The sequence below is a fragment of the Pristiophorus japonicus genome, unplaced genomic scaffold (genome assembly GCF_044704955.1).
Source record: "Pristiophorus japonicus isolate sPriJap1 unplaced genomic scaffold, sPriJap1.hap1 HAP1_SCAFFOLD_141, whole genome shotgun sequence".
In the NCBI taxonomy this organism is placed as follows: Eukaryota; Metazoa; Chordata; class Chondrichthyes; family Pristiophoridae; genus Pristiophorus; species Pristiophorus japonicus.
This window is the reverse complement of record NW_027251082.1, coordinates 550,342-694,520: the sequence shown is the minus strand read 5'-3', so window position 1 is coordinate 694,520 and position 144,179 is coordinate 550,342. Positions and strand designations below refer to the sequence as shown.

At 46.7% G+C, this 144,179-nt stretch overlaps 1 protein-coding gene across 1 annotated transcript; it reads left to right on the top strand.

The window, feature by feature from the left end:
• Nucleotides 1-49,063: 49,063 nt before the first annotated feature.
• LOC139242648 (probable G-protein coupled receptor 139) lies at nucleotides 49,064-115,670 on the top strand (the record flags this gene model as incomplete). The annotated part of the gene is made up of 4 exons (XM_070870451.1): nucleotides 49,064-49,073; nucleotides 55,995-56,866; nucleotides 114,608-114,742; nucleotides 115,614-115,670. Coding segments are annotated over 4 exons (1,074 nt in total), but the record flags the coding sequence as incomplete, so codon positions are not given.
• Nucleotides 115,671-144,179: the final 28,509 nt, after the last annotated feature.

Here is a 144,179-nt window from a genome sequence, read left to right as displayed (position 1 = left end):
GGTGTATCTGGTACCTTACTGTTGGTGTATCTGGTACCTCACTGTTGGTGTATCTGGTGCCTCACTGTTGATGTATCTGGTACCTCACTGTTAGTGTATCTGGTACCTCACTGTTGGTGTATCTGGTACCTCACTGTTAGTGTATCTGGTACAACACTGTTAGTGTATCTGGTACCACACTGTTATTGTATCTGGTACCTCACTGTTAGTGTATCTGGTACCACACTGTTAGTGTATCTGGTACCTCACTGTTAGTGTATCTGGTACATTACTGTTAGTGTATCTGGTACCTCACTGTTAGTGTATCTGGTACCTCGGTGTTAGTGTATCTGGTACCTCACTGTTAGTGTATCTGGTACCTCACTGTTAGTGTATCTGGTACCTCACTGTTAGTGTAACTGGTACCTCACTGTTAGTGTATCTGGTACCTCACTGTTAGTGTATCTGGTACCTCACTGTTAGTGTATCTGGTACATCACTGTTAGTGTATCTGGTACCTCGCTGTTAGTGTATCTGGTACCTCACGGTTAGTGTATCAGGTACATCACTGTTAGTGTATCTGGTACCTCGCTGTTAGTGTATCTGGTACCTCACTGTTAGTGTATCTGGTACCTCACTGTTAGTGTATCTGGTACCTCACTGTTAGTGTATCTGGTACATCACTGTTAGTGTATCTGGTACCTCGCTGTTAGTGTATCTGGTACCTCACTGTTAGTGTATCTGGTACCTCACTGTTAGTGTATATGGTACCTCACTGTTAGTGTATCTGGTACCTCACTGTTAGTGTATCTGGTACCTCGCTGTTAGTGAATCTGGTACCTCGCTGTTAGTGTATCTGGTACGTCACTGTTAGTGTATCTGGTACCTCCCTGTTAGTGTATCTGGTACCTCACTTTTAGTGTATCTGGTACCTCACTGTTAATGTCCCTGGTACCTCACTATTAGTGTATCTGGTACCTCACTGTTAGTGTATCTGGTACCTCACTGTTAGTGTCCCTGGTACCTCGCTGTTCGTGTATCTGGTACCTCGCTGTTCGTGTATCTGGTACCTCACTGTTAGTGTATCTGGTACCTCACTGTTAGTGTATCTGGTACCTCACTGTTAGTGTATCTGGTACCTCACTGTTAGTGTATCTGGTACCTCACTGTTAGTGTATCTGGTACCTCACTGTTAGTGTATCTGGTATGTCGCTGTTAGTGTATCTGGTACCTCACTGTTAGTTTATCTGGTACATCACTGTTAGTGTATCTGGTACCTCGCTGTTAGTGTATCTGGTACCTCACTGTTAGTGTATCTGGTACCTCACTGTTAGTGTATCTGGTACCTCACTGTTAGTCTCCCTGGTACCTCACTGTTAGTGTATCTGGTATCTCACTGTTAGTCTCCCTGGTATCTCACTGTTCGTGTATCTGGTACCACACTGTTAGTGTATCTGGTACCTCACTGTTAGTGTATCTGGTACCTCACTGTTAGTGTATCTGGTACCTCACTGTTAGTCTCCCTGGTACCCCACTGTTAGTGTGTCTGGTACCTCACTGTTAGTGTATCTGGTACCTCACTGTTAGTGTATTTGGTACCTCACTGTTAGTGTATCTGGTACCTCGCTGTTAGTGTATCTGGTACCTCACTGTTAGTGTATCTCGTACCTCATTGTTAGTGTATCTGGTACCTCACTGTTAGTGTATCTGGTACATCACTGTTAGTGTATCTGGTACCTCACTGTTAGTGTATCTGGTACCACACTGTTATTGTATCTGGTACCTCACTGTTAGTGTATCTTGTACCTCACTGTTAGTGTATCTGGTACCTCACTGTTAGTGTATCTGGTACCTCGCTGTGAGTGTATCTGGTACCTCACTGTTACTGTATCTGGTACCTCACTGTTAGTGTATCTGGTACCTCACTGTTAGTGTATCTGGTACCTCGCTGTCAGTGTACCTGGTACCTCGCTGTTAGTGTATCTGGTACCTCACTGTTAGTGTATCTGATACCTCGCTGTTAGTTTATCTGGTACCTCGCTGTTAGTGTACCTGGTACCTCACTGTTAGTGTATCAGGTACCTCACTGTTAGTGTATCTGGTACCTCACTGTTAGTGTATCTGGTACCTCACTGTTAATGTCCCTGGTACCTCACTGTTAGTGTATCTGGTACCTCACTGTTAGTGTATCTGGTACCTCACTGTTAGTGTACCTGGTACCTCACTGTTAGTGTATCTGGTACTTCACTGTTAGTGTATCTGGTACCTCACTGTTAGTGTATCTGGTACCTCACTGTTAGTGTATCTGGTACCTCGCTGTTAGTGTATCTGGTACCTCACTGTTAGTGTATCTGGTACCTCGCTGTTAGTGTATCTGGTACCTCAATGTTAGTGTATCTGGTACCTCCCTGTTAGTGTATCTGGTACCTCACTTTTAGTGTATCTGGTACCTCACTGTTAATGTCCCTGGTACCTCACTATTAGTGTATCTGGTACCTCACTGTTAGTGTATCTGGTACCTCACTGTTAGTGTCCCTGGTACCTCGCTGTTCGTGTATCTGGTACCTCACTGTTAGTGTATCTGGTACCTCACTGTTACTGTATCTGATACCTCACTGTTAGTGTATCTGGTACCTCACTGTTAGTGTATCTGGTACCTCACTGTTAGTGTATCTGGTACCTCACTGTTAGTGTATCTGGTACGTCACTGTTAGTGTATCTGGTATCTCACTGTTAGTGTATCTGGTACCTCACTGTTAGTTTATCTGGTACATCACTGTTATTGTATCTGGTACCTCGCTGTTAGTGATATCTGGTACCTCACTGTTAGTGTATCTGGTGCCTCACTGTTCGTGTATCTGGTATCTCACTGTTAGTCTCCCTGGTATCTCACTGTTAGTGTATCTGGTACCTCACTGTTAGTGTATCTGGTACCTCGCTGTTAGTGTATCTGGTGCCTCACTGTTGGTGTATCTGGTACCTCACTGTTGGTGTATCTGGTACCTCACTGTTGGTGTATCTGGTACCTCACTGTTGGTGTATCTGGTACCTCACTGTTAGTGTATCTGGTACCTCACTGTTGGTGTATCTGGTACCTCACTGTTAGTGTATCTGGTACCTCACAGTTAGTGTATCTGGTACAACACTGTTAGTGTATCTGGTACCACACTGTTATTGTATCTGGTACCTCACTGTTATTGTATCTGGTACCACACTGTTAGTGTATCTGGTACCTCACTGTTAGTGTATCTGGTACCTCACTGTTAGTGTATCTGGTACCTCACTGTTAGTGTATCTGGTACCTCACTGTTAGTGTATCTGGTACCTCGGTGTTAGTGTATCTGGTACCTCGCTGTTAGTGTATCTGGTACCTCGCTGTTAGTGTATCTGGTACCTCGCTGTTAGTGTATCTGGTACCTCTCTGTTAGTGTATCTGGTACCTCACTGTTGGTGTATCTGGTACCTCACTGTTAGTGTATCTGGTACCTCACTGTTAGTGTATCTGGTACCTCACTGTTAGTGTATCTGGTACCTCACTGTTAGTGTATCTGGTACCTCACTGTTAGTGTATCTGGTACCTCACTGTTAGTGTATCTGGTACCTCGCTGTTTGTGTATCTGGTACCTCACTGTTAGTGTATCTGGTATCTCACTGTTAGTGTATCTGGTACCTCACTGTTAGTGTATCTGGTACCTCACTGTTAGTGTATCTGGTACCTTACTGTTAGTGTATCTGGTACCTCACTGTTAGTCTCCCTGGTACCTCACTGTTAGTGTATCTGGTATCTCACTGTTAGTCTCCCTGGTATCTCACTGTTAGTGTATCTGGTACCTCACTGTTAGTGTATCTGGTACCTCGCTGTTTGTGTATCTGGTACCTCACTGTTAGTCTCCCTGGTACCTCACTGTTAGTGTATCTGTTATCTCACTGTTAGTGTATCTGGTACCTCACTGTTAGTGTATCTTGTACCTTACTGTTAGTGTATCTGGTACCTCACTGTTAGTCTCCCTGGTACCTCACTGTTAGTGTATCTGTTATCTCACTGTTAGTGTATCTGGTACCTCACTGTTAGTGTATCTGGTACCTCACTGTTGGTGTATCTGGTACCTCACTGTTGGTGTATCTGGTACCTCACTGTTGGTGTATCTGGTACCTCACTGTTAGTGTATCTGGTACCTCGCTGTTAGTGTCCCTGGTACCTCACTGTTAGTGTATCTGGTACCTCACTGTTAGTGTATCTGGTACCTCACTGTTGGTGTATCTGGTACCTTACTGTTGGTGTATCTGGTACCTCACTGTTGGTGTATCTGGTACCTCACTGTTGGTGAATCTGGTACCTCACTGTTAGTGTATCTGGTACCTCACTGTTGGTGTATCTGGTACCTCACTGTTAGTGTATCTGGTACCAAACTGTTATTGTATCTGGTACCTCACTGTTAGTGTATCTGGTACCACACTGTCAGTGTATCTGGTACCTCACTGTTAGTGTATCTGGTACCTCACTGTAAGTGTATCTGGTACCTCGGTGTTCGTGTATCTGGTACCTCACTTTTAGTGTATCTGGTACCTCACTGTTAGTGTATCTGGTACCTCACTGTTAGTGTAACTGGTACCTCACTGTTAGTGTATCTGGTACATCACTGTTAGTGTATCTGGTACCTCGCTGTTAGTGTATCTGGTACCTCACTGTTAGTGTATCTGGTACCTCACTGTTAGTGTATCTGGTACCTCACTGTTAGTGTATCTGGTACATCACTGTTAGTGTATCTGGTACCTCGCTGTTAGTGTATCTGGTACCTCACTGTTAGTGTATCTGGTACCTCACTGTTAGTGTATATGGTACCTCACTGTTAGTGTATCTGGTACCTCACTGTTAGTGTATCTGGTACCTCGCTGTTAGTGTATCTGGTACCTCACTGTTAGTGTATCTGGTACCTCGCTGTTAGTGTATCTGGTACGTCACTGTTAGTGTATCTGGTACCTCCCTGTTAGTGTATCTGGTACCTCACTTTTAGTGTATCTGGTACCTCACTGTTAATGTCCCTGGTACCTCACTATTAGTGTATCTGGTACCTCACTGTTAGTGTCCCTGGTACCTCGCTGTTAGTGTATCTGGTACCTCACTGTTAGTGTATCTGGTACCTCACTGTTAGTGTATATGGTACCTCACTGTTAGTGTATCTGGTACCTCACTGTTAGTGTATCTGGTACCTCGCTGTTAGTGTATCTGGTACCTCACTGTTAGTGTATCTGGTACCTCGCTGTTAGTGTATCTGGTACGTCACTGTTAGTGTATCTGGTACCTCCCTGTTAGTGTATCTGGTACCTCACTTTTAGTGTATCTGGTACCTCACTGTTAATGTCCCTGGTACCTCACTATTAGTGTATCTGGTACCTCACTGTTAGTGTCCCTGGTACCTCGCTGTTAGTGTATCTGGTACCTCACTGTTAGTGTATCTGGTACCTCACTGTTAGTGTATCTGGTACCTCACTGTTAGTGTATCTGGTACCTCACTGTTAGTGTATCTGGTATCTCACTGTTAGTGTATCTGGTACCTCACTGTTAGTTTATCTGGTACATCACTGTTAGTGTATCTGGTACCTCGCTGTTAGTGTATCTGGTACCTCACTGTTAGTGTATCTGGTACCTCACTGTTAGTGTATCTGGTACCTCACTGTTAGTCTCCCTGGTACCTCGCTGTAAGTGTATCTGGTACCACACTGTTAGTCTCCCTGGTATCTCACTGTTCGTGTATCTGGTACCACACTGTTAGTGTATCTGGTATCTCACTGTTAGTCTCCCTGGTATCTCACTGTTCGTGTATCTGGTACCACACTGTTAGTGTATCTGGTACCTCACTGTTTGTCTCCCTGGTACCTCACTGTTAGTGTATCTGTTATCTCACTGTTAGTGTATCTGGTACCTCACTGTTAGTGTATCTGGTACCTCACTGTTGGTGTATCTGGTACCTCACTGTTAGTGTATCTGGTGCCTCACTGTTGGTGTATTTGGTGCCTTACTGTTGGTGTATCTGGTACCTCACTGTTGGTGTATCTGGTGCCTCACTGTTGGTGTATCTGGTACCTCACTGTTAGTGTATCTGGTACCTCACTGTTGGTGTATCTGGTACCTCACTGTTAGTGTATCTGGTACAACACTGTTAGTGTATCTGGTACCACACTGTTATTGTATCTGGTACCTCACTGTTAGTGTATCTGGTACCACACTGTTAGTGTATCTGGTACGTCACTGTTAGTGTATCTGGTACATTACTGTTAGTGTATCTGGTACCTCACTGTTAGTGTATCTGGTACCTCGGTGTTAGTGTATCTGGTACCTCACTGTTAGTGTATCTGGTACCTCACTGTTAGTGTATCTGGTACCTCACTGTTAGTGTAACTGGTACCTCACTGTTAGTGTATCTGGTACCTCACTGTTAGTGTATCTGGTACCTCACTGTTAGTGTATCTGGTACATCACTGTTAGTGTATCTGGTACCTCGCTGTTAGTGTATCTGGTACCTCACGGTTAGTGTATCAGGTACATCACTGTTAGTGTATCTGGTACCTCGCTGTTAGTGTATCTGGTACCTCACTGTTAGTGTATCTGGTACCTCACTGTTAGTGTATCTGGTACCTCACTGTTAGTGTATCTGATACATCACTGTTAGTGTATCTGGTACCTCGCTGTTATTGTATCTGGTACCTCACTGTTAGTGTATCTGGTACCTCACTGTTAGTGTATATGGTACCTCACTGTTAGTGTATCTGGTACCTCACTGTTAGTGTATCTGGTACCTCGCTGTTAGTGTATCTGGTACCTCGCTGTTAGTGTATCTGGTACGTCACTGTTAGTGTATCTGGTACCTCCCTGTTAGTGTATCTGGTACCTCACTTTTAGTGTATCTGGTACCTCACTGTTAATGTCCCTGGTACCTCACTATTAGTGTATCTGGTACCTCACAGTTAGTGTATCTGGTACCTCACTGTTAGTGTCCCTGGTAGCTCGCTGTTCGTGTATCTGGTACCTCACTGTTAGTGTATCTGGTACCTCACTGTTACTGTATCTGATACCTCACTGTTAGTGTATCTGGTACCTCACTGTTAGTGTATCTGGTACCTCACTGTTAGTGTATCTGGTACCTCACTGTTAGTGTATCTGGTACCTCATTGTTAGTGTATCTGGTATCTCACTGTTAGTGTATCTGGTACCTCACTGTTAGTTTATCTGGTACATCACTGTTAGTGTATCTGGTACCTCGCTGTTAGTGATATCTGGTACCTCACTGTTAGTGTATCTGGTACCTCACTGTTAGTGTATCTGGTACCTCACTGTTAGTCTCCCTGGTACCTCACTGTTCGTGTATCTGGTATCTCACTGTTAGTCTCCCTGGTATCTCACTGTTAGTGTATCTGGTACCTCACTGTTAGTGTATCTGGTACCTCGCTGTTAGTGTATCTGGTGCCTCACTGTTGGTGTATCTGGTACCTCACTGTTGGTGTATCTGGTACCTCACTGTTGGTGTATCTGGTACCTCACTGTTGGTGTATCTGGTACCTCACTGTTAGTGTATGTGGTACCTCACTGTTGGTGTATCTGGTACCTCACTGTTAGTGTATCTGGTACCTCACAGTTAGTGTATCTGGTACAACACTGTTAGTGTATCTGGTACCACACTGTTAGTGTATCTGTTACCTCACTGTTAGTGTATCTGGTACCTCACTGTTAGTGTCCCTGGTACCTCACTGTTAGTGTATCTGGTACCTCACTGTTAGTGTATCTGGTACCTCACTGTTAGTGTATCTGGTACCTCACTGTTAGTGTATCTGGTACCTCACTGTTAGTGTATCTGGTACCTCGCTGTTAGTGTATCTGGTACCTCACTGTTAGTGTATCTGGTATCTCACTGTTAGTGTATCTGGTACCTCACTGTTAGTGTATCTGGTACCTCACTGTTAGTGTATCTGGTACCTTACTGTTAGTGTACCTGGTACCTCACTGTTAGTCTCCCTGGTACCTCACTGTTAGTGTATCTGGTATCTCACTGTTAGTCTCCCTGGTATCTCACTGTTAGTGTATCTGGTACCTCACTGTTAGTGTATCTGGTACCTCGCTGTTTGTGTATCTGGTACCTCACTGTTAGTCTCCCTGGTACCTCACTGTTAGTGTATCTGTTATCTCACTGTTAGTGTATCTGGTACCTCACTGTTAGTGTATCTGGTACCTCACTGTTAGTGTATCTGGTACCTCACTGTTAGTGTATCTGGTACCTCACTGTTAGTGTATCTGGTACGTCACTGTTAGTGTATCTGGTATCTCACTGTTAGTGTATCTGGTACCTCACTGTTAGTTTATCTGGTACATCACTGTTATTGTATCTGGTACCTCGCTGTTAGTGATATCTGGTACCTCACTGTTAGTGTATTTGGTACCTCACTGTTCGTGTATCTGGTATCTCACTGTTAGTCTCCCTGGTATCTCACTGTTAGTGTATCTGGTACCTCACTGTTAGTGTATCTGGTACCTCGCTGTTAGTGTATCTGGTGCCTCACTGTTGGTGTATCTGGTACCTCACTGTTGGTGTATCTGGTACCTCACTGTTGGTGTATCTGGTACCTCACTGTTGGTGTATCTGGTACCTCGCTGTTAGTGTATCTGGTACCTCGCTGTTAGTGTATCTGGTACCTCGCTGTTAGTGTATCTGGTACCTCTCTGTTAGTGTATCTGGTACCTCACTGTTAGTGTCCCTGGTACCTCACTGTTAGTGTATCTGGTACCTCACTGTTAGTGTATCTGGTACCTCACTGTTAGTGTATCTGGTACCTCACTGTTAGTGTATCTGGTACCTCACTGTTAGTGTATCTGGTACATCACTGTTAGTGTATCTGGTACCTCGCTGTTAGTGTATCTGGTACCTCACTGTTAGTGTATCTGGTACCTCACTGTTAGTGTATATGGTACCTCACTGTTAGTGTATCTGGTACCTCACTGTTAGTGTATCTGGTACCTCGCTGTTAGTGTATCTGGTACCTCGCTGTTAGTGTATCTGGTACGTCACTGTTAGTGTATCTGGTACCTCCCTGTTAGTGTATCTGGTACCTCACTTTTAGTGTATCTGGTACCTCACTGTTAATGTCCCTGGTACCTCACTATTAGTGTATCTGGTACCTCACTGTTAGTGTATCTGGTACCTCACTGTTAGTGTCCCTGGTACCTCGCTGTTCGTGTATCTGGTACCTCACTGTTAGTGTATCTGGTACCTCACTGTTAGTGTATCTGGTACCTCACTGTTAGTGTATCTGGTACCTCACTGTTAGTGTATCTGGTACCTCACTGTTAGTGTATCTGGTACCTCACTGTTAGTGTATCTGGTATCTCGCTGTTAGTGTATCTGGTACCTCACTGTTAGTTTATCTGGTACATCACTGTTAGTGTATCTGGTACCTCGCTGTTAGTGTATCTGGTACCTCACTGTTAGTGTATCTGGTACCTCACTGTTAGTGTATCTGGTACCTCACTGTTAGTCTCCCTGGTACCTCACTGTTAGTGTATCTGGTATCTCACTGTTAGTCTCCCTGGTATCTCACTGTTCGTGTATCTGGTACCACACTGTTAGTGTATCTGGTACCTCACTGTTAGTGTATCTGGTACCTCACTGTTAGTGTATCTGGTACCTCGCTGTTAGTGTATCTGGTACCTCACTGTTAGTGTATCTGGTATCTCACTGTTCCTGTATCTGGTACCTCACTGTTAGTGTATCTGGTACCTCACTGTTAGTGTATCTGGTACCTTACTGTTAGTGTATCTGGTACCTCACTGTTAGTCTCCCTGGTACCTCACTGTTAGTGTATCTGGTATCTCACTGTTAGTCTCCCTGGTATCTCAATGTTAGTGTATCTGGTACCTCACTGTTAGTGTATCTGGTACCTCGCTGTTTGTGTATCTGGTACCTCACTGTTAGTGTATCTGGTATCTCTCTGTTAGTGTATCTGGTACCTCACTGTTAGTGTATCTGGTACCTCACTGTTAGTGTATCTGGTACCTTACTGTTAGTGTATCTGGTACCTCACTGTTAGTCTCCCTGGTACCTCACTGTTAGTGTATCTGTTATCTCACTGTTAGTGTATCTGGTACCTCACTGTTAGTGTATCTGGTACCTCACTGTTGGTGTATCTGGTACCTCACTGTTAGTGTATCTGGTGCCTCACTGTTGGTGTATCTGGTACCTTACTGTTGGTGTATCTGGTACCTCACTGTTGGTGTATCTGGTACCTCACTGTTGGTGTATCTGGTACCTCACCGTTATTGTATCTCGTACCTCACTGTTGGTGTATCTGGTACCTCACTGTTAGTGTATCTGGTACAACACTGTTAGTGTATCTGGTACCACACTGTTATTGTATCTGGTACCTCACTGTTAGTGTATCTGGTACCACACTGTTAGTGTATCTGGTACCTCACTGTTAGTGTATCTGGTACCTCACTGTTAGTGTATCTGGTACCTCAATGTTAGTGTATCTGGTACCTCACTGTTAGTGTATCTGGTACCTCGGTGTTAGTGTATCTGGTACCTCACTGTTAGTGTATCTGGTACCTCACTGTTAGTGTATCTGGTACCTCACTGTTAGTGTAACTGGTACCTCACTGTTAGTGTATCTGGTACCTCACTGTTAGTGTATCTGGTACCTCACTGTTAGTGTATCTGGTACATCACTGTTAGTGTAACTGGTACCTCGCTGTTAGTGTATCTGGTACATCACTGTTAGTGTATCTGGTACTTCGCTGTTAGTGTATCTGGTACCTCACTGTTAGTGTATCTGGTACCTCACTGTTAGTGTATATGGTACCTCACTGTTAGTGTATCTGGTACCTCACTGTTAGTGTATCTGGTACCTCGCTGTTAGTGTATCTGGTACCTCACTGTTAGTGTATCTGGTACCTCGCTGTTAGTGTATCTGGTACCTCACTGTTAGTGTATCTGGTACCTCCCTGTTAGTGTATCTGGTACCTCACTTTTAGTGTATCTGGTACCTCACTGTTAATGTCCCTGGTACCTCACTATTAGTGTATCTGGTACCTCACTGTTAGTGTATCTGGTACCTCACTGTTAGTCTCCCTGGTACCTCGCTGTTCGTGTATCTGGTACCTCACTGTTAGTGTATCTGGTACCTCACTGTTACTGCATCTGATACCTCACTGTTAGTGTATCTGGTACCTCACTGTTAGTGTATCTGGTACCTCACTGTTAGTGTATCTGGTACCTCACTGTTAGTGTATCTGGTACCTCACTGTTAGTGTATCTGGTACCTCGCTGTTAGTGTATCTGGTACCTCACTGTTAGTGTATCTGGTACCTCGCTGTTAGTGTATCTGGTACCTCGCTGTTAGTGTATCTGGTACCTCGCTGTTAGTGTATCTGGTACCTCTCTGTTAGTGTATCTGGTACCTCACTGTTAGTGTCCCTGGTACCTCACTGTTAGTGTATCTGGAACCTCACTGTTAGTGTATCTGGTACCTCACTGTTAGTGTATCTGGTACCTCACTGTTAGTGTATCTGGTACCTCACTGTTAGTGTATCTGGTACCTCACTGTTAGTCTCCCTGGTACCCCACTGTTAGTGTGTCTGGTACCTCACTGTTAGTGTATCTGGTACCTCACTGTTAGTGTATTTGGTACCTCACTGTTAGTGTATCTGGTACCTCGCTGTTAGTGTATCTGGTACCTCACTGTTAGTGTATCTCGTACCTCATTGTTAGTGTATCTGGTACCTCACTGTTAGTGTATCTGGTACATCACTGTTAGTGTATCTGGTACCTCACTGTTAGTGTATCTGGTACCACACTGTTATTGTATCTGGTACCTCACTGTTAGTGTATCTGGTACCTCACTGTTAGTGTATCTGGTACCTCACTGTTAGTGTATCTGGTACCTCACTGTGAGTGTATCTGGTACCTCACTGTTAGTGTATCTGGTACCTCACTGTTAGTGTACCTGGTACCTCACTGTTAGTGTATCTGGTACCTCACTGTTAGTGTATCTGGTACCTCACTGTTAGTGTATCTGGTACCTCACTGTTAGTGTATCTGGTACCTCGCTGTTAGTGTATCTGGTACCTCACTGTTAGTGTATCTGGTACCTCGCTGTTAGTGTATCTGGTACCTCAATGTTAGTGTATCTGGTACCTCCCTGTTAGTGTATCTGGTACCTCACTTTTAGTGTATCTGGTACCTCACTGTTAATGTCCCTGGTACCTCACTATTAGTGTATCTGGTACCTCACTGTTAGTGAATCTGGTACCTCACTGTTAGTGTCCCTGGTACCTCGCTGTTCGTGTATCTGGTACGTCACTGTTAGTGTATCTGGTACCTCACTGTTACTGTATCTGATACCTCACTGTTAGTGTATCTGGTACCTCACTGTTAGTGTATCTGGTACCTCACTGTTAGTGTATCTGGTACCTCACTGTTAGTGTATCTGGTACGTCACTGTTAGTGTATCTGGTATCTCACTGTTAGTGTATCTGGTACCTCACTGTTAGTTTATCTGGTACATCACTGTTATTGTATCTGGTACCTCGCTGTTAGTGATATCTGGTACCTCACTGTTAGTGTATTTGGTACCTCACTGTTCGTGTATCTGGTATCTCACTGTTAGTCTCCCTGGTATCTCACTGTTAGTGTATCTGGTACCTCACTGTTAGTGTATCTGGTACCTCGCTGTTAGTGTATCTGGTGCCTCACTGTTGGTGTATCTGGTACCTCACTGTTGGTGTATCTGGTACCTCACTGTTGGTGTATCTGGTACCTCACTGTTGGTGTATCTGGTACCTCGCTGTTAGTGTATCTGGTACCTCGCTGTTAGTGTATCTGGTACCTCGCTGTTAGTGTATCTGGTACCTCTCTGTTAGTGTATCTGGTACCTCACTGTTAGTGTCCCTGGTACCTCACTGTTAGTGTATCTGGTACCTCACTGTTAGTGTATCTGGTACCTCACTGTTAGTGTATCTGGTACCTCACTGTTAGTGTATCTGGTACCTCACTGTTAGTGTATCTGGTACCTCACTGTTAGTGTATCTGGTACCTCGCTGTTAGTGTATCTGGTACCTCACTGTTAGTGTATCTGGTATCTCACTGTTAGTGTATCTGGTACCTCACTGTTAGTGTATCTGGTACCTCACTGTTAGTGTATCTGGTACCTTACTGTTAGTGTATCTGGTACCTCACTGTTAGTCTCCCTGGTACCTCACTGTTAGTGTATCTGGTATCTCACTGTTAGTCTCCCTGGTATCTCACTGTTAGTGTATCTGGTACCTCACTGTTAGTGTATCTGGTACCTCGCTGTTTGTGTATCTGGTACCTCACTGTTAGTCTCCCTGGTACCTCACTGTTAGTGTATCTGTTATCTCACTGTTAGTGTATCTGGTACCTCACTGTTAGTGTATCTTGTACCTTACTGTTAGTGTATCTGGTACCTCACTGTTAGTCTCCCTGGTACCTCACTGTTAGTGTATCTGGTACCTCACTGTTGGTGTATCTGGTACCTCACTGTTAGTGTATCTGGTACAACACTGTTAGTGTATCTGGTACCAAACTGTTATTGTATCTGGTACCTCACTGTTAGTGTATCTGGTACCACACTGTTAGTGTATCTGGTACCTCGGTGTTAGTGTATCTGGTACCTCACTTTTAGTGTATCTGGTACCTCACTGTTAGTGTATCTGGTACCTCACTGTTAGTGTAACTGGTACCTCACTGTTAGTGTATCTGGTACATCACTGTTAGTGTATCTGGTACCTCGCTGTTAGTGTATCTGGTACCTCACTGTTAGTGTATCTGGTACCTCATTGTTAGTGTATCTGGTACCTCACTGTTAGTGTATCTGGTACATCACTGTTAGTGTATCTGGTACCTCGCTGTTAGTGTATCTGGTACCTCACTGTTAGTGCATCTGGTACCTCACTGTTAGTGTATATGGTACCTCACTGTTAGTGTATCTGGTACCTCACTGTTAGTGTATCTGGTACCTCGCTGTTAGTGTATCTGGTACCTCACTGTTAGTGTATCTGGTACCTCGCTGTTAGTGTATCTGGTCCGTCACTGTTAGTGTATCTGGTACCTCCCTGTTAGTGTATCTGGTACCTCACTTTTAGTGTATCTGGTAACTCACTGTTAATGTCCCTGGTACCTCACTATTAGTGTATCTGGTACCTCACTGTTAGTGTCCCTGGTACCTCGCTGTTAGTGTATCTGGTACATCACTGTTAGTGTATCTGGTACCTCACTGTTAGTGTATCTGGTACCTCACTGTTAGTGTATCTGGTACCTCACTGTTAGTGTATCTGGTATCTCACTGTTAGTGTATCTGGTACCTCACTGTTAGTTTATCTGGTACATCACTGTTAGTGTATCTGGTACCTCGCTGTTAGTGTATCTGGTACCTCACTGTTAGTGTATCTGGTACCTCACTGTTAGTGTATCTGGTACCTCACTGTTAGTCTCCCTGGTACCTCGCTGTAAGTGTATCTGGTACCACACTGTTAGTCTCCCTGGTATCTCACTGTTCGTGTATCTGGTACCACAATGTTAGTGTATCTGGTATCTCACTGTTAGTCTCCCTGGTATCTCACTGTTCGTGTATCTGGTACCACACTGTTAGTGTATCTGGTACCTCACTGTTAGTCTCCCTGGTACCTCACTGTTAGTGTATCTGGTATCTCACTGTTAGTCTCCCTGGTATCTCACTGTTAGTGTATCTGGTACCACACTGTTAGTGTATCTGGTACCTCACTGTTAGTGTATCTGGTACCTCACTGTTAGTGTATCTGGTACCTCACTGTTAGTGTATCTGGTACCTCACTGTTAGTGTATCTGGTACCTCGCTGTTAGTGTATCTGGTACCTCACTGTTAGTGTATCTGGTACCTCACTGTTAGTGTATCTGGTACCTCGCTGTTAGTGTATCTGGTACCTCACTGTTAGTGTATCTGGTATCTCTCTGTTAGTGTATCTGGTACCTCACTGTTAGTGTATCTGGTACCTCACTGTTAGTGTATCTGGTACCTTACTGTTAGTGTATCTGGTACCTCACTGTTAGTCTCCCTGGTACCTCACTGTTAGTGTATCTGGTATCTCACTGTTAGTCTCCCATGTATCTCACTGTTAGTGTATCTGGTACCTCACTGTTAGTGTATCTGGTACCTCGCTGTTTGTGTATCTGGTACCTCACTGTTAGTGTATCTGTTATCTCACTGTTAGTGTATCTGGTACCTCACTGTTAGTGTATCTGGTACCTCACTGTTAGTGTATCTGGTACCTTACTGTTAGTGTATCTGTTACCTCACTGTTAGTGTATCTGGTACCTTACTGATAGTGTATCTGGTACCTCACTGTTAGTCTCCCTGGTACCTCACTGTTAGTGTATCTGTTATCTCACTGTTAGTGTATCTGGTACCTCACTGTTAGTGTATCTGGTACCTCACTGTTGGTGTATCTGGTACCTCACTGTTAGTGTATCTGGTGCCTCACTGTTGGTGTATCTGGTACCTTACTGTTGGTGTATCTGGTACCTCACTGTTGGTGTATCTGGTACCTCACTGTTGGTGTATCTGGTACCTCACTGTTAGTGTATCTGGTACCTCACTGTTAGTGTATCTGGTACCTCACTGTTAGTGTATCTGGTACCTCGGTGTTAGTGTATCTGGTACCTCACTGTTAGTGTATCTGGTACCTCACTGTTAGTGTATCTGGTACCTCACTGTTAGTGTATCTGGTACCTCACTGTTAGTGTATCTGGTACCTCACTGTTAGTGTATCTGGTACCTCACTGTTAGTGTATCTGGTACCTCACTGTTAGTGTATCTGGTACCTCACTGTTAGTGTAACTGGTACCTCACTGTTAGTGTATCTGGTACCTCACTGTTAGTGTATCTGGTACCTCACTGTTAGTGTATCTGGTACATCACTGTTAGTGTATCTGGTACCTCGCTGTTAGTGTATCTGGTACCTCACGGTTAGTGTATCTGGTACATCACTGTCAGTGTATCTGGTACCTCGCTGTTAGTGTATCTGGTACCTCACTGTTAGTGCATCTGGTACCTCACTGTTAGTGTATCTGGTACCTCACTGTTGGTGTATCTGGTACATCACTGTTCGTGTATCTGGTACCTCGCTGTTAGTGTATCTGGTACCTCACTGTTAGTGTATCTGGTACCTCACTGTTAGTGTATATGGTACCTCACTGTTAGTGTATCTGGTACCTCACTGTTAGTGTATCTGGTACCTCGCTGTTAGTCTCCCTGGTACCTCACTGTTAGTGTATCTGTTATCTCACTGTTAGTGTATCTGGTACCTCACTGTTAGTGTATCTTGTACCTTACTGTTAGTGTATCTGGTACCTCACTGTTAGTCTCCCTGGTACCTCACTGTTAGTGTATCTGTTATCTCACTGTTAGTGTATCTGGTACCTCACTGTTAGTGTATCTGGTACCTCACTGTTGGTGTATCTGGTACCTCACTGTTGGTGTATCTGGTACCTCACTGTTGGTGTATCTGGTACCTCACTGTTAGTGTATCTGGTACCTCGCTGTTAGTGTCCCTGGTACCTCACTGTTAGTGTATCTGGTACCTCACTGTTAGTGTATCTGGTACCTCACTGTTGGTGTATCTGGTACCTTACTGTTGGTGTATCTGGTACCTCAATGTTGGTGTATCTGGTACCTCACTGTTGGTGTATCTGGTACCTCACTGTTAGTGTATCTGGTACCTCACTGTTGGTGTATCTGGTACCTCACTGTTAGTGTATCTGGTACAACACTGTTAGTGTATCTGGTACCAAACTGTTATTGTATCTGGTACCTCACTGTTAGTGTATCTGGTACCACACTGTTAGTGTATCTGGTACCTCGGTGTTAGTGTATCTGGTACCTCACTTTTAGTGTATCTGGTACCTCACTGTTAGTGTATCTGGTACCTCACTGTTAGTGTAACTGGTACCTCACTGTTAGTGTATCTGGTACATCACTGTTAGTGTATCTGGTACCTCGCTGTTAGTGTATCTGGTACCTCACTGTTAGTGTATCTGGTACCTCATTGTTAGTGTATCTGGTACCTCACTGTTAGTGTATCTGGTACATCACTGTTAGTGTATCTGGTACCTCGCTGTTAGTGTATCTGGTACCTCACTGTTAGTGTATCTGGTACCTCACTGTTAGTGTATATGGTACCTCACTGTTAGTGTATCTGGTACCTCACTGTTAGTGTATCTGGTACCTCGCTGTTAGTGTATCTGGTACCTCACTGTTAGTGTATCTGGTACCTCGCTGTTAGTGTATCTGGTCCGTCACTGTTAGTGTATCTGGTACCTCCCTGTTAGTGTATCTGGTACCTCACTTTTAGTGTATCTGGTAACTCACTGTTAATGTCCCTGGTACCTCACTATTAGTGTATCTGGTACCTCACTGTTAGTGTCCCTGGTACCTCGCTGTTAGTGTATCTGGTACATCACTGTTAGTGTATCTGGTACCTCACTGTTAGTGTATCTGGTACCTCACTGTTAGTGTATCTGGTACCTCACTGTTAGTGTATCAAAATCTCACTGTTAGTGTATCTGGTACCTCACTGTTAGTTTATCTGGTACATCACTGTTAGTGTATCTGGTACCTCGCTGTTAGTGTATCTGGTACCTCACTGTTAGTGTATCTGGTACCTCACTGTTAGTGTATCTGGTACCTCACTGTTAGTCTCCCTGGTACCTCGCTGTAAGTGTATCTGGTACCACACTGTTAGTCTCCCTGGTATCTCACTGTTCGTGTATCTGGTACCACACTGTTAGTGTATCTGGTATCTCACTGTTAGTCTCCCTGGTATCTCACTGTTCGTGTATCTGGTACCACACTGTTAGTGTATCTGGTACCTCACTGTTAGTCTCCCTGGTACCTCACTGTTAGTGTATCTGGTATCTCACTGTTAGTCTCCCTGGTATCTCACTGTTAGTGTATCTGGTACCACACTGTTAGTGTATCTGGTACCTCACTGTTAGTGTATCTGGTACCTCACTGTTAGTGTATCTGGTACCTCACTGTTAGTGTATCTGGTACCTCACTGTTAGTGTATCTGGTACCTCGCTGTTAGTGTATCTGGTACCTCACTGTTAGTGTATCTGGTACCTCACTGTTAGTGTATCTGGTACCTCGCTGTTAGTGTATCTGGTACCTCACTGTTAGTGTATCTGGTATCTCTCTGTTAGTGTATCTGGTACCTCACTGTTAGTGTATCTGGTACCTCACTGTTAGTGTATCTGGTACCTTACTGTTAGTGTATCTGGTACCTCACTGTTAGTCTCCCTGGTACCTCACTGTTAGTGTATCTGGTATCTCACTGTTAGTCTCCCATGTATCTCACTGTTAGTGTATCTGGTACCTCACTGTTAGTGTATCTGGTACCTCGCTGTTTGTGTATCTGGTACCTCACTGTTAGTGTATCTGTTATCTCACTGTTAGTGTATCTGGTACCTCACTGTTAGTGTATCTGGTACCTCACTGTTAGTGTATCTGGTACCTTACTGTTAGTGTATCTGGTACCTCACTGTTAGTGTATCTGGTACCTTACTGATAGTGTATCTGGTACCTCACTGTTAGTCTCCCTGGTACCTCACTGTTAGTGTATCTGTTATCTCACTGTTAGTGTATCTGGTACCTCACTGTTAGTGTATCTGGTACCTCACTGTTGGTGTATCTGGTACCTCACTGTTAGTGTATCTGGTGCCTCACTGTTGGTGTATCTGGTACCTTACTGTTGGTGTATCTGGTACCTCACTGTTGGTGTATCTGGTACCTCACTGTTGGTGTATCTGGTACCTCACTGTTAGTGTATCTGGTACCTCACTGTTAGTGTATCTGGTACCTCACTGTTAGTGTATCTGGTACCTCGGTGTTAGTGTATCTGGTACCTCACTGTTAGTGTATCTGGTACCTCACTGTTAGTGTATCTGGTACCTCACTGTTAGTGTATCTGGTACCTCACTGTTAGTGTATCTGGTACCTCACTGTTAGTGTATCTGGTACCTCACTGTTAGTGTATCTGGTACCTCACTGTTAGTGTATCTGGTACCTCACTGTTAGTGTAACTGGTACCTCACTGTTAGTGTATCTGGTACCTCACTGTTAGTGTATCTGGTACCTCACTGTTAGTGTATCTGGTACATCACTGTTAGTGTATCTGGTACCTCGCTGTTAGTGTACCTGGTACCTCACGGTTAGTGTATCTGGTACATCACTGTCAGTGTATCTGGTACCTCGCTGTTAGTGTATCTGGTACCTCACTGTTAGTGCATCTGGTACCTCACTGTTAGTGTATCTGGTACCTCACTGTTGGTGTATCTGGTACATCACTGTTCGTGTATCTGGTACCTCGCTGTTAGTGTATCTGGTACCTCACTGTTAGTGTATCTGGTACCTCACTGTTAGTGTATATGGTACCTCACTGTTAGTGTATCTGGTACCTCACTGTTAGTGTATCTGGTACCTCGCTGTTAGTGTATCTGGTACCTCACTGTTAGTGTATCTGGTACCTCGCTGTTAGTGTATCTGGTATCTCACTGTTAGTGTATCTGGTACCTCGCTGTTAGTGTATCTGGTACCTCACTGTTAGTGTATCTGGTACCTCACTGTTAATCTCCCTGGTACCTCACTGTTAGTGTATCTGGTATCTCACTGTTAGTCTCCCTGGTATCTCACTGTTCGTGTATCTGGTACCTCACTGTTAGTGTATCTGGTACCTCGCTGTTAGTGTATCTGGTACCTCACTGTTTGTGTATCTGGTACCTCACTGTTAGTGTGTCTGGTACCTCACTGTTAGTGTATCTGATACCTCGCTGTTAGTGTATCTGGTACCTCACTGTTAGTCTCCCTGGTACCTCACTGTTAGTGTATCTGGTATCTCACTGTTAGTCTCCCTGGTATCTCACTGTTAGTGTATCTGGTACCTCACTGTTAGTGTATCTGGTACCTCGCTGTTAGTCTCCCTGGTACCTCACTGTTAGTGTATCTGTTATCTCACTGTTAGTGTATCTGGTACCTCACTGTTAGTGTATCTGATACCTCACTGTTGGTGTATCTGGTACCTCACTGTTAGTGTATCTGGTGCCTAACTGTTGGTGTATCTGGTACCTTACTGTTGGTGTATCTGGTGCCTCACTGTTGGTGTATCTGGTACCTCACTGTTGGTGTATCTGGTACTTCACTGTTAGTGTATCTGGTACCTCACTGTTGGTGTATCTGGTACCTCACTGTTAGTGTATCTGGTACCTCACTGTTAGTGTATCTGGTACAACACTGTTAGTGTATCTGGTACAACACTGTTATTGTATCTGGTACCTCACTGTTAGTGTATCTGGTACCACACTGTTAGTGTATCTGTTACCTCACTGTTAGTGTATCTGGTACCTCACTATTAGTGTATCTGGTACCTCACTGTTAGTGTATCTGGTACCTCACTGTTAGTGTATCTGGTACCTCACTGTTAGTGTATCTGGTACCTCACGGTTAGTGTAACTGGTACCTCACTGTTAGTGTATCTGGTACCTCGCTGTTAGTGTATCTGGTACCTCACTGTTAGTGTATCTGGTACCTCACTGTTAGTGTATCTGGTACATCACTGTTAGTGTATCTGGTACCTCGCTGTTAGTGTATCTGGTACCTCACTGTTAGTGTATCTGGTACCTCGCTGTTAGTGTATCTGGTACCTCACTGTTACTGTATCTGGTACCTCTCTGTTAGTGTATCTGGTACCTCACTGTTAGTGTCCATGGTACCTCACTGTTAGTGTATCTGGTACCTCGCTGTTAGTGTATCTGGTACCTCGCTGTTAGTGTATCTGGTACCTCTCTGTTAGTGTATCTGGTACCTCACTGTTAGTGTCCATGGTAACTCACTGTTAGTGTATCTGGTACCTCACTGTTAGTGTATCTGGTACCTCACTGTTAGTGTATCTGGTACCTCACTGTTAGTGTATCTGGTACCTCACTGTGAGTGTATCTGGTACCTCACTGTTACTGTATCTGGTACCTCACTGTTAGTGTATCTGGTACCTCACTGTTAGTGTATCTGGTACCTCGCTGTCAGTGTACCTGGTACCTCGCTGTTAGTGTATCTGGTACCTCACTGTTAGTGTATCTGATACCTCGCTGTTAGTTTATCTGGTACCTCGCTGTTAGTGTACCTGGTACCTCACTGTTAGTGTATCAGGTACCTCCCTGTTAGTGTATCTGGTACCTCACTGTTAGTGTATCTGGTACCTCACTGTTAATGTCCCTGGTACCTCACTGTTAGTGTATCTGGTACCTCACTGTTAGTGTATCTGGTACCTCACTGTAAGTGTACCTGGTACCTCACTGTTAGTGTATCTGGTACCTCACTGTTAGTGTATCTGGTACCTCACTGTTAGTGTATCTGGTACCTCACTGTTAGTGTATCTGGTACCTCGCTGTTAGTGTATCTGGTACCTCACTGTTAGTGTATCTGGTACCTCGCTGTTAGTGTATCTGGTACCTCAATGTTAGTGTATCTGGTACCTCCCTGTTAGTGTATCTGGTACCTCACTTTTAGTGTATCTGGTACCTCACTGTTAATGTCCCTGGTACCTCACTATTAGTGTATCTGGTACCTCACTGTTAGTGTATCTGGTACCTCACTGTTAGTGTCCCTGGTACCTCGCTGTTCGTGTATCTGGTACCTCACTGTTAGTGTATCTGGTACCTCACTGTTACTGTATCTGATACCTCACTGTTAGTGTATCTGGTACCTCACTGTTAGTGTATCTGGTACCTCACTGTTAGTGTATCTGGTACCTCACTGTTAGTGTATCTGGTACCTCACTGTTAGTTTATCTGGTACATCACTGTTATTGTATCTGGTACCTCGCTGTTAGTGATATCTGGTACCTCACTGTTAGTGTATCTGGTACCTCACTGTTCGTGTATCTGGTATCTCACTGTTAGTCTCCCTGGTATCTCACTGTTAGTGTATCTGGTACCTCGCTGTTAGTGTATCTGGTGCCTCACTGTTGGTGTATCTGGTACCTCACTGTTGGTGTATCTGGTACCTCACTGTTGGTGTATCTGGTACCTCACTGTTGGTGTATCTGGTACCTCACTGTTAGTGTATCTGGTACCTCACTGTTAGTGTATCTGGTACCTCACTGTTAGTGTATCTGGTACCTCGCTGTTAGTGTATCTGGTACCTCACTGTTAGTGTATCTGGTACCTCGCTGTTAGTGTATCTGGTACCTCAATGTTAGTGTATCTGGTACCTCCCTGTTAGTGTATCTGGTACCTCACTTTTAGTGTATCTGGTACCTCACTGTTAATGTCCCTGGTACCTCACTATTAGTGTATCTGGTACCTCACTGTTAGTGTATCTGGTACCTCACTGTTAGTGTCCCTGGTACCTCGCTGTTCGTGTATCTGGTACCTCACTGTTAGTGTATCTGGTACCTCACTGTTACTGTATCTGATACCTCACTGTTAGTGTATCTGGTACCTCACTGTTAGTGTATCTGGTACCTCACTGTTAGTGTATCTGGTACCTCACTGTTAGTGTATCTGGTACCTCACTGTTAGTTTATCTGGTACATCACTGTTATTGTATCTGGTACCTCGCTGTTAGTGGTATCTGGTACCTCACTGTTAGTGTATCTGGTACCTCACTGTTCGTGTATCTGGTATCTCACTGTTAGTCTCCCTGGTATCTCACTGTTAGTGTATCTGGTACCTCGCTGTTAGTGTATCTGGTGCCTCACTGTTGGTGTATCTGGTACCTCACTGTTGGTGTATCTGGTACCTCACTGTTGGTGTATCTGGTACCTCACTGTTGGTGTATCTGGTACCTCACTGTTAGTGTATCTGGTACCTCACTGTTGGTGTATCTGGTACCTCACTGTTAGTGTATCTGGTACCTCACAGTTAGTGTATCTGGTACAACACTGTTAGTGTATCTGGTACCACACTGTTATTGTATCTGGTACCTCACTGTTAGTGTATCTGGTACCACACTGTTAGTGTATCTGGTACCTCACTGTTAGTGTATCTGCTACCTCACTGTTAGTGTATCTGGTACCTCACTGTTAGTGTCCCTGGTACCTCACTGTTAGTGTATCTGGTACCTCACTGTTAGTGTATCTGGTACCTCACTGTTAGTGTATCTGGTACCTCACTGTTAGTGTATCTGGTACCTCACTGTTAGTGTATCTGGTACCTCACTGTTAGTGTATCTGGTACCTCGCTGTTAGTGTATCTGGTACCTCACTGTTAGTGTATCTGGTATCTCACTGTTAATGTATCTGGTACCTCACTGTTAGTGTATCTGGTACCTCACTGTTAGTGTATCTGGTACCTTACTGTTAGTGTATCTGGTACCTCACTGTTAGTCTCCCTGGTACCTCACTGTTAGTGTATCTGATATCTCACTGTTAGTCTCCCTGGTATCTCACTGTTAGTGTATCTGGTACCTCACTGTTAGTGTATCTGGTACCTCGCTGTTTGTGTATCTGGTACCTCACTGTTAGTCTCCCTGGTACCTCACTGTTAGTGTATCTGTTATCTCACTGTTAGTGTATCTGGTACCTCACTGTTAGTGTATCTTGTACCTTACTGTTAGTGTATCTGGTACCTCACTGTTAGTCTCCCTGGTACCTCACTGTTAGTGTATCTGTTATCTCACTGTTAGTGTATCTGGTACCTCACTGTTAGTGTATCTGGTACCTCACTGTTGGTGTATCTGGTACCTCACTGTTGGTGTATCTGGTACCTCACTGTTGGTGTATCTGGTACCTCACTGTTAGTGTATCTGGTACCTCGCTGTTAGTGTCCCTGGTACCTCACTGTTAGTGTATCTGGTACCTCACTGTTAGTGTATCTGGTACCTCACTGTTGGTGTATCTGGTACCTTACTGTTGGTGTATCTGGTACCTCACTGTTGGTGTATCTGGTACCTCACTGTTGGTGTATCTGGTACCTCACTGTTAGTGTATCTGGTACCTCACTGTTGGTGTATCTGGTACCTCACTGTTAGTGTATCTGGTACAACACTGTTAGTGTATCTGGTACCAAACTGTTATTGTATCTGGTACCTCACTGTTAGTGTATCTGGTACCACACTGTTAGTGTATCTGGTACCTCGGTGTTAGTGTATCTGGTACCTCACTTTTAGTGTATCTGGTACCTCACTGTTAGTGTATCTGGTACCTCACTGTTAGTGTAACTGGTACCTCACTGTTAGTGTATCTGGTACATCACTGTTAGTGTATCTGGTACCTCGCTGTTAGTGTATCTGGTACCTCACTGTTAGTGTATCTGGTACCTCACTGTTAGTGTATCTGGTACCTCACTGTTAGTGTATCTGGTACATCACTGTTAGTGTATCTGGTACCTCGCTGTTAGTGTATCTGGTACCTCCCTGTTAGTGTATCTGGTACCTCACTGTTAGTGTATATGGTACCTCACTGTTAGTGTATCTGGTACCTCACTGTTAGTGTATCTGGTACCTCGCTGTTAGTGTATCTGGTACCTCACTGTTAGTGTATCTGGTACCTCGCTGTTAGTGTATCTGGTACGTCACTGTTAGTGTATCTGGTACCTCCCTGTTAGTGTATCTGGTACCTCACTTTTAGTGTATCTGGTACCTCACTGTTAATGTCCCTGGTACCTCACTATTAGTGTATCTGGTACCTCACTGTTAGTGTCCCTGGTACCTCGCTGTTAGTGTATCTGGTACCTCACTGTTAGTGTATCTGGTACCTCACTGTTAGTGTATCTGGTACCTCACTGTTAGTGCATCTGGTACCTCACTGTTAGTGTATCTGGTATCTCACTGTTAGTGTATCTGGTACCTCACTGTTAGTTTATCTGGTACATCACTGTTAGTGTATCTGGTACCTCGCTGTTAGTGTATCTGGTACCTCACTGTTAGTGTATCTGGTACCTCACTGTTAGTGTATCTTGTACCTCACTGTTAGTCTCCCTGGTACCTCGCTGTAAGTGTATCTGGTACCACACTGTTAGTCTCCCTGGTATCTCACTGTTCGTGTATCTGGTACCACACTGTTAGTGTATCTGGTATCTCACTGTTAGTCTCCCTGGTATCTCACTGTTCGTGTATCTGGTACCACACTGTTAGTGTATCTGGTACCTCACTGTTAGTCTCCCTGGTACCTCACTGTTAGTGTATCTGGTATCTCACTGTTAGTCTCCCTGGTATCTCACTGTTAGTGTATCTGGTACCACACTGTTAGTGTATCTGGTACCTCACTGTTAGTGTATCTGGTACCTCACTGTTAGTGTATCTGGTACCTCACTGTTAGTGTATCTGGTACCTCGCTGTTAGTGTATCTGGTACCTCGCTGTTAGTGTATCTGGTACCTCTCTGTTAGTGTATCTGGTACCTCTCTGTTAGTGTATCTGGTACCTCACTGTTAGTGTCCCTGGTACCTCACTGTTAGTGTATCTGGTACCTCACTGTTAGTGTATCTGGTACCTCACTGTTAGTGTATCTGGTACCTCACTGTTAGTGTATCTGGTACCTCACTGTTAGTGTATCTGGTACCTCACTGTTAGTGTATCTGGTACCTCGCTGTTAGTGTATCTGGTACCTCACTGTTAGTGTATCTGGTATCTCACTGTTAATGTATCTGGTACCTCACTGTTAGTGTATCTGGTACCTCACTGTTAGTCTCCCTGGTACCTCACTGTTAGTGTATCTGGTATCTCACTGTTAGTCTCCCTGGTATCTCACTGTTAGTGTATCTGGTACCTCACTGTTAGTGTATCTGGTACCTCGCTGTTTGTGTATCTGGTACCTCACTGTTAGTCTCCCTGGTACCTCACTGTTAGTGTATCTGTTATCTCACTGTTAGTGTATCTGGTACCTCACTGTTAGTGTATCTTGTACCTTACTGTTAGTGTATCTGGTACCTCACTGTTAGTCTCCCTGGTACCTCACTGTTAGTGTATCTGTTATCTCACTGTTAGTGTATCTGGTACCTCACTGTTAGTGTATCTGGTACCTCACTGTTGGTGTATCTGGTACCTCACTGTTGGTGTATCTGGTACCTCACTGTTGGTGTATCTGGTACCTCACTGTTAGTGTATCTGGTACCTCGCTGTTAGTGTCCCTGGTACCTCACTGTTAGTGTATCTGGTACCTCACTGTTAGTGTATCTGGTACCTCACTGTTGGTGTATCTGGTACCTTACTGTTGGTGTATCTGGTACCTCACTGTTGGTGTATCTGGTACCTCACTGTTGGTGTATCTGGTACCTCACTGTTAGTGTATCTGGTACCTCACTGTTGGTGTATCTGGTACCTCACTGTTAGTGTATCTGGTACAACACTGTTAGTGTATCTGGTACCAAACTGTTATTGTATCTGGTACCTCACTGTTAGTGTATCTGGTACCACACTGTTAGTGTATCTGGTACCTCGGTGTTAGTGTATCTGGTACCTCACTTTTAGTGTATCTGGTACCTCACTGTTAGTGTATCTGGTACCTCACTGTTAGTGTAACTGGTACCTCACTGTTAGTGTATCTGGTACATCACTGTTAGTGTATCTGGTACCTCGCTGTTAGTGTATCTGGTACCTCACTGTTAGTGTATCTGGTACCTCACTGTTAGTGTATCTGGTACCTCACTGTTAGTGTATCTGGTACATCACTGTTAGTGTATCTGGTACCTCGCTGTTAGTGTATCTGGTACCTCCCTGTTAGTGTATCTGGTACCTCACTGTTAGTGTATATGGTACCTCACTGTTAGTGTATCTGGTACCTCACTGTTAGTGTATCTGGTACCTCGCTGTTAGTGTATCTGGTACCTCACTGTTAGTGTATCTGGTACCTCGCTGTTAGTGTATCTGGTACGTCACTGTTAGTGTATCTGGTACCTCCCTGTTAGTGTATCTGGTACCTCACTTTTAGTGTATCTGGTACCTCACTGTTAATGTCCCTGGTACCTCACTATTAGTGTATCTGGTACCTCACTGTTAGTGTCCCTGGTACCTCGCTGTTAGTGTATCTGGTACCTCACTGTTAGTGTATCTGGTACCTCACTGTTAGTGTATCTGGTACCTCACTGTTAGTGTATCTGGTACCTCACTGTTAGTGTATCTGGTATCTCACTGTTAGTGTATCTGGTACCTCACTGTTAGTTTATCTGGTACATCACTGTTAGTGTATCTGGTACCTCGCTGTTAGTGTATCTGGTACCTCACTGTTAGTGTATCTGGTACCTCACTGTTAGTGTATCTTGTACCTCACTGTTAGTCTCCCTGGTACCTCGCTGTAAGTGTATCTGGTACCACACTGTTAGTCTCCCTGGTATCTCACTGTTCGTGTATCTGGTACCACACTGTTAGTGTATCTGGTATCTCACTGTTAGTCTCCCTGGTATCTCACTGTTCGTGTATCTGGTACCACACTGTTAGTGTATCTGGTACCTCACTGTTAGTCTCCCTGGTACCTCACTGTTAGTGTATCTGGTATCTCACTGTTAGTCTCCCTGGTATCTCACTGTTAGTGTATCTGGTACCACACTGTTAGTGTATCTGGTACCTCACTGTTAGTGTATCTGGTACCTCACTGTTAGTGTATCTGGTACCTCACTGTTAGTGTATCTGGTACCTCACTGTTAGTGTATCTGGTACCTCGCTGTTAGTGTATCTGGTACCTCGCTGTTAGTGTATCTGGTACCTCTCTGTTAGTGTATCTGGTACCTCTCTGTTAGTGTATCTGGTACCTCACTGTTAGTGTCCCTGGTACCTCACTGTTAGTGTATCTGGTACCTCACTGTTAGTGTATCTGGTACCTCACTGTTAGTGTATCTGGTACCTCACTGTTAGTGTATCTGGTACCTCACTGTTAGTGTATCTGGTACCTCGCTGTTAGTGTATCTGGTACCTCACTGTTAGTGTATCTGGTATCTCTCTGTTAGTGTATCTGGTACCTCACTGTTAGTGTATCTGGTACCTCACTGTTAGTGTATCTGGTACCTTACTGTTAGTGTATCTGGTACCTCACTGTTAGTCTCCCTGGTACCTCACTGTTAGTGTATCTGGTATCTCACTGTTAGTCTCCCTGGTATCTCACTGTTAGTGTATCTGGTACCTCACTGTTAGTGTATCTGGTACCTCGCTGTTTGTGTATCTGGTACCTCACTGTTAGTGTATCTGTTATCTCACTGTTAGTGTATCTGGTACCTCACTGTTAGTGTATCTGGTACCTCACTGTTAGTGTATCTGGTACCTTACTGTTAGTGTATCTGGTACCTCACTGTTAGTGTATCTGGTACCTTACTGATAGTGTATCTGGTACCTCACTGTTAGTCTCCCTGGTACCTCACTGTTAGTGTATCTGTTATCTCACTGTTAGTGTATCTGGTACCTCACTGTTAGTGTATCTGGTACCTCACTGTTGGTGTATCTGGTACCTCACTGTTAGTGTATCTGGTGCCTCACTGTTGGTGTATCTGGTACCTTACTGTTGGTGTATCTGGTACCTCACTGTTGGTGTATCTGGTACCTCACTGTTGGTGTATCTGGTACCTCACTGTTAGTGTATCTGGTACCTCACTGTTAGTGTATCTGGTACCTCACTGTTAGTGTATCTGGTACCTCGGTGTTAGTGTATCTGGTACCTCACTGTTAGTGTATCTGGTACCTCACTGTTAGTGTATCTGGTACCTCACTGTTAGTGTATCTGGTACCTCACTGTTAGTGTATCTGGTACCTCACTGTTAGTGTATCTGGTACCTCACTGTTAGTGTAACTGGTACCTCACTGTTAGTGTATCTGGTACCTCACTGTTAGTGTATCTGGTACCTCACTGTTAGTGTATCTGGTACATCACTGTTAGTGTATCTGGTACCTCGCTGTTAGTGTATCTGGTACCTCACTGTTAGTGTATCTGGTACATCACTGTCAGTGTATCTGGTACCTCGCTGTTAGTGTATCTGGTACCTCACTGTTAGTGCATCTGGTACCTCACTGTTAGTGTATCTGGTACCTCACTGTTGGTGTATCTGGTACATCACTGTTCGTGTATCTGGTACCTCGCTGTTAGTGTATCTGGTACCTCACTGTTAGTGTATCTGGTACCTCACTGTTAGTGTATATGGTACCTCACTGTTAGTGTATCTGGTACCTCACTGTTAGTGTATCTGGTACCTCGCTGTTAGTGTATCTGGTACCTCACTGTTAGTGTATCTGGTACCTCGCTGTTAGTGTATCTGGTATCTCACTGTTAGTGTATCTGGTACCTCGCTGTTAGTGTATCTGGTACCTCACTGTTAGTGTATCTGGTACCTCACTGTTAATCTCCCTGGTACCTCACTGTTAGTGTATCTGGTATCTCACTGTTAGTCTCCCTGGTATCTCACTGTTCGTGTATCTGGTACCTCACTGTTAGTGTATCTGGTACCTCGCTGTTAGTGTATCTGGTACCTCACTGTTTGTGTATCTGGTACCTCACTGTTAGTGTGTCTGGTACCTCACTGTTAGTGTATCTGATACCTCGCTGTTAGTGTATCTGGTACCTCACTGTTAGTCTCCGTGGTACCTCACTGTTAGTGTATCTGGTATCTCACTGTTAGTCTCCCTGGTATCTCACTGTTAGTGTATCTGGTACCTCACTGTTAGTGTATCTGGTACCTCGCTGTTAGTCTCCCTGGTACCTCACTGTTAGTGTATCTGTTATCTCACTGTTAGTGTATCTGGTACCTCACTGTTAGTGTATCTGATACCTCACTGTTGGTGTATCTGGTACCTCACTGTTAGTGTATCTGGTGCCTCACTGTTGGTGTATCTGGTACCTTACTGTTGGTGTATCTGGTACCTCACTGTTGGTGTATCTGGTACCTCACTGTTGGTGTATCTGGTACTTCACTGTTAGTGTATCTGGTACCTCACTGTTGGTGTATCTGGTACCTCACTGTTAGTGTATCTGGTACCTCACTGTTAGTGTATCTGGTACAACACTGTTAGTGTATCTGGTACAACACTGTTATTGTATCTGGTACCTCACTGTTAGTGTATCTGGTACCACACTGTTAGTGTATCTGTTACCTCACTGTTAGTGTATCTGGTACCTCACTGTTAGTGTATCTGGTACCTCACTGTTAGTGTATCTGGTACCTCACTGTTAGTGTATCTGGTACCTCACTGTTAGTGTATCTGGTACCTCACTGTTAGTGTATCTGGTACCTCACGGTTAGTGTAACTGGTACCTCACTGTTAGTGTATCTGGTACCTCGCTGTTAGTGTATCTGGTACCTCACTGTTAGTGTATCTGGTACCTCACTGTTAGTGTATCTGGTACATCACTGTTAGTGTATCTGGTACCTCGCTGTTAGTGTATCTGGTACCTCACTGTTAGTGTATCTGGTACCTCGCTGTTAGTGTATCTGGTACCTCACTGTTACTGTATCTGGTACCTCTCTGTTAGTGTATCTGGTACCTCACTGTTAGTGTCCATGGTACCTCACTGTTAGTGTATCTGGTACCTCGCTGTTAGTGTATCTGGTACCTCGCTGTTAGTGTATCTGGTACCTCACTGTTAGTGTATCTGGTACCTCGCTGTTAGTGTATCTGGTACCTCACTGTTACTGTATCTGGTACCTCTCTGTTAGTGTATCTGGTACCTCACTGTTAGTGTCCATGGTACCTCACTGTTAGTGTATCTGGTACCTCACTGTTAGTGTATCTGGTACCTCACTGTTAGTGTATCTGGTACCTCACTGTTAGTGTATCTGGTACCTCGCTGTTAGTGTATCTGGTACCTCACTGTTAGTGTATCTGGTATCTCACTGTTAGTGTATCTGGTACCTCACTGTTAGTGTATCTGGTACCTCACTGTTAGTGTATCTGGTACCTTTCTGTTAGTGTATCTGGTACCTCACTGTTAGTCTCCCTGGTACCTCACTGTTATTGTATCTGTTATCTCACTGTTAGTGTATCTGGTACCTCACTGTTAGTGTATCTGGTACCTCACTGTTGGTGTATCTGGTACCTCACTGTTAGTGTATCTGGTGCCTCACTGTTGGTGTATCTGGTACCTTACTGTTCGTGTATCTGGTACCTCACTGTTGGTGTATCTGGTACCTCACTGTTGGTGTATCTGGTACCTCACTGTTAGTGTATCTGGTACCTCACTGTTGTTGTATCTGGTACCTCACTGTTAGTGTATCTGGTACCTCACTGTTGGTGTATCTGGTACCTCACTGTTAGTGTATCTGGTACCTCACTGTTAGTGTATCTGGTACAACACTGTTAGTGTATCTGGTACCACACTGTTAGTGTATCTGGTACCTCACTGTTAGTGTATCTGGTACCTCACTGTTAGTGTATCTGGTACCTCACTGTTAGTGTATCTGGTACCTCACTGTTAGTGTATCTGGTACCTCGGTGTTAGTGTATCTGGTACCTCACTGTTAGTGTATCTGGTACCTCACTGTTAGTGTATCTGGTACCTCACTGTTAGTGTAACTGGTACCTCACTGTTAGTGTATCTGGTACATCACTGTTAGTGTATCTGGTACCTCACTGTTAGTGTATCTGGTACCTCACTGTTAGTGTATCTGGTACATCACTGTTAGTGTATCTGGTACCTCGCTGTTAGTGTATCTGGTACCTCAAGGTTAGTGTATCTGGTACCTCACTGTTAGTGTATCTGGTACCTCACTGTTAGTGTATCTGGTACCTCACTGTTAGTGTATCTGGTACATCACTGTTAGTGTATCTGGTACCTCGCTGTTAGTGTATCTGGTACCTCACTGTTAGTGTATCTGGTACCTCGCTGTTCGTGTATCTGGTACCTCGCTGTTAGTGTATCTGGTACCTCGCTGTTAGTGTATCTGGTACCTCTCTGTTAGTGTATCTGGTACCTCACTGTTAGTGTATTTGGTACCTCACTGTTGGTGTATCTGGTACCTCGATGTTAGTGTATCTGGTACCTCACTGTTAGTGTATCTGGTACCTCACTGTTAGTCTATCAGGTACCTCACTGTTAGTGTATCTGGTACATCACTGTTAGTGTATCTGGTACCTCACTGTTAGTGTATCTGGTACCACACTGTTATTGTATCTGGTACCTCACTGTTAGTGTATCTGGTACCTCACTGTTAGTGTATCTGGTACCTCACTGTGAGTGTATCTGGTACCTCACTGTTACTGTATCTGGTACCTCACTGTTAGTGTATCTGGTACCTCACTGTTAGTGTATCTGGTACCTCGCTGTTAGTGTACCTGGTACCTCGCTGTTAGTGTATCTGGTACCTCACTGTTAGTGTATCTGATACCTCACTGTTAGTTTATCTGGTACCTCGCTGTTAGTGTACCTGGTACCTCACTGTTAGTGTATCTGGTACCTCCCTGTTAGTGTATCTGGTACCTCACTGTTAGGGTATCTTGTACCTCACTGTTAATGTCCCTGGTACCTCACTGTTAGTGTATCTGGTACCTCACTGTTAGTGTATCTGGTACCTCACTGTTAGTGTACCTGGTACCTCACTGTTAGTGTATCTGGTACCTCACTGTTAGTGTATATGGTACCTCACTGTTAGTGTATCTGGTACCTCACTGTTAGTGTATCTGGTACCTCGCTGTTAGTGTATCTGGTACCTCACTGTTAGTGTATCTGGTACCTCGCTGTTAGTGTATCTGGTACCTCACTGTTAGTGTATCTGGTACCTCCCTGTTAGTGTATCTGGTACCTCACTGTTAGTGTCCCTGGTACCTCACTGTTAGTGTATCTGGTACCTCACTGTTAGTGTATCTGGTACCTCACTGTTAGTGTATCTGGTACCCCACTGTTAGTGTAACTGGTACCTCACTGTTAGTGTATCTGGTACCTCGCTGTTAGTGTATCTGGTACCTCACTGTTAGTGTATCTGGTACCTCACTGTTAGTGTATCTGGTACCTTACTGTTAGTGTATCTGGTACCTTACTGTTAGTGTATCTGGTACCTCACTGTTTGTCTCCCTGGTACCTCACTGTTATTGTATCTGTTATCTCACTGTTAGTGTATCTGGTACCTCACTGTTAGTGTATCTGGTACCTCACTGTTGGTGTATCTGGTACATCACTGTTAGTGTATCTGGTACATCACTGTTAGTGTATCTGGTACCTCGCTGTTAGTGTATCTGGTACCTCGCTGTTAGTGTATCTGGTACCTCACTGTTAGTGTATCTGGTACCTCACTGTTAGTCTCCCTGGTACCTCACTGTTAGTTTATCTGGTATCTCACTGTTAGTCTCCCTGGTATCTCACTGTTAGTGTATCTGGTACCTCACTGTTAGTGTATCTGGTACCTCGCTGTTAGTGTATCTGGTACCTCACTGTTAGTGTATCTGGTACCTCACTGATAGTGTATCTGGTACCTCACTGTTAGTGTATCTGGTACCTCACTGTTAGTGTGTCTGGTACCTCACTGTTAGTGTATCTGGTACCTCACTGTTAGTGCATCTGGTACCTCACTGTTCGTGTATCTGGTACCTCACTTTTAGTGTATCTGGTACATCACTGTTAGTGTATCTGGTACCTCACTGTTAGTGTATCTGGTACCACACTGTTATTGTATCTGGTACCTCACTGTTAGTGTATCTGGTACCTCACTGTTAGTGTCCCTGGTACCTCACTGTTACTGTATCTGGTACCTCACTGTTACTGTATCTGGTACCTCACTGTTGGTGTATCTGGTACCTCACTGTTAGTGTATCTGGTACCTCACTGTTAGTGTACCTGGTACCTCGCTGTTAGTGTATCTGGTACCTCACTGTTAGTGTATCTGATACCTCACTGTTAGTGTATCTGGTACCTCGCTGTTAGTGTACCTGGTACCTCACTGTTAGTTTATCTGGTACCTCCCTGTTAGTGTATCTGTTACCTCACTGTTAGTGTATCTGGTACCTCACTGTTAATGTCCCTGGTACCTCACTGTTAGTGTATCTGGTACCTCACTGTTAGTGTATCTGGTACCTCACTGTTAGTGTACCTGGTACCTCACTGTTAGTGTATCTGGTACCTCACTGTTAGTGTATATGGTACCTCACTGTTAGTGTATCTGGTACCTCACTGTTAGTGTATCTGGTACCTCGCTGTTAGTGTATCTGGTACCTCACTGTTAGTGTATCTGGTACCTCGCTGTTAGTGTATCTGGTACCTCACTGTTAGTGTATCTGCTTACTCCCTGTTAGTGTATCTGGTACCTCACTGTTCGTGTATCTGGTACCTCACTGTTAATGTCCCTGGTGCCTCACTATTAGTGTATCTGGTACCTCACTGTTAGTGTATCTGGTACCTCACTGTTAGTCTCCCTGGTACCTCACTGTTAGTGTATCTGGTATCTCACTGTTAGTCTCCCTGGTATCTCACTGTTAGTGTATCTGGTACCTCACTGTTAGTGTATCTGGTACCTCGCTGTTAGTGTATCTGGTACCTCACAGTTAGTGTATCTGGTACCTCACTGATAGTGTATCTGGTACCTCACTGTTAGTGTATCTGGTACCTCACTGTTAGTGTGTCTGGTACCTCACTGTTAGTGTATCTGGTACCTCACTGTTAGTGTATCTGGTACCTCACTGTTAGTCTCCCTGGTACCTCACTGTTAGTGTATCTGGTGTCTCACTGTTAGTCTCCCTGGTACCCCACTGTTAGTGTGTCTGGTACCTCACTGTTAGTGTATCTGGTACCTCACTGTTAGTGTATTTGGTACCTCACTGTTAGTGTATCTGGTACCTCGATGTTAGTGTATCTGGTACCTCACTGTTACTGTATCTGGTACCTCACTGTTAGTGTATCTGGTACCTCACTGTTAGTGTATCTGGTACCTCACTGTTAGTGTATCTGGTACCTCACTGTTAGTGTATCTGGTACCACACTGTTATTGTATCTGGTACCTCACTGTTAGTGTATCTGGTACCTCACTGTTAGTGTATCTGGTACCTCACTGTGAGTGTATCTGGTACCTCACTGTTACTGTATCTGGTACCTCACTGTTAGTGTATCTGGTACCTCACTGTTAGTGTATCTGGTACCTCGCTGTTAGTGTACCTGGTACCTCGCTGTTAGTGTTTCTGGTACCTCACTGTTAGTGTATCTGATACCTCACTGTTAGTGTATCTGATACCTCACTGTTAGTGTATCTGGTACCTCCCTGTTAGTGTATCTGGTACCTCACTGTTAGTGTATCTGGTACCTCACTGTTAGTGTATCTGGTACCTCACTGTTAGTGTATCTGGTACCTCACTGTTAGTGTATATGTTACCTCACTGTTAGTGTATCTGGTACCTCGCTGTTAGTGTATCTGGTACCTCGCTGTTAGTGTATCTGGTACCTCGCTGTTAGTGTATCTGGTACCTCACTGTTAGTGTATCTGGTACCTCCCTGTTAGTGTATCTGGTACCTCACTGTTAGTGTATCTGGTACCTCACTGTTAATGTCCCTGGTGCCTCACTATTAGTGTATCTGGTACCTCACTGTTAGTGTATCTGGTACCTCACTGTTAGTCTCCCTGGTACCTCACTGTTAGTGTATCTGGTATCTCACTGTTAGTCTCCCTGGTATCTCACTGTTAGTGTATCTGGTACCTCACTGTTAGTGTATCTGGTACCTCGCTTTTAGTGTATCTGGTACCTCACTGTTAGTGTATCTGGTACCTCACTGATAGTGTATCTGGTACCTCACTGTTAGTGTATCTGGTACCTCACTGTTAGTGTGTCTGGTACCTCACTGTTAGTGTATCTGGTACCTCACTGTTAGTGTATCTGGTACCTCACTGTTAGTGTCCCTGGTACCTCACTGTTAGTGTATCTGGTACCTCACTGTTAGTGTATCTGGTACCTCACTGTTAGTGTATCTGGTACCTCACTGTTAGTGTAACTGGTACCTCACTGTTAGTGTATCTGGTACCTCGCGTTAGTGTATCTGGTACCTCACTGTTAGTGTATCTGGTACCTCATTGTTAGTGTATCTGGTACCTTACTGTTAGTGTATCTGGTACCTTACTGTTAGTGTATCTGGCACATCACTGTTAGTGCATCTGGTACCTCACTGTTCGTGTATCTGGTACCTCACTTTTAGTGTATCTGGTACATCAGTGTTAGTGTATCTGGTACCTCACTGTTAGTGTATCTGGTACCACACTGTTATTGTATCTGGTACCTCACTGTTAGTGTATCTGGTACCTCACTGTTAGTGTCCCTGGTACCTCACTGTTACTGTATCTGGTACCTCACTGTTACTGTATCTGGTACCTCACTGTTGGTGTATCTGGTACCTCACTGTTAGTGTATCTGGTACCTCACTGTTAGTGTACCTGGTACCTCGCTGTTAGTGTATCTGGTACCTCACTGTTAGTGTATCTGATACCTCACTGTTAGTTTATCTGGTACCTCGCTGTTAGTGTACCTGGTACCTCACTGTTAGTTTATCTGGTACCTCCCTGTTAGTGTATCTGTTACCTCACTGTTAGTGTATCTGGTACCTCACTGTTAATGTCCCTGGTACCTCACTGTTAGTGTATCTGGTACCTCACTGTTAGTGTATCTGGTACCTCACTGTTAGTGTACCTGGTACCTCACTGTTAGTGTATCTGGTACCTCACTGTTAGTGTATATGGTACCTCACTGTTAGTGTATCTGGTACCTCACTGTTAGTGTATCTGGTACCTCGCTGTTAGTGTATCTGGTACCTCACTGTTAGTGTATCTGGTACCTCGCTGTTAGTGTATCTGGTACCTCACTGTTAGTGTATCTGCTTACTCCCTGTTAGTGTATCTGGTACCTCACTGTTCGTGTATCTGGTACCTCACTGTTAATGTCCCTGGTGCCTCACTATTTGTGTATCTGGTACCTCAATGTTAGTGTATCTGGTACCTCGCTGTTAGTGTATCTGGTACCTCACTGTTAGTGTATCTGGTACCTCACTGATAGTGTATCTGGTACCTCACTGTTAGTGTATCTGGTACCTCACTGTTAGTGTGTCTGGTACCTCACTGTTAGTGTATCTGGTACCTCACTGTTAGTGTATCTGGTACCTCACTGTTAGTCTCCCTGGTACCTCACTGTTAGTGTATCTGGTGTCTCACTGTTAGTCTCCCTGATATCTCACTGTTAGTGTATCTGGTACCTTACTGTTAGTGTATCTGGTACCTCGCTGTTAGTGTATCTGGTACGTCACTGTTAGTGTATCTGGTATCTCACTGTTAGTGTATCTGGTACCTCACTGTTAGTGTATCTGGTACCTCACTGTTAGTGTATCTGGTACCTTACTGTTCGTGTATCTGGTACCTCACTGTTAGTCTCCCTGGTACCTCACTGTTAATGTATCTGGTACCTCACTGTTAGTGTATCTGGTACCTCACTGTTAGTGTACCTGGTACCTCACTGTTAGTGTATCTGGTACCTCACTGTTAGTCTCCCTGGTACCCCACTGTTAGTGTGTCTGGTACCTCACTGTTAGTGTATCTGGTACCTCGATGTTAGTGTATCTGGTACCTCACTGTTACTGTATCTGGTACCTCACTGTTAGTGTATCTGGTACCTTACTATTAGTGTATCTGGTACATCACTGTTAGTGAATCTGGTACCTCACTGTTAGTGTATCTGGTACCATACTGTTATTGTATCTGGTACCTCACTGTTGGTGTATCTGGTACCTCACTGTTAGTGTATCTGGTACCTTACTGTTAGTGTATCTGGTACCTTACTGTTAGTGTATCTGGTACCTCACTGTTTGTCTCCCTGGTACCTCACTGTTATTGTATCTGTTATCTCACTGTTAGTGTATCTGGTACCTCACTGTTAGTGTATCTGGTACCTCACTGTTGGTGTATCTGGTACATCACTGTTAGTGTATCTGGTACATCACTGTTAGTGTATCTGGTACCTCGCTGTTAGTGTATCTGGTACCTCGCTGTTAGTGTATCTAATACCTCACTGTTAGTGTATCTGGTACCTCACTGTTAGTCTCCCTGGTACCTCACTGTTAGTTTATCTGGTATCTCACTGTTAGTCTCCCTGGTATCTCACTGTTAGTGTATCTGGTACCTCACTGTTAGTGTATCTGGTACCTCGCTGTTAGTGTATCTGGTACCTCACTGTTAGTGTATCTGGTACCTCACTGATAGTGTATCTGGTACCTCACTGTTAGTGTATCTGGTACCTCACTGTTAGTGTGTCTGGTACCTCACTGTTCGTGTATCTGGTACCTCACTGTTAGTGTGTCTGGTACCTCACTGTTAGTGTATCTGGTACCTCACTGTTAGTGTATCTGGTACCTCACTGTTAGTCTCCCTGGTACCTCACTGTTAGTGTATCTGGTATCTCACTGTTAGTCTCCCTGATATCTCACTGTTAGTGTATCTGGTACCTCGCTGTTAGTGTATCTGGTACCTCGCTGTTAGTGTATCTGGTACCTCACTGTTAGTGTATCTGGTATCTCACTGTTAGTGTATCTGGTACCTCACTGTTAGTGTATCTGGTACCTCACTGTTAGTGTATCTGGTACCTTACTGTTCGTGTATCTGGTACCTCACTGTTAGTCTCCCTGGTACCTCACTGTTAGTGTATCTGGTATCTCACTGTTAGTCTCCCTGATATCTCACTGTTAGTGTATCTGGTACCTCACTGTTAGTGTATCTGGTACCTCGCTGTTAGTGTATCTGGTACCTCACTGTTAGTGTATCTGGTATTTCACTGTTAGTGTATCTGGTACCTCACTGTTAGTGTATCTGGTACCTCACTGTTAGTGTATCTGGTACCTTACTGTTCGTGTATCTGGTACCTCACTGTTAGTCTCCCTGGTACCTCACTGTTAGTGTATCTGGTACCTCACTGTTAGTGTATCTGGTACCTCACTGTTAGTGTATCTGGTACCTCCCTGTTAGTCTCCCTGGTACCCCACTGTTAGTGTGTCTGGTACCTCACTGTTAGTGTATCTGGTACCTCACTGTTAGTGTATTTGGTACCTCACAGTTAGTGTATCTGGTACCTCGATGTTAGTGTATCTGGTACCTCACTGTTAGTGTATCTGGTACCTCACTGTTAGTGTATCTGGTACCTCACTGTTAGTGTATCTGGTACATCACTGTTAGTGTATCTGGTACCTCACTGTTAGTGTATCTGGTACCACACTGTTATTGTATCTGGTACCTCACTGTTAGTGTATCTGGTCCCTCACTGTTAGTGTATCTGGTACCTCACTGTGAGTGTATCTGGTACCTCACTGTTACTGTATCTGGTACCTCACTGTTAGTGTATCTGGTACCTCACTGTTAGTGTATCTGGTACCTCGCTGTTAGTGTATCTGGTACCTCACTGTTAGTGTATCTGCTACCTCCCTGTTAGTGTATCTGGTACCTCACTGTTAGTGTATCTGGTACCTCATTGTTAATGTCCCTGGTGCCTCACTATTAGTGTATCTGGTACCTCACTGTTAGTGTATCTGGTACCTCACTGTTAGTCTCCCTGGTACCTCACTGTTAGTGTATCTGGTATCTCACTGTTAGTCTCCCTGGTATCTCACTGTTAGTGTATCTGGTACCTCACTGTTAGTGTATCTGGTACCTCGCTGTTAGTGTATCTGGTACCTCACTGTTAGTGTATCTGGTACCTCACTGATAGTGTATCTGGTACCTCACTGTTAGTGTATCTGGTACCTCGCTGTTAGTGTGTCTGGTACCTCACTGTTAGTGTATCTGGTACCTCACTGTTAGTGTATCTGGTACCTCACTGTTAGTCTCCCTGGTACCTCACTGTTAGTGTATCTGGTGTCTCACTGTTAGTCTCCCTGATATCTCACTGTTAGTGTATCTGGTACCTCACTGTTAGTGTATCTGGTACCTCGCTGTTAGTGTATCTGGTACCTCACTGTTAGTGTATCTGGTATCTCACTGTTAGTGTATCTGGTACCTCACTGTTAGTGTATCTGGTACCTCACTGTTCGTGTATCTGGTACCTTACTGTTCGTGTATCTGGTACCTCACTGTTAGTCTCCCTGGTACCTCACTGTTAATGTATCTGGTACCTCACTGTTAGTGTATCTGGTACCTCACTGTTAGTGTATCTGGTACCTCACTGTTAGTGTATCTGGTACCTCACTGTTAGTCTCCCTGGTACCCCACTGTTAGTGTATCTGGTACCTCACTGTTAGTGTATCTGGTACCTCACTGTTAGTGTATTTGGTACCTCACTGTTAGTGTATCTGGTACCTCGATGTTAGTGTATCTGGTGTCTCACTGTTAGTCTCCCTGATATCTCACTGTTAGTGTATCTGGTACCTCCCTGTTAGTGTATCTGGTACCTCACTGTTAGTGTATCTGGTACCTCACTGTTAATGTCCCTGGTGCCTCACTATTAGTGTATCTGGTACCTCACTGTTAGTGTATCTGGTACCTCACTGTTAGTCTCCCTGGTACCTCACTGTTAGTGTATCTGGTATCTCACTGTTAGTCTCCCTGGTATCTCACTGTTAGTGTATCTGGTACCTCACTGTTAGTGTATCTGGTACCTCGCTGTTAGTGTATCTGGTACCTCACTGTTAGTGTATCTGGTACCTCACTGATAGTGTATCTGGTACCTCACTGTTAGTGTATCTGGTACCTCACTGTTAGTGTGTCTGGTACCTCACTGTTAGTGTATCTGGTACCTCACTGTTAGTGTATCTGGTACCTCACTGTTAGTCTCCCTGGTGTCTCACTGTTAGTGTATCTGGTATCTCACTGTTAGTCTCCCTGATATCTCACTGTTAGTGTATCTGGTACCTCGCTGTTCGTGTATCTGGTACCTCGCTGTTAGTGTATCTGGTACCTCACTGTTAGTGTATCTGGTATCTCACTGTTAGTGTATCTGGTACCTCACTGTTAGTGTATCTGGTACCTCACTGTTAGTGTATCTGGTACCTTAATGTTCGTGTATCTGGTACCTCACTGTTAGTCTCCCTGGTACCTCACTGTTAGTGTATCTGGTATCTCACTGTTAGTCTCCCTGATAACTCACTGTTAGTGTATCTGGTACCTCACTGTTAGTGTATCTGGTACCTCGCTGTTAGTGTATCTGGTACCTCACTGTTAGTGTATCTGGTATCTCACTGTTAGTGTATCTGGTACCTCACTGTTAGTGTATCTGGTACCTCACTGTTAGTGTATCTGGTACCTTACTGTTCGTGTATCTGGTACCTCATTGTCAGTCTCCCTGGTACCTCACTGTTAGTGTATCTGGTACCTCACTGTTAGTGTATCTGGTACCTCACTGTTAGTGTATCTGGTACCTCACTGTTAGTCTCCCTGGTACCCCACTGTTAGTGTGTCTGGTACCTCACTGTTAGTGTATCTGGTACCTCACTGTTAGTGTATTTGGTACCTCACAGTTAGTGTATCTGGTACCTCGATGTTAGTGTATCTGGTACCTCACTGTTAGTGTATCTGGTACCTCACTGTTAGTGTATCTGGTACCTCACTGTCAGTGTATCTGGTACATCACTGTTAGTGTATCTGGTACCTCACTGTTAGTGTATCTGGTACCACACTGTTATTGTATCTGGTACCTCACTGTTAGTGTATCTGGTACCTCACTGTTAGTGTATCTGGTACCTCACTGTGAGTGTATCTGGTACCTCACTGTTACTGTATCTGGTACCTCACTGTTAGTGTATCTGGTACCTCACTGTTAGTGTATCTGGTACCTCGCTGTTAGTGTACCTGGTACCTCGCTGTTAGTGTATCTGGTACCTCACTGTTAGTGTATCTGGTACCACACTGTTATTGTATCTGGTACCTCACTGTCAGTGTATCTGGTACCTCACTGTTAGTGTATCTGGTACCTCGCTGTTAGTGTATCTGGTACCTCACTGTTAGTGTATCTGGTACCTCGCTGTTAGTGTATCTGGTACCTCACTGTTAGTGTATCTGCTACCTCCCTGTTAGTGTATCTGTTACCTCACTGTTAGTGTATCTGGTACCTCACTGTTAATGTCCCTGGTGCCTCACTATTAGTGTATCTGGTACCTCACTGTTAGTGTATCTGGTACCTCACTGTTAGACTCCCTGGTACCTCACTGTTAGTGTATCTGGTATCTCACTGTTAGTCTCCCTGGTATCTCACTGTTAGTGTATCTGGTACCTCACTGTTAGTGTATCTGGTACCTCGCTGTTAGTGTATCTGGTACCTCACTGTTAGTGTATCTGGTACCTCACTGATAGTGTATCTGGTACCTCACTGTTAGTGTATCTGGTACCTCACTGTTAGTGTGTCTGGTACCTCACTGTTAATGTATCTGGTACCTCACTGTTAGTGTATCTGGTACCTCACTGTTAGTCTCCCTGGTACCTCACTGTTAGTGTATCTGGTGTCTCACTGTTAGTCTCCCTGATATCTCACTGTTAGTGTATCTGGTACCTCACTGTTAGTGTATCTGGTACCTCGCTGTTAGTGTATCTGGTACCTCACTGTTAGTGTATCTGGTATCTCACTGTTAGTGTATCTGGTACCTCACTGTTAGTGTATCTGGTACCTCACTGTTAGTGTATCTGGTACCTTACTGTTCGTGTATCTGGTACCTCACTGTTAGTCTCCCTGGTACCTCACTGTTAATGTATCTGGTACCTCACTGTTAGTGTATCTGGTACCTCACTGTTAGTGTATCTGGTACCTCACTGTTAGTGTATCTGGTACCTCACTGTGAGTGTATCTGGTACCTCACTGTTACTGTATCTGGTACCTCACTGTTAGTGTATCTGGTACCTCACTGTTAGTGTACCTGGTACCTCGCTGTTAGTGTACCTGGTACCTCGCTGTTAGTGTATCTGGTACCTCACTGTTAGTGTATCTGATACCTCACTGTTAGTGTATATGATACCTCACTGTTAGTGTATCTGGTACCTCCCTGTTAGTGTATCTGGTACCTCACTGTTAGTGTATCTGGTACCTCACTGTTAGTGTATCTGGTACCTCACTGTTAGTGTATCTGGTACCTCACTGTTAGTGTATATGGTACCTCACTGTTAGTGTATCTGGTACCTCGCTGTTAGTGTATCTGGTACCTCGCTGTTAGTGTATCTGGTACCTCGCTGTTAGTGTATCTGGTACCTCACTGTTAGTGTATCTGGTACCTCCCTGTTAGTGTATCTGGTACCTCACTGTTAGTGTATCTGGTACCTCACTGTTAATGTCCCTGGTGCCTCACTATTAGTGTATCTGGTACCTCACTGTTAGTGTATCTGGTACCTCACTGTTAGTCTCCCTGGTACCTCACTGTTAGTGTATCTGGTATCTCACTGTTAGTCTCCCTGGTATCTCACTGTTAGTGTATCTGGTACCTCACTGTTAGTGTATCTGGTACCTCGCTGTTAGTGTATCTGGTACCTCACTGTTAGTGTATCTGGTACCTCACTGATAGTGTATCTGGTACCTCACTGTTAGTGTATCTGGTACCTCACTGTTAGTGTGTCTGGTACCTCATTGTTAGTGTATCTGGTACCTCACTGTTAGTGTATCTGGTACCTCACTGTTAGTCTCCCTGTTACCTCACTGTTAGTGTATCTGGTATCTCACTGTTAGTCTCCCTGATATCTCACTGTTAGTGTATCTGGTACCTCACTGTTAGTGTATCTGGTACCTCGCTGTTAGTGTATCTGGTACATCACTGTTAGTGTATCTGGTATCTCACTGTTAGTGTATCTGGTACCTCACTGTTAGTGTATCTGGTACCTCACTGTTAGTGTATCTGGTACCTTACTGTTCGTGTATCTGGTACCTCACTGTTAGTCTCCCTGGTACCTCACTGTTAGTGTATCTGGTACCTCACTGTTAGTGTATCTGGTACCTCACTGTTAGTCTCCCTGGTACCCCACTGTTAGTGTGTCTGGTACCTCATTGTTAGTGTATCTGGTACCTCACTGTTAGTGTATCTGGTACCTCGCTGTTAGTGTATCTGGTACCTCGCTGTTAGTGTATCTGGTACCTCGCTGTTAGTGTATCTGGTACCTCACTGTTAGTGTATCTGGTACCTCCCTGTTAGTGTATCTGGTACCTCACTGTTAGTGTATCTGGTACCTCACTGTTAATGTCCCTGGTGCCTCACTATTAGTGTATCTGGTACCTCACTGTTAGTGTATCTGGTACCTCACTGTTAGTCTCCCTGGTACCTCACTGTTAGTGTATCTGGTATCTCACTGTTAGTCTCCCTGGTATCTCACTGTTAGTGTATCTGGTACCTCACTGTTAGTGTATCTGGTACCTCGCTGTTAGTGTATCTGGTACCTCACCGTTAGTGTATCTGGTACCTCACTGATAGTGTATCTGGTACCTCACTGTTAGTGTATCTGGTACCTCACTGTTAGTGTGTCTGGTACCTCATTGTTAGTGTATCTGGTACCTCACTGTTAGTGTATCTGGTACCTCACTGTTAGTCTCCCTGTTACCTCACTGTTAGTGTATCTGGTATCTCACTGTTAGTCTCCCTGATATCTCACTGTTAGTGTATCTGGTACCTCACTGTTAGTGTATCTGGTACCTCGCTGTTAGTGTATCTGGTACCTCACTGTTAGTGTATCTGGTATCTCACTGTTAGTGTATCTGGTACCTCACTGTTAGTGTATCTGGTACCTCACTGTTAGTGTATCTGGTACCTTACTGTTCGTGTATCTGGTACCTCACTGTTAGTCTCCCTGGTACCTCACTGTTAGTGTATCTGGTACCTCCCTGTTAGTGTATCTGGTACCTCACTGTTAGTCTCCCTGGTACCCCACTGTTAGTGTGTCTGGTACCTCACTGTTAGTGTATCTGGTACCTCACTGTTAGTGTATTTGGTACCTCACAGTTAGTGTATCTGGTACCTCGATGTTAGTGTATCTGGTACCTCACTGTTAGTGTATCTGGTACCTCACTGTTAGTGTATCTGGTACCTCACTGTTAGTGTATCTGGTACATCACTGTTAGTGTATCTGGTACCTCACTGTTAGTGTATCTGGTACCACACTGTTATTGTATCTGGTACCTCACTGTTAGTGAATCTGGTACCTCACTGTTAGTGTATCTGGTACCTCACTGTGAGTGTATCTGGTACCTCACTGTGAGTGTATCTGGTACCTCACTGTTAGTGTATCTGGTACCTCACTGTTAGTGTATCTGGTACCTCGCTGTTAGTGTACCTGGTACCTCGCTGTTAGTGTATCTGGTACCTCACTGTTAGTGTATCTGATACCTCACTGTTAGTTTATCTGGTACCTCGCTGTTAGTGTACCTGGTACCTCACTGTTAGTGTATCTGGTAACTCCCTGTTAGTGTATCTGGTAGCTCACTGTTAGTGTATCTGGTACCTCACTGTTAGTGTATCTGGTACCACACTGTTATTGTATCTGGTACCTCACTGTTAGTGTATCTGGTACCTCACTGTTAGTGTATCTGGTACCTCACTGTGAGTGTATCTGGTACCTCACTGTTACTGTATCTGGTACCTCACTGTTAGTGTATCTGGTACCTCACTGTTAGTGTATCTGGTACCTCGCTGTTAGTGTACCTGGTACCTCGCTGTTAGAGTATCTGGTACCTCACTGTTAGTGTATCTGATACCTCACTGTTAGTGTATCTGATACCTCACTGTTAGTGTATCTGGTACCTCCCTGTTATTGTATCTGGTACCTCACTGTTAGTGTATCTGGTACCTCACTGTTAGTGTATCTGGTACCTCACTGTTAGTGTATCTGGTACCTCACTGTTAGTGTATATGGTACCTCACTGTTAGTGTATCTGGTACCTCGCTGTTAGTGTATCTGGTACCTCGCTGTTAGTGTATCTGGTACCTCGCTGTTAGTGTATCTGGTACCTCACTGTTAGTGTATCTGGTACCTCCCTGTTAGTGTATCTGGTACCTCACTGTTAGTGTATCTGGTACCTCACTGTTAATGTCCCTGGTGCCTCACTATTAGTGTATCTGGTACCTCACTGTTAGTGTATCTGGTACCTCACTGTTAGTCTCCCTGGTACCTCACTGTTAGTGTATCTGGTATCTCACTGTTAGTCTCCCTGGTATCTCACTGTTAGTGTATCTGGTACCTCACTGTTAGTGTATCTGGTACTTCGCTGTTAGTGTATCTGGTACCTCACTGTTAGTGTATCTGGTACCTCACTGATAGTGTATCTGGTACCTCACTGTTAGTGTATCTGGTACCTCACTGTTAGTGTGTCTGGTACCTCACTGTTAGTGTATCTGGTACCTCACTGTTAGTGTATCTGGTACCTCACTGTTAGTCTCCCTGGTACCTCTCTGTTAGTGTATCTGGTATCTCACTGTTAGTCTCCCTGATATCTCACTGTTAGTGTATCTGGTACCTCACTGTTAGTGTATCTGGTACCTCGCTGTTAGTGTATCTGGTACCTCACTGTTAGTGTATCTGGTATCTCACTGTCAGTGTATCTGGTACCTCACTGTTAGTGTATCTGGTACCTCACTGTTAGTGTATCTGGTACCTTACTGTTCGTGTATCTGGTACCTCACTGTTAGTCTCCCTGGTACCTCACTATTAGTGTATCTGGTACCTCACTGTTAGTGTATCTGGTACCTCACTGTTAGTGTATCTGGTACCTCACTGTTAGTCTCCCTGGTACCCCACTGTTAGTGTGTCTGGTACCTCACTGTTAGTGTATCTGGTACCTCACTGTTAGTGTATTTGGTACCTCACAGTTAGTGTATCTGGTACCTCGATGTTAGTGTATCTGGTACCTCACTGTTAGTGTATCTGGTACCTCACTGTTAGTGTATCTGGTACCTCACTGTTAGTGTATCTGGTACCTCACTGTTAGTGTATCTGGTACCTCACTGTGAGTGTATCTGGTACCTCACTGTTACTGTATCTGGTACCTCACTGTTAGTGTATCTGGTACCTCACTGTTAGTGTATCTGGTACCTCGCTGTTAGTGTACCTGGTACCTCGCTGTTAGTGTATCTGGTACCTCACTGTTAGTGTATCTGATACCTCACTGTTAGTTTATCTGGTACCTCGCTGTTAGTGTACCTGGTACCTCACTGTTAGTGTATCTGGTACCTCCCTGTTAGTGTATCTGGTACCTCACTGTTAGTGTATCTGGTACCTCACTGTTAGTGTATCTGGTACCACACTGTTATTGTATCTGGTACCTCACTGTTAGTGTATCTGGTACCTCACTGTTAGTGTATCTGGTACCTCACTGTGAGTGTATCTGGTACATCACTGTTACTGTATCTGGTACCTCACTGTTAGTGTATCTGGTACCTCACTGTTAGTGTATCTGGTACCTCGCTGTTAGTGTACCTGGTACCTCGCTGTTAGTGTATCTGGTACCTCACTGTTAGTGTATCTGATACCTCACTGTTAGTGTATCTGATACCTCACTGTTAGTGTATCTGGTACCTCCCTGTTAGTGTATCTGGTACCTCACTGTTAGTGTATCTGGTACCTCACTGTTAGTGTATCTGGTACCTCACTGTTAGTGTATCTGGTACCTCACTGTTAGTGTATATGGTACCTCACTGTTAGTGTATCTGGTACCACACTGTTATTGTATCTGGTACCTCACTGTTAGTGTATCTGGTACCTCACTGTTAGTGTATCTGGTACCTCACTGTGAGTGTATCTGGTACATCACTGTTACTGTATCTGGTACCTCACTGTTAGTGTATCTGGTACCTCACTGTTAGTGTATCTGGTACCTCGCTGTTAGTGTACCTGGTACCTCGCTGTTAGTGTATCTGGTACCTCACTGTTAGTGTATCTGATACCTCACTGTTAGTGTATCTGATACCTCACTGTTAGTGTATCTGGTACCTCCCTGTTAGTGTATCTGGTACCTCACTGTTAGTGTATCTGGTACCTCACTGTTAGTGTATCTGGTACCTCACTGTTAGTGTATCTGGTACCTCACTGTTAGTGTATATGGTACCTCACTGTTAGTGTATCTGGTCCCTCGCTGTTCGTGTATCTGGTACCTCGCTGTTAGTGTATCTGGTACCTCGCTGTTAGTGTATCTGGTACCTCACTGTTAGTGTATCTGGTACCTCCCTGTTAGTGTATCTGGTACCTCACTGTTAGTGTATCTGGTACCTCACTGTTAATGTCCCTGGTGCCTCACTATTAGTGTATCTGGTACCTCACTGTTAGTGTATCTGGTACCTCACTGTTAGTCTCCCTGGTACCTCACTGTTAGTGTATCTGGTATCTCACTGTTAGTCTCCCTGGTATCTCACTGTTAGTGTATCTGGTACCTCACTGTTAGTGTATCTGGTACCTCGCTGTTAGTGTATCTGGTACCTCACTGTTAGTGTATCTGGTACCTCACTGATAGTGTATCTGGTACCTCACTGTTAGTGTATCTGGTACCTCACTGTTAGTGTGTCTGGTACCTCACTGTTAGTATATCTGGTACCTCACTGTTAGTGTATCTGGTACCTCACTGTTAGTCTCCCTGGTACCTCACTGTTAGTGTATCTGGTATCTCACTGTTAGTCTCCCTGATATCTCACTGTTAGTGTATCTGGTACCTCACTGTTAGTGTATTTGGTACCTCGCTGTTAGTGTATCTGGTACCTCACTGTTAGTGTATCTGGTATCTCACTGTTAGTGTATCTGGTACCTCACTGTTAGTGTATCTGGTACCTCACTGTTAGTGTATCTGGTACCTTACTGTTCGTGTATCTGGTACCTCACTGTTAGTCTCCCTGGTACCTCACTGTTAGTGTATCTGGTACCTCACTGTTAGTGTATCTGGTACCTCACTGTTAGTGTATCTGGTACCTCACTGTTAGTCTCCCTGGTACCCCACTGTTAGTGTGTCTGGTACCTCACTGTTAGTGTATCTGGTACCTCACTGTTAGTGTATTTGGTACCTCACAGTTAGTGTATCTGGTACCTCACTGTTACTGTATCTGGTACCTCACTGTTAGTGTATCTGGTACCTCACTGTTAGTGTATCTGGTACCTCGCTGTTAGTGTACCTGGTACCTCGCTGTTAGTGTATCTCGTACCTCACTGTTAGTGTATCTGATACCTCACTGTTAGTTTATCTGGTACCTCGCTGTTAGTGTACCTGGTACCTCACTGTTAGTGTATCTGGTACCTCCCTGTTAGTGTATCTGGTACCTCACTGTTAGTGTATCTGGTACCTCACTGTTAATGTCCCTGGTACCTCACTGTTAGTGTATCTGGTACCTCACTGTTAGTGTATCTGGTACCTCACTGTTAGTGTATCTGGTACCTCACTGTTAATGTCCCTGGTGCCTCACTATTAGTGTATCTGGTACCTCACTGTTAGTGTATCTGGTACCTCACTGTTAGTCTCCCTGGTACCTCTCTGTTAGTGTATCTGGTACCTCACTGTTAGTGTCCCTGTTATCTCACTGTTAGTGTATCTGGTACCTCACTGTTAGTGTATCTGGTACCTCGCTGTTAGTGTATCTGGTACCTCACTGTTAGTGTATCTGGTACCTCACTGATAGTGTATCTGGTACCTCACTGTTAGTGTATCTGGTACCTCACTGTTAGTGTGTCTGGTACCTCACTGTTAGTGTATCTGGTACCTCACTGTTAGTGTATCTGGTACCTCACTGTTAGTCTCCCTGGTACCTCACTGTTAGTGTATCTGGTATCTCACTGTTAGTCTCCCTGATATCTCACTGTTAGTGTATCTGGTACCTCACTGTTAGTGTATCTGGTACCTCACTGTTAATGTCCCTGGTGCCTCACTATTAGTGTATCTGGTACCTCACTGTTAGTGTATCTGGTACCTCACTGTTAGTCTCCCTGGTACCTCACTGTTAGTGTATCTGGTATCTCACTGTTAGTCTCCCTGGTATCTCACTGTTAGTTTATCTGGTACCTCACTGTTAGTGTATCTGGTACCTCGCTGTTAGTGTATCTGGTACCTCACTGTTAGTGTATCTGGTACCTCACTGATAGTGTATCTGGTACCTCACTGTTAGTGTATCTGGTACCTCACTGTTAGTGTGTCTGGTACTTCACTGTTAGTGTATCTGGTACCTCACTGTTAGTGTATCTGGTACCTCACTGTTAGTCTCCCTGGTACCTCACTGTTAGTGTATCTGGTATCTCACTGTTAGTCTCCCTGATATCTCACTGTTAGTGTATCTGGTACCTCACTGTTAGTGTATCTGGTACCTCACTGTTAGTGTCCCTGGTACCTCGCTGTTCGTGCATCTGGTACCTCACTGTTAGTGTATCTGGTACCTCACTGTTACTGTATCTGGTACCTCACTGTTAGTGTATCTGGTACCTCACTGTTAGTGTATCTGGTACCTCACTGTTAGTGTATCTGGTACCTCACTGTTAGTGTATCTGGTATCTCACTTTTAGTGTATCTGATACCTCACTGTTAGTTTATCTGGTACATCACTGTTAGTGTATCTGGTACATCACTGTTAGTGTATCTGGTACCTCACTGTTAGTGTATCTGGTACCTCACTGTTAGTGTATCTGGTACCTCACTGTTAATGTATCTGGTACCTCGCTGTTAGTGTATCTGGTACCTCACTGTTAGTGTATCTGGTACCTCGCTGTTAGTGTATCTGGTACCTCACTGTTAGTGTATCTGGTACCTCGCTGTTAGTGTACCTGGTACCTCGCTGTTAGTGTATCTGGTACCTCACTGTTAGTTTATCTGATACCTCACTGTTAGTTTATCTGGTACCTCGCTGTTAGTGTACCTGATACCTCACTGTTAGTTTATCTGGTACCTCCCTGTTAGTGTATCTGGTACCTCACTGTTAGTGTATCTGGTACCTCACTGTTAATGTCCCTGGTACCTCACTGTTAGTGTATCTGGTACCTCACTGTTAGTGTATCTGGTACCTCACTGTTAGTGTATATGGTACCTCACTGTTAGTGTATCTGGTACCTCACTGTTAGTGTATCTGGTACCTCGCTGTTAGTGTATCTGGTACCTCACTGTTAGTGTATCTGGTACCTCGCTGTTAGTGTATCTGTTACCTCACTGTTAGTGTATCTGGTACCTCCCTGTTAGTGTATCTGGTACCTCACTGTTAGTGTATCTGGTACCTCACTGTTAATGTCCCTGGTACCTCACTATTAGTGTATCTGGTACCTCGCTGTTAGTGTATCTGGTACCTCACTGTTAGTCTCCCTGGTACCTCACTGTTAGTGTATCTGGTATCTCACTGTTAGTCTCCCTGGTATCTCACTGTTAGTGTATCTGGTACCTCACTGTTAGTGTATCTGGTACCTCGTTGTTAGTGTATCTGGTACCTCACTGTTAGTGTATCTGGTATCTCACTGTTAGTCTCCCTGATATCTCACTGTTAGTGTATCTGGTACCTCACTGTTAGTGTATCTGGTACCTCGCTGTTAGTGTATCTGGTACCTCACTGTTAGTTTATCTGGTACCTCCCTGTTAGTGTATCTGGTACCTCACTGTTAGTGTATCTGGTACCTCACTGTTAATGTCCCTGGTACCTCACTGTTAGTGTATCTGGTACCTCACTGTTAGTGTATCTGGTACCTCACTGTTAGTGTACCTGGTACCTCACTGTTAGTGTATCTGGTACCTCACTGTTAGTGTATATGGTACCTCACTGTTAGTGTATCTGGTACCTCACTGTTAGTGTATCTGGTACGTCGCTGTTAGTGTATCTGGTACCTCACTGTTAGTGTATCTGGTACCTCGCTGTTAGTGTATCTGGTACCTCACTGTTAGTGTATCTGGTACCTCCCTGTTAGTGTATCTGGTACCTCACTGTTAGTGTATCTGGTACCTCACTGTTAATGTCCCTGGTACCTCACTATTAGTGTATCTGGTACCTCACTGTTAGTGTATCTGGTACCTCACTGTTAGTCTCCCTGGTACCTCACTGTTAGTGTATCTGGTATCTCACTGTTAGTGCACGCTGGTATCTCACTGTTAGTGTATCTGGTACCTCGCTGTTTGTGTATCTGGTACCTCACTGTTAGTGTATCTGGTACCTCACTGTTAGTCTCCCTGGTACCTCACTGTTAGTGTATCTGGTATCTCACTGTTAGTCTCCCTGATATCTCACTGTTAGTGTATCTGGTACCTCACTGTTAGTGTATCTGGTACCTCGCTGTTAGTGTATCTGGTACCTCACTGTTAGTTTATCTGGTACCTCCCTGTTAGTGTATCTGGTACCTCACTGTTAGTGTATCTGGTACCTCACTGTTAATGTCCCTGGTACCTCACTGTTAGTGTATCTGGTACCTCACTGTTAGTGTATCTGGTACCTCACTGTTAGTGTACCTGGTACCTCACTGTTAGTGTATCTGGTACCTCACTGTTAGTGTATATGGTACCTCACTGTTAGTGTATCTGGTACCTCACTGTTAGTGTATCTGGTACGTCGCTGTTAGTGTATCTGGTACCTCACTGTTAGTGTATCTGGTACCTCGCTGTTAGTGTATCTGGTACCTCACTGTTAGTGTATCTGGTACCTCCCTGTTAGTGTATCTGGTACCTCACTGTTAGTGTATCTGGTACCTCACTGTTAATGTCCCTGGTGCCTCACTATTAGTGTATCTGGTACCTCACTGTTAGTGTATCTGGTACCTCACTGTTAGTCTCCCTGGTACCTCACTGTTAGTGTATCTGGTATCTCACTGTTAGTGCACCCTGGTATCTCACTGTTAGTGTATCTGGTACCAAGCTGTTTGTGTATCTGGTACCTCACTGTTAGTGTATCTGGTACCTCACTGTTAGTCTCCCTGGTACCTCACTGTTAGTGTATCTGGTATCTCACTGTTAGTCTCCCTGATATCTCACTGTTAGTGTATCTGGTACCTCACTGTTAGTGTATTTGGTACCTCGCTGTTAGTGTATCTGGTACCTCACTGTTAGTGTATCTGGTATCTCACTGTTAGTGTATCTGGTACCTCACTGTTAGTGTATCTGGTACCTCACTGTTAGTGTATCTGGTACCTTACTGTTATTGTATCTGGTACCTCACTGTTAGTCTCCCTGGTACCTCACTGTTAGTGTATCTGTTATCTCACTGTTAGTGTATCTGGTACCTCACTGTTAGTGTATCTGGTACCTCACTGTTGGTGTGTCTGGTACCTCACTGTTAGTGTATCTGGTACCTCACTGTTAGTGTATCTGGTACCTCACTGTTAGTCTCCCTGGTACCTCACTGTTAGTTTATCTGGTATCTCACTGTTAGTCTCCCTGATATCTCACTGTTAGTGTATCTGGTACCTCACTGTTAGTGTATCTGGTACCTCGCTGTTAGTGTATCTGGTACCTCACTGTTAGTGTATCTGGTACCTCACTGTTAGTGTATCTGGTACCTCACTGTTACTGTATCTGGTACCTTACTGTTAGTGTATCTGGTACCTCACTGTTAGTCTCCCTGGCACCTCACTGTTAGTGTATCTGTTATCTCACTGTTAGTGTATCTGGTACCTCACTGTTAGTGTATCTGGTACCTCACTGTTGGTGTATCTGGTACCTCACTGTTAGTGTATCTGGTACCTCACTGTTAGTCTCCCTGGCACCTCACTGTTAGTGTATCTGTTATCTCACTGTTAGTGTATCTGGTACCTCACTGTTGGTGTATCTGGTACCTTACTGTTGGTGTATCTGGTACCTCACTGTTGGTGTATCTGGTACCTCACTGTTGGTGTATCTGGTACCTAACTGTTGGTGTATCTGGTACCTCACTGTTAGTGTATCTGGTACCTCACTGTTAGTGTATCTGGTACCACACTGTTATTGTATCTGGTACCACACTGTTAGTGTATCTGGTACCTCACTGTTAGTGTATCTGGTACCACACTGTTAGTGTATCTGGTACCACACTGTTAGTGTATCTGGTACCTCACTGTTAGTGTATCTGGTACCACACTGTTAGTGTATCTTGTACCTCACTGTTAGTGTATCTGGTACCTCGCTGTTAGTGTATCTGGTACATCGCTGTTAGTGTATCTGGTACCTCGCTGTTAGTGTATCTGGTATCTCACTGTTAGTGTATCTGGTACCTCGCTGTTAGTGTATTTGGTACCTCACTGTTAGTGTATCTGGTACCTCACTGTTAGTGTGTCTGGTACCTCACTGTTAGTGTATCTGGTACCTCACTGTTAGTGTATCTGGTACCTCACTGTTAGTGTATCTGGTACCTCGCTGTTAGTGTATCTGATACCTCACTACTGTCCATCATCGTGCTGTCGGCTATTGATTCTTTAAATGATATTGGTCCATCAAGATTGATATGTTCTATATTGAACTCAAGCAAAGATATTGGAAGAGACACTTTATTTCCCGAATTTCAGAATCCTCACTGCACTGCACATTTGGATCAGATCAGAAGCAGGTTTTCTAAGTTTCGGGAACTTGTCACCAAATGACGACAGGTGATTGACCTGAAACAGTCACTGTGTTTCTCTCTCCTCAGATGCTGCCTGACCTGTTGATTATCTCTCGGATTTTCTATTTTTATTTCAAACGTTTATCATCCACAGTATTTTACTGTTGTGTTCACCGAATGCTCGCCATGTTTACTTACACACAGTGCGAAGAACAAATCCTGACAGATCACACACATCTTCTTAAATCACTGAAATATCTCCTATTTTCTATGTTTCTTCTATTTTCTATATTTCTATAACGGTTATCCAGGGGTATGAGGGAAAAGCGGGGTATGGTGTTGAGATAGAGGATCAGCCTTGATCATATTGAATGGTGGTGCAGACTCGAAGGGCCGAATGGCCCACTCCTGGTCCTATTTTCTATGTTTCCATGTTTGGAATCAATCAGTTCCAGCCAGTGCCTCATTTTCCACATTCTCCAGTTCTGCATTACTGCCACTGCTTCTGATGGTTGGAACAGATTTATCAGAGTCATTTTCATTCTCACTAAATGCTCATTCAGTCAGATTTCCAGACATTTATTTGCAATCTTTGTTTAGAGTTTACAATTGCCTCTCATGTATGTCTGCCACAGCTCAGTGGTTCTGTCAGTGAGAATCGGAGTAATTCTCTATTGTACCCTGCTTTCATTCAGCATAAAGAATGTCAGCTGATTGTAACTGAAGTATTAATGATCAAACAATCCTTTGATATTTTTCCATCTAATATACGATGCACAAGTTGGAAAGCAACATATGAAAGAAAACAAGAATAACTCTTATCCATTTGTGTTCAGATACTTTACAGAAACATTGGGCAGCACTTTACCTGTGGAATAAGTCGTCCGATTTCGATGCTAAAACAAAGCATTTAGTTGGACATTCCCTGGTCAATGATAACTATTTATTTTATTCAGAGTCCATTCTTTGCCATGTTATTCGGAAATTCTAACTTTCAATGAGCGACAATTTCAACAAAAAGGTGTAAAGCTCATTGTTCAATACACTTCCTGCAGCCCAGTTATCTTTCTAACTGCTGTACATTTGTATTTAATAACCTAACATCGTCATATTACCTTCATACATTTTAAGCAGAACCACCTGTAATTATTGCATGGCAAAATTGCAGTCGATGTTTATTTCTGTTACACTCACTTTCAGTTCGAATTAGAATCCATATCCTCAGCAGGAGCAAGAATACAATGAGGGTCTCCCTCCCTCTCCCCCCATCACCGCCCCCTCCCACCAACACAGCGGCACAGAAGTGAATCTCACCGCTCTCGGTGCTGACTGATCCCGGGACACGAAGGCTTCCTGAGAGCTTCTTGATCCGTGTGCCCCTGTTACCTTGGGCAGTGTTGTTGTCTGCTGAGCTAAAGGTAGATCTATCATTTAATGTCTCATTGATCAAACATCTGTTCATTTCATGTTGTCTTTATCGCCATTTCATTTATTGATTCCTTATTATTTTTGCAATAAACCCTGCATTCATTTCCTCAGGTACGAGAATTAGATTATATCATTTCATGTCACTAATGATTTGCAGATTGCAGACCGAATCCCATCAATCTTCTGCTCTTGCTCCCAGCCTGATGTTTAATTTAACTGGTTATTTCCTTTCCTCACAGTGAACTTAGTGACGATAATGATCCTGTCCCGGGGAAAGTGTGGACTCTCCAAATGTGTCACTCGTTACCTGGTGGCCATGGCAACAGCGGATCTACTGGTGGTGATCCTGGATCTGATACTGAGGCACATTCCGATTCGTTATGAGGAACAGTTTATTTTCGTGTATTCCATCCCCCTGTGTAATATCCACGCCGTCCTGCTCTATGCAGCCACAGACTGTTCTGTCTGGTTCACCATCACTTTCACCTTCGATCGATTTGTGGCCATTTGTTGCCAGAAGCTGAAAACTAAATATAGCACCGAGAGAACGGCGGCTGTGGTTCTGGGAACAGTGACTGTGCTGAGCTGTTTAAAGAACATACCCTGGTATTTTATGTTCTCAGGTTGGTATGTGCTAGGTAACGACCCCTGGTTTTGTGATCTGTATTACACTAATTATGCATCACTGGGCTGGGCAGTATTCGAACTACTTCATTATATTCTAACCCCGTGTGTCCCATTTATTCTGATCCTGCTGCTCAATGCTCTCACCGTCAGACACATTTTAATGGCCAGCAGAGCTCGCAGGAGACTCCGGGGTCACAGCAGTGGGGAGAGTCCCAGAGACCCCGAGATGGAGAGTCGCAGGAAATCCATGATTTTATTGTTTGTTATCTCGGGGAATTTCATCCTGTTATGGGCAATATATATGGTGGTTCTTGTGGAAAACCGGATTGGTTGGATTTCACATTCTGTATATATACCTGTGTTTGTAACTGAACTGGGATACATGCTGCAACAGCTGAGTTGCTGTACAAACACTGGGATTTACGCCGTGACACAGACTAAGTTCCGGGAGCAGTGGAAGAATGTGCTGAAATATCCCTTTGTTGTAATTGTAAAATGCATTAAACGATAAGAAGCAGCAGAGACTTTACAGCCTCAGAACTCAATGCCCACCAGATAATGGGGGGGAAATCCCGGTTGGGGGCTTCCTTCGGACAACTGCCTCCGACCGGAGGATATTTTACGTAAACCTTCGATTCCCATCCGAGACCTTCATTCCATGTGTAGCGTTAGGGAAATGGCCTTCCCCATACGTACAGTAAAGCTGGAGTCACATGGGCCTGAAGCACCAATCACGCTGCAATATTCTCAGTGATAATAATGGCAACTCGCTTTTTCAGAGTTCCCATTATTATCAATGTGAATAAACACCTCAATATTGAAAAGCAACAGAATAAATTAAAAAACACCTCACACATTTAAAATTAATTGAAATTAAAGTCAATTAAATGTTTTGTTAAAAAAATGTTTTGAAATTTTTTTAACATGTTTCAATAAGGTTTAAAATAAATGATCCTTGGTGGAAAGGGTTTTTACTGTAAAAATATGTATTTAAGTTTATTTTTGATATGTTTTCGAACTCTTACACTGGTAAAAGTAATGCATCGACCTGCTTTTACCTGGTTTAAGAGTTTGAAGGACATTCTCTGGGCATGATTTGGGCAAATGACCCAATCTCACCCACACAAATGGTCTTCTCCCCGGGATGTGGAGAATCCATATGGAGAAATCTTTGACAGATCGGAAAAGCCGGTTTCCGGGGCATGTACACTTGGGCCTGACCTGGTGAGGCCGGAATTTAAGGCCCATTGTGTCCGAGCCACTCTCCCTCTTGGTGAATATTATCACACTCACTCACACACTGTCTACACAGGGCTCCCTGGGCGGGGAGTGACAATCTGTCAGGATACTCTGCAAGGTCAGCAGTGACCTGCAAAAGGATGGCACCCCCTAAAGTACCACCTAAAGTAGCTGGTCTCCCGCCTGCACTAAGGTGGCGACATCCGTTGCCTAGACAATGGGGTAGTGTTCCTCAGGACCCCTCCCTGCCTCACATATGGATGTCCTCACTCGCGCTCGGCACAGCATATACAGCTCTGGTACCCAGCACAAAGCTGGCGGCAGGATCTATTCCCATTGGCTGGTTGATGTCACTGACCTTCCCCTTCCCAGAAGTGAGGCCAGGTGATTTACAGCGAGAGTCGAGGGCAGCAGCAGATAGAGGTTTGTTCACCAAAGCAGTGAGTGAGTGGCTAGGGGGAGCCACTCGGCCCGGCCCTGCACCAATCCCCACAACCCAGCATGGTAAGGAGGAGGTCCAACACCAGGTACGATGGCAGCTCCTGTCGGCCAGGCTTTACATCAGTGCCTGAATCTGACTGCAAGAGACCTACGTCTGTCTTCACTAATCGTTTTCTCTTCACATATCTGTGGAAGCTTTTGCAGTAAATAGGAGCACGATTAGTCCATTGATCCCCTCGAGCCTGCTCTGCCACGCAAGATCGTGGCAGGTGGAGGCCTGTAATAAATGCACCGAAAGAATCCTGGGCGATTTTAACCTACATATTGATTGGACAAAGCAAATTGGCCAGCGTAGCCCCGAGGAAGAGTTCATAGAGTGTATCCTGGATGGTTTCCTTGAACAGCATATTGCGGAACCAACCAGCGAGCAGGCTATCTTAGATCTGGTGCAGTGAAATGAATGACCATAACATGGTTCAATTTGAAATTCTGTTGGGCGATGAGTAAGTTAGTTCTCAAACCAGTGTCCTAAGCTTAAATTATTGAGAAAACAAAGGTATGAGGGCAGAGTTGGCTAAAGTGGACTGGGAAAATAGATTAAAGTACGGGACGGTTGATGATCAGTGGCAGACATTTAAGGAGATATTTCTTAACTCGCAACTAAAATATATCCCAATGAGATGGAAAGACTGTAAGAGAAGGGACAACCATCCGTGCCTAACTGAGGAAATAAGGGATGGTATCACATTGAAAACAAGGGCCTGCAATGGGCCAAGATCAGTGGGAGACCAGAGGATTGGGAAACGTTTAAAAGCCAGCAAAGAACAAATACAAAATTGACAAAGAGAGGGAAGATAGAGTATGAAAGTAAACAAGCACGAAATATAAAAACACATTAAGAGTTTCTACAGGTACATAATAAGGAAAAGAGTGGCTAAAGTAAATGTTCCTCCCCTGGAGGATGAGACTGGGGAATGGTCGAGACATTGAACAAATATATTGTATCCGTCTTCACTGTCGAAGCCACTGAAACACCCCAATAGTGGATAAGCAAGGGGCTATAGGGAGGTTGGAGCTTCATACAATCACTATCGCTGATGAAGTAGTACTCAGTAAAATAATGGGACTAAAGGCGTACAAGTCCTCTGTGTCATGTATTTAACCATCTTGTAATGATATAGTCATGTAACTGTAACTCATGCACACTGTACCTGTACCCTAGAAATGCACACCATGACCACAGGGGGTGAACTTGCGGGAGACACTCCTCACCTGGGTTTCCAGGTATAAAAGGGGAGGTCCCACCCAGGGTCAGTACTCCTTGGTCCTGGGAATAAAGGTGAAGGTCACAGAGTGACCGTGATTGATATATCCATGCCATGTGTGAGTTTGTAGTAAGGTGCAGGGACACTACACCCTGGACCTGACGCCTACATCTTCGGAGAAGTAGCGGCAGCAATAGTGGATGCTTTGGTTGTAATCGACCAAAATTCCCTGGATTCTGAGGCGGTCGCAGTGGATTGCAAAACCGCAAATGTAACGCCCCTATTTAAAAAAGGATGCAGAACAAAAGCATTAATCAAACTCCCTATATTCAAATCTAAATTGTTGATATATACCGCAAAAAGCAAGGGACCCAGTACTGAGCCCTGCAGAACCCCACTGGAAACATCCTTCCAGTCACAAAAACATCCATCAATCATTACCCTTTGCTTCCTACCTCCAAGCCAATTTTGGAGCCAACTTGCAATTATACATTCACCTGACTCCGACCGCAAGGGACCTGCGTTTGTCTTCACTAATATTTTTCTCTTCACATATCTATGGAAGCTTTTGCAGTCAGATTTTATGTTCCCGGCAAGCCTCTTCTCGTACTCTATTTTCATCCCTCTTAATTAAACCTTTTGTCCTCCTCTGCTGAATCCTAAATTTCTCCCAGTCCTCAGGTTTGCTGCTTTTTCTGGCCAATTTCTATGCCTCTTCCTTAGATTTAACACTATCCTTAATTTCCCTTGTTAGCCACGGTTGAGCCACCTTCCCCGTTTTATTTTTACTCCAGACAGTGTTGTACAATTGCAGAAGTTCATCCATGTGACCTTTAAATGTTTGCTATTGTCTATCCACTGTCAACCCTTTAAGTGTCATTTGCCAGTCTATTCTCGCCAATTCACGCCTCAAACCATCGAAGTTACCTTTCCTTAAGTTCAGCACCCTAGTTTCTGAATTAACTGTGTCACTCTCCATCCTAATAAAGAATTCGACCATATTATGGTCACTATTCCCCAAGGGGCCTCCCACAACAAGACTGCTAATTAGTCCTTTTCATTACACATCACCCAGTCTGGGATGGCCAGCTCTCTAGTTGGTCTAGAAAACCATCCCTAATACACTCCAGGAAATCCTCCTCTACCGCATTGCTACCAGTTTGGTTAGCCCAATCAATATGTAGATTAAAGTCACCCATGATAACTGCTGTACCTTTATTGCATGCATCACTAATTTCTTGCTTGATGCTGTCCCCAACCTTACTACGACTGTTTGCTGGTCTGTACACAACTCCCACTAGCGTTTTCTGCCCCTTGGTAATCCGCAGCTCCATCCATACCGATTCCACATCATCCAAGCTAATGTCCCTCCTTACTATTGCATTAATTTCCTCTTTAACCAGCAATTCCACCCACCTCCTTTTACTTTCTGTCTATCCTTCCCAAAATGTTAAATACCCCTGGATGTTGAGTTCCCAGCCTTGGTCACCCTGGAGCCATGTCTCTGTGATGCCAATGACATCATACCCGTTAACTACTATCTGCGTAGTTAATTCATCCACTTTATTCCGAATACTCTTTGCATTGAGGCACAGAGCCTTCAGGCTTGTCTTTGTAACACACTTTGTCCTTTTAGAGTTTTGCAGCAATGTGGCCCTTTTTGCTTTTTGCCTTGCGTTTCTCTGCTCTCCACTTTTACTTTTCTTCTTTTTATCTTTTGCTTCTTGCCCCATTCTACTTCCCTCTCTCTCCCTGCACAGGTTCCCATCCCCCTGCCATATTAGTTTAACTCCTCCCCAACAGCACGAGCAAACACTCCCCCGAGGATATTGGTTCCGGTCCTGCCCAGGTGCAGACCGTCCGGTTTGTACTGGTCCCACCTTCCCCAGAACCAGTTCCAGTGTCCCAGGAATTTGAATCCCTCCCTGCTGCACCAATGCTCAAGCCATGTATTCATCTGAGCTATCCTGCGATTCCTACTCTGACTAGCACGTGGCACTGGTAGCAATCCAAAGGAAAGACGTAATCTGGATACTGCTATAGAGGAGGAGTGTAATATTCGGAGGAAATAAATATACTGAGAGAGGAAGTATTAAAGGGGTTAGCAGGTTTGAAAGTAGATAAGTCCCCAGGCCCGGATGAAATGCATCCCAACAAATTAATGGAGGAAATAGCCGAGACCTTGACCATCATTTTCCAGTCCTCTTTGGATCTGGGCAAGGTGCCGGAGGATTGGAGGACTGCTAATGTAGTACCCTTGTTTAATAAGGGACAAAAGTTGTAGGCCGAGTAATTACAGGCCTGTCAGCCTAACGTCAGAGGTGGGAAAACTATTGGAAAAATCCTAAAAGACAGGATAAATCTGCATTTGAATAGGCAAGGATTGATTAGGGACAGTCAGCACGGATTTGTTAAGGGAAGATCATGTTTGACTAACCTGATTGACTTTTTTGAGGCAGTAACCAAGAGGGTCGATGAGGGTAGTGCGTACGATGTAATATATATGGACTTTAGCAAGGCTTTTGATAAGGTCCCACATGGTAGACTGGTCATGAAGGTTAAAGCCCATGGGATACAGGGCAAAGTGGCAAGTTGGATCCAAAATTGGCTTGGAGGCAGGAAGCAAAGGGTAATGGTTGATGGATGTTTTTGTGACTGTAAGGATGTTTCCAGTGGGGTTCCGCAAGGCTCAGTACTGGTTCCCTTGCTTTTTGTGGCATATATCAATGATTTAGATTTGAATATAGGGAGTAGGATTAAGAAGTTTGCAGACAATGCTAAAATTGGCTGTGTGGTTGATAATGAAGAGGAAAGTCATGGGCTGCAGGAGGATATCAATCTACTGGTCAGCTGGGCAGAGCAGTGGCAAATGGAATTTAATTCAGAGAAGTGTGAGAAAGGTGGAAACATCGAAATTAGTTGCAGGAGTAGGCCATTCGGCCCTTCGAGCCTACACCACCATTCAATAAGATCATGGCTGATCATTCCCTCGGTACCCCACCCCTGCTTTCTCTCCATACCCCTTGCTCCCTTTGGCCGTAAGGGCCCCATCCAACTCCCTTTTGAATATATCTAACGAACTGACTTCAACAACTTTCTGCGGTAGAGAATTCCACAGGTTCACCACTCTCTGAGTGAAGAAGTTTCTCCTCATCTCGGTCGTAAATGGCTTACCCCTTATCCTTAGACTGTGACCACTGGTTCTGGAACTCCCCAGCAATGGGAACATTCTTCCCGCATCTAACCTGTCTAATCTCGTCAGAATTTTGTATGTTTCTATGAGATCCCCTCTCATTCTTCTAAACTCCAGTGGATACAAGCCCAATTGATCCAGTCTCTCCACATATGTCAGTCCTGCCATCCCAGGAATCAGTCTGGTGAACCTTTTCTGCACTCCCTCAATAGCAAGAACATCCTTCCTCAGATCAGTAGACCAAAACTGAATACAATATTCCAGGTGTGGCCTCACCAATGTTCTGTACAACTGCAGTCAGACCTCCCTGCTCCTATACACAAATCCTCTAACTATGAAGCCAACATGCCATTTGCCGCCTGCATGCCAACCTTCTATGACTGATGTACCATGACACCCAGGTCTCGTTGCACCTCCCCTTTTCCTAATCTCTCACCATTCAGATAATATTCTGTCTCACAGTTTTTGCCCCCAAAATGGATAACCTCACATTTATCCACATTATACTGCACCTGCCATGCATTTGCCCACTCACCTAACCTGTCCAAGTCAACCTGCAGCCTCTTAGCGACCTCCTCACAGCTCACACCACCACCCATCTTAGTGTTATCTGCAATCTTGGAGATATTACACTCAATTCCTCCATCTAAATCATTGATGTATATTGTAAATAGCTGGGGTCCCAGCACTGAGCCCTGCGGCACCCCATTAGTCACTGCCTGCCATTCTGAAAAGGACCTGTTTACCCTGACTCTCTGCTTCCTGTCTGCCAACCAGTTCTCTATCCACGTCAGTACATTACCCCCAATACCATGTGCTTCAATTTTGCACACTAATCTCTTGTGTGGAACTTGTCAAAAGCCTTTTGAAAGACCAAATACACCACATCCACTGGTTCTCCCTTGTCCACTCTACTAGTTACATTCTCAAAAAATTCTAGAAGATTTGTTGAGCATGATTTCCCTTTCATAAATCCATGCTGACTTGGACCGATCCTATCAGTGCTTTCCAAATGGGCTGCTATTTCATTTTTAATAATTGATTCCAACATTTACCCCACCACCGATGTCAGGCTAACCGGTTTATAATTACCAGTTTTCTCTCTCCCCCCAGTCCATAGGAACTAATCCAGAGTTAATAGAATGTTGGGAAATGATCACCAATGCACCTACTAATTCTAGGGCCACTTCCTTAAATACTCTGGGATGCAGCCTGTCAGGCCCTGGGGAATTATCGGCCTTCAATCCCATCAATTTCACGAACATAATTTCCTGGCTAATAAGGATTTCCTTCAGTTCCTCCTTTTCACGAGACCCTCGAACCCCTAATATTTCCGGAAGGTTATATGTCTTCCTTAGTGAAGACAGGACCAAAGTATTTGTTCAATTGGTCTGCCATTTCTTTGTTCCCCATTATTAATTCACCTGATTCTGACTGCAAAGAACCTACATTGGTTTTCACTAATCTTTATCTCTTCACATATCTATAGAAGCTTTTGCAGTCAGTTTTTATGTTCCCAGCAAGCTTCCTCTCATACTCTATTTTCCCCTCCTAATTAGACAATTTGTCCTCCTCTGCTGAATTCTAAATTTCTCCCAGTCCTCAGGTTTGCTGCTTTTTCTGGCCAATTTATAAACCTCTTCCTTGGAGAATAACACTATCCCTAATTTCCCTTGTTAGCCACGGTTGAGCTACCTTCCCTGTTTTATTTTTACTCCAGACAGGGATGTACAATTGTTGAAGTTCATCCATGTAATCTATAAATGTCTGGCATTGCCTGTCCACTGTCAACCCTTTAAGTATAATTTGCCAGTCTATCCAAGCCAATCATCGAAGTTACCTTTCCTTAAGTTCAGGACCCTAGTCTCTGAATTAGCTATGTCACTCTCCATCTTAATAAATAATTCTACCATATTATGGTCACTCTTCCCCAAGAGGCCTCGCACAACAAGATTGCTAATTAATCCTTTTGCATGACACATCACCCAGTCTAGGATGGCCAACTCTCTAGTTGGTTCCTCGACATATTGGTCTAGAAAACCATCCCTAATACATTCCAGGAAATCCTCCTCCATTACATAGCTACCAGCTTAGTTAGCTCAATCTATATGTAGATTAAAGTCGCATGATAACTGCTGTACCTTTATTGCACGCATCCCTAATTTCCTGTTTGATGCCATCCCCAAACTCACTACTACTGTTTGGTGGTCTGTACATAACTGCCACGAGCATTTTCTGCCCTTTGGTATTCCGCAGCTCCACCCATACAGATTCCACATCATCCAGGATAATGTCCCTTCTTACTATTGCGTTAATTTCCTCTTTAACCAGCAACGCCACCCCACCTCCTTTTCCTTTCTGTCTAACCTTCCTGAATGATGAATACCCCTGGATGTTGAGTTCCCAGCCTTGGTCACCCTGGAGCCATGTCTCCGTAATCCCAATTATATCATAATCGTTACTAGCTGCGTGCGCAGTTAACTCATCCACCTTATTACGAATACTCCTCACATTGAGGCACAGAGCCTTCAGGCTTGTCTTTTTAACACCCTCTGTCCCTTTAGACTTTTTCTGCAATGTCGCTGCTTTAGATTTTTGCCTTGGGTTTCTCTGCCCTCCACTTTTACTATTCTCCTTTCCACCTTTTGCTTCTGCCCCCATTTTATTTCCCTCTGTCTCCCTGCATTGGTTCCCATCCCCCTGCCATATTAGGTTAACTCCTCCCCAACAGCACCAGCCAACACTCCCCCTCGGATATTGGTTCCGGTCCTGCCCAGGTGCAGACCGTCCGGTTTGTACTGGTCCCACCTCCCCCAGAACCGGTTCCAATGCCCCAGGAATTTGAATCCCTCCCTGCTGCACCACTCCTCAAGCCACGTATTCATCTGAGCTATCCTGCGATTCCTACTCTGACTAGCACGTGGCACTGGTAGCAATCCTGAGATTACCACCTTTGAGATCCTACTTTTTAATTTAACTCCTGGCTCCCTAAATTCAGCTTGTAGGACCTCATCCCGCTTTTTACCTTTATCGTTGGTACCTGTATGTACCACGACAACTGGCTGTTCACACTCCCCCTCCAGTATGCCGACAGCTGCTCCGAGACATCCTTGACCCTTGCACCAGAGAGGCATCATACCATCCTCGAGTCTTGGTTGCGACCGCAGAAACACCTTTCTATCCCCTTTGATGCATTTTGTGAATGTTAATAAGGAAAGGGTATGTATACACATTAAGCGGTAGGCCACTTAATAGTGTAGATGAACAAAGGGACCTTGGAATGCTTGTCCACAGATCCCTGAAAGTAGCAGGCCAGGTGGATAAGGTGGTTAAGAAGGCATACGGAATGCTTGCCTTTATTGGCCGAGACATAGAATATAAGAGCAGGGAGGTTATGCTTAAATTGTATAATACTTTGGTTAGGCCACAGCTGGAGTACTGCGTGCAGTTCTGGTTGCCATATTGCAGGAAGGATTTGATTGTACCTGAGAGGGTGCAGAGGAGATTTACTAGGATGCTACCTGGAATGGAGAATCTTAGTTATGAGGACAGATTAGATAGGCTGGGTTTGTTCTCATTGGAACGGAGGAGGTTGAGAGGAGACCTCATCATTGTCAACAAAATATTTAGAGGCTTGGACATAGTGGATAGTAAGGGTCTATTTCCATTGGTGAAGGGGTCTATTACAAGGGGGCATAGTTTTAAGGTGGTAGGTGGAAGGTTTAGAGGGGATTTGAGGGGGGCTTCTTTACGCAGAGGGTTGTGGGGATCTGGAATTCGCTGCCTGGAAGAGTGGTGGATGCAGAAACCCTCATCACTTTTAAGAGATGGTTGGATGGTCACTTAAAGTGCAGTAACCTGCAGGGTGACAGACCTAGAGCTGGTAATTGGGATTAGACTGGATGACCTTTTGTTGGACGGTGCAGATATAATGGTAAGTACTGCAGGGAATAGAATACGGCCAGGGTGATCTCCTGGACTAGTGTCGATCGCCTGGATGGGTCGGAGAGGAATTTTCCCAGATTTTTTCTCCCTAAATTGGCCTGGGTTTTTATCTGGTTTTTGCCTCTCCCAGGAGATCACATGACTCCGGTTGGGGTGGAGTGTAGAATGTTTCAGTGTAAGAGATGTCACAGTTGTGTGAGGCGGACTGGTTGGGTGGGTGCTCTTTGCCTTTCCGTCATTGTTCATTGTTCATAGGTTTATATGTAACCTTCAGGGCTGCTGACCGAGGGCCGTGTAGCTCTTTGTCGGCCGGTGAGGACACGATGGGATGGAATGGCCTCCTTCTGTGCTGTAAGGGAACAGGCTCTCTGGCTCCCAGGACAAATTGATCAAAGTGAGTGTTACCCATGGGAGCCAGCGCCAGATCCAGTCAATAAAGCGAACCATCTTGCCAGCTTCTGACTGGGGATTGCCGTTGGACTCAGCTATTGACTGGGTGAAGTCTCTGAGCCACACACCAGGCAGGTCCCAGAGACAATCCCCAGTCTGCACATACAAATGTACACCAAGACTGTCAGTAGATAAAGTCTGTCAGACAGAATAACCTGGCATGTTCCTGTCCCATCTCCCAGTAACACTATCTCTCGGAACATACAAAGAAACGTGGCCAATTCAGAATTCAGGAAAAGCCTCCGGGCAATTGCTCTCCAACTGCCTGAGTCTCCAGGGAGAGCACTGTTGCTCCGGTAACATCACAATCTAAAGTGTCCACTCACTCCCTGTAACTGGCAATGTCCTCTCAGAAACGTTTCAACTTCCCCTTTTAAAGGTCTGTAGTGAGCCCACACTCACCATATGAGCTCACACTCACTCTGAGTTCATGACCCTCCTGTCCTCCCTCAATCACTCCCTCCATGTAAATTCCTCAACCCATATTCACAGACACCTCCTTGGCCTTGCAATCTCTCGTTGCCTTGTTACTCCAACAGTGTCAATTACAGATGGGACCATCTCTGACCATTTCCTTGTATCGCTCTAGACCCACATGCCCCTTTCCCCAAGACAAACCTACTCCTTTCTGTATCTGCCCCTGGAATAAAACTCTCCCCAAACTCTCTTACAACTGCACTTATCAACTCAAAATGGTCCAACCTTTCGCCCTCTTTAAACAATGGCGTTTCTGCAGTCACCGATCTGCTCAGCCAGACCCTCAACACCACCTTTCATTCCCTAGTCCCTATTAAAAATAATACGCTCTCCAATGCTTGCTGTTACCCCTGGTACAACCCTCATCCCACTGCCCCGCTCTCTCCACATAGCCCTGTATCAATCCCAAACTAATCCCACTGCCCCGCTCTCTCCACATAGCCCTGTATCAATCCCAAACTAATCCCACTGCCCCACATTCTCCCCATAGCCCTGTATCAATCCCAAATTAATGCCACTGCCCCGCTCTTTCCACATAGCCCTGTATCAATCCCAAACTAATCCCACTGCCCCGCTCTCTCCACATAGCCCTGTATAATCCCAAACTAATCCCACTGCCCTGCTCTCTCCAAATAGCCCTGTATCAATCCCAAACTAATCCCACTGCCCCGCTCTCTCCCCATCGACCTGTATGAATCCCAAACTATTCCCATTGCTCCGCTCTCTCCCCATAGGCCTGTATCAATCCCCAATGAATCGCACTGCCCCACTCTCTCCCCATAACTCTGTATCAATCCCCAAACTAATCCCACTGCCCTGCTCTCTCCCCTTAGGCTTGTATCAATCCCAAACTATTCCCACTGCCCCACTCTCTCCCCAAAGCCCTGTATCAATCCCAAACTAATCCCACTGCCCTGCTCTCTCCCCATGTCCTTGTATCAATCCCAAACTAATTCCACTGCCCCGCTCTTTCCCCATAGCACTGTCAATCTCAAACTAAACCCACTGCCCTGCTCTCTCCCCATAGCCCTGTACCAATCCCAAACTAATCCCACTGCCCCGCTCTCTCCACATAGCACTGTATCAATCCCAAACTATTCCCATTGCTCCGCTCTCTCCCCATAGCTCTGTATCAATCCCCAACGAATCGCACTGCCCCACTCTCTCCCCATAACTCTGTATCAATCCCCAAACTAATCCCACTGCCTGCTCTCTTCCCTTAGCCTTGTATCAATCCCAAACTATTCCCACTGCCCCACTCTCTCCCCAAAGCCCTGTATCAATCCCAAACTAATCCCACTCCCCTGCTCTCTCCCCATAGCCCTGTATCAATCCCAAACTAATCCCACTGCCCCACCCTCTCTCAATAGCCCTGTATCAATCCCAAACTAATCCCACTGCCCCGCTCTCTCCCCATAGCCCTGTATCAATCCCAAACTAATCCCACTACACTGCTCTCTCCCCATGTCCTTGTATCAATCCCAAACTAATCCCACTGCCCCGCTCTCTCCCCATAGCACTGTCAATCTCAAACTAAACCCACTGCCCTGCTCTCTCCCCATAGCCCTGTATCAATCCCAAACTAATCCCACTGCCCCGTTCTCTCCACATAGCACTGTATCAATCCCAAACTATTCCCATTGCTCCGCGCTCTCCCCATAGGCCTGTATCAATCCCCAATGAATCGCACTGCCCCACTCTCTCCCCATAACTCTGTATCAATCCCCAAACTAATCCCACTGCCCAGCTCTCTCCCCTTAGGCTTGTATCAATCCCAAACTATTCCCACTGCCCCACTCTCTCCCCAAAGCCCTGTATCAATCCCAAACTAATCCCACTGCCCTGCTCTCTCCCCATGTCCTTGTATCAATCCCAAACTAATCCCACTGCCCCGCTCTCTCCCCATAGCACTGTCAATCTCAAACTAAACCCACTGCCCTGCTCTCTCCCCATAGCCCTGTATCAATCCCAAACTAATCCCACTGCCCCGCTCTCTCCACATAGCACTGTATCAATCCCAAACTATTCCCATTGCTCCGCTCTCTCCCCATAGCTCTGTATCAATCCCCAACGAATCGCACTGCCCCACTCTCTCCCCATAACTCTGTATCAATCCCCAAACTTATCCCACTGCCTGCTCTCTTCCCTTAGCCTTGTATCAATCCCAAACTATTCCCACTGCCCCACTCTCTCCCCAAAGCCCTGTATCAATCCCAAACTATTCCCACTGCCCCACTCTCTCCCCAAAGCCCTGTATCAATCCCAAACTAATCCCACTCCCCTGCTCTCTCCCCATAGCCCTGTATCAATCCCAAACTAATCCCACTGCCCCACCCTCTCTCCATAGCCCTGTATCAATCCCAAACTAATCCCACTGCCCCACTCTCTCCCCAAAGCCCTGTATCAATCCCAAACTAATCCCACTCCGCTGCTATCTCCCCATAGCCCTGTATCAATCCGAAACTAATCCCACTGACCCACCCTCTCTCCATAGCCCTGTATCAATCCCAAACTAATCCCAATGCCGCGCTCTCTCCCCATAGCCCTGTATCAATCCCAAACTAATCCCACTGCCCCGCTCTCTCCCCATAGCCCTGCATCAATCCCAAACTAATCCCACTGCCCCACCCTCTCTCCATCGCCCTGTATCAATCCCAAACTAATCCCACTGCCCCGCTCTCTCCCCATAGCCCTGTATCAATCCCAAACTAATCCCACTGCCCTGCTCTCTCCCCATAGCCCTGCATCAATCCCAAACTAATCCCACTGCCCCATCCCTCTCCATAGCCCTGTATCAATCCCAAACTAATTTCACTGCCCCGCTCTCTCCCCATAGCCCTGTATCAATCCCAAACTAATCCCACTGCCCTGCTCTCTCCCCATAGCCCTGCATCAATCCCAAACTAATCCCACTGCCCCACTCTCTGCCCATAGCCCTGTATCAATCCCAAACTAATCCCACTGCCCCGCTCTCTCCCCATAGCCCTGTATCAATCCCAAACTAATCCCACTGCCTCACTCTCTGCCCATAGCCCTGTATCAATCCCAAACTAATCCCACTGCCCTGCTCTCTCCCCATAGCCCTCTGTCGTTTCACAGATACTCTCAGAGTGAGATGGGTCTTCGAGACACCAGTCAGTGTACAGATGCAGTATATTGTAGATAAATGTGAGGTTATCCACTTTGGTTGTAATTACAGGAAGGCAGAATATTATCTCAAGTAGACAGATTAGGAAAAGGGGAGGTGCAACGAGACCTGGGTGTCATGGTACATCAGTCATTGAAAGTTGGCATGCAGGTACAACAGGCAGTGAAGAAGGCTTATTGGTATATTGGCCTTCATAGCGAGAAGATTTGAGTATAGAATCAGGGCGGTCATACTGCAGTTGTACAGAACCTTGGTGAGGCCTCACCTTGAATACTGTGTACAGCTTTGCTCTCCTAATCTGAGGAAGGACATTCTTGCTATTAGAAACATCGAAACATAGAAAATAGGTGCAGGAGTAGGCCATTCGGCCCTTCGAGCCTGCACCGCCATTCAATGAGTTCATGGCTGAACATGAATCTTCAGTACCCCCTTCCTGCTTTCTCGCCATATCCCTTGAAATCCCGAGTAGTAAGGACTACATTTAACTACTTTTTGAATATATTTAGTGAATTGGCCTCAACTACTTTCTTTGTAGAGAATTCCACATGTTCACCACTCTCTGGGTGAAGAAGTTTCTCCTCATCTCGGTCCTAAATGGCTTACCCCTTATCCTTAGACTGTGACCCCTGGTTCTGGACTTCCCCAACATTGGGAACATTCTTCCTGCATCTAACCTGTCTAAACCCGTCAGATTTTTAAATATTTCTATGAGATCCCCTCTTATTCTTCTTAACTCCAGTGAATACAAGCCCAGTTGATCCAGTCTTTCTTGATAGGTCAGACCCGCCATCCCGGGAATCAGTCTGGTGAATCTTCGCTGCACTCCCTCAATAGCAAGAATGTCCTTACTCAAGTTAGGAGACCAAAACTGTACACAATACTCCAGGTGTGGCCTCACCAATGCCCTGTACAACTGTAGCAACACCTCCCTGCCCCTGTACTCAAATCCCCTCACTATGAAGGCCAACATGCCATTTGCTTTCTTAACCGCCTGCTGTACCTGCATGCCAACCTTCAATGACTGATGTACCATGATACCCAGGTCTCGTTGCATCTCCCCTTTTCCTAATCTGTCATCATTCAGATAATAGTCTGTCTCTCTGTTTTTACCACCAAAGTGGATAACCTCACATTTATCCACATTATACTTCATCTGCCATGCATTTGCCCACTCACCTAACCTACCCAAGTCACTCTGCAGCCTCATAGCATCCTCCTCGCAGCTCACACTGCCACCCAATTTAGTGTAATCTGCAAATTTGGAGATACTACATTTAATCCTCTTGTCTACATCATTAATGTACAATGTAAACAGCTGGGGGCCCAGCACAGAATCTTGAGATACCCCACTAGTCATTGCCTGCCATTCTGAAAAGTACCCATTTATTCCTACTCTTTGCTTCCTGTCTGACAACCAGTTCTCAATCCATGTCAGCACACTACCCCCAATCCCATGTGCTTTAACTTTGCACATTAATCTCTTGTGTGGGACCTTGTCGAAAGCCTTCTGAAAGTCCAAATATACCACATCAACTGGTTCTCCTTTGTCCACTTTACTGGAAACATCCTCAAAAAATTCCAGAAGATTTGTCAAGCATGATTTCCCTTTCACAAATCCATGCTGACTTGGACCTATCATGTCACCATTTTCCAAATGCGCTGCTATGACATCCTTAATGATTGATTCCATCATTTTACCGACTACCGATGTCAGGCTGACCGGTCTATAATTTCCTGTTTTCTCTCTCCCTCCTTTTTTAAAAAGTGGGGTTACATTGGCTACCCTCCACTCCATAGGAACTGATCCAGAGTAAATGGAATGTTGGAAAATGACTGTCAATGCATCCGCTATTTCCAAGGCCACCTCCTTAAGTACTCCGGGATGCAGTCCATCAGGCCCTGGTGATTTATCGGCCTTCAATCACATCAATTTCCCCAACACAATTTCCCGACTAATAAAGATTTCCCTCAGTTCCTCCAGCTTACTAGACCCTCTGGCCCCTTTTATATCCGGAAGGTTGTTTGTATCCTCCTTAGTGAATACCGAACCAAAGTACTTGTTCAATTGGTCCGCCATTTCTTTGTTCCCCGTTATGACTTCACCTGATTCTGACTGCAGGGGACCTACGTTTGTCTTTACTAACCTTTTTCTCTTTACATACCTATAGAAACCTTTGCAATCCGTCTTAATGTTCCCTGCAAGCTTCTTCTCGTACTCCATTTTCCCTGCCCTAATCAAACCCTTTGTCCTCCTCTGCTGAGTTCTAAATTTCTCCCAGTCCCCGGGTTCGCTGCTATTTCTGGCCAATTTGTATGCCACTTCCTTGGCTTTAACACTATCCCTGATTTCCCTTGATAGCCACAGTTGAGCCACCTTCCCTTTTTTATTTTTACGCCAGACAGGAATGTACAATTGTTGTAATTCATCCATGCGGTCTCTAAATGTCTGCCATTGCCCATCCACAGTCAACCCCCTAAGTATCATTCACAATCTATCCGAGCCAATTCACACCTCATACCTTCAAAGTTACCCTTCTTTAAGTTCTGGACCATGGTCTCTGAATTAACTGTTTCATTCTCCATCCTAATGTAGAATTCCACCATATTATGGTCACTCTTCCCCAAGGGGCCTTGCACAATGAGATTGTTAATTAATCCTCTCTCATTACACAACACCCAGTCTAAGATGGCCTCCCCCCTAGTTGGTTCCTCGACATATTGGTCTAGAAAACCATCCCTTATTCACTCCAGGAAATCCTCCTCCACCGTATTGCTTCCAGTTTGGCTAGCCTAATCTATGTGCATATTGAAGTCATCTATTATAACTGCTGCACCTTTATTGCATGCACCCCTAATTTCCTGTTTGATGCCCTCCCCAACATCCCTACTACTGATTGGAGGTCTGTACACAACTCCCACTAACGTTTTTTGCCCTTTGGAATTCTGCAGCTCTACCCATATAGATTCCACATCATCCAAGCTAATGTCCTTCCAAACTATTGCATTAATCTCCTCTTTAACCAGCAATGCTACCCCACCTCCTTTTCCTTATATTCTATCCTTCCTGAATGTTGAATGTTGAATACCCCTGGATGTTGAGTTCCCAGCCCTGATCATCCTGGAGCCACGTCTCCGTAATCCGTAATCCTTTCTTCACTCAGTTCTCTACCACAGAATGTTGGTGAGGTCAGTTCATTAGATATATTCAAAAGGGAGGTGGATGTGGCCCCAATGGCTAAAGGGATCGAGGGGGATGCTGAGAAAGTAGGAATGGGGTACTGAAGATGAAAGATCAGCCATGATCATATTGAATGGTGGTGCAGGATCGAAGGGCCGAATGGCGAAAACCTGCACCTATTTTCTATGTTTCTATATCCCCGAGAGAGGGGGACTGAGAGACAGCAGTCAGTGTACAGGTATCTCCCTGAGGGAGAGGGACTGGGAGATACCAGTCAGTGTACAGATATCTCCCTGAGTGAGAGGGGACTCAGAAACACCAGTCAGTGTACAGATATCTCCCTGAGGGAGAGGGACTGAGAGACACCAGTCAGTGTACAGATATCTCCCTGAGGGAGAGGGACTGAGAGACACCAGTCAGTTTACAGATATCTCCCTGAGGGAGAGGGACTGAGAGACAGTGTCACTGCACAGATATCTCCCTGAGGGAGAGGGGACTGAGAGACACCAGTCAGTGTACAGATATCTCCCTGAGGAAGAGCGACTGAGAGACACCAGTCAGTATACAGATATCTCCCTGAGGGAGAGGGACTGGGAGACACCAGTCAGTGTACAGATATCTCCCTGAGGGAGAGTGACTGAGAGACACCAGTCAGTGTACAGATATCTCCCTGAGGGAGAGCGACTGAAAGACACCAGTCAGTGTACAGATATCTCCCTGAGGGAGAGGGACTGATAGATACCAGTCAGTGTACTGATATCTCCCTGAGGGAGAGGGACTGAGAGACACCAGTCAGTGTACAGATATCTCCCTGAGGGAGAGGGACTGAGAGACACCAGTCAGTGTACAGATATCTCCCTGAGGGAGAGGGACTTGGAAACACCATTCAATGTACAGATATCTCCCTGAGGAACAGGGGACTGAGAGACACCAGTCAGTGTACAGACATCTCCCTGAGGGAGAGGGACAGAGAGACACCAGTGTACAGATATCTCCCTGAGGAAGAGGGGACTGACAGACACCAGTCAGTGTACAGATATCTCCCTGAGGGAGAGCGACTGAAAGACACCAGTCAGTGTACAGATATCTCCCTGAGGGAGAGGGACTGATAGATACCAGTCAGTGTACTGATATCTCCCTGAGGGAGAGGGACTGAGAGACACCAGTCAGTGTACAGATATCTCCCTGAGGGAGAGGGACTGAGAGACACCAGTCAGTGTACAGATATCTCCCTGAGGGAGAGGGACTGGGAAACACCATTCAATGTACAGATATCTCCCTGAGGAACAGGGGACTGAGAGACACCAGTCAGTGTACAGATATCTCCCTGAGGGAGAGGGACTGAGAGACACCAGTGTACAGATATCTCCCTGAGGAAGAGGGGACTGAGAGACACCAGTCAGTGTACAGATATCCTCCCGAGGGAGAGGGACTGAGAGACACTAGTCAGTGTATAGATATTTCCCTGAGGGAGAAGGGACTGAGAGACACCAGTCAGTGTACAGATGCAGTATATTGTAGATAAATGTGAGGTTATCCACTTTGGTTGTAATTACAGGATGGCAGAATATTATCTCAAGTAGACAGATTAGGAAAAGGGGAGGTGCAACGAGACCTGGGTGTCATGGTACATCAGTCATTGAAAGTTGGCATGCAGGTACAACAGGCAGTGAAGAAGGCTTATTGGTATATTGGCCTTCATAGCGAGAAGATTTGAGTATAGAATCAGGGCGGTCATACTGCAGTTGTACAGAACCTTGGTGAGGCCTCACCTTGAATACTGTGTACAGCTTTGCTCTCCTAATCTGAGGAAGGACATTCTTGCTATTAGAAACATCGAAACATAGAAAATAGGTGCAGGAGTAGGCCATTCGGCCCTTCGAGCCTGCACCGCCATTCAATGAGTTCATGGCTGAACATGAATCTTCAGTACCCCCTTCCTGCTTTCTCGCCATATCCCTTGATCCCCCAAGTAGTAAGGACTACATTTAACTACTTTTTGAATATATTTAGTGAATTGGCCTCAACTACTTTCTTTGTAGAGAATTCCACATGTTCACCACTCTCTGGGTGAAGAAGTTTCTCCTCATCTCGGTCCTAAATGGCTTACCCCTTATCCTTAGACTGTGACCCCTGGTTCTGGACTTCCCCAACATTGGGAACATTCTTCCTGCATCTAACCTGTCTAAACCCGTCAGATTTTTAAATATTTCTATGAGATCCCCTCTTATAGCAGTTATAATGGGTGACTTTAATATGCACATAGATTGGGCTAGCCAAACTGGAAGCAATACGGTGGAGGAGGATTTCCTGGAGTGCATAAGGGATGGTTTTCTAGACCAATATGTTGAGGAACCAACTAGGGGGGAGGCCATCTTAGACTGGGTGTTGTGTAATGAGAGAGGATTAATTAGCAATCTCATTGTGCGAGGCCCCTTGGGGAAGAGTGACCATAATATGGTGGAATTCTGCATTAGGATGGAGAATGAAACAGTAAATTCAGAGACCATGGTCCAGAACTTAAAGAAGGGTAACTTTGAAGGTATGAGGCGAGAATTGGCTCGGATAGATTGGCGAATGATACTTAGGGGGTTGACTGTGGATGGGCAATGGCAGACATTTAGAGACCGCATGGATGAAGTACAACAATTGTACATTCCTGTCTGGCGTAAAAATAAAAAGGGGAAGGTGGCTCAACCGTGGCTATCTAGGGAAATCAGGGATAGTATTAAAGCCAAGGAAGTGGCATACAAATTGGCCAGAAATAGCAGCGAACCTGGGGACTGGGAGAAATTTAGAACTCAGCAGAGGAGGACAAAGGGTTTGATTAGGACAGGGAAAATGGAGTACGAGAAGAAGCTTGCAGGGAACATTAAGGCGGATTGCAAAAGTTTCTATAGGTATGTAAAGAGAAAAAGGTTGGTGAAGACAAACGTAGGTCCCCTGCAGTCAGAATCAGGGGAAGTCATAACGGGGAACAAAGAAATGGCGGATCAATTGAACAAGTACTTTGGTTCGGTATTCACTAAGGAGGATACAAACAACCTTCCGGATATAAAAGGGGTCAGAGGGTCTAGTAAGGAAGAGGAACTGAGGGAAATCTTTATTAGTCGGGAAATTGTGTTGGGGAAATTGATGGGATTGAAGGCAGATAAATCCCCAGGGCCTGATGGCCTGCATCCTAGAGTACTTAAGGAGGTGGCCTTGGAAATAGCGGATGCATTGACAGTCATTTTCCAACATTCCATTGACTCTGGATCAGTTCCTATGGAGTGGAGGGTAGCCAATGTAACCCCACTTTTTAAAAAAGGAGGGAGAGAGAAAACAGGGAATTATAGACCGGTCAGCCTGACCTCAGTAGTGGGTAAAATGATGGAATCAATTATTAAGGATGTCATAGCAGTGCATCTGGAAAATGGTGACATGATAGGTCCAAGTCAGCATGGATTTGTGAAAGGGAAATCATGCTTGACAAATCTTCTGGAATTTTTTGAGGATGTTTCCAGTAAAGTGGACAAAGGAGAACCAGTTGATGTGGTATATTTGGACTTTCAGAAGGCTTTCGACAAGGTCCCACACAAGAGATTAATGTGCAAAGTTAAAGCACATGGGATTGGGGGTAGTGTGCTGACGTGGATTGAGAACTGGTTGTCAGACAGGAAGCAAAGAGTAGGAGTAAACGGGTACTTTTCAGAATGGCAGGCAGTGACTAGTGGAGTGCCGCAAGGTTCTGTGCTGGGGCCCCAGCTGTTTACATTGTACATTAATGATTTAGACGAGGGGATTAAATGCAGTATCTCCAAATTTGCGGATGATACTAAGTTGGGTGGCAGTGTGAGCTGCGAGGAGGATGCTATGAGGCTGCAGAGTGACTTGGATAGGTTAGGTGAGTGGGCAAATGCATGGCAGATGAAGTATAATGTGGATAAATGTGAGGTTATCCACTTTGGTGGTAAAAACAGAGAGACAGACTATTATCTGAATGGTGACAGATTAGGAAAAGGGAAGGTGCAACGAGACCTGGGTGTCATGGTACATCAGTCATTGAAGGTTGGCATGCAGGTACAGCAGGCGGTTAAGAAAGCAAATGGCATGTTGGCCTTCATAGCGAGGGGATTTGAATACAGGGGCAGGGAGGTGTTGCTACAGTTGTACAGGGCCTTGGTGAGGCCACACCTGGAGTATTGTGTACAGTTTTGGTCTCCTAACTTGAGGAAGTACATTCTTGCTATTGAGGGAGTGCAGCGAAGGTTCACCAGACTGATTCCCGGGATGGCGGGACTGACCTATCAAGAAAGATTGGATCAATTGGGCTTGTATTCACTGGAGTTCAGAAGAATGAGAGGGGACCTCATAGAAACGTTTAAAATTCTGACGGGTTTAGACAGGTTAGATGCAGAAAGAATGTTCCCAATGTTGGGGAAGTCCAGAACCAGGGGTCACAGTCTGAGGATAAGGGGTAAGCCATTTAGGACCGAGATGAGGAGAAACTTCTTCACCCAGAGAGTGGTGAACCTGTGGAATTCTCTACCACAGAAAGTAGTTGAGGCCAATTCACTAAATATATTCAAAAGGGAGTTAGATGAAGTCCTTACTACTCGGGGGATCAAGGGTTATGGCGAGAAAGCAGGAAGGGGGTACTGAAGTTTCATGTTCAGCCATGAACTCATTGAATGGCGGTGCAGGCTAGAAGGGCTGAATGGCCTGCTCCTGCACCTATTTTCTATGTTTCTATGTTTCTATGTTTCTATTCTTCTTAACTCCAGTGAATACAAGCCCAGTTGATCCAGTCTTTCTTGATAGGTCAGACCCGCCATCCCGGGAATCAGTCTGGTGAATCTTCGCTGCACTCCCTCAATAGCAAGAATGTCCTTCCTCAAGTTAGGAGACCAAAACTGTACACAATACTCCAGGTGTGGCCTCACCAATGCCCTGTACAACTGTAGCAACACCTCCCTGCCCCTGTACTCAAATCCCCTCACTATGAAGGCCAACATGCCATTTGCTTTCTTAACCGCCTGCTGTACCTGCATGCCAACCTTCAATGACTGATGTACCATGATACCCAGGTCTCGTTGCATCTCCCCTTTTCCTAATCTGTCATCATTCAGATAATAGTCTGTCTCTCTGTTTTTACCACCAAAGTGGATAACCTCACATTTATCCACATTATACTTCATCTGCCATGCATTTGCCCACTCACCTAACCTATCCAAGTCACTCTGCAGCCTCATAGCATCCTCCTCGCAGCTCACACTGCCACCCAATTTAGTGTAATCTGCAAATTTGGAGATACTACATTTAATCCTCTTGTCTAAATCATTAATGTACAATGTAAACAGCTGGGGGCCCAGCACAGAATCTTGAGATACCCCACTAGTCACTGCCTGCCATTCTGAAAAGTACCCATTTATTCCTACTCTTTGCTTCCTGTCTGACAACCAGTTCTCAATCCATGTCAGCACACTACCCCCAATCCCATATGCTTTAACTTTGCACATTAATCTCTTGTGTGGGACCTTGTCGAAAGCCTTCTGAAAGTCCAAATATACCACATCAACTGGTTCTCCTTTGTCCACTTTACTGGAAACATCCTCAAAAAATTCCAGAAGATTTGTCAAGCACGATTTCCCTTTCACAAATCCATGCTGACTTGGACCTATCATGTCACCATTTTCCAAATGCGCTGCTATGACATCCTTAATGATTGATTCCATCATTTTACCCACTACCGATGTCAGGCTGACCGGTCTATAATTTCCTGTTTTCTCTCTCCCTCCTTTTTTAAAAAGTGGGGTTACATTGGCTACCCTCCACTCCATAGGAACTGATCCAGAGTAAATGGAATGTTGGAAAATGACTGTCAATGCATCCGCTATTTCCAAGGCCACCTCCTTAAGTACTCCGGGATGCAGTCCATCAGGCCCTGGTGATTTATCGGCCTTCAATCCCATCAATTTCCCCAACACAATTTCCCGACTAATAAAGATTTCCCTCAGTTCCTCCAGCTTACTAGACCCTCTGGCCCCTTTTATATCCGGAAGGTTGTTTGTATCCTCCTTAGTGAATACCGAACCAAAGTACTTGTTCAATTGGTCCGCCATTTCTTTGTTCCCCGTTATGACTTCACCTGATTCTGACTGCAGGGGACCTACGTTTGTCTTTACTAACCTTTTTCTCTTTACATACCTATAGAAACCTTTGCAATCCGTCTTAATGTTCCCTGCAAGCTTCTTCTCGTACTCCATTTTCCCTGCCCTAATCAAACCCTTTGTCCTCCTCTGCTGAGTTCTAAATTTCTCCCAGTCCCCGGGTTCGCTGCTATTTCTGGCCAATTTGTATGCCACTTACTTGGCTTTAACACTATCCCTGATTTCCCTTGATAGCCACAGTTGAGCCACCTTCCCTTTTTTATTTTTACGCCAGACAGGAATGTACAATTGTTGTAATTCATCCATGCGGTCTCTAAATGTCTGCCATTGCCCATCCACAGTCAACCCCCTAAGTATCATTCACAATCTATCCTAGCCAATTCACACCTCATACCTTCAAAGTTACCCTTCTTTAAGTTCTGGACCATGGTCTCTGAATTAACTGTTTCATTCTCCATCCTAATGTAGAATTCCACCATATTATGGTCACTCTTCCCCAAGGGGCCTTGCACAATGAGATTGTTAATTAATCCTCTCTCATTACACAACACCCAGTCTAAGATGGCCTCCCCCCTAGTTGGTTCCTCGACATATTGGTCTAGAAAACCATCCCTTATTCACTCCAGGAAATCCTCCTCCACCGTATTGCTTCCAGTTTGGCTAGCCTAATCTATGTGCATATTGAAGTCATCTATTATAACTGCTGCACCTTTATTGCATGCACCCCTAATTTCCTGTTTGATGCCCTCCCCAACATCCCTACTACTGATTGGAGGTCTGTACACAACTCCCACTAACGTTTTTTGCCCTTTGGTATTCTGCAGCTCTACCCATATAGATTCCACATCATCCAAGCTAATGTCCTTCCAAACTATTGCATTAATCTCCTCTTTAACCAGCAATGCTACCCCACCTCCTTTTCCTTATATTCTATCCTTCCTGAATGTTGAATGTTGAATACCCCTGGATGTTGAGTTCCCAGCCCTGATCATCCTGGAGCCACGTCTCCGTAATCCGTAATCCTTTCTTCACTCAGTTCTCTACCACAGAATGTTGGTGAGGTCAGTTCATTAGATATATTCAAAAGGGAGGTGGATGTGGCCCCAATGGCTAAAGGGATCGAGGGGGATGCTGAGAAAGTAGGAATGGGGTACTGAAGATGAAAGATCAGCCATGATCATATTGAATGGTGGTGCAGGATCGAAGGGCCGAATGGCGAAAACCTGCACCTATTTTCTATGTTTCTATATCCCCGAGAGAGAGGGACTGAGAGACAGCAGTCAGTGTACAGGTATCTCCCTGAGGGAGAGGGACTGAGAGATACCAGTCAGTGTACAGATATCTCCCTGAGTGAGAGGGGACTCAGAAACACCAGTCAGTGTACAGATATCTCCCTGAGGGAGAGGGACTGAGAGACACCAGTCAGTGTACAGATATCTCCCTGAGGGAGAGGGACTGAGAGACACCAGTCAGTGTACAGATATCTCCCTGAGGGAGAGGGACTGAGATACAGTGTCACTGCACAGATATCTCCCTGAGGGAGAGGGGACTGAGAGACACCAGTCAGTGTACAGATATCTCCCCGAGGAAGAGCGACTGAGAGACACCAGTCAGTATACAGATATCTCCCTGAGGGAGAGGGACTGGGAGACACCAGTCAGTGTACAGATATCTCCCTGAGGGAGAGTGACTGAGAGACACCAGTCAGTGTACAGATATCTCCCTGAGGGAGAGCGACTGAAAGACACCAGTCAGTGTACAGATATCTCCCTGAGGGAGAGGGACTGATAGATACCAGTCAGTGTACTGATATCTCCCTGAGGGAGAGGGACTGAGAGACACCAGTCAGTGTACAGATATCTCCATGAGGGAGAGGGACTGAGAGACACCAGTCAGTGTACAGATATCTCCCTGAGGGAGAGGGACTTGGAAACACCATTCAATGTACAGATATCTCCCTGAGGAACAGGGGACTGAGAGACACCAGTCAGTGTACAGATATCTCCCTGAGGGAGAGGGACAGAGAGACACCAGTGTACAGATATCTCCCTGAGGAAGAGGGGACTGACAGACACCAGTCAGTGTACAGATATCTCCCTGAGGGAGAGCGACTGAAAGACACCAGTCAGTGTACAGATATCTCCCTGAGGGAGAGGGACTGATAGATACCAGTCAGTGTACTGATATCTCCCTGAGGGAGAGGGACTGAGAGACACCAGTCAGTGTACAGATATCTCCCTGAGGGAGAGGGACTGAGAGACACCAGTCAGTGTACAGATATCTCCCTGAGGGAGAGGGACTGGGAAACACCATTCAATGTACAGATATCTCCCTGAGGAACAGGGGACTGAGAGACACCAGTCAGTGTACAGATATCTCCCTGAGGGAGAGGGACTGAGAGACACCAGTGTACAGATATCTCCCTGAGGAAGAGGGGACTGAGAGACACCAGTCAGTGTACAGATATCCTCCCGAGGGAGAGGGACTGAGAGACACTAGTCAGTGTATAGATATTTCCCTGAGGGAGAAGGGACTGAGAGACACCAGTCAGTGTACAGATATCTCCCTGAGGGAGAGGGACTGAGAGACACCAGTCAGTGTACAGATATCCTCCCGAGGGAGAGGGGACTGAGAGACACCAGTCAGTGTACAGATATTTCCCTGAGGGAGAGGGGACTGAGAGACACCAGTCAGTGTACAGATATCTCTCTGAGGGAGAGGGACTGAGAGACACCAGTCAGTGTACAGATATCTCCCTGAGGGAGAGAGGGACTGAGAGACACCAGTCAGTTGTAGGGGAGGATGAAAACCCCCTCATTTTACCCAGAAGGAAAAGGGCTGTGGGATCAGTCTGTGCTGTGAATTGAAACCGATACAGTTTGACCTTGGCAGAGCAGTGATTGGACGGGGGAGGACACCGGAGGGCCAATGGTGAGACAGAGTCAGCCCGAAGCCTGGGGCTTTCAAGCCAATGGGAGAGCACTTGCTCAAACTGTGGGACTGACCCACAGCCATTATCGGACTATTGTCTTCCCCATGTTTACACTATGGAGGGAAATTATGCAGACCTTCAGAAAACTAGGGAACCCAAAACAACCCAAGGGCCTATACAATGGCTACAGGAGGCCAACGCAATCAACACCCACTCAAACCTTGAGTAGGTTAACATCAGTGGAAAAAACCTACAGTTATCAAAACTGCTGCATTTTTCAAAATCACAAAGCCCACCAGTGGGAAGAATCGATTTCAGCAGGAGAGGCGGACTGGATAATCTGGCTATAAAAAGGGGTTTCTGACATAGATTGTGTGGTTCCCTGCCCTCGTGATTCAACAACCACAAGCCTCTCGACACTGAAGGAAAACCAGTGTCCGAAGACACCAAAGATAGAAGAAACAAACCACCAGACGGCAGAAGGCACAGTAGTGAGTATAACGTCTGGTCCCCAGAACTCCCAACTCAGTTAGGCCAGGAAAGGTGGGAGGTTGGGCATTGTACTGCTAAACTGGTGTAAAGATTTTCGCTGTGTCCGTTTAGTGGGATTTAGGGGGATTGTTTTGTTGGTGTATTGCTGTTTGTTGAGTTACAACTTGTCAAATAAATTGGAGGCCTAAAGTTCCTCTTGGAATCACCTTGTCTCAGTTCTATTGTATTACATCTCCTGATCGTGAGTCTTGTGTCAGAACCGTGTAAGGGAAGCTAGGAGCGCCTCAAAAACGCTCAACTGTGTGTCACAGGCTCGGGAAGAAGGGGTTAGGAGTGTTTGACACTCACAGGTGCCTCACAGGGCTAGGCATAAGCTGTGGGGACGCACAAGTCTCAAAACCCCCTTCATAAGCTGTGGACACAGTCTCTCCAGGGGTGCTCTTGCAGCACTCAGGGTACCTCACAGGCCAGGCATAAGCTGTGAGGGCAGAAGACCAGAGAGAGACACCCAAGGCACAACAACAACCCTGTGAAAACCCCTTACAGAACATGGCGACCACGAAGGGACATAAGCAAACAGGAGATGTTAATATAACAGATGAGGTGCTAAGGGAGGAAACTAAAATGGAGGAGAGAATTTCCTCATACATTTTTGGCAAGGTGAACCTCACCAAACCTTGGGTACAAGCCCTCACTCGGGCAGAGCGCCCAGTGGATGCTGCTGCCCAGTGGACAGCAGGGAAGGACCACAACCACAGGGTGGAAAAGGCCATCTGGCTTATCTGCCTCACCCGCCAAGTCCGAAAGCTCGACCAGCGGGTGAAGGACTTGGAACAGAGTCTTCAGAAATCAGAGGAGCTCTCTGCTATCCGGGCTGTGGTTGGGGACAACCTGCTGACCGAATTAGCTGGGGAGCAGCAAAGGAACCGGCAGTTGGAGGAGACCTTCCGAAATAGCCGGGACTATCTTCAGTGTCAGGTCACTGAGGCCAAGGGTAGTGAGGGGTCCCTCCAGGAACAGAACTCTCGGTACACCCAGAAAATGTGGGAACTGGAGAATAAATTAAAAGACGTACAGGCAGCCTATAAAGTGGCCAGTCGCAGTGAGTTTGCAGATCACGGTCCCTGCCAGGAGAGGATTAAAACTCTCAGCCACGCTCTATCCCAGGCAAAGGGGATGGTCGCCCTGATAGGACCCGGAGGGTCCATAGGGGACAAAGGAGAGTATTGGGGGGTAGAGGAGAACCCAAAGGCAAGAGACGCCCGACCACCTCCTGAGGCACCGGTGGTTTGTCCGGTGGGGTACCAGGAAGAGCGGGGCACGCAGGTAGTAGCATACCCAGGGCTGGGGGCAGGACCAATGTGTCCCGCTCGGCAGCAGGGATGTGAGGCTCCAGCCGAGGGTCAGTTAAGGGCTGGATCAGGAGACCAGGAACTGTCTGCTGCACCGGGTATGGTGGGACAGCCGGAGGTAGAGGGACCAGCGCAGAAAGATCCTGAACCAGGGCGGATGTGCCCGGTCAGTCAGCACAAGTACGGTCCTCCACAGGGAGGTGGCCAAGGTCAGGGAGCGCTGGAGAGAGACTTTATTATTCCCTATGGAGTTCAATCACTCAGGGCCATGGTGGCCCATTTGGCCAAACTCAATCGCAGCGGGGATCCGTCTATCCACTTCATGGAGGTGATGCAGGCCGGGGAAATTAATGGGTGTGACGAGGAAGAGACAGCCAAGCTGCTGCTCTTCTCTCTGGACACCAAATTGTACCAGGCCCTGCCGGCAGAATGCCGGAGGGGACAGCGTACATTTACTGAGGTCCAGAGCGCCGTCCTTGAGGCTATGGGCTTCGATGACGGCAGTCCTTTCGAACGGGTCGAAAGGACAAGGCAGCTCGCAGGGGAAACCCCGCAGGCGTTTGTGGACAGGCTGTGGGTGGTATACCACGCAGCCTGTGGGGAGCTCCTCGACCGGGCGAATCTTTCCGCGGTACAGACTGGCCGCTGGCTGAGGATGCTGGGGGCAAACTGCTTGCCCCGGCTCAAGGCCAGGGCAGAACTGTGGTTCGATTCCCGGGACCCCAACCTCACCGAGGGAGCAGTGGTCAGGCAACTGGCACTGGTCCAACGGAATGGAGGAGGGGAGGAGGAGAAAACCTCCAAAGGTCGGGTAAATGAAGTAAAACCCAACCCGATTCCCAAAAGGGAATGGCACCAGGAGGGTGGCCGCTCGTCTGATGAGGACGGAGTGTGCTACGGGTGCGGGAAAGCTGGGCATTTTAAAAGGGATTGCAGGAGCCCAGTAAAGAGATATGGGGGAAAAGTCCTTCAGGAGCTGCCCAGAGTGGGGGAAGTGGAGTGAGCTCCTCACCATCCCTTGACCAGATAGTAGCTGCAGTGAGGACAGTGCTGGAGGGGACTGGGAAGGTAGCCACGGCAACAGGCAGGGAAGCACCAGCAACCCTGCCAGTACAGAGGCCGTGACTAGCCCAGACCCAGCCTGTATACCTGTGTCCACTAGAATACGACCCCTGGGGACGACCCTGGGTCAAGATGGAGGTTGAGGGTGTATTGGGGACCTACCTTTTGGACACTGGTGCTTCCAGCACCATAGTCCATTCGGAGGACCCCACAACCTCACCTCTATCAAACGGGGTGCCGTATCAACTAGTTGGGTTCACAGGTAATGAGAAGGCTGGGTTTTTCTCAGTCCCGCTCACAGTTCATTGAGGAGCACTCCAAACACAATGGAAGTGCGTCCTGATGAACTGGGAGCAGGTGGGAAAAGGGATTTTGGGGGCTGATTTTATCATCGCTCGCCAGATCCTAGTAGACTTGAGGAATCACTGTCTATGGGGCACAGTGGGCACGGGAGCAGAGGGACAAGTCATGGTTATTGATCAGAAACAGGGAAAAGGGACTCTGTGTACAATGAAGCCAAAAGGGGGTTACGACCTGGAGGTTCTGGTCGGTAACACCCCGGCTGAGTACCGGGCCTATGTACAAGCAAATCTTGCAGCATTTGCCACCCATAAACACGACTGTGGGAGAGTCACAGGAGTGGAGGTTAGAATAGATGGGGATCCCATGTCCCGCCCGCAAAAGCAGTATGGCTTTCCCCGAGAGGCAGAAGCAGACTTGGAGACAGCTTTAAGCTCGCTTGTCGAGCAGGGTGTTTTGAGACCCATAGCCACCCATGTCAACTCCCCGCTTTGGCCGGTTAGGAAACCGGACAATTCTTGGAGGGCTACGGTGGATTATAGGGTGCTCAATAAAAACATCCCAGCTTGTGCCCCCACAGTAGCGACGGTTGTGGATCTGATCGGGGAAATCCCTGCATCCACAACCACGTTCAGTGTTGGACATATCCAACGTGTTCTGGTCTATCCCTGTACGGAGGGAAGACCTGTACAAGTTTGCCTTCACCTTCCGGGAGCAGCAGTATACATGGAGCTGCCTCCCACAGGGCTTTCATAATAGTCCCAGCACCTTTCACCAATGCATGGCGAACTGCTTAACAGGTTCAGCCAGCCACACCAGCTGGTCCAGTATGTGGACGACCTGTTGTTGTTCACAGACAGCAGTGAGGAACACGGTCCCCTGCTGGCCGAACTGCTGGTCTTACTGAAGGAAGGGGGTTTTAAAGTTAACCCCAAGAAAGCCCAGATAGGTCTAGGAGAGGTAAAGTTCCTGGGCCTGACGATAAGGGCAGGAGAAAGGGCCATTGATGAGGCTAGAAGAAAGGCAGTGCAGGAACTCCCTGTCCCTAGGGATGTGTCGGGGGTAAGGTCTTTCCTGGGAATCACTGGCTACTGTAGGGACTTCATCGAGGACTATGCAGCCACTGCCGCCCCTCTGCTCAGACTCCGACATAAGGGGGTCGAGTGGGAATGGGACAAGGGCTGTGAGGCAGCATTTGTCCGTCTTAAGAGAGACCTGCAGGTAGCACCAGCCCTCGGGGCAATTGATGGGGGGGAGGAATTCTTCCTGGAGGTGGCAGCCAGTGGTGACAGCTTAAGTGCAATGTTGCACCAGGGGTGAAACGGTCAGCTGAGACCAGTGGTGTACTCCTCCAGGGTCCTCACGGAGGTAGAAAAGGGATAGTCCAATTGTGAGAGGCACTTGCTTGCCACCCACTGGGCAGTATAGAGAGCTCTGATCTTTAGCGGAATATCCCCCATTACACTCCTCACCCATCATACCCCGACACAGATGCTGTTGGACGGGAGGATTAAGGACGGGACAGTGAGCAGTGCTAGAATCACTCGCTGGACCCTCCTCCTCTCCCAAATTACTTTAAAGGTCAAGGGCCTCTGCGAGCCCAGGCTCTCAGCAAATTTAATCTATCCAGGGCAGCCGCATCGATGCTCTGTGGAGTGGGTATGGGACATTAACTTTGGATTTCGGGCAGGGATACACCCCACAGGCCACGAGATCTACGTTGATGGCTCCAGTTCAGTGTCCGCGGGTACAAGACTCACGGGCTGCGGAGTTTGGGATCCCAAGGCAGGGATTGCCTTGGCTCTTAAACTCCCATGCACCCTGAGCGCCCAGCAGGCGGAACTCTCGGCGGTGATGTATGTGGTCACACACCCCGAGGAATTCCCTACCCCATACACGGTTTGCTCAGACAGCATGTTCACTTGCAATTGGTGTACAGAGTATCTGGCGATTTGGTCACGCCGGGGGTACACCTCTGTGGATGGGAAGCCCCTTGTGACCAAATCCCTGCTAGAAAAGATCGTGGCTGCAGTGGGAGAAACCGGGGATGTATATATCCATAAGGTAAAGGCCCACTCCAAAACTGAGCCACGGGGGGAAGGTAACCAGCAGGCAGACCTGCTGGCAAGGGAAGGTGCTCGCACAGGTCGCCCATGGGACCCATACGAGGCAGGCAGGAGAGCAGCAGCAAGAAGCAAGCGAGGGACACAAGGGAGCGTAGGGGCAGCTGTGGCCCCGGACCTTAAAGTAGTCCAGATGCAGGATCCGATCCTGAAGGCTGCCTTGGCTGCTATTAAAAGGGGAAAAGGCGGAGGGCCCATACAGTGCTGTCGATATTGCTGTGCGGGAAGGCATGTTGTTTAAAGGGGACATATGGGTAGTGCCACCACAACACCGGAGGGAATTCCTTCAGCTGGCCCATGAGGGTCCAGGTGCGGGACACACTGGGCCGGAATCTACCTGGCAACGGGTAGAAAAGGCAGGGTGGTGGCCAGACCTCCGGGAAGACGTCCGCGACTTCTGTGCGGGATGTCTGGTTTGTGCTGCAAACAACCCAGACCCTCAGAAAAGGAAGGCGTCTATGGGACATGTCAGGTGGGTAGAGGGACCATGGCAGTCGATCCAGATCGACTACATCGGACCCCTACCGGCCGCCCAGGGAGGTTATAAATACTGCCTCGTCCTGGTGGATGTGTTTTCCAAGTGGGTGGAAGCCTTCCCTTGCTGAACAGCTCCCGCGGTGGGGACTGCAAAAATCCTGGTGAGGGAGGTGTTCTCTCGGTGGGGTCTACCTCAAATCGTGTAGTCCGACCGGGGAAGCCACTTCACCGGCCAGGTGATGCAGGCCACCCTAAAGGTGCTGGGGATAAGAGCCAAATGGCATGTGGCCTACAACCCTCAGTCCTCAGGCCCCGTAGAACGCCTGAACCGGACCCTAAAGGAAAGGCTGAGCAAGGAGACGGGAGACTCACCGAACAAGTGGGTGGAGGTCTTACCGTTGGTCCTCATGGGAATCCGGGCCAGTCAGTCAAAGAGCACAGGGTACTCACCCCATGAGCTGATGACTGGCCGGATCATGAGAACCCCAGTGCATGTGTTGGTGGCGGTTCTCACTGAAGGGCAGCTCCAAGAGGTGAACCGGGACCGGTTTGTCAGGAACCTGTTTGAACACCTGAAACAGATTCACTGGCAGGCTGCTAGTAACATGGGCAGACAGCATCAGAGTAACCGATTGCTGCGAGAACCCAGCAAACACCACGAATGGGAGATAGGGGACCAGGCCATGGTGAGGAACTATGCTCGGGTCGGGGTATTTGAACCACTGTATATGGGACCATACAGCATTGTGGACAAGGCTAGCCCTATGGTCTATGCGGTTCGATTACCTCGCCGGGTGAAGTGGTATCACATTAATCAGTGTAAATTGTTTGACCCCAAAAGAGGTAAAAAACAGAGGGGACGAGCGAGGGAAGGGAATCAGGCACTGGGGGAGGAACAGGCCCCGGTGGATTTGGAGGCTCCGGAGGAGGCAGCGGGCCCTGAAACTCTACAGCCGGGGCTGGTTCACTGCTCCTGTAAGGCTATCCCACCACTGGGTAGAGCCAAACTGGAAGCAATACGGTGGAGGAGGATTTCCTGGAGTGCATAAGGGATGGTTTTCTAGACCAATATGTCGAGGAACCAACTAGGGGGGAGGCCATCTTAGACTGGGTGTTGTGTAATGAGAGAGGATTAATTAGCAATCTCGTTGTGCGAGGCCCCTTGGGGAAGAGTGACCATAATATGGTGGAATTCTGCATTAGGATGGAGAATGAAACAGTAAATTCAGAGACCATGGTCCAGAACTTAAAGAAGGGTAACTTTGAAGGTATGAGGCGTGAATTGGCTAGGATAGATTGGCGAATGATACTTAGGGGGTTGACTGTGGATGGGCAATGGCAGACATTTAGAGACCGCATGGATGAATTACAACAATTGTACATTCCTGTCTGGCGTAAAAATAAAAAAGGGAAGGTGGCTCAACCGTGGCTATCAAGGGAAATCAGGGATAGTATTAAAGCCAAGGAAGTGGCATACAAATTGGCCAGAAATAGCAGCGAACCCGGGGACTGGGAGAAATTTAGAACTCAGCAGAGGAGGACAAAGGGTTTGATTAGGCCAGGGAAAATGGAGTACGAGAAGAAGCTTGCAGGGAACATTAAGGTGGATTGCAAAAGTTTCTGTAGCTATGTAAAGAGAAAAAGGTTAGTAAAGACAAACGTAGGTCCCCTGCAGTCAGAATCAGGGGAAGTCATGACGGGGAACAAAGAAATGGCAGACCAATTGAACAAGTACTTTGGTTCGGTATTCACTAAGGAGGATACAAACAACCATCCGGATATAAAAGGGGTCAGAGGGTCTAGTAAGGAGGAGGAACTGAGGGAAATCCTTATTAGTCGGGAAATTGTGTTGGGGAAATTGATGGGATTGAAGGCCGATAAATCCCCAGGGCCTGATGGACTGCATCCCAGAGTACTTAAGGAGGTGGCCTTGGAAATAGCGGATGCATTGACAGTCATTTTCCAACATTCCATTGACTCTGGATCAGTTCCTATGGAGTGGAGTGTAGCCAATGTAACCCCACTTTTTAAAAAAGGAGGGAGAGAGAAAACAGGGAATTATCGACCGGTCAGCCTGACATCGGTAGTGGGTAAAATGATGGAATCAATTATTAAGGATGTCATAGCAGTGCATCTGGAAAATGGTGACATGATAGGTCCAAGTCAGCATGGATTTGTGAAAGGGAAATCATGCTTGAGAAATCTTCTGGAATTTTTTGAGGATGTTTCCAGTAAAGTGGACAAAGGAGAACCAGTTGATGTGGTATATTTGGACTTTCAGAAGGCTTTCGACAAGGTCCCACACAAGAGATTAATGTGCAAAGTTAAAGCACATGTGATTGGGGGTAGTGTGCTGACGTGGATTGAGAACTGGTTGTCAGACAGGAAGCAAAGAGTACGAGTAAACGGGTACTTTTCTGAATGGCAGGCAGTGACTAGTGGGGTGCCGCAAGGTTCTGTGCTGGGGCCCCAGCTGTTTACATTGTACATTAATGATTTAGACGAGGGGATTAAATGCAGTATCTCCAAATTTGCGGATGACACTAAGTTGGGTGGCAGTGTGAGCTGCGAGGAGGATGCTATGAGGCTGCAGAGTGACTTGGATAGGTTAGGTGAGTGGGCAAATGCATGGCAGATGAAGTATAATGTGGATAAATGTGAGGTTATCCACTTTGGTGGTAAAAACAGAGAGACAGACTATTATCTGAATGGTGACAGATTAGGAAAAGGGAAGGTGCAACGAGACCTGGGTGTCATGGTACATCAGTCATTGAAGGTTGGCATGCAGGTACAGCAGGCGGTTAAGAAAGCAAATGGCATGTTGGCCTTCATAGCGAGGGGATTTGAATACAGAGGCAGGGAGGTGTTACTACAGTTGTACAGGGCCTTGGTGAGGCCACACCTGGAGTATTGTGTACAGTTTTGGTCTCCTAACTTGAGGAAGGACATTCTTGCTATTGAGGGAGTGCAGCAAAGATTCACCAGACTGATTCCCGGGATGGTGGGACTGACCTATCAAGAAAGATTGGATCAACTGGGCTTGTATTCACTGGAGTTCAGAAGAATGAGAGGGGACCTCATAGAAACGTTTCAAATTCTGACGGGTTTAGACAGGTTAGATGCAGGAAGAATGTTCCCAAATTTGGGGAAGTCCAGAACCAGGGGTCACAGTCTGAGGATAAGGGGTAAGCCATTTTGGACCGAGATGAGGAGAAACTTCTTCACCCAGAGAGTGGTGAACCTGTGGAATTCTCTACCACAGAAAGTAGTTTAGGCCAATTCACTAAATATATTCAAAAGGGAGTTAGATGAAGTCCTTACTACTCGGGGGATCAAGGGGTATGGTGAGAAAGCAGGAAGGGGGTACTGAAGTTTCATGTTCAGCCATGAACTCATTGAATGACGGTGCAGGCTAGAAGGGCTGAATGTCCTACTCCTGCACCTATTTTCTATGTTTCTATGTTTCTATGTTTCCCAGCCCAGTAACAGAAGTAGGGAGAAAGGCTCTACCATTAGCAAGGTCCAAGGGGAAGCTGAACCTCCCATGGTGGATCAGCTGGGGCTAGCCCAAGAGGTGGAGGAGATGGCATTGCAGCCCATAACGTGGGACTTTGCACCGACAGTAAGGAGGAGTAACAGAGTGCCACAGCCCAGGGCGCCGAGGTCCCCTGTTTACTGAGCTCCCCGCCCCAGACCGAGAAGGCGAAAGACAACAGGGAGGGTGCGCTATTGCGCTAGCAAGGGTCTCCCACTGATTATCCGGGGCTCGGGAGGGCCTTGGAGGGCAGCACAAGACTCATTAAGGGGGACTATACGAGCCCCTCAGCGGAGGGCATCCTGGTCCCCAGGGTACGGTCAGCCGAGTGGTCGACGACGCCTGTACAGTGACAGGATATAGCCTGGCCACCCGGGGACGGGTGGTGGTGTGTATATTTTCCCTTCCTGTTTTGTTACTTTGTGTTGTGTGTATATGTGTTTAGGTAAGGCAGTGACGGTTGGGTACAGCAGTTTATGTTTGGAACATGTTAAGTGGGCCGAGCCTGGAGAGGTCTCTCAAGGCAAGGCCATGTTCTTCTTGCCTTTCAGATGTCAACACCTCCCTACTGGACGTTAGTGATGCTGGTATCGCTAAGGATCTGCACCGGGCACCGAGGGGACACCGAGGACTCCCTGGTTTTCGGATGCTCCGGGGGCAGAGCGCCGACAGTGACCACAGGAGAAGGGACTCCGGTGGCGGATGGCCGGGTCACCTACTCCCACGAGGGGAGATGGCCTGGGTGGTTGGGATCGAACTCCACCAAGTACTCCAACTATAAAGACTTTACCTACGGAGAGACCTCCATCCCCTGCCCGGAGATCACTGTGGCCACTTCCAGAGTGAGAGTGACAGAAGGCAGGAAGGTGTGCCTAACTTGCCAAGGGGACATACCTCTGGGACGGTGGTGGTGGCTCAGAAAGCTCAAGAGGGACACGGGAGACCGACACTCGGACTGGGAACGTCTGGATAATGATACCTACCGAACCATCATGGGGTTATCTGGCAGGGTCACGGTGTGCTGGGAGAAATGGTGGGCGTACGACCAAGGAATTTATTTGTGTATGTGGGGATCCACTCGCGTGTGTTCAGAGGGGGTCTCCATTGCTTTCTATAGGTGGGGGCAGGATGTCAGGGATGGGGTGGGATGGGATCGCAGCGGGGAGGCGTGTGTGATCCCCAATCCCCGGGTACCAGTAAATGCCACCGAACTTGTAGTTCGGGAAAGGAAGCCCCCACCCACGGCCAAGCCCACCGTCCCACACGAGGGCCCGACAACAACCAGGGGGCCGGGGAATGGTTTAGTGTTGGTCCCTACCGAGAAACTATTTTATCAGGGGGTACACTGCACGGTGACATCAGTGGTGCTAAATCTGACAGAAGTCCACCTACCCACGTGGTGTCTCCGGGAAACCGAGCTGTTAGACCAGGCTCTGCTGCGGGAGATGTTCTGGAAGTTCTATGAACTGGACTTTGGGGATGTCAGTGTGACAGACTTGTATAAACAGTGGGATAGGGCTGAACCGGGCAAGCAGAGGCGTGGCACTTTAAATGACATTCTTACGGGGTTTAACACCGGGGCGTCTGCCATAAACATTTGGATAACATGCAGCTGGCCCTCCAGAGAAATGGGTTAAAGAATCAGCTGCACAAAGTCCTGGGGGACGAGAATACCGTCGTGGGATCCGCGCTCCACCAAGAGGTGGCAATGACAGTTCACTTAAAGGAGATTATCTCTCAATTGGAGGCACAGGCAAGGGCTGTAAACACCTTGATTCGGGAGGATAGAAACACCTCCGATCAAGCCGCCCAAAATGAGGTGTGCGTGCTGTATGGGGCCTGGTTGCTGGGAGAGGGACGGAGTAACCTCGAGGATCTGAGACAGGGACAGGTCCCCTCCTGGATCAGCAACCAGCACTTAGCAGCACTGCACCCTTATGATAATGTTTTGAGTCCTTGCCAACTTCGTGTAGCGTCGGAAGCCTACCCAGTACCGGTGGACTGTGGAAAGTCAAACCATACCACCATGGGTGTGGTGGTCAGGATGCCCGTGATGGGGCCGTCCCCACGACCAGCACCCCTGTACCGAGTGGAGAATGTGGGAGTCATTCGTGGAGGGGTGCATGTTCGATTCCAAGAGGTCCACCTTATGTCACAATGTGGGAGCACACTGTGACAGGTACAGACCTCTCGGGTTGTCGGAGCAGGGGAGCACAGGTAATCCTGTGCCCTCAGCACTTGAACGCTTTTGCAAGGCCACAATGTGGGTTTAGCACTGCTGGGGCAGAGTCTATCAATTGCACAATGGAGGTAATGGCCCCTAACCATATGCCTCCACAGGTAGCATATGTAGGCAGTGGGACATATTGTGTCACCACAAGTGCCCATCGGTATGAACACGGACCGGGAAGGTGGTGTCCAATTCCGTACAGCAGCTTTTGCTTTAAACCCGGGGCAGAGGTTCAAGTGGCACACACCAGAATCACACCCATCCCTGAACCTTCCACGATTCACCTCACGGTACAAAACAACCTCAGCCACCTACAACAATATGTCACCCAGTTTGGCTATCCCATTGCCCCACTACCTGAGAAACTTACAGCCCTCATCCAGGCAGTGGATTTGTCTCAAAAACATTTTTACACCATGGAGCAGAAAACTGAAATTCTAGCAGGGGAGATTGCCCAGATTAAACCCCCAGCATGGTGGGATTTGGGGATACGGGCAGACATACCTGCATGGATCCGGGTGGGATCGCATGCCTTAGTAATCGGCCAACACCTGATTGTAGCTTATCTGCTGGTTACAAGCTGTAAGCTCAGGAGAAAAAGAAAAAGAACGCAGTTCCTCAGGCTACTACACAGCCAGGAGAGCCATTGCTAAACACTCAAGGTGTGTAAACAAAGCTTGACCGCGACACTTAGGCGGTTTTGTTATTCCCAGGGATGACTGCGTTTTTCATACATGGCCCCTGGGGAGTTGCAGGGCAGGTTTCTTTGTTTTACGGTTGAGACTGAAATGAGACTCAATGTACAATTACTGCTGTAACCTTAAGTACATATATGTATGTTGCTGTCGTGTATTGTAACCTGTTGGATTTCTGTGTTTAGTACCGCGTTAAAAGGAATTACGATATATATCGACGGGATCAGTTTAGAGTTAAACTGGGGAAAGTTGGGCAATTTGGGAGACCGAGGGTTTTCTCACCACCCTGAACTTTTACACACTCGAGTGGTGTCTGACTGTGTCAGATGGGGGATTATGTAGGGGAGGAAAAAAAAACCCTCATTTTACCCAGAAGGAAAAGGGCTGTGGGATCAGTCTGTGCTGTGAATATCAAAAGGGCCAGTTTGGACATTGGAACTAATCAAATTGTCTGGGAACTGTATACCCTCGAAACTTGCCCCTTGAAAACATTAGCATTTAAACAATGCCACATACATATTCCAACACCTTTTTCATCAGGCATAGAAATATCTGGCTCAGGCCAGACTAGCACAATGGCTACAGGAGGCCAATGCAATCAACACCCACTCAAACCTTGAGTAGGTTAAGATCAGTGGAAAAAAAAAACAATCTAAAACTGCTGCATTTTTCAAAATCACAATGTCCACCAATGAGAAGAATCGACTTCAGCAGGAGAGGCGGACTGGATAATCTGGCTATAAAAAAGGGGTTTCTGACGCAGTGAAAAAGGAGTGATGATTTTCCCTGCCCTCGTCATCCAACAACCACAAGCAGCAAGCCTCTCGATACTGAAGGAAAACCAGTGTCTGAAGACACCGAAGATAGAAGAAACAAACCACCAGACTGCAGAAGGCACAGTAGTGAGTATAACCTCTGGTCCCCAGAACTCCCAACTCAGTTAGGCCAGGAAAGGTGGGAGGTTGGGCATTGTACTGCTAAACTGGTGTAAAGATTTTCGCTGATTCCGTTTAGTGGGATTTAGGGGCATTGTTTTGTTGGTGTATTGCTGTTTGTTGAGTTCCACCTTGTCAAATAAATTGGAAGCCTAAAGTTCCTCTTGGAATCACCTTGTCTCAGTTCTATTGTATTACATCTCCTGATCGTGAGTCTTATGTCAGAACCGTGTAAGGGAAGCTAGGAGCGCCTCGAAAACGCTCAACTGTGTGTCACAGGCTCGGGAAGAAGGGGTTAGGAGTGTTTGACACTCACAGGTGCCTCACAGGCTAGGCATAAGCTGTGGGGACGTACGAGTCTCAAAGCCCCCTTCATAAGCTGTGGACACAGTCTCTCCAGGGGTGCTCTTGCAGCACTCAGGGTACCTCACAGGCCAGGCATAAGCTGTGGACACAGTCTCTCCAGGGGTGCTCTTGCAGCACTCAGGGTACCTCACAGGCCAGGCATAAGCTGTGGACACAGTCTCTCCAGGGGTGCTCTTGCAGCACTCAGGGTACCTCACAGGCCAGGCATAAGCTGTGGACACAGTCTCTCCAGGGGTGCTCTTGCATCACTCAGGGTACCTCACAGGCCAGGCATAAGCTGTGGACACAGTCTCTCCAGGGGTGCTCTTGCAGCACTCAGGGTACCTCACAGGCCAGGCATAAGCTGTGAGGGCAGAAGGCCAGAGAGAGACACCCAAGGCACAACAACCCTGTGAAAACCCCTTACACCCACAGCCATCTAGCACTGTGATGAGGAAAACCTTTGCACTATAGAATTGTGAACTTATGGAATGCTCAAACACATAAAGTTGTTGAGTCCAGTTCATTGGGTATATTCAAAGGGAGTTAGATGTGGCCCTTACAGCTCATGGGATCAGGGTGTATGGAGAGAAGGCAGGAGTTGGGTGCTGAAGTTGCATGATCAGCCATGATCATATTTAATAATGGTGCAGCCTCGAAGGGCCGAATGGCCTACTCCTGCACCTATTTTCTATATTTCTATGTTTCTAATCCATACATTTGACATACGCCACACTTGTAAGAGGGGCAAACTATGAAGAACACTATACATTGCAAGTGGGTAATATTAGCTTCCTGCAATACTGTGGAATGTTCGGTATCGAATTTGCTGCACATTAAATAGACTTAAAGTAATTGGTCGGAGGTTTAGAGGAGATATGAGTGGGAATGTCTTTACCCAGATTCTGGTGGGGGTCTAAATCTCACTGCCTTAAAGGTTGGTAGAGGCAGAAACCCTCCCACATTTAAAAACATATTTGGATGTGTTTCAGTCTGACTGAATCATCGCTGAGCAGAACCTGGGGAAAGTTAGCAGTGTGTTTAATCATAAAATATCCAACCACATATTGTCCCCCAAATATTTTATAGTTGAAAACTAGTGGGTAAAATGTAAATTAGACTGCATAAGAGCAGCTGCTCAGATCTCAGGTGATATCTTTGTCAGTATCCCAGAGTGCATGTTCCTGTAAGCAGAGCGAAATCAATGATTATTGAAAGACTCCTTCTCTGAGGTGTTCTCGGGATTTCCATGTTCTGATCATTAACATTTGTTACCCAAACACAAATTCTTAAGTTTGTGTTAGATGTTTTAGATGGAAAATCCAAATGGTGTTCAATGTTGTAGAGGTCTTCTCCAAACCTACATTGAAGGCTGAGTCTGACCATCAGTTATTTGAAGGCCAACATTTTAAACTCGCCTGTTTGGTTGAAATATTTTGCCCCCCTTCTTCTGTGAGATATGAATTTTATAAAGATGGACAAGCTCTCACTTCAGCGAAAGACCACAACTATTATATCAAGCAGACATCTCGGCCGGACGGTTGGGGGATTTACTTTGAACAGTGAGGTGAAAAAACCGAGAAATCCGGTTTCAGTTTCAGTCAGATGTCAGTAACATTTACTGCAATTATCATCTTTCTTCCACATTATTCCTAACAAATTCTCACACAGGAATTTCCCAGTCTCGAAGTGGGCCTTACCTATATGTTTAACACATACTTTGTAACATAGTAAATACATCGATACATAGAAAACCAGAGTAATAAAGACATGTATGTTTGTACGGCACACTCATTTGGCCTCAATCACTGCGTGCAATTTATGGCGTCAATTCTAAAGAGAACTTTAAAATAATAGAAAACGGACAGGATGTCACTGGGATGGATACATTTATTCTTCAGGTGAAACTTGAACTACTGGGAAAAATATTGCAAGAGTAACCAAAGCAGCTATGTCATTTAGCACTGGTTATTTTTAAAGTTAAGGGTGAGGTTAAAGTAAATAGGGGAAGGTTTTTTGTCGAAATGTGAAATATATAAGGATGGATGATCAATGCATAATGATCACTAAAGACGGGAAGGGCAGAGCTTGGAACTTCTTTCTGATGACGAGTGCTGGAGGTTAAGATTTGCCACGTAGAGTGGAGGAGTTGGACACCATTGCTTTTAGTTAGATTAGTGGCCATGGCACGGGGATAGTGCAGAGCTCCTGCCTTTGACGAGCAGAGTCAGTACGAATCAGAACCGGACCAGAGATAGTAGGTTGGCTGCATGAGGACTCAGTAACGTTCCACAATCGCACTTTCCTCAATTACCTCTAACTACTGCTAAAGTAGAAGGGGGAGACGGGCGCCCAATATTGGTGTGGTGATCTCAGTGACCAGGCTCTTAATTACGATGAGAGTCCGATTTGACTTTAAAACTGACGTGACAACTTCAACCAAAGCAAAGTAATTAACAAGTGGATATATTGCCAGGAGTCCCAGTGTCAATTCCAGATTTTTCAATCAGGCCATGTAATGAGTTAATAAAAGGAGGCGAAGTGTTGTTAACCTGCTCAGTGACCAACAGTTCGACCCGAGGACCTTCCTCGTTCTGCAAAGACCCGGATAAAGAAGTCCACCAAGAGGAGTCCAGTATAACCGGGATTACTTACCAAACCAGTAAAGTCAACAACGGCGGCAGAAACTCCTATACACAGCGAATCTGTTGCTGTTTTAGTGAGTTACTATAAGTACCTCTGTGGCAAAACGAAACAAGTGACTCAACGACAGGCCATTGCTGCCTGGATGTTGAAACTTCTTCTTTCACATTCATCTGTTTGACGGAAGCCACTGCACTATTTATTTTAAAAGACGAATGCCAAAACAGAACAAGGAATGTCATCTGAATATCAAGTATTGAATATAAACTGCAACCATTACTTGATGGTTTCAAGAAGCTGATCACTCTGTTTAATTGGCAATATGACAGAAGTTATTCGGATAGCTTAATGCTCCAAAGCGTAATACCGTAGGCACTAATTTCTGGGTTATGAATTTAATGTCATATTTTCTCAGCCATTATTGCTAATAAGAACATAAAAACATATGGAATAGGAACAGGGGTAGGCGACACCGCCCCTCGAGCCTGCTCTGCCATTCTATCGGAGAGGCCTATAAAGGCCGTGAGAGGCAGCGGGAGTTCGTGGTCGCTGAGGTGTGAGTCCATGGTCAGCGAGAGACCTATAAAGGACGCGAGAGGCAGCGGGAGTTCGTGGTCGCTGAGGTGTGAGTCCGGGGTCAGCGAGAGGCCTATAAAGGTCGTGAGAGGCAGCGGGAGTTCGTGGTCGCTGAGGTGTGAGTCCGTGGTTAGCGAGAGGCCTATAAAGGTCGTGAGAGGCAGCGGGAGTTCGTGGTCGCTGAGGCCTGAGTCCGGGGTCAGCGAGAGCCCTATAAAGGCCGCGAGAGGCAGCGGGAGTTCGTGGTCGCTGAGGTGTGAGTCCATGGTCAGCGAGAGACCTATAAAGGACGCGAGAGGCAGCGGGAGTTCGTGGTCGCTGAGGCCTGAGTCCGGGGTCAGCGAGAGGCCTATAAAGGCCGCGAGAGGCAGCGGTAGTTCGTGGTCGCTGAGGTGTGAGTCCAGGGTCAGCGAGAGGCCTATAAAGGCCGCGAGAGGCAGCGGGAGTTCGTGGTCGCTGAGGCCTAAATCCGGGGTCAGCGAGAGGCCTATAAAGGCCGCGAGAGGCAGTGGGAGTTCGTGGTCGCTGAGGTGTGAGTCCGGGGTCAGCGAGAGGCCTATAAGGGCCGCGAGAGGCAGCGGGAGTTCGTGGTCGCTGAGGCCTGAGTCCGGGGTCGGCGAGAGGCCGATAAAGGCCGCGAGAGGCAGCGGGAGTTCGTGGTCGCTGAGGTGTGAGTCCGGGGTCGGCGAGAGGCCTATAAATGCCGCGAGAGGCAGCGGGAGTTCGTGGTCACTGAGGTGTGAGTCCGGGGTCGGCAAGAGGCCTATAAAGGTCGCGAGAGGCAGCGGGTGTTCGTGGTCACTGAGGCCTGAGTCCGGGGTCGGCGAGAGGACTATAAAAGGCGTGACTTGTGCAGCTACAGGGAGAAGGCAAAAAGAAGTAGAAAGAAACAGAAAGGTGACATCACAGCCAAGGGAGTGAGTGATTGGCTGGTGATTGGTGAGTAGTTTTTCCTTTTGCTTTTCGATATCAGTAAGTAACATTTAGCATTGTTGCTGCCAATTTAAGTGTATCTAAGGGATAAGTCATGGCAGGACAGCTCGGACACGTGTTATGCTCCTCCTGTACTATGTGGAAAATCAGGGATGCCATTGGTCTCCCTGACGCCTACGTGTGCGGGAAGTGTATCCGCCTCCAGCTCCTGACAGACCGCGTTGCGGAATTGGAGCTGAGGGTGGATTCTCTCTGGAGCATCCACGATGCTGAGAATGACGTGAGTATCACGTGTAGCGAGTTGGTCTTACCGCAGGTGAAGGGTCCACAGCCAGATAGGGAATGGAAGACCAGCAGGAAGAGCAGTGCAAGGAGGATATTGCAGGGGTCCCCTGCGGTCATCCCCCTGCCAAACAGATACACTGCTTTGGGTACTGTTGAGGGGGATGACTCATCAGGGGAGGGCAGCCAAGTTCATGGCACCGTGGCTGGCTCTGCTGCACAGGAGGGCAGGAAAATGTGTGGGAGAGCGATAGTGATAGGGGATTCAATTGTAAGGGGAATAGATAGGCGTTTCTGCAGCCGCGACCGAGACTCCAGGATGGTATGTTGCCTCCCTGGTGCAAGGGTCAAGGATGTCTCGGAGCGGGTGCAGGACATTCTAAAAAGGGAGCATGAACAGCCAGTTGTCGTGGTGCATATAGGTACCAATGACATAGGTAAAATACGGGATGAGGTCCTACGAGGCGAATTTAGAGAGCTAGGAGCTAATTTAAAACGTAGGACCTCAAGAGTAGTAATCTCAGGATTGCTACCAGTGCCACGTGCTAGTCAGAGTAGGAATCGCAGGATAGCTCAGATGAATCCGTGGCTTGAGCAGTCGTGCAGCAGGGAGGGATTCAAATTCCTAGGATACTGGAACCGGTTCTGGGGGAGGTGGGACCAGTACAAACCGGACGGTCTGCACCTGGGCAGGACCGGAACCAATGTCCTAGGGGGAGTGTTTGCTAGTGCTGTTGGGGAGGGGTTAAACTAATATGGCAGGGGGATGGGAACCTATGCAGGGAGACAGAGGGAAATAAAAAGGAGGCAGAGCAAAATATAGAAAGGAGAATAGTAAAAGTAGAGGGCAGAGAAACCCAAGGCAAAAAACAAAAAGGGCCACATTCCAGCAAAATTCTAAAAGGGCAAAGTGTGTTTAAAAAATACAAGCCTGAAGGCTCTGTGCCTCAATGCGAGGAGTATTCGGATTAAGGTGGATGAATTAACTGCGCAGATAGCTGTTAACGGATACGATGTGATTGGCATCACGGAGACATGGCTCCAGGGTGACCAAGGCTGGGAACTCAACATCCAGGGGTATTCAACATTCAGGAAGGATAGACAGAAAGGAAAAGGAGGCGGGGTGGCGTTGCTGGTTAAAGAGGAAATTAACGCAATAGTAAGGAGGGACATTAGCTTGGATAATGTGGAATCGGTATGGGTGGAGATGCGGAATTCCAAAGTGCAGAAAACGCGAGTGGGTGTTGTGTATAGAGCACCAAATAGTAGTAGTGAGGTTGGGGACAGCATCAAAGAAGAAATAATGGATGTGTGCAATAAAGGTACAGCAGTAACCATGGGTGACTTTAATCTACACATTGATTGGGCTAACCTAACTGGCAGCAATACGGTGGAGGAGGATTTCCTGGAGTGTACTAGGGACGGTTTTCTAAACCAATATGTTGAGGAATCAACCAGGGAGCTGCCCATCCTCGACTGGCTATTGTGTAATGAGAAAGGACTAATTAGGAATCTTGTTGTGGGAGGCCCCTTGGGGAAGAGTGACCATAATATGGTAGATTTCCTTATTAAGATGGAGAGTGACACAGTTAATTCGGAAACTAGGGTCCTGAACTTAAGGAAAGGTAACTTTGATGGTATGAGGCGTAAATTGGCTAGAATAGACTGGCAAAGGATACTTAAAGGGTTGACGGTGGATAAGCAATGGCAAACATTTAAAGATCACATGGACGTACTTCAGCAAATGTACATCCCTGTCTGGAGTAAAAATAAAACTGGGAAGGTGGCTCAACCATGGCTAACAAGGGAAATTAAGGATAGTGTTAAAAACAAGGAAGAGGCATATAAATTGGCCAGAAAAAGCAACAAGCCTGAGGACTGGGAGAAATTTAGAATTCAACAGTGGAGGAGAAACGGTTTAATTAAGAGGGGGAAAATAGATTACGAGAGGAAGCTTGCAGGGAATATAAAAACTGACTGCAAACCCTTCTATAAATATGTGAAGCAAAAAAGATTAGTAAAGACAAACGTAGGTCCCTTGCAGTCGGATTCAGGTGAAATTATAATGGGGAAGAAAGAAATGGCAGACCAATTGAACCAATACTTTGGTTCTGTCTTCACGAAGGAAGATACAACTAACCTTCCGAAGGGACGAGGGGACAGTGGGTCGAGTGAGAAGGAGAAACTGAAGGAAATCCTTATTAGGTGGGAAATTGTGTTCGGGAAATTGATGGGATTGAAGGCCTGATAGTCTGCATCCCAGAGTGCTCGAGGAAGTGGCCCTAGAAATAGTGAATGCATTGGTGATCATTTTCCAACAGTCTATCGACTCTGGATCAGTTCCCATGGAGTGCAGGGTAGCTAATGTAATACCACTTTTTAAAAAAGAAGTGAGGGAGAAAACGGGTAATTATAGACTGGTTAGCCTGACATCAGTAGTGGGGAAAATATTGGAATCGATCAAGAAGGACGAAATAGCAGCGCATTTGGAAAGCAGTGACAGGATCGGATCAAGTCAGCATGGATTTATGAAAGGGAAATCATGCTGGACAAATCTTCTGGAATTTTTTGAGGATGTAACGAGTAGAGTGGACAAGGGGGAACCAGTGGATGTCATCTATTTGGACTTTCAAAAGGCCTTTGACAAGGTCCCACACAAGAGATTGCTGTGCAAAATCAAAGCACATGGTATTGGGGATAATATACTGATGTGGATAGGGAACTGGTTGGCAGACAGGAAGCAGAGAGTTGGGATAAACGGGTCCTTTTCAGAATGGCAGGCAGTGACTAGTGGAGTGCCGCAGGGCTCAGTGCTGGGACCCCAGCTATTTACAATATACATTAACGATTTGGATGAAGAAATAGAGTGTAATATCTCCAAGTTTGCAGATGACACTAAACTGGCAGGCGGTGTGAGCTGTCAGGAGGATGCTAAGAGGCTGCAGGGTGACTTGGACAGGTTAGGTGAGTGGGCAAATGCATGGCAGATGCAGTATAATGTGGATAAATATGAGGTTATTCATTTTGGGGCAAAAGCACGAAGGCAGAATATTATCTGAATGGCGGCAGACTAGGAAAAAGGGAGGTGGAACGAGATCTGGGTGTCAGGGTTCATCAGTCATTGAAGATTGGCATGCAGGTACAGCAGACGGTGAAGAAGGCAAATGGTATGTTGGCCTTCATAGCTAGGGGATTTGAGTATAGGAGCAGGGAGGTCTTACTGCAGTTGTACAGGGCCTTGGTGAGGCCTCACCTGGAATATTGTGTTCACTTTTGGTCTCCTAATCTAAGGAAGGACATTCTTGCTATTGAGGGAGTGCAGTGAAGGTTCACCAGACTGATTCCTGGGATGGTAGGACTGACATATGAGGAGAGACTGGATCAACTGGGCCTTTATACACTGGAGTTTAAAAGGATGAGAGGAGATTTCATGGAAACATGCAAGATTCTGATGGGACTGGACAGGTTAAATGCGGGAAGAATGTTCTCGATGTTGGGGAAGTCCAGAACCAGGGGTCACAGTCTAAGGATAAGTGGTAGACCATTTAGGACCGAGATGAGGAGAAACTTCTTCACCCAGAGAGTTATTAACCTGTGGAATTCCCTGCCGCAGAGAGTTGTTGATGCAAATTCATTGGATATATTCAAGAGGGAGTTAGATATGGCCCTTACAGCTAAAGGGATCAAGGGGTATGGAGAGAAAGCAGGAAAGGGGTACTGAGTGAATGATCAGCCATGATCTTATTGAATGGTGGTGCAGGCTCGAAGGGCCGAATGACCTACTCCTGCACCTATTTTCTATGTTTCTATGTTTCTAAATATCCCTAGGTCCAGCTGTACTGCAGCACTTTGCAATTTATCTCCATTTAAGTAATAACTTGCTCTTTAATTTTTTTCTGGCAAAGTTCATGACCTCACACTTTTCAATGTTATACTCCATCTGCCAAGTTTTTGCCCACTCACTTCGCCTGTCTATGTGCTTTTGCATGTTTTTTGTGTCCTCCTCACACATTGCTTTTCCTCCCACCTTTGTTTCGATGCAAACTTGGCTACATTACACTCGGTCCCTTCTTCCAAGTCGTTAATATAGATTGTAAATAGTTGGGGTCCCAGCACTGATCCCTGCGGCACCCCATTAGTTACTGGTTGCCAACCTGAGAATTAACCATTTATCCCGACTCTCTGGTTTCTGTTAGTTCGCCAATCCTCTATCCATGCTAATATATTACCCCCAACCCTGTCAACTTTTATCTTGTGCAGTAACCTTTTATGTGGCATCTTGTCAAATGCCTTCTGAAAATCCAAATACACCACATCCACTGGTTCCCCTTTATCCACCCTGTTCGTTACATCCTCAAGGAATTCCAGTAAATTTGTCAAACATGACTTCCCCTTCATGAATCGATGCTGACTCTGCCTGACCAAATTATGCTTTTCCAAATGTCCTGTGTCGGGGTAACAGGAGAACTCTCTCCCTCAAGGTGCACTAACTGATATAGTTAATCAATACCTCACCCGTCTGTTGGGGTAACAGGAGAACTCTCTCCCTCAAGGTGCACTAACTGATATAGTTAATCAATACCTCACCCGTCTGTTGGGGTAACAGGAGAACTCTCTCCCTCAAGGTGCACTAACTGATATAGTTAATCAATACCTCACCCGTCTGTTGGGGTAACAGGAGAACTCTCTCCCTCAAGGTGCACTAACTGATATAGTTAATCAATACCTCACCCGTCTGTTGGGGTAACAGGAGAACTCTCTCCCTCAAGGTGCACTAACTGATATAGTTAATCAATACCTCAACCCGGTCTGTTGGGGTAACAGGAGAACTCTCTCCCTCAAGGTGCACTAACTGATATAGTTCATCAATACCTCACCCGCCTGTTGGGGTAACAGGAGAACTCTCTCCCTCAAGGTGCACTAACTGATATAGTTAATCAATACCTCACCCGTCTGTTGGGGTAACAGGAGAACTCTCTCCCTCAAGGTGCACTAACTGATATAGTTAATCAATACCTCACCCGTCTGTTGGGGTAACAGGAGAACTCTCTCCCTCAAGGTGCACTAACTGATATAGTTAATCAATACCTCACCCGTCTGTTGGGGTAACAGGAGAACTCTCTCCCTCAAGGTGCACTAACTGATATAGTTAATCAATAACTCACCCGTCTGTTGGGGTAACAGGAGAACTCTCTCCCTCAAGGTGCACTAACTGATATAGTTAATCAATACCTCACCCGTCTGTTGGGATAACAGGAGAACTCTCTCCCTCAAGGTGCACTAACTGATATAGTTAATCAATACCTCACCCGTCTGTTGGGGTAACAGGAGAACTCTCTCACTCAAGGTGCACTAACTGATATAGTTAATCAATAGTTCACCCGTCTGTTGGGGTAACAGGAGAACTCTCTCCCTCAAGGTGCACTAACTGATATAGTTAATCAATACCTCACCCATCTGTTGGGGTAACAGGAGAACTCTCACCCTCAAGGTGCACTAACTGATATAGTTAATCAATACCTCACCCGTCTGTTGGGGTAACAAGAGAACTCTCTCCCTCAAGGTGCACTAACTGATATAGTTAATCAATACCTCACCCGTCTGTTGGGGTAACAGGAGAACTCTCTCCCTCAAGGTGCACTAACTGATATAGTTAATCAATACCTCACCCGTCTGTTGGGGTAACAGGAGAACTCTCTCCCTCAAGGTGCACTAACTGATATAGTTAATCAATACCTCACCCGTCTGTTGAGGTAACAGGAGAACTCTCTCCCTCAAGGTGCACTAACTGATATAGTTAATCAATACCTCACCCGTCTGTTGAGGAAACAGGAGAACTCTCTCCCTCAAGGTGCACTAACTGATATAGTTAATCAATACCTCACCCGTCTGTTGGGGTAACATGATGCCTCTCTCCTTTGGGTGAATTAACTGATATCGTAAATCAATACCTCGCCCTTCTCCTGTTCTACATCCACCACGGAAGTGAACACACGAAATCGCAGGTCCAACCGGTTTTATTACGAGCGATGCACGGGAAGTTCCGTCGTGGAACCTCCGAAATACAAGAGTTTTCAAGCAAACTTTATACAGGTTTTGGAGAGGAGCTATCCTCCTCAACATCTTCGATAGGTTTATTGTTATCACCAAAGTAACGTTGATTTGTGGACTCTTATCATAGAACATAGAAACATAGAAAATAGGTGCAGGAGTAGGCCATTCGGCCCTTCGAGCCTGCACCGCCATTCAATGAGTTCATGGCTGAACATGCAACTTCAGTACCCCATTCCTGCTTTCTCACCATACCCCTTGATCCCTTTAGTAGTAAGGACTTCATCTAACTCCTTTTTGAATATATTTAGTGAATTGGCCTCAACAACTTTCTGTGGTAGAGAATTCCACAGGTTCACCACTCTCTGGGTGAAGAAGTTTCTCCACATCTCAGTCCTGAATGGCCTACCCCTTATCCTCAGACTGTGACCCCTGGTTCTGGACTTCCCCAACATCGGGAAGATTCTTCCCACACATAACTTATCCAGTCATAAGAACATAAGAATTAGAAACAGGGGTAGGCCATCTAGCCCCTCGAGCCTGCTCCGCCAGTTAACAAGATCATGGCTGATCTGGCCGTGGACTCAGCTCCACTTACCCGCCCACTCCCCGTAACCCTTAATTCCCTTATTGGTTAAAAATGTATCTATCTGTGACTTGAATACATTCAATGAGCTAGCCTCAACTGCTTCCTTGGGCAGAGAATTCCACAGATTCACAACCCTCTGGGAGAAGAAATTCCTTCTCGGTTTTAAATTGGCTCCCCCTTATTTTGAGGCTGTGCCCCCTAGTTCTAGTCACCCCGACCAGTGGAAACAACCTCTCTGCCTCTATCTTTTCTATCCCTTTCATGATTTTAAATGTTTCTATAAGATCACCCCTCATCCTTCTGAACTCCAACGAGTAAAGACCCAGTCTACTCAATCTATCATCATAAGGTAACCCCCTCATCTCTGGAATCAGCCTAGTGAATCGTCTCTGTACCCGCTCCAAAGCCAGTATATCCTTCCTTAAGTAAGGTGACCAAAATTGCACGCAGTACTCCAGGTGCGGCCTCACCAATACGCTATACAGTTGCAGAAGGACCTCCCTGCTTTTGTACTCCATCCCTATCGCAATGAAGGCCAACATTACATTCACCTTCCTGATTACCTGCTGCACCTGCAAACTAACCTTTTGGGATTCATGCACAAGGACCAATTGTGGAGCAGTGGAGGCGTGTCCTGCTCAGTTGGAGCTGTGAGCAGTCAGAGGAGCAGCTAGCAACTTGAGCTCCTGCCTGGAGAGCCCTGAGACCAGCCCAGGAAGAGAAGGAAGGAAGGGGCTTCAACACCAACTTTATCCAGAGGGAGAGGAGGAGAACAGAAAACTTTGAACAACTTTATTACCATTTCTGCAAAGAGTTGGAGAGAGGGGGAAAAGACCAACAACATCCAGTGTGGAAGGAGGGAGACCCAACATTCAACAGGTGGGTGTGGGTGCATTTCCCCAAACAGACTTTGTTGTATCGGTGGGGGGAGGAAAGAAGACCACTGAGGGCCGAAACATCGCGGGGGGTGTGTGTGTGTGTGGTAGTGTGCGTGGGGGCCGTGCTTACAACTAGGCCCCCCCCCACAATTGGAACCCCCCCCACCCCCCCACATTTGCCTAGCCTGGGATAGCTGGAGCTACCAGGCTGAAGATTGTCATTAATCACCCTATTAAGGATCGTTAGGAGTGCCTGGTGGCTCCAGCTACCCCAGGTGAAGACATCTTCTCCCCCCACCTGAAGACCACCCCAAAGACTTTTGTGTTTTGCCATCTGGGGAGTGCACCCACCCACAGCTGCGAGGGGAGACCTGCCCTCGCAGCCCCCCCCCCTTCCCACCCCCCTCTCTCTTTCTCCGTTACCCTCTGTTTCTACTCTCTCTCTCTGAGGCCCCTTTTCTTCCTAATTTAAAAAAAAACAAAACCCAATTAAGACAACTGAGCAGAGGGAGCAAGGCCTCTCCCCAATTGTCAACGAGGGGAGAGGTGCCTCGTTAAGGGCTCCTTTGCTCAGTTAATATACGAGGCCTAATTAAGACCATTAAGGCCTGTGACTTTGGGGTGGGTGTAGCCCTTAAAGGGACCCCGTGATGGCGACCCCATCCACGCCGGTGGCAGGGCCAGCAAGGACGTATGCGCAGGTGGTGTCTACATCCACGGCACCTCCTGCGCCACCTGCTGCCCTGCCACCATTCAAACTAATAACCAAAAAACACGGGGTCAAGAGCTACACTCACCCCACAATGAGCATCGAGGAGTGCGTGCGGGCGATGGCTGGGGTAGTCGGCCCCTCGGCCATTGTCGCAGCCTCCAAGATGTCTGGGAAGGCCGTGTTCTTCCTGGGGTCGGAGCGGGCGGTGTCCCTGGCCCTTGAAAAGGGGCTCACGGTGGGCGGGACGTTCCTGCCGGTGGACCCTCTCGAGGCCACCGCGCAGAGGGTCATCGTGTCAAACGTCCCGCCCTTTGTTTCCGCTGAGCTCCTCCTCCCTCACCTACACCAACTGGGGGAGGTAAGGTCGGGGATCAACCCCATACCGCTCGGCCTCAGGGAGAACAGCCTGCGCCACGTGTTCTCCTTCCGCCGCCAGCTCTTTGTCCGGCTGGCGCGGGAGGACGTGACAGAAGGGCACTTTAATGTGGTGCACGAGGGGACTGCCTACCGGGTCTTCTGGACGTCGGACGGCGTGCGGTGCCATGCCTGCAGGGAGGTGGGGCACGTTCGCAAGAACTGCCCCGCCTCCAAGGCCGCCAAACCACCGAAGGCGGCCAAGGCTGGCGCCGCCGCCACCCCTCCCCCTAGTTGCGTCCGCGTGCCAGGAGCCATGGGTGCGCGGGCATCGTCGGAGGCCTTTGTTTTCAGGGCCTCCGGCGGGGGGGAGGGAGAGCGTCCGACCGGAAAGAAGGCGCGGAAGAAGACAAAACATCTTGAGGCGGGTCCCCTCAGTGCGCCGGATAATTTGACCACCACGCTCAGCCCAACCCCGTCACCGGCGAGCGCGGGGTGCCCCGAGCCCGTGCCCGAGCCCTTGAACAACACCACAGAGGGGCCCGGGCGCGGGCAAGAAAAGGAAAAGGGGGGGGCGGAGCGGGAGGCCTCGGCAGACATGGAGGTCTCCCTGACTCCGCGCGCCCCCAGGAACAAAAAGAGGCACGGCCCCAATGACGCGGAGGGGGAACAACATCCCTCCGCGGAGGAGTCGGTGCACGCCGCGTGTCCCGCGTCCCCCACCAGCGCCCCCAAATTGCGCTGCAGGCGCGAGGAATCTTTCCCCGGGGAGGGTGAGACAGTTGAGGCTGCCCAGCCGCTGCCTCCTGGGGATGGAGTGGAAGATCTGCCTGTCGTGGGGGCGTGGGGACCGCGGAGGAATGCGTAGCCGCCGGGCCGGGCGTCCCGGGGACTGAGGCGGGCGAGGCCGAAAAGGCCGAACCTGAGCCCGCCCAGCTATTATCCAACTTCCCCCAGGAGTCGCTGGACCCGGCGGAAAAACAATTTATGGGTTTTAATGACACTGTAGATGCTGGGCCGGGGGGTGGCAGCGGGGAGGGGGAGGAACACCCACCCTCGCCTCTTACTTTGGAGCTGGAGCACTTGGGGAGCCTGGGGATTTCCTATGGCCGGGTCTCTCCTTGTTCTCCGGTTCCTGGGGCGGAGGGGGAACCCCTTCCGCTGTCATTTCCGGACCCAGCACCATTTTTAAAAGAGCCCAGTGGGGACTCCTCTGCCGACGATCCTGGGGGTGGGATCGGGGCAGTGCCAGGGCCGGTTGGAGCGGCCGGTTCATTTGCCGTACCTTGTGCGGTCGATGGGCTGGCTGCTGGCGGCCACCTCCCGGAGGAGGATGGGGACTCGGTGGGGGACGCGGGTGAAGACCTAGAGACCACCGCCAGCGAGGCGGTGGATCTGCTCGCGGCCGCCGCTGAGGCCCTCCTCATTCCTGCAAAGGAACTCCGGGACTTTTTGGCCCAGAGCCGGGGTCGCTGCAACCAAGCCCGACTGGCCCTGGAAAAATGGTCCGAGCCGGAGCTGATCAAGGCGTCCGTCCGCGCCGCCGTCAAAACCTTGGCCGCGGGCGGGCCCCTGACAAAGGCGCAACACCTTGAGCTGCGCGAGCTCGAGGGACTCCTCGCTGGGCTGCGGAGGGAGCGGAGTTCAACAAAAGACTCCGCTCCCTCCCCCACAATAGGTTAAGGTAGAGGTTGCACTATGCTTTTGCCATGAAGATAACCATAGCCAGCCTCAACATCAACGGCGGCAGAGGGGCACGCCGTAGATTTGACAATTTTTCGCTCCTGCGGGAGGGGAAATATGCGGTGTGCTTCCTGCAAGAAACCCACACCGTTCCGGGAGACGAAGCCACGTGGCTCCTGGAATGGCAAGGAGAGGTCCGCATGAGCCACCTCACCGCCATTTCAAGTGGGGTGGCCATCTTGCTGGGCCCGCATTTTCAGCCGGAGATCTTGGGGGTCGAGGAGCCCGTGCCAGGCCGCTTGCTGCACGTAACGGTTCGCCTGGGGGACGTGCCGCTCCATCTCGTGAACGTGTACGCCCCTCAGCCCGGCCCGCAGCAAAGGCGCTTCTTTGAAGAGGTGTCCGCTCTTCTTGGCTCCGTCGACGTCGGCGACTGCATTGTCCTCGGGGGGGATTTTAACTGCACCCTCGAGGCGAGGGACCGCTCCGGTGCCCCGCAGTGCATGACGGCGATGGAGAAGTTGAGGGACCTGGTCGGGTCCTTCGACTTGGTGGACGTCTGGCGAAATCTCCACCCCGACTCCAGCGCCTTTACTTGGGTGAGGCCTGGAGTTGGATGGTCTAGAGTCGACCGCCTTTACGTGTCTCGGGCGTACGTTTCCTGCGTCCCGGCGGCCTCCATGCGGCCGGTGCCGTGTTCGGACCACCACCTGGTGTGGGCGGAGCTCGCTTCGCTCCGCGCGAGGACGGGGTCCGCGTACTGGCACTTTAACAACCGGCTGCTGGAGGACGTGCGGTTCCAGGACTCGTTCCGTCGATTCTGGTCCGACTGGAGAAGGAAGCAGGGGGGCTTCCCCTCCTTGAGGCTATGGTGGGACGTGGGCAAGGCTCACGTCCGCGTCTTCTGTCAAGAGTACGCGAGGGGGTCGACCAAGAGGCGGGCGGCCAGAGTCGGGCGCCTAGAAAAAGAGGTGCTCGACCTGGAAGCCCGTCTCGGTCAAGTCGTCCAGGACCCGGCCCTGAAATTCTGGCTGCACTTCAGTCCCACTCTCCTGATCTTTGGGCACCCTGTGCGGAGGGGAGCGGGTAGGTCCGAAGGCCTCCTCGTAGGACTGCTCCTGGGCACGGCCAAGGGTGCCATCAGCCGGTCCAGGCAGCGGGCGGTCGAGGGGGTCGTTCAACCTGACTGCCTGCCTCTCTTCCGCTCTTACATCCGGTCCAGGGTGTCCTTGGAGATGGAGCACGCGGTGTCCACCGGTACGCTCGCGGCCTTCCGCAAGAGGTGGGCACCGGAGGGACTGGAGTGCATCATCACGCCCGGCAACCAAATTTTAATTTGATTTTACGTTTTAAAGTTTAATTTGTTTTAATTGCCGGTGCTTTTAGTGTCCCCCTCCCCTTTTATAGGGGGCACTTGGAAAAATTTGATTTCAGCGCCCAAAAAAAAACAAAAAAATAAAGAAAAAAAAACACAAAAAAAGGAAGAAAAAAAAAGGGACCTTGAAAATGTCTGCTGTGTCACCCAGGGCGGGTGGCACCATTTAATGTTTGTTTTTTTCAAGTAAACTCAAAAGAGTTTCATGCACAAGGTCCCCCAGGTCCCTCTGCACCGCAGCATGTTGTAATTTCTCCCCATTCAAATATTCCCTTTTACTGTTTTTTTTTCCCCAAGGTGGATGACCTCACACTTCCCGACATTGTATTCCATCTGCCAAACCTTAGCCCATTCGCTTAACCTATCCAAATCTCTGCGCAGCCTCTGTTTCCTCTACACAACCCGCTTTCCCACTAATCTTTGTGTCGTCTGCAAATGTTGTTACACTACACTCTGTCCCCTCTTCCAGGTCATCTATGTATATTGTAAACAGTTGTGGTCCCAGCACCGATCCCTGTGGCACACCACTAACCACCGATTTCCAACTCGAAAAGGACCCATTTATCCCGACTTTCTGCTTTCTGTTAGCCAGCCAATTCTCTATCCATGCTAATACATTTCCTCTGACTCCGCGTACCTTTATGTTCTGCAGTGACCTTTTGTGTGGCACCTTATCGAATGCCTTTTGGAAATCTAAATACACCACATCCATCGGTACACCTCTATCCACCATGCTCGTTATATCCTCAAAGAATTCCAGTAAATTAGTTAAACATGATTTCCCCTTCATGAATCCATGTTGCGTATGCTTAATTGCACTATTCCTATCTAGATGTCCCGCTATTTCTTCCTTAATGATAGTTTCAAGCATTTTCCCCACTACAGATGTTAAACTAACCGGCCTATAGTTACCTGCCTTTTGTCTGCCCCCTTTTTTAAACAGAGGCGTTACATTAGCTGCTTTCCAATCCGCTGGTACCTCCCCAGAGTCCAGAGAATTTTGGTAGATTATAACGAATGCATCTGCTATAACTTCCGCCATCTTTTTTAATACCCTGGGATGCATTTCATCAGGACCAGGGGACTTGTCTACCTTGAATCCCATTAGCCTGTCCAGCACTACCCCTCTAGTGATAGTGATTGTCTCAAGGTCCTCCCTTCCCACATTCCTGTGCCCAGCAATTTCTGGCATGGTTTTTGTGTCCTCCACTGTGAAGACCGAAGCAAAATAATTGTTTAAGGTCTCAGCCATTTCCACATTTCCCATTATTAAATCGCCCTTCTCATCCTCTAAGGGACCAACATTTACTTTAGTCACTCTTTCCCGTTTGATATATCTGTAAAAGCTTTTACTATCTGCTTTTATGTTTTGCGCAAGTTTAAGGAAGCCTCAATGCCTGCACCTGGGGTGAGACTCCCGAACATGGACATACCTTTCCACATTTACTGCAAAAATGAAGAACGATTCTATGGGGCAGTGGTCACTCAGATGCATGGGGACAAATGCATCCTGTTGCCGATTACTCAACCCAACAGTCACCCGTGGCAGTCGGTCTGTCCCGGTGTGATGCTCTGGGCTGTGCAATATGGTCAGTGAAAGTCAGTGAACCAGTAGTGATGAGCGGGGAGATTGTACTGCACATTAAACACACTCAAATGCTCAACACCGGGAAACTAAGATCCATGTCCAATGTACGCAGGACTTAATGGGAGGCAATTCTGCTCCCCACTGATGAGTTGGTGAAAATACTACGGGAAATTGGGGAATCCCTGCAGAGGGTCTCCTGGCCACAGGTGAACCCCATGATTGCCATGCCCGAGAGTGGGAAGACTCACATGGTAATATGTGAGATCCCACTCGATGACCCCGATTTAACCCTTTATGTGGACGGGTCCCGCAAATATATCCAAGGGACCCCACATACGGGGTGGGCAAAGGTCAATGGAGCTCTTGACACCGTCCTAAGTGGGGGACTGGACGGAGGACTTTCCACACAAGTGGCAGAACTCACTGCCCTGACAGATGCCCTCCAATTAGCTGAAGGCAAGCAGGCAAATATCTACACAGACAGCCGCTATGCTTTTGGAGTAGTCCATGACTACATGACCGCCTGGGGGAGATGGGTGTATGTCTGCTCAGGCCTTCAAACATGAAGGCTGAATTAGGCTGCTATTAAACGAAGCTAGTAAATGCTGAGACAGCAGTACTAAAGGTCAAAGCCCACCAGAGAGTGGTGGATGATGTCCAGAGAGGTAATGATGTCGCCGACAAGGCTGCACAGGAGGCAGCAGTTTCGTCCGAAGTGAAGGAGGAATCAGTAAGTAGTATGATTACTGAAGATATTGACATTGTAAATTACATGCAGATGTAAGTGATGAAGAGGAGACTGAATGGAAAAGACAGGGAGGGGCACCAGATCCAGACTCCGTGTGGAGAAAGGACGGGAAGGTGACAGCCCCTACTTGTATAAGAAAGATGCTCATGGGACTGCACCACGACATTAACCATGCCGGGTGAAATACCATCCTCAGTAGTGTCTCTCGAGATTGGTGGCCAGGCATGGGACGAGACATTGCTAAGTATTGCCAGCAATGCATTACATGTGTCCAACATAATCCGGGCATTGAACAAAAATTTCACATCCCCTACCATCCACAGAGTTCGGGGATGGTAGAACGGATGAATCGGACAATAAAGACAGCCCTGTCAAAAGCCACCCAAGAAACCGGACAGGCTTGGGCTGAGCTGCTATCCTGATGAGACAAAGAGCAACCTCTAACCAGACAACAGGATTAACTCCATATGAACTCATGACTGGTCGGGCAATGCGATTACCCGAAGGTATAATCACAGGAGGGTCCGATGTGGGCCCATTGCAGGATCAGACTAGGAGATATGTAATGGAGTTAAGTATATGAGACAGGAAGTAAGGGAACAACAGGAAGGCCGGGACGAACAAGAGGAGTTAGAGTCCCCAGTAGATCTTCCCCAAGTGTGGGAGAAAGTAATGGTTACCGGGATGAACCGGATTCATGCCACAGTGGTTGGGACCATACGAGATAATGGTCAGAGGCGAGACGTGCGCATATGTGAATATGAATGGAATAGGATGGTGGAAACATTGGTCCCAGTTGAAAAGCTACATTGACATATAGTGGATGACCCAGGGGCGTCCCTCCCTTTTACAGGATGGCCTGGCGGATGATGATACTGTTATGGATGATCCAGACAACGGAACACCATGAGGAAGACCCAAGGGTCCCGAATTCAGATGAATAATTGTGGTGGATGGAATCCCCACATATCGGGGATCTTTCGGTTCGAAGGAGGTCTGGTGGACTTTGGTCTGCCACTAAATGGCATCATCTGAAGATGCAAGGGAGTCCAACCGAAAATGTTAGGAATCTCTGATATCCCACCGAACGGCATGTATATCCTGTAACCTTGCTAGTGTCTCTATATTGACACCCCTCAGCGATTGTAACTATTATCGCAACCATTATTATCACTATAAGGACTTTGAGGAATCTTATGCAAAAAGAAATGGAAGAATACTGTGACATAGATTCACACGTTAGAAATCATAAGCCTAATGTCATTACGGTATGCCTCAGGGCAGAATGAACATTTCGACCCAGGTATTAAAATTGCATTTATAAAGACGGGTCATGTCCCTCACCAATAATATGGGTGAGATGGGCAGGCGAGTGGCCACTAACGACAGCACCAAAACCGTTAGAATGTCCCCTACCTACCGCAGGACCCCCAAGCGGGTTGGTCCTGAGAAGGGAGGGAATTCAATTGTATGAAAATGTACACCATGAGATATTACCTGTAATAGTAAACCTGACGGACATAGGGCTACCAGAAAAATGTGACCTTAAGGTACGGGCACTGTACACTCGAATAGTGTTAAAAGAATCCCAGGATGCCTCGGGGGCATCCAGATACTGGAGCCCTCTGAAAGCGGGTCAGACCCACCGACAGAAACGGGGTCTACTTAATGACCTCGTAACAGCGGTCAACAGCCCTAGACATACAAGCTATAAAGACACAGCCAGGAAGTTGCTGCAGAGACAGATAGACGCAGCCAAAGAGGATGTGTGGGTAGACGATGAAGCAGCAGGGAGCTTAGTCAAAAGGATGGAGGGCCATGCTGTCACCATTAACCTCCTGATTGACCAAGAATTCGATGCGGAAAAAGCAGAGGTTCAGCGAGAGCCCTGTCATGCTTACAGTGGATGGATGATGGGCAGGTTAGGGAGAACCTGGAGCAAATACACAGGGGCCAAGTCCCAGACTGGATTAATAGCACCCACCTGGTCCGCCTGGCACAGCACCCAGGGTCACTGGACGCATGCACCATGAAAGGAATGACAAGAGTCTTTCCGGTGACATGCAGATGCACAGATTCACATTCTGCCCTGGTGGGGATGGTCCTAATGAATCCAGTAATGGCGAAGGGGGAGTCTGGACCACATCCCCAGTTTGAGGTAGAAAACTTGGGGCTAATCCGGGGTGAGAACTATATGCGGTACTGCCCAATGGATTAATATGCGATCAAACAGAATGGAACCATGCGAGGGGTCCCCCAGGGTAACAAGCCTAACGATATGTCCACATCCAGTAGGCCAGGGAAGTGGGGATGGGTGCGGATTTAATCAAACCATTGGGTGTGTCTTAGAAATAAACCCATCAGAATCCGAATACACCCACACAGCCGACCGCGGAAAGGGGGAGCACTGTGTTAACCAAACAACCATCTTATGACAATGGTATTTATCAATGTAATATCACTAATCACAACTTCTGCTTCACCCCGAGACTACCGGTTACAATCAGACGAACACGAATGACGTATATCCATGCTCGAGAAACAATTACCCTGAACCTGACTGATAAAATTAAACAAGATTTGCACCAATATGAAAGTGAACTGGCTGCACCAATATCCCACCTGCCCGAGGACCTGGAAGACATAAATAATCCTCTGCTGGCAAGCACAAAACAATATCACGTGCTCAAACAGGAGCTGCACGAACTGTGCAAGGACATTGCAAAAGACCTTTAACATACCCCCCGGTACGAGAAGGCATGGAACTGGGGACTGAACGTTATTTCGCACATATTGGTGGAAGTACAACTGATTTTGGCACTATGCTGGTTGATAATGACTTGTGCAGCTTGTAGGAAGTGTAGACATAGGCAGTAAGCTAAAACAATCACTCGTATGCAGGAGAAAGAACGACTGTTGATGCATGGAGTAATTTAAAGCCCTGTTAAGCAATAACCAAACTTGGCGGCAGATCACTGTAAAATGGGGCGGGAAGTCGAAAGCATTATCTAAGATTAGCTCTGGTGGTCTCATGGGCTGGGGTTAGCCAGGGACCAAAGGGGGAATTGAAGTGGGATTTTTAGAAACCCACCATAGTGCAATAAGTGTTGCAGTCTGGGAAATGTATTCAGAAAATTGGACAAGCCAGTAAGCAGGTGCGGTCTGGGTAAAGTGTTATTGCCTGGCAACAACTCGCAAGGCCAATCAGAAAGACGTTTATCTGCAAGAAAATGTGGTGGCAAATTTGACAAAGATAGACATTGAATAACAGAAAACATGGCTTGTGCTTCACAGCAAAAGTAACAGAATGTGACTTGTGGATAGGCAAGGTGTTGAACAACAGGAAAAATGGTCTGTGCTTCATCGCGAAAAAGTAAAAAGGCCCCAATGTAATGGTATTGATGACACGTTGCGGTTTTTGGCTTTAAATATTGTACGGTGGTAAGCAAGGGTTGAGACGGCATGGTACGAGTTGTGTGAATTTTGCTATATTGCTGTTCTCCCTTGGCCAAGCTATAGGTATTCAAAAATAAACATATTTTTATTCTTTATCAGATTTGTGTGTTGAGCCTTATTTTGGTTCTCTTGTGTATCTGTAAAGCATGCACTCCCATGTTCCGCCACCAGGGGGCTCATCCCCTGAAGTCCCAAAGCATCCCTTGGGAGCACTGTATATAAGCCGGCCCCTAAGACCTGTTCCTCACTCTGGAGTGTCTTATTAAAGACTGAGGTCACTGTTACTTTAACCTCCCTGTCTGTAGCCTCATCTGTGTTAGGAACACAATAACTGGCGACGAGTATACGAATCCAACGCAAAGATGCAGCAAACTGTGGGAATCCTGGAGAAGTTCTCGGAGGGTGAGGACTGGGAGGCCTATGTCGAACGGCTAGACCAGTACTTTGTTGCTAACGAGCTGGACGGAGAAGGAAGCGCTGCAAAAATCAGACGGTCCTCCTCACAGTCTGCGGGGCACCGACCTACAGCCTCATGAAGAATCTTCTGGCTCCGGTGAAACCCACAGATAAGTCATATCAGGAGCTGTGTACACTGGTTCAGGAGCATCTTAACCCAAGGGAGAGCGTGCTGATGGCGAGGTATCGGTTCTACACGTGCCAGCGATCTGAAGGTCAGGAAGTGGCGAGCTACGTCGCCGAGCTAAGGCGACTTGCAGGATAATGTGAGTTTGAGGGCTACGTGGAGCAAATGCTCCGAGACTTTTTTGTACTGGGCATTGACCACGAGACCATCCTATGAAAACTTTTGACTATAGAGACACCGACCCTCAGTAAGGCCATTGTGATAGCACAGGCGTTTATGTCCACCAGTGATAACACCAAACAAATCTCTCAGCACACAAGTGTTTGCAATGTTCATAAATTAACTGGAACTGTGTTTGCGAGCAGAAATGTACAGGTCAGAACCCACAAGTCTGCAACTGCCAGCAGGCCTCAGGTGACCCAGATGACGGAGAATCCCCAACAAAGGATGAATGCAAGGCAATTCACACCTTTGACGTTGTGGAGGCTTCCATTCAGCCTATTCATGCCACTTCAAAGGGTATGTTTGCAAGAGCTGTGGAACAATGGGGCACCTCCAACGAGCTTGCAAACGAGCTGCAAGCTCTGCAAAACCTGCTAACCACCACGTGGCAGAGGAAGATCTGTCCATGGTGGATCAAAGCAATTTTGAGCCTCAGAGAGAGGAGGCAGATGCTGAAGTACATGGGGTGCACACATTTTTGACAAAATATCCACCTATAATGCAAAACTTAAAATTGAATGGCTTACCCGTAGCCATGGAACTGGATACCGGCGCTAGCCAATCCATCATGAGTAAAAAAATGTTTGAGAGACTGTGGTGCAACCAGGCATTCAGACCAGCCCTGAGCCCCATCCACACGAAACTGAGAACGTACACCAAAGAGCTTATCACTGTCCTGGGCAGCACCATGGTCAAGGTAACCTACGAGGGCACGGTGCATGAACTGCCACTCTGGATTGTCCCGGGCGATGGCCCCACACTGCTTGGAAGGAGCTGGCTGGGCAAAATCCGTTGGAACTTTGATGACATCTGAGAGCTATCACATGTCGATAAGGCCTCATGTACCCAGGTCTTAACAAATTTCCTTCCCTTTTTGAGCCAGGCATTGGAAACTTTTCTGGGGCGAAGGTGTGGATCTACTTGGTCCCAGAGGCACAACCCATTCACCACAAGGCGCGAGCGGTACCTCACATGATGAGGGAGAGAGTGGAAATCGAGCTGGACAGGCTGCAACGCGAGGGCATCATCTCCCCAGTGGAATTCAGCGAGTGGGCCAGTCCCATTGTTCCAGTACTCAAAAGTGATGGCACGATCTGGATTTGCGGCGGTTATAAAGTAACTATTAATCGTTTCTCGCTACAGGACCAATACCCGCTACCTAAGGCAGATGACGCTGGCAGGAGGCTAGATGTTCACCAAGCTCGACCTGACTTCGGCCTACATGACGCAGGAGCTGGAGGAGTCTTCGAAGGGCCTCACCTGAATCAACACACACAAGGGATTGTCCATCTACAACAGATGCCTGTTTGGAATTCGGTCGGCTGCAGGATCTTCCAGAGAAACACGGAGAGCCTACTCAAGTCGGTACCACACACGGTGGTCTTTCAGGACGACATATTGGTCATGGGTCGGGACACCGTCGAGCACCTACAAAACCTGGAGGAGGTCCTCCAGCGACTGGATCACGTGGGGCTGCGGCTGAACAGGTCGAAATGCGTCTTCATGGCAACAGAAGACATTCCTTAAACGTTACCACATTTTTGGTCACCTGCGCTAATTTCTACCCATGTGGCTAGGTACCAAATGTTTAACTCAAACCTCTTGTGCAGCAGGGGCCTTTCTGTATGTTAAATGAGCTATATAATTAAAAGCTATTGTGTTATGCTTATCTAAGGCTCCCTTTAGATGTGTCTATACTATTCGCTTCAACCACTGTTTGAGCAACTGCTGCCACAATCTCACCACTCTCTCAGTAAATCATTTTCTGCTGAATTCCGTATTTGATTTCTTGGTGTCTATCTTACATTGATGGCCTCTAGTTTTGCTCTTCGCCACAAGAGGGAAGGCTCTCCCTGCTGCTAGTAAATGTAATGCCCTCTATTAGTTCACCGCTCAGCCTTGTGTGTCACTTGAGACACAGATGCAGCCTGTTCATCTTTTCCTGGTTGGTATAACTTTGCCTTTCTGGTATCATCCATTCTGGCATCTTTATGAAATAGTTTCGGCAGTGAGAAGTTAATCATGGAGACACATGTATAATGGGCGGACCAATGATAGCAGGACTGAGGAAGGAAGGGGGAAACGAGTGGAATCAGGCTAACTCATTCAAAACATTGCCAATTAGGTCGACAGGTGTCGTTTAAGGAAAAGTAAAAAAGTTACCATACGTGCCTATTTTTAAATAGACAAAGAATAAGCGGCACATTATTAATCATACTTATCAAACTGAAGTCAAATGTGTCAGCAATTATGAATCATTGGTTCAAGTTGCATGTATTTAGAAAATATATTAGACGATCTAACACAGCAACATCCTTGGAGATCATATAGCGATGTATACTTTTGTACAGATTCAGAAATTCTCAGATGTGTACACCAGGGAGAAAAACAATTCAGGTTTCTCCCATTTAAATATCCGCCATACTTACCGCGAACGTGAACGCGGACACTTTATGATTTCTGATTGGCAACTGTGCAATGAAAAGGTCCGTTATGTTCGGAACTATTGATCTTAAATCAATGCAGATTTTCGCGGTTTGTTAGCTTCATTGAATGGATCCTAGTATTGTCTTGATAAAATCCAACGTGATAATGATACCACAATAGTAAAATCAATACCGACTCTTGAGCATCAGAGCATCTCCTTCCAGAACCGAAGGCGGATCGACCTGTAAGGTCACATCGCCATCTAATTGGGAGCAAAGTGTCCTGGTTAGAATGCATCACCTGTTTAACTCACACAAAGATCTTTCTGTAAAGCCGTCCAAAAAAAACCGGCAAGTTAAAGTTCAGGTTTCCAACTTTCCCGTGTCCTGCCTTTGTTGCGCTGAATAAATGTAACACTAATATCGATTTCCATGAATCCTGTTTCACAGTCCCTGCTCCTGCACCCAGCCCTAATTCGAACTCCAATCCAGCCTCGGGCAAGTGAAGAACAGGAAGGAAGCTGAGTTTAATTGCTGCATGGTTTCAATTGCCGTTAATTCATATTTCTCTCCTCGAGCCGCAAGTTTCCACTATGCGACCCAAATCTTCTGAAGTTGCATCTCTGAAATTAAACTATGTTGGGAACAGCTGGTAAATGGGAACTATTCGTCGAGAGCTAACTGACGACATAATGTGGCGAGGAGTAGAGTTTCTAATGAAGTTCCACGCTAATGAGGTCAGATTGTTCCATGTTGAACCATGAGGACGTGCAGCTCATCCAAGCCACATATGTACATCTCCAGCTGTTCCACCTGGGTGGGAAGCAACTCCTAAGCAGAGCATAGAATAGGCAATCCAGTGCTAAAGTTAAATTAGTGCTTAAAGAATCCTGCTATATATGTACTCAAACTGATTATCTGCACAATATATTGTGCCCTTGTGTGCATGCGGGCGGTGGGACCAGGCTTTCCTGTGCAATTCACTGATCACCTTAGGCATATGCGAACTAGCAGCTGGTCCACGCATGTGCAGTAACCCACAATTGTCGCTGCAGTTCAGCGTGGGCCAAATTGTTCAGCTCCGGAGGAGAATAGCCTGCATGGGATCCGTGCTGGCCAGCGGTGGGGGAGGGGAGAAGAGAATACCGAAGGGAGAGAGATAATCCTAGCGAGAGGGGACAGGAGATAAGTCGGGAGAGGGAGCGATCAGCTCTGGTACCCCAAATATGTATAATATATATATCAATGACTTGGAAGAAGGGACTGAGTGTAACGTAGCCAAGTCTGCTGATGATATAAAGATGGGAGGAAAAGCAATCTGTGAGGAGGACACAAAAAATCTGCAAAAGGACAGAGACAGGCTAAGTGAGTGGGCAAACATTTTGCAGATGGAGTACAATGTTGGAAAGTGTGAGGTCATGCACTTTGGCAGAAAAATTCAAAGAGCAAGTAATTATTTAAATGGAGAAAAATTGCAAAGTGCCGCAGTACAGCGGGACCTGGGGGTACTAGTACATGAAACACAAAAGGATAGTATGCAGGTACAGCAAGTGATCAGGAAGGCCAATGGTATCTTGGCCTTTATTGCAAAGGGGATGGAGTATAAAAGCAGGGAAGTCTTGCTACAGTTATACAGGGTATGGGGGGGGACCACACCTGGTGTACTGCGTGCAGTTTTGGTTTCTATATTTATGTAAGGGTATACTTGCTTTGGAGGCACTTCAGAGAAGGTTCACAAGGTTGATTTCGGAGATGAGGTGGTTGTATTATGAGGAAAGGTTGAGTAGGTTGGGCCTCTACTCATTGGAATTCAGAAGAATGAGAGGTGATCTTATTGAAATGTATAAGATTATGAGGGGGCTTGACAAGGTGGATGCAGAGAGGATGTTTCCACTGATAGAGGAGACTAGAACTCGAGGGGTCGTATGGCCTACTCCTGCTCCTATTTCCTTATCTTAGAATAAGGGGCCGACCATATAAAACTGTGATGAGGAGAAACGTCTTCTCTCAGAGGATTGTGGATCTTTGGAACTCACTGCCTCAGAGAGCGGTGGAGGTTGGGACATTGAATACATTTAAGACAGAAATAGACTGTTTCTTACACGATAAGGGAGAAGGGGTTACGGGGAGCGGGTGGGAATTGGAGCTGAGTCCATGATCGGATCAGCCATGATTGTGTTGAATGGCGAAGCAGGCTCGAGGGGCCATATGGCCTACTCCTGCTCCTATTTCTTATTATCTGTGACCATCGACATGATTAACCTAAGCTGCTAAACTCTAAAGCAGCTGAAGAGAAGAAACACTCAGTGGTGAAATTCGACTGCGGCAGAATGCAGAACAATCGGTTACACATTTTCCGCCAGTCTATAGGTGTCGTCACGTATTCAGTTCAATCGAAGTATATGTAAAATATGAATGCATCCAACTATTCAAATTACCTGCACAGGAACAAATATAATTTATTTGAAGATCCTAATGGTCTGAGGATAAATGGAAACATGATGTCAGATGAAAGGAAAATGTCTAACATTTAAATTATTCATTGTTGTGAGAGCCACTGAGTTCTCCTGTTCTGTCAAAAACAATCATTTTAAAAATTAGTGATAAGCCATTTAGGATGGAAATCAGGAAGTTTCTTTTCACATAATGGGATGTTGCCTTAAACCTTCACACCATCCAGCACCAGTGCACTGTGGCTGCAGTGCATATCATCGCGAAGAAGCACAACAGCATTTCGCCAAGACTCACAAACCCGCGACCTCTACCACCGAGATAGACAGTGGCAGCAGGCACATGGGAACATGAGCAGCTCCACGTTCCCCTCCAAAATACACACCACCCTGACTTGGAAATATATTGGCCGTTTCTTCATCGGCACTGAATCAAAACCTGGAGTTCCCTCCCGAACAGCACTGTGGAATTACCATCACCACACGGACTGCAGCGGTTCAAGAGGGTGGCACACTAAAGGGGCAATTAGAGATGGGCAATAAATGCTGACTGCGGCAGAATGTGGCAGAATTGGACACCGTTCCACAACATCGAGGATACCCCAGGAGGGGCAGGAATTCGGCAGGATACAGAATACCCCAAGTGGAGGAAAGATAGAAGAAACAGAGGATACCCCAGGAGGGGCAGGAATTAAAAACTGAGAAAATGTTGGCTGGAAAGGACTTATACACAAACTATGCTGCACTAAATATACTGGTAATAGTGCAAGGGAACTCGTCTTGCTCGTATTATCCTGTAAAAAGGTGCAACCGACATAAGAGGCAGGCCCGAGCTCGTACTAGAGTTAAAACATTGAATAAAGGCAGAAATGACTTACTTAGTATAACCTTGATGGGAAAGTCAATAGGTAGATCCTGCAGCTCGGGAAGAAGCACTACCCAAGCGAAAGCACAACCCTGGAAGGTCACCCAAGAGGGATTAATTGGGAAATACCTTATCTTGGGCATATAGCCAAGGGCCATTCGGGGGGAAATGTAAGGGATAAATTGTCAGGTTGCAAATAGGTGGTCAGAATTATGGTGAAGGTAGTGAACTTATCAGTAGTAGGAGGGTCTGTATGATTGCCGATGTATGTAACACTTGCTGTTGGGGAGGAGTTAAATGAATATGGCAGGGGGATGGGAACCTATGCAGGGAGACAGAGGGAAATAAAATGGAGGCAGAAGCAAAAGATAGAAAGGAGAATAGTAAAAGTGGAGGGCAGAGAAACCCAAGGCAAAAAACAAAAAGGGCCACATTACAGCAAAATTCTAAAGGGGCAAAGTGTGTGAAAAGGACAAGCCTGAAGGCTCTGTGCCTCAATGCGAGGAGTATTCGGAATAAGGTGGACTAATTAACTGTGCAGAAAGCAGTTAACGGATATGAAGTAATTGGCATCACGGAGACATGGCTCCAGGGTGACCAAGGCTGGGAACTCAACATTCAGGGGTGAGAAGGGGGATTTGATAATGGGAAATGTGGAAATGGCTGAGACCTTAAACAATTATTTTGCTTTGGTCTTCACAGTGGAAGACACAAAAACCATGCCAGAAATTGCTGGTCACAGGAATGTGGGAAGGGAGGACCTTGAGATAATCACTATCACTAGGGGGGGTAGTGCTGGACAGGCTAATGGGACTCAAGGTAGACAAGTCCCCTGGTCCTGATGAAATGCATCCCAAGGTATTAAAGGAGATGGCGGAAGTTATAGCAGATGCATTCAGTATAATCTACCAAAATTCTCTGGACTCTGGGGAGGTACCAGCGGATTGGAAAGCAGCTAATGTAACGCCTCTGTTTAAAAAAGTGGGCAGACAAAAGGCAGGTAACTATTGGCCGGTTAGTTTAACATCTGTAGTGGGGAAAATGCTTGAAATTATCATTAAGGAAGAAATAGCGGGACATCTAGATAGGAATAGTGCAATCAAGCAGACGCAACATGGATTCATGAAGGGGAAATCATATTTAACTAATTTACTGAAATTCTTTGAGGATATAATGAGCATGGTGGATAGAGGTATACCGATGGATGTGGTGTATTTAGATTTTCAAAAGTCATTCGATAAGGTGCCACACAAAAGGTTACTGCAGAAGATAAAGGTACACGGAGTCAGAGGAAATGTATTAGCATGGATAGAGAATTGTCTGGCGAACAGAAAGCAGAGAGTCGGGATAAATGGGTCCTTTTCGGGTTGGAAATCGGTGGTTAGTGGTGTGCCACAGGGATCGGTGCTGGGACCACAACTGTTTACAATATACATAGATGACCTGGAAGAGGGGACAGAGTGTAGTGTAACAAAATTTGCAGATGACTCAAAGATTAGTGGGAAAGCGGGTTGTGTAGAGGACACAGAGAGGCTGCAAAGAGATTTAGATAGGTTAAGCGAATGGGCTAAGGTTTGGCAGATGGAATACAATGTCGAAAAGTGTGAGGTCATCCACCTTGGAAAAAAAAACAGTAAAAGGGAATATTATTTGAATGGGGAGAAATTACAACATGCTGCGGTGCAGAGGTACCTGGGGGTCCTTGTGCATGAATCCCAAAAAGTTAGTTTGCAGGTGCAGCAGGTAATCAGGAAGGCGAATGGGATGTTGGCCTTCATTGCGAGAGGGATGGAGTACAAAAGCAGGGAGGTCCTTCTGCAACTGTATAGGGTATTGGTGAGGCCGCACCTGGAGTACTGCGTGCAGTTTTGGTCACCTTACTGAAGGAAGGATATACTAGCTTTGGAGGGGGTACAGAGACGATTCACTAGGCTGATTCCGGAGATGAGGGGGTTACCTTATGATGATAGATTGAGTAGACTGGGTCTTTACTCGTTGGAGTTCAGAAGGATGAGGGGTGATCTTATAGAAACATTTAAAATCATGAAAGGGATAGACAAGATAGAGGCAGAGAGGTTGTTTCCACTGGTCGGGGTGACCAGAACTAGGGGCCACAGCCTCAAAATACGGGGGAGCCAATTTAAAACTGAGTTGAGAAGGAATTTCTTCTCCCAGAGGGTTGTGAATCTGTGGAATTCTCTGCCCAAGGAAGCAGTTGAGGCTAGCTCATTGAATGTATTCAAGTCACAGATAGATAGATTTTTAAGCAATAAGGGAATTAAGGGTTACGGGGAGAGGGCGGGTAAGTGGAGCTGAGTCCACGGCCAGATCAGCCATGATCTTGTTGAATGGTGGAGCAGGCTCCTGGGGCTAGATGGCCTACTCCTGTTCCTAATTCTTATGTTCTTATGACTGGATAAGTTATGTGTGGGAAGAAGCTTCCCGATGTTGGGGAAGTCCAGAACCAGGGGACACAGTCTGAGGATAAGGGGTAGGCCATTTAGGACTGAGATGAGGAGAAACTTCTGCACTCAGAGAGTGGTGAACCTGTGGAATTCTCTACCACAGAAAGTTGTTGAGGCCAATTCACTAAATATATTCAAAAAGGAGTTAGATGTAGTCCTTACTACTCGGGGGATCAAGGGGTATGGTGAGAAAGCAGGAATGGGGTACTGAAGTTGCATGTTCAGCCATGAACTCATTGAATGGCGGTGCAGGCTCGAAGGGCCGAATGGCCTACTCCTGCACCTATTTTCTATGTTTCTATGTTCTATGATAAGAGTCCACAAATCAACATTACTTTGGTGATAACAATAAACCTATCGAAGATGTTGAGGAGGATAGCTCCTCTCCAAAACCTGTATAAAGTATGCTTGAAAACTCTTGTATTTCGGCGGTTCCACGACGGAACTTCCCGTGCATCGCTCGTAATAAAACTGGTTGGACCTGCGATTTCGTGTGTTCACTTCCGTGGTGGATGTAGAACAGGAGAAGGGCGAGGTGTCGATTAACGATATCAGTTAATTCACCCAAAGGAGAGAGGCATCATGTTACCCCAACAGACGGGTGAGATATTGATTAACTATATCAGTTAGTGCACCTTGAGGGAGAGAGTTCTCCTGTTACCCCAACAGACGGGTGAGGTATTGATTAACTATATCAGTTAGTGCACCTTGAGGGAGAGAGTTCTCCTGTTACCCCAACAGACGGGTGAGGTATTGATTAACTATATCAGTTAGTGCACCTTGAGGGAGAGAGTTCTCCTGTTACCCCAACAGACGGGTGAGGTATTGATTAACTATATCAGTTAGTGCACCTTGAGGGAGAGAGTTCTCCTGTTACCCCAACAGACGGGTGAGGTATTGATTAACTATATCAGTTAGTGCACCTTGAGGGAGAGAGTTCTCCTGTTACCCCAACAGACGGGTGAGGTATTGATTAACTATATCAGTTAGTGCACCTTGAGGGAGAGAGTTCTCTTGTTACCCCAACAGACGGGTGGGGTATTGATTAACTATATCAGTTAGTGCACCTTGAGGGAGAGAGTTCTCCTGTTACCCCAACAGACGGGTGAGGTATTGATTAACTATATCAGTTAGTGCACCTTGAGGGAGAGAGTTCGCCTGTTACCCCAACAGACGGGTGAGGTATTGATTAACTATATCAGTTAGTGCACCTTGAGGGAGAGAGTTCTCCTGTTACCCCAACAGACGGGTGAGGTATTGATTAACTATATCAGTTAGTGCACCTTGAGGGAGAGAGTTCTCCTGTTACCCCAACAGACGGGTGAGGTATTGATTAACTATATCAGTTAGTGCACCTTGAGGGAGAGAGTTCTCCTGTTACCCCAACAGACGGGTGAGGTATTGATTAACTATATCAGTTAGTGCACCTAGAGGGAGAGAGTTCTCCTGTTACCCCGACACAGGACATTTGGAAAAGCATAATTTGGTCAGGCAGAGTCAGCATCGATTCATGAAGGGGAAGTCATGTTTGACAAATTTACTGGAATTCCTTGAGGATGTAATGAACAGGGTGGATAAAGGGGAACCAGTGGATGTGGTGTATTTTGATTTTCAGAAGGCATTTGACAAGATGCCACATAAAAGATTACTGCACAAGATAAAAGTTGACAGGGTTGGGGGTAATATATTAGCATGGATAGAGGATTGGCGAACTAACAGAAACCAGAGAGTCGGGATAAATGGTTAATTCACAGGTTGGCAACCAGTAACTAATGGGGTGCCGCAGGGATCAGTGTTGGGACCCCAACTATTTACAATCTATATTAACGACTTGGAAGAAGGGACCGAGTGTAATGTAGCCAAGTTTGCATCGAAACAAAGGTGGGAGGAAAAGCAATGTGTGAGGAGGACACAAAAAACATGCAAAAGCACATAGACAGGCGAAGTGAGTGGGCAAAAACTTGGCAGATGGGGTATAACATTGGAAAGTGTGAGGTCATGAACTTTGCCAGAAAAAAATTAAAGAGCAAGTTATTACTTAAATGGAGATAAATTGCAAAGTGCTGCAGTACAGCTGGACCTAGGGATATTTAGAAACATAGAAACATAGAAAATAGGTGCAGGAGTAGGTCATTCGGCCCTTCGAGCCTGCACCGCCATTCAATAAGATCATGGCTGATCATTCACTCAGTACCCCTTTCCTGCTTTCTCTCCATACCCCTTGATCCCTTTAGCTGTAAGGGCCATATCTAACTCCCTCTTGAATATATCCAATTAATTTGCATCAACAACTCTCTGCGGCACGGAATTCCACAGGTTAACAACTCTCTGGGTGAAGAAGTTTCTCCTCATCTCGGTCCTAAATGGTCTGCCACTTATCCTTAGACTGTGACCCCTGGTTCTGGACTTCCCCAACATCGAGAACATTCTTCCCGCATTTAACCTGTCCAGTCCCATCAGAATCTTGCATGTTTCTATGAAATCTCCTCTCATCCTTTTAAACTCCAGTGTATAAAGGCCCAGTTGGTCCAGTCTCTCCTCATATGTCAGTCCTACCATCTCAGGAATCAGTCTGGTGAACCTTCGCTGCACTCCCTCAATAGCAAAAATGTCCTTCCTCAGATTAAGAGACCAAAACTGAACACAATATTTTAGGTGTGGCCTCACCAAGGCCCTGGACAACAGCAGTAAGACCTCCCTGCTCCTATACTCAAATCCCCTAGCTATGAAGGCCAACATACCATTTGCCTTCTTCACCGTCTGCTGTACCTGCATGCCAATCTTCAATGATTGATGAACCATGACACACAGGTCTCAGTGCACCTCCGCTTTTCCTAGTCTGCCGCCATTCAGATAAAATTCTGCCTTCGTGTTTTTGCCCCAAAATGAATAACCTCATATTTATCCACATTATACTGCATCAGCCATGCATTTTCCCACTCACCTAACCTGTCCAAGTCACCCTGCAGCCTCTTAGCATCCTCCTGACAGCTCACACCGCCACCCAGCTTAGTGTCATCTGCAAACTTGGAGATATTACACTCTATTTCTTCATCCAAATCGTTAATGTATATTGTAAATAGCTGGGGTTCCAGCACTGAGCCCTGCGGCACTCCACTAGTCACTGCCTGCCATTCTGAAAAGGACCCATTTATCCCAACTCTCTGCTTCCTGTCTGCCAACCAGTTCCCTATCCACATCAGTATATTATCCCCAATACCATGTGCTTTGATTTTGCACAGCAATCTCTTGTGTGGGACCTTGTCAAAGGCCTTTTGAAAGTCCAAATAGATGACATCCACTGGTTCCCCCTTGTCCACACTACTCGTTACATCCTCAAAAAATTCCAGAAGATTTGTCAAGCATGATTTCCCTTTCATAAATCCATGCTGACTTGATCCGATCCTGTCACTGCTTTCCAAATGCGCTGCTATTTCGTCCTTCATGATTGATTCCAACATTTTCCCCACTACTGATGTCAGGCTAACCGGTCTATAATTACCCGTTTTCTCCCTCACTCCTTTTTTAAAAAGTGGTATTACATTAGCTACCCTGCACTCCATGGGAACTGATCCAGAGTCGATAGACTGTTGGAAAATGATCACCAATGCATTCACTATTTCTAGGGCCACTTCCTCGAGCACTCTGGGATGCAGACTATCAGGCCTTCAATCCCATCAATTTCCCGAACACAATTTCCCACCTAATAAGGATTTCCTTCAGTTTCTCCTTCTCACTCGAACCACTGTCCCCTCGTCCCTTCGGAAGGTTAGTTTGTATCTTCCTTCGTGAAGACAGAACCAAAGTATTGGTTCAATTGGTCTGCCATTTCTTTCTTCCCCATTATAATTTCACCTGAATCTGACTGCAAGGGACCTACGTTTATCTTTACTAATCTTTTTCGCTTCACATATTTATAGAAGGGTTTGCAGTCAGTTTTTATATTCCCTGCAAGCTTCCTCTCGTATTCTATATCCCCCTCTTAATTAAACTGTTTCTCCTCCTCTGTTGAATTCTAAATTTCTCCCAGTCCTCAGGCTTGTTGCTTTTTCTAGCCAATTTATATGCCTCTTCCTTGTCTTTAACACTATCCTTAATTTCCCTTGTTAGCCACGGTTGAGCCACCTTCCCAGTTTTATTTTTACTCCAGACAGGGATGTACATTTGCTGAAGTACGTCCATGTGATCTTTAAATGTTTGCCATTGCTTATCCACCGTCAACCCTTTAAGTATCCTTTGCCAGTCTATTCTAGCCAATTCACGCCTCATACCATCAAAGTTACCTTTCCTTAAGTTCAGGACCCTAGTTTCCGAATTAACTGTGTCACTCTCCATCTTAATAAGGAAATCTACCATATTATGGTCACTCTTCCCCAAGGGGCCTCCCACAACAAGATTCCTAATTAGTCCTTTCTCATTACACAATAGCCAGTCGAGGATGGGCAGCTCCCTGGTTGATTCCTCAACATATTGGTTTAGAAAACCACCTCTAGTACACTCCAGGAAATCCTCCTGCACCGGATTGCTGCCAGTTAGGTTAGCCCAATCAATGTGTAGATTAAAGTCACCCATTGTTACTGCTGTACCTTTATTGCACACATCCATTATTTCTTCTTTGATGCTGTCCCCAACCTCACTACTACTATTTGGTGCTCTATACACAACACCCACTCGCGTTTTCTGCACTTTGGAATTCCGCATCTCCACCCATACCGATTCCACATTATCCAGGCTAATGTCCCTCCTTACAATTGCATTAATTTCCTCTTTAACCAGCAACGCCACCCCGCCTCTTTTTCCTGATTTTCCACAAAGTACAGGAGGAGCATAACACGTGTCCGAGCTGTCCTGCCATGACTTATCCCTTAGATACACTTAAATTGGCAGCAACAATGCTAAATGTTACTTACTGATATAGAAAAGCAAAAGGAAAAACTACTCACCAATCACCAGCCAATCACTTACCCCCTTGGCTGTGATGTCACCTTTCTGTTTCTTTCTTCTTCTTTTTGCCTTCTCCCTGTAGCTGCACAAGTCACGCCTTTTATAGTCCTCTCGCTGACCCCGGACTCAGGCCTCAGCGACCACGAACTCCTGCTGCCTCTCGCGGCGTTTATAGGCCTCTCGCTGACCCCGGACTCAGGCCTCAGTGACCACGAACTCCCGCTACCTCTCACGGCCTTTATAGGCCTCTCGCCGACCCTGGACTCAGGCCTCAGCGACCACGAACTCCCGCTACCTCTCACGGCCTTTATAGGCCTCTCGCCGACCCTGGACTCAGGCCTCAGCGACCACGAACTCCCGCTGCCTCTCACGGCCTTTATAGGCCTCTCGCTGACCCCGGACTCAGGCCTCAGCGACCACGAACTCCCGCTGCCTCTCGCGGCCTTTATAGGCCTCTCGCTGACCCCGGACTCAGGCCTCAGCGACCACGAACTCCCGCTGCCTCTCGCGGCCTTTATAGGCCTCTCGCCGACACTGGACTCAGGCCTCAGCGACCACGAACACCCGCTGCCTCTCACGGCCTTTATAGGCCTCTCGCTGACCCCGGACACAGGCCTCAGTGACCACGAACTCCCGCTGCCTCTTTCGGCCTTTATAGGCCTCTCACTGACCCCGGACTCACACCTCAGCGACCACGAACTCCCGCTGCCTCTCACAGCCTTTATAGGCCTCTCGCCGACCCCGGACTCACACCTCAGCGACCACGAACTCCCGCTGCCTCTCGCGGCCTTTATAGGCCTCTCGCTGACCCCGGACACAGGCCTCAGTGACCACGAACTCCCGCTGCCTCTCGCGGCCTTTATAGGCCTCTCGCCGACCCCGGACTCACACCTCAGCGACCACGAACTCCCGCTGCCTCTCGCGACCTTTATAGGCCTCTCACTGACCCCGGACTCAGGCTTCAGCGACCACGACCTCCCGCTGCCTCTCACGGCCTTTATAGGCCTCTTGCTGACCCCGGACTCAGGCCTCAGCGACCACGAGCTCCCGCTGCCTCTCACGGCCTTGATAGGCCTCTCCGATAGAATGGCAGAGCAGGCTCGAGGGGCGGTATAGCCTACCCCTGTTCCTATTCCATATGTTTTTATGTTCTTATTAGCAATAATGGCTGAGAAAATATGAAATTAAATTCATAACCCAGAAATTAGTGCCTACGGTATTACGCTTTGGAGCATTAAGCTATCCGAATAACTTCTGTCATATTGCCAATTAAACAGTGTGATCAGCTTCTTGAAACTATCAAGTAATGTTTGCGGTTTATATTCAATACTTGATATTCAGATGACATTCCTTGTTCTGTTTTGGCATTCGTCTTTTAAAATAAATAGTGCAGTGGCTTCCGTCAAACAGATGAATGTGAAAGAAGAAGTTTCAACATCCAGGCAGCAATGGCCTGTCTTTGAGTCACTTGTTTCGTTTTGCCACAGAGGTACTTATAGTAACTCACTAAAACAGCAACAGATTCGCTGTGTATAGGAGTTTCTGCCGCCGTTGTTGACTTTACTGGTTTGGTAAGTAATCCCGGTTATACTGGACTCCTCTTGGTGGACTTCTTTATCCGGGTCTTTGCAGAACGAGGAAGGTCCTCGGGTCGAACTGTTGGTCACTGAGCAGGTTAACAATGCTTCGCCTCCTTTTATTAACTCATTACATGGCCTGATTGAAAAATCTGGAATTGACACTGGGACTCCTGGCAATATATCCACTTGTTAATTACTTTGCTTTGGTTGAAGTTGTCACGTCAGTTTTAAAGTCAAATCGGACTCTCATCGTAATTAAGAGCCTGGTCACTGAGATCACCAAACCAATATTGGGCACCCGTCTCCCCCTACTACTTTAGCAGTAGTTAGAGGGAATTGAGGAAAGTGCGATTGTGGAACGTTACTGAGTCCTCATGCAGCCAACCTACTATCTCTGGTCCGGTTCTGATTCGAACTGACTCTGCTCGTCAAAGGCAGGAGCTCTGCACTATCCCCGTGCCATGGCCACTAATCTAACTAAAAGCAATGGTGTCCAACTCCTCCACTCTACGTGACAAATCTTAACCTCCAGCACTCGTCATCAGAAAGAAGTTCCAAGCTCTGCACTTCCCGTCTTTAGTGATCATTATGCATTGATCATCCATCCTTATATATTTCACATTTCGACAAAAAACCTTCCCCTATTTACTTTAACCTCACCCTTAACTTTAAAAATAACCAGTGCTAAATGACAAAGCTGCTTTGGTTACTCTTGCAATATTTTTCCCAGTAGTTCAAGTTTCACCTGAAGAATAAATGTATCCATCCCAGTGACATCCTGTCCGTTTTCTATTATTTTAAAGTTCTCTTTAGAATTGACGCCATAAATTGCACGCAGTGATTGAGGCCAAATGAGTGTGCCATACAAACATACATGTCTTTATTACTCTGGTTTTCTATGTATCGATGTATTTATGTGTTAAACATATAGGTAAGGCCCACTTCGAGACTGGGAAATTCTCGTGTGAGAATTTGTTAGGAATAATGTGGAAGAAAGATGATAATTGCAGTAAATGTTACTGACGTCTGACTGAAACTGAAACCGGATTTCTCGGTTTTTTCACCTCACTGTTCAAAGTAAATCCCCCAACCGTCCGGCCGAGATGTCTGCTTGATATAATAGTTGTGGTCTTTCGCTGAAGTGAGAGCTTGTCCATCTTTATAAAATTCATATCTCACAGAAGAAGGGGGGCAAAATATTTCAACCAAACAGGCGAGTTTAAAATGTTGGCCCTCAAATGGTCAGACTCAGCCCTCAATGTAGGTTTGGAGAAGACCTCTACAACATTGAACACCATTTGGATTTTCCATCTAAAACATCTAACACAAACTTAAGAATTTGTGTTTGGGTAACAAATGTTAATGATCAGAACATGGAAATCCCGAGAACACCTCAGAGAAGGAGTCTTTCAATAATCATTGATTTCGCTCTGCTTACAGGAACATGCACTCTGGGATACTGACAAAGATATCACCTGAGATCTGAGCAGCTGCTCTTATGCAGTCTAATTTACATTTTACCCACTAGTTTTCAACTATAAAATATTTGGGGGACAATATGTGGTTGGATATTTTATGATTAAACACACTGCTAACTTTCCCCAGGTTCTGCTCGGCGATGATTCAGTCAGACTGAAACACATCCAAATATGTTTTTAAATGTGGGAGGGTTTCTGCCTCTACCAACCTTTAAGGCAGTGAGATTTAGACCCCCACCAGAATCTGGGTAAAGACATTCCCACTCATATCTCCTCTAAACCTCCGACCAATTACTTTAAGTCTATTTAATGTGCAGCAAATTCGATACCGAACATTCCACAGTATTGCAGGAAGCTAATATTACCCACTTGCAATGCATAGTGTTCTTCATAGTTTGCCCCTCTTACAAGTGTGGCGTATGTCAAATGTATGGATTAGAAACATAGAAACATAGAAAATAGGTGCAGGAGTAGGCCATTCGGCCCTTCGAGGCTGCACCATTATTAAATATGATCATGGCTGATCATGCAACTTCAGCACCCAACTCCTGCCTTCTCTCTATACACCCTGATCCCATGAGCTGTAAGGGCCACATCTAACTCCCTTTGAATATACCCAATGAACTGGACTCAACAACTTTATGTGTTTGAGCATTCCATAAGTTCACAATTCTATAGTGCAAAAGTTTTTCCTCATCACAGTGCTAGATGGCTGCGGGTGTAAGGGGTTTTCACAGGGTTGTTGTGCCTTGGGTGTCTCTCTCTGGCCTTCTGCCCTCACAGCTTATGCCTGGCCTGTGAGCTCCCCTGAGTGCTGCAAGAGCACCCCTGGAGAGATGTGTCCACAGCTTATGCCTGGCCTGTGAGGTACCCTGAATGCTGCAAGAGCACCCCTGGAGAGACTGTGTCCACAGCTTATGCCTGGCCTGTGAGGTACCCTGAGTGCTGCAAGAGCACCCCTGGAGAGACTGTGTCCACAGCTTATGAAGGGGGTTTTGAGACTCGTGCGTCCCCACAGCTTATGTCTAGCCTGTGAGGCACCTGTGAGTGTCAAACACTCCTGACCCCTTCTTCCCGAGCCTGTGACACACAATTGAGCGTTTTCGAGGCGCTCCTAGCTTCCCTTACACGGTTCTGACATACGACTCACGATCAGGAGATGTAATACAATAGAACTGAGACAAGGTGATTCCAAGAGGAACTTTAGGCTTCCAATTTATTTGACAAGGTGTAACTCAACAAACAGCAAAACACCAACAAAACAATCCCCCTAAATCCCACTAAACGGACACAGCGAAAATCTTTACACCAGTTTAGCAGTAAAATGCCCAACCTCCCACCTTTCCTGGCCTAACTGAGTTGGGAGTTCCGGGGACCAGAGGTTATACTCACTATTGTGCCTTCTGCAGTCTGGTGGTTTGTTTCTTCTATCTTCGGTGTCTTCAGACACTGGTTTTCCTTCAGTGTCGAGGGGCTTGCTGGTTGTGGTTGTTGGATGACGAGGGCAGGGAAAATCATCACTCCTTTTTAACTACGTCAGAAACCCCTTTTTTATAGCCAGGTTATCCAGTCCGCCTCTCCTGCTGAAGTCGATTCTTCTCATTGGTGGGCTTTTTGATTTTGAAAAATGCAGCAGTTTTAGATTGACGGTTTTTTTCCACTGATGTTAACCTACTCAAGGTTTGAGTGGGTGTTGATTGCATTGGCCTCCTGTAGCCATTGTGCTAGTCTGGCCTGAGCCAGATATTTCTATGCCTGATGAAAAAGGTGTTGGAATATGTATGTGGCATTGTTTAAATGCTAATGTTTTCAAGGGGCAAGTTTCAAGGGTATACAGTTCCCAGACAATTTGATTAGTTCCAATGTCCAAACTGGCCCTTTTGATATTCACAGCACAGACTGATCCCACAGCCCTTTTCCTTCTGGGTAAAATGAGGGGTTTTTGTCCTCCCCTACATAATCCCCCATCTGACACAGTCAGACACCACTCGAGTGTGTCAAAGTTCAGGTTGGTGAGAAAACCCTCGGTCTCCCAAATTGCCCAACTTTCCCCAGTTTAACTCTAAACTGATCCCGTCGATATATATCGTAATTCCTTTTAACGCGGTACTAAACACAGAAATCCAACAGGTTACAATACACGACAGAAACATATATGTACTTAAGGTTACAGCAGTAATTGTACATTGAGTCTCATTTCAGTCTCAACCGTAAAACAAAGAAACCTGCCCTGCTAACTCCCCAGGGGCCATGTATGAAAAACGCAGTCATCCCTGGGAATAACAAAACCGCCTAAGTGTCGCGGTCAAGCTTTGTTTACACACCTTGAGTGTTTAGCAATGGCTCTCCTGGCTGTGTAGTAGCCCGAGGAACTGCGTTCTTTTTCTTTTTCTCCTGAGCTTACAGCTTGTAACCAGCAGATAAGCTACAATCAGGAGTTGGCCGATTACTAAGGCATGCGATCCCACCCGGATCCATGCAGGTATGTCTGCCCGTATTCCCAAATCCCACCATGCTGGGGGTTTAATCTGGGCAATCTCCCCTGCTAGAATTTCAGTTTTCTGCTCCATGGTGTAAAAATGTTTTTGAGACAAATCCACTGCCTGGAGGAGGGCTGTAAGTTTCTCAGGTAGTGGGGCAATGGGATAGCCAAACTGGGCGACATATTGTTGTAGATGGCTGAGGTTGTTTTGTACCGTGAGGTGAATCGTGGAAGGTTCAGGGATGGGTGTGATTCTGGTGTGTGCCACTTGAACCTCTGCCCCGGGTTTAAAGCAAAAGCTGCTGTATGGAATTGGACACCACCTTCCCGGTCCGTGTTCATACCGATGGGCACTTGTGGTGACACAATATGTCCCACTGCCTACATATGCTACCTGTGGAGGTATGTGGTTAGGGGCCATTACCTCCATTGTACAATTGATAGACTCTGCCCCAGCAGTGCTGAACCCACATTGTGGCCTTGCAAAAGCGTTCAAGTGCTGGGGGCACAGGATTACCTGTGTTCCCCTGCTCCAACAACCCGAGAGGTCTGTACCTGTCACAGTGTGCTCCCACATTGTGACATAAGGTGGGACCTCTTGGAATCGAACATGCACCCCTCCACGAATGACTCCCACATTCTCCACTCGGTACAGGGGTGCTGATCGTGAGGACGCCCCCATCACGGGCATCCTGACCACCACACCCATGGTGGTATGGTTTGACTTTCCACAGTCCACTGGTACCGGGTAGGCTTCCGACGCTACACGAAGTTGGCAAGGACTCAAAACATTATCATAAGGGTGCAGTGCTGCTAAGTGCTGGTTGCTGATCCAGGAGGGGACCTGTCCCTGTCTCAGATCCTCGAGGTTACTCCGTCCCTCTCCCAGCAACCAGGCCCCATAGAGCACGCACACCTCATTTTGGGCGGCTTGATCGGAGGCGTTTCTATCCTCCCGAATCAAGGCGTTTACAGCCCTGGCCTGTGCCTCCAATTGAGAGATAATCTCCTTTAAGTGAACTGTCATTGCCACCTCTTGGTGGAGCGCGGATCCCACGACGGTATTCTTGTCCCCCAGGACTTTGTGCAGCTGATTCTTTAACCCATTTATCTGGAGGGCCAGCTGCATGTTATCCAAACTGTTTATGGCGGACGCCCCGGTGTTAAACCCTGTAAGAATGTCATTTAAAGTGCCACGCCTCTGCTTGCCCGGTTCAGCCCTATCCCACTGTTTATACAAGTCTGTCACACTGACATCCCCGAAGTCCAGTTCATAGAACTTCCGGAACATCTCCCGCAGCAGAGCCTGGTCTAACAGCTCGGTTTCCCGGGGACACCACGTGGGTAGGTGGACTTCTGTCAGATTTAGCACCACTGATGTCACCGTGCAGTGCACCCCCTGATAAAATAGTTTCTCGGTAGGGACCAACACTAAACCATTCCCCGGCCCCCTGGTTGTTGTCGGGCCCTCGTGTCGGACGGTGGGCTTGGCCGTGGGTGGGGGCTTCCTTTCCCGAACTACAAGTTCGGTGGCATTTACTGGTACCCGGGGATTGGGGATCAAACACGCCTCCCCGCTGCGATCCCATCCCACCCCATCCCTGACATCCTGCCCCCACCTATAGAAAGCAATGGAGACCCCCTCTGAACACACGCGAGTGGATCCCCACATACACAAATAAATTCCTTGGTCGTACGCCCACCATTTCTCCCAGCACACCGTGACCCTGCCAGATAACCCCATGATGGTTCGGTAGGTATCATTATCCAGACGTTCCCAGTCCGAGTGTCGGTCTCCCGTGTCCCTCTTGAGCTTTCTGAGCCACCACCACCGTCCCAGAGGTATGTCCCCTTGGCAAGTTAGGCACACCTTCCTGCCTTCTGTCACTCTCACTCTGGAAGTGGCCACAGTGATCTCCGGGCAGGGGATGGAGGTCTCTCCGTAGGTAAAGTCTTTATAGTTGGAGTACTTGGTGGAGTTCGATCCCAACCACCCAGGCCATCTCCCCTCGTGGGAGTAGGTGACCCGGCCATCCGCAACCGGAGTCCCTTCTCCTGTGGTCACTGTCGGCGCTCTGCCCCCGGAGCATCCGAAAACCAGGGAGTCCTCGGTGTCCCCTCGGTGCCCGGTGCAGATCCTTAGCGATACCAGCATCACTAACGTCCAGTAGGGAGGTGTTGACATCTGAAAGGCAAGAAGAACATGGCCTTGCCTTGAGAGACCTCTCCAGGCTCGGCCCACTTAACATGTTCCAAACATAAACTGCTGTACCCAACCGTCACTGCCTTACCTAAACACATATACACACAACACAAAGTAACAAAACAGGAAGGGGAAATATACACACCGCCACCCGTCCCCGGGTGGCCAGGCTACATCCTGTCACTGTACAGGCGTCGTCGACCACTCGGCTGACCGTACCCTGGGGACCAGGATGTCCTCCGCTGAGGGGCTCGTATAGTCCCCCTTAATGAGTCTTGTGCTGCCCTCCAAGGCCCTCCCGAGCCCCGGATAATCGGTGGGAGACCCTTGCTAGCGCAATAGAGCACCCTCCCTGTTGTCTTTCGCCTTCTCGGTCTGGGGCGGGGAGCTCAGTAAACAGGGGACCACGGTGCCCTGGGCTGTGGCACTCTGTCACTCCTCCTTACTGTCGGTGCAGAGTCCCACGTTATGGGCTGCAATGCTATCTCCTCCACCTCTTGGGCTAGCCCCAGCTGATCCACCATGGGAGGTTCAGCTTCCCCTTGAACCTTGCTAATGGTAGAGCCTTTCTCCCTACTTCTGTTACTGGGCTGGGAAACATAGAAACATAGAAACATAGAAAATAGGTGCAGGAGCAGGCCATTCAGCCCTTCTAGCCTGCACCGTCATTCAATGAGTTCATGGCTGAACATGAAACTTCAGTACCCCATTCCTGCTTTCTCCCCCGAGTAGTAAGGACTTCATCTAACTCCCTTTTGAATATATTTAGTGAATTGGCCTCAACTACTTTCTGTGGTAGAGAATTCCACAGGTTCACCACTCTCTGGGTGAAGAAGTTTCTCCTCATCTCGGTCCTAAATGGCTTACCCCTTATCCTCAGACTGTGACCCCTGGTTCTGGACTTCCCCAACTTTGGGAACATTCTTCCTGCATCTAACCTGTCTAAACCCGTCAGAATTTGAAACGTTTCTATGAGGTCCCCTCTCATTCTTCTGAACTCCAGTGAATACAAGCCCAGTTGATCCAATCTTTCTTGATAGGTCAGTCCCACCATCCCGGGAATCAGTCTGGTGAATCTTTGCTGCACTCCCTCAATAGCAAGAATGTCCTTCCTCAAGTTAGGAGACCAAAACTGTACACAATACTCCAGGTGTGGCCTCACCAAGGCCCTGTACAACTGTAGTAACACCTCCCTGCCTCTGTATTCAAATCCCCTCGCTATGAAGGCCAACATGCCATTTGCTTTCTTAACCACCTGCTGTACCTGCATGCTAACCTTCAATGACTGATGTACCATGACACCCAGGTCTCGTTGCACCTTCCCTGTTCCTAATCTGTCACCATTCAGATAATAGTCTGTCTCTCTGTTTTTACCACCAAAGTGGATAACCTCACATTTATCCACATTATACTTCATCTGCCATGCATTTGCTCACTCACCTAACCTATCCAAGTCACTCTGCAGCCTCATAGCATCCTCCTCGCAGCTCACACTGCCACCCAACTTAGTGTCATCCGCAAATTTGGAGATACTGCATTTAATCCCCTCGTCTAAATCATTAATGTACAATGTAAACAGCTGGGTCCCCAGCACAGAACCTTGCGGCACCCCACTAGTCACTGCCTGCCATTCAGAAAAGTACCCGTTTACTCGTACTCTTTGCTTCCTGTCTGACAACCAGTTCTCAATCCACGTCAGCACACTACCCCCAATCCCATGTGCTTTAACTTTGCACATTAATCTCTTGTGTGGGACCTTGTCGAAAGCCTTCTGAAAGTCCAAATATACCACATCAACTGGTTCTCCTTTGTCCACTTTACTGGAAACATCCTCAAAAAATTCCAGAAGATTTCTCAAGCACGATTTCCCTTTCACAAATCCATGCTGACTTGGACCTATCATGTCACCATTTTCCAGATGCACTGCTATGATATCCTTAATAATTGATTCCATCATTTTACCCACTACCGATGTCAGGCTGACCGGTCGATAATTCCCTGTTTTCTCTCTCCCTCCTTTTTTAAAAAGTGGGGTTACATTGGCTACACTCCACTCCATAGGAACTGATCCAGAGTCAATGGAATGTTGGAAAATGACTGTCAATGCATCCGCTATTTCCAAGGCCACCTCCTTAAGTACTCTGGGATGCAGTCCATCAGGCCCTGGGGATTTATCGGCCTTCAATCCCATCAATTTCCCCAACACAATTTCCCGACTAATAAGGATTTCCCTCAGTTCCTCCTCCTTACTAGACCCTCTGACCCCTTTTATATCCGGAAGGTTGTTTGTATCCTCCTTAGTGAATACCGAACCAAAGTACTTGTTCAATTGGTCTGCCATTTCTTTGTTCCCCGTCATGACTTCCCCTGATTCTGACTGCAGGGGACCTACGTTTGTCTTTACTAACCTTTTTCTCTTTACATAGCTACAGAAACTTTTGCAATCCACCTTAATGTTCCCTGCAAGCTTCTTCTCGTACTCCATTTTCCCTGCCCTAATCAAACCCTTTGTCCTCCTCTGCTGAGTTCTAAATTTCTCCCAGTCCCCGGGTTCGCTGCTATTTCTGGCCAATTTGTATGCCACTTCCTTGGCTTTAATACTATCCCTGATTTCCCTTGATAGCCACGGTTGAGCCACCTTCCCTTTTTTATTTTTACGCCAGACAGGAATGTACAATTGTTGTAATTCATCCATGCGGTCTCTAAATGTCTGCCATTGCCCATCCACAGTCAACCCCCTAAGTATCATTCGCCAATCTATCCTAGCCAATTCACGCCTCATACCTTCAAAGTTACCCTTCTTTAAGTTCTGGACCATGGTCTCTGAATTTACTGTTTCATTCTCCATCCTAATGCAGAATTCCACCATATTATGGTCACTCTTCCCCAAGGGGCCTCGCACAACGAGATTGCTAATTAATCCTCTCTCATTACACAACACCCAGTCTAAGATGGCCTCCCCCCTAGTTGGTTCCTCGACATATTGGTCTAGAAAACCATCCCTTATGCACTCCAGGAAATCCTCCTCCACCGTATTGCTTCCAGTTTGGCTCTACCCAGTGGTGGGATAGCCTTACAGGAGCAGTGAACCAGCCCCGGCTGTAGAGTTTCAGGGCCCGCTGCCTGCTCCGGAGCCTCCAAATCCACCGGGGCCTGTTCCTCCCCCAGTGCCTGATTCCCTTCCCTCGCTTGTCCCCTCTGTTTTTTACCTCTTTTGGGGTCAAACAATTTACACTGATTAATGTGATACCACTTCACCCGGCGAGGTAATCGAACCGCATAGACCATAGGGCTAGCCTTGTCCACAATGCTGTATGGTCCCATATACAGTGGTTCAAATACCCCGACCCGAGCATAGTTCCTCACCATGGCCTGGTCCCCTATCTCCCATTCGTGGTGTTTGCTGGGTTCTAGCAGCAATCGGTTACTCTGATGCTGTCTGCCCATGTTACTAGCAGCCTGCCAGTGAATCTGTTTCAGGTGTTCAAACAGGTTCCTGACAAACCGGTCCCGGTTCACCTCTCGGAGCTGCCCTTCGGTGAGAACCGGCACCAACACATGCACTGGGGTCCTCATGATCCGGCCAGTCATCAGCTCATGGGGTGAGCACCCTGTGCTCTTTGACTGACTGGCCCGGATTCCCATGAGGACCAACGGTAAGACCTCCACCCACTTGTTCGGTGAGTCTCCCGTCTCCTTGCTCAGCCTTTCCTTTAGGGTCCGGTTCAGGCGTCCTACGGGGCCTGAGGACTGAGGGTTGTAGGCCACATGCCATTTGGCTCTTATCCCCAGCACCTTTAGGGTGGCCTGCATCACCTGGCCGGTGAAGTGGCTTCCCCGGTCGGACTCCACGATTTGAGGTAGACCCCACCGAGAGAGCACCTCCCTCACCAGGATTTTTGCAGTCCCCACCGCGGGAGCTGTTCGGCAAGGGAAGGCTTCCACCCACTTGGAAAACACATCCACCAGGACGAGGCAGTATTTATAACCTCCCTGGGCGGCCGGTAGGGGTCCGATGTAGTCGATCTGGATCGACTGCCATGGTCCCTCTACCCACCTGACATGTCCCATAGACGCCTTCCTTTTCTGAGGGTCTGGGTTGTTTGCAGCACAAACCAGACATCCCGCACAGAAGTCGCGGACGTCTTCCCGGAGGTCTGGCCACCACCCTGCCTTTTCTACCCATTGCCAGGTAGATTCCGGCCCAGGGTGTCCCGCACCTGGACCCTCATGGGCCAGCTGAAGGAATTCCCTCCGGTGTTGTG